Source organism: Phoenix dactylifera, chromosome 9 (genome assembly GCF_051530095.1).
Source record: "Phoenix dactylifera cultivar Ajwa chromosome 9, Ajwa_hap1_PhDact_Kaust_v1.1, whole genome shotgun sequence".
Lineage (NCBI taxonomy): Eukaryota > Viridiplantae > Streptophyta > Magnoliopsida > Arecales > Arecaceae > Phoenix > Phoenix dactylifera.
The window spans coordinates 33,199,896-33,340,259 of record NC_143198.1 but is presented as its reverse complement, the minus strand read 5'-3'; the positions used below and the strand labels follow the sequence as shown (position 1 = coordinate 33,340,259).

The 140,364-nt window shown below is 41.1% G+C and overlaps 14 protein-coding genes across 46 annotated transcripts in view; 5 read left to right on the top strand and 9 right to left on the bottom strand.

The window, feature by feature from the left end:
- Positions 1-3,342, top strand: part of LOC103721045 (transcriptional corepressor LEUNIG-like) — an 18,088-nt gene extending 14,746 nt beyond the window's left edge. For 2 of the 4 annotated variants that reach the window (XM_017846208.5, XM_017846209.5), the window contains exon 18: positions 2,812-3,342. In XM_017846208.5, the coding sequence (XP_017701697.3) occupies positions 2,812-2,955 (144 nt within the window). In that variant the 3' untranslated portion in view covers positions 2,956-3,342. The remainder of the gene's footprint in view (positions 1-2,811) is intronic. The other 2 variants (XM_026810192.4, XM_088705165.2) reach the window with 1 other exon arrangement.
- A 4,590-nt stretch (positions 3,343-7,932) lies between these two features.
- LOC103721035 (katanin p60 ATPase-containing subunit A1) lies at positions 7,933-14,049 on the bottom strand. Of its 2 annotated transcripts, none has more exons than XM_008811068.6 (7): positions 13,743-14,049; positions 11,686-12,154; positions 10,647-10,844; positions 9,539-9,783; positions 8,905-9,063; positions 8,641-8,728; positions 7,933-8,476 (listed from the first exon to the last, which is right to left on the bottom strand). In XM_008811068.6, exons 1-7 carry the CDS (start codon positions 13,859-13,861, stop codon positions 8,195-8,197), a joined length of 1,560 nt encoding a protein of 519 aa, XP_008809290.1. In that variant the 5' UTR covers positions 13,862-14,049; the 3' UTR covers positions 7,933-8,194. The 2 variants fall into 2 exon arrangements, with proteins under 2 accessions (XP_008809290.1, XP_088561292.1); XM_088705166.2 differs by lacking the exon at positions 13,743-14,049 and adding an exon at positions 13,083-13,595.
- Positions 14,050-15,500: 1,451 nt separating this feature from the next.
- Positions 15,501-18,283, bottom strand: LOC103721026 (Pentatricopeptide repeat (PPR) superfamily protein). The gene has a single exon (XM_008811056.6). It carries the CDS (start codon positions 18,156-18,158, stop codon positions 15,876-15,878), a length of 2,283 nt encoding a protein of 760 aa, XP_008809278.5. The 5' UTR covers positions 18,159-18,283; the 3' UTR covers positions 15,501-15,875.
- A 1,311-nt stretch (positions 18,284-19,594) lies between these two features.
- LOC103721018 (serine/threonine protein phosphatase 2A 57 kDa regulatory subunit B' kappa isoform-like) lies at positions 19,595-29,880 on the bottom strand. Its single transcript, XM_039131301.3, has 3 exons — positions 29,439-29,880; positions 27,882-29,315; positions 19,595-20,161 (listed from the first exon to the last, which is right to left on the bottom strand). The coding sequence occupies exons 2-3, from the start codon at positions 29,040-29,042 to the stop codon at positions 19,793-19,795; spliced, it is 1,530 nt and encodes a 509-aa protein (XP_038987229.1). The 5' UTR covers positions 29,043-29,315; positions 29,439-29,880; the 3' UTR covers positions 19,595-19,792.
- A 4,737-nt stretch (positions 29,881-34,617) lies between these two features.
- Positions 34,618-38,756, bottom strand: LOC103721010 (auxin-responsive protein IAA1-like). Its single transcript, XM_008811032.6, has 5 exons — positions 38,348-38,756; positions 37,736-37,917; positions 37,489-37,588; positions 35,187-35,248; positions 34,618-34,868 (listed from the first exon to the last, which is right to left on the bottom strand). The coding sequence occupies exons 1-5, from the start codon at positions 38,596-38,598 to the stop codon at positions 34,831-34,833; spliced, it is 633 nt and encodes a 210-aa protein (XP_008809254.3). The 5' UTR covers positions 38,599-38,756; the 3' UTR covers positions 34,618-34,830.
- Positions 38,757-47,046: 8,290 nt separating this feature from the next.
- LOC103720983 (palmitoyl-acyl carrier protein thioesterase, chloroplastic-like) lies at positions 47,047-51,966 on the bottom strand. 6 transcript variants are annotated; one of them, XM_088705161.2, is made up of 7 exons: positions 51,768-51,965; positions 50,175-50,742; positions 49,943-50,076; positions 48,785-48,898; positions 48,498-48,669; positions 48,302-48,370; positions 47,047-47,593 (listed from the first exon to the last, which is right to left on the bottom strand). In XM_088705161.2, exons 2-7 carry the CDS (start codon positions 50,670-50,672, stop codon positions 47,333-47,335), a joined length of 1,248 nt encoding a protein of 415 aa, XP_088561287.1. In that variant the 5' UTR covers positions 50,673-50,742; positions 51,768-51,965; the 3' UTR covers positions 47,047-47,332. The 6 variants fall into 6 exon arrangements, with proteins under 6 accessions (XP_088561287.1, XP_088561288.1, XP_088561289.1 ...); XM_088705162.2 differs by having other exon boundaries at positions 50,175-50,720; XM_088705163.2 differs by having other exon boundaries at positions 50,175-50,700.
- Positions 51,967-67,603: 15,637 nt separating this feature from the next.
- LOC103720959 (E3 ubiquitin-protein ligase At1g63170-like) lies at positions 67,604-75,590 on the top strand. 21 transcript variants are annotated; one of them, XR_015969169.2, is made up of 7 exons: positions 67,604-67,928; positions 69,341-70,141; positions 71,932-72,057; positions 72,136-72,427; positions 72,595-72,685; positions 75,026-75,271; positions 75,374-75,590. XR_015969169.2 is itself a non-coding variant. In XM_088705151.2 (7 exons), the coding sequence occupies exons 3-6, from the start codon at positions 69,462-69,464 to the stop codon at positions 75,260-75,262; spliced, it is 1,335 nt and encodes a 444-aa protein (XP_088561277.2). In that variant the 5' UTR covers positions 67,607-67,658; positions 67,734-67,928; positions 69,341-69,461; the 3' UTR covers positions 75,263-75,271; positions 75,374-75,590. The 21 variants fall into 21 exon arrangements, 17 of the variants coding, with proteins under 17 accessions (XP_008809197.2, XP_008809167.2, XP_088561279.2 ...); XR_015969170.2 differs by adding an exon at positions 68,443-68,570 and having other exon boundaries at positions 75,026-75,471; XM_088705151.2 differs by lacking the exon at positions 72,595-72,685 and having other exon boundaries at positions 67,607-67,658; positions 67,734-67,928.
- A 2,076-nt stretch (positions 75,591-77,666) lies between these two features.
- On the top strand, positions 77,667-78,675 carry LOC103720949 (uncharacterized). Its single transcript, XM_008810933.6, has one exon. It carries the CDS (start codon positions 77,814-77,816, stop codon positions 78,480-78,482), a length of 669 nt encoding a protein of 222 aa, XP_008809155.2. The 5' UTR covers positions 77,667-77,813; the 3' UTR covers positions 78,483-78,675.
- A 2,704-nt stretch (positions 78,676-81,379) lies between these two features.
- Positions 81,380-102,089, bottom strand: LOC103720943 (N-terminal acetyltransferase A complex auxiliary subunit NAA15-like). Of its 2 annotated transcripts, none has more exons than XR_015969168.2 (26): positions 101,821-102,078; positions 99,596-99,674; positions 97,502-97,584; positions 97,251-97,400; positions 96,731-96,846; positions 93,452-93,557; positions 91,269-91,340; positions 90,950-91,065; positions 89,529-89,661; positions 88,530-88,607; positions 88,312-88,365; positions 88,129-88,199; positions 87,067-87,121; positions 86,870-86,965; positions 85,860-85,988; positions 85,662-85,744; positions 85,349-85,579; positions 84,341-84,473; positions 84,148-84,258; positions 83,734-83,865; positions 83,035-83,091; positions 82,853-82,950; positions 82,677-82,735; positions 82,483-82,599; positions 82,294-82,394; positions 81,380-82,154 (listed from the first exon to the last, which is right to left on the bottom strand). XR_015969168.2 is itself a non-coding variant. In XM_008810923.6 (26 exons), exons 1-26 carry the CDS (start codon positions 101,869-101,871, stop codon positions 81,955-81,957), a joined length of 2,706 nt encoding a protein of 901 aa, XP_008809145.5. In that variant the 5' UTR covers positions 101,872-102,089; the 3' UTR covers positions 81,380-81,954. The 2 variants fall into 2 exon arrangements, 1 of the variants encoding a protein (XP_008809145.5); XM_008810923.6 differs by having other exon boundaries at positions 82,488-82,599; positions 101,821-102,089.
- Positions 102,090-104,432: 2,343 nt separating this feature from the next.
- CENP-C (centromere protein C) lies at positions 104,433-113,726 on the top strand. Of its 2 annotated transcripts, XM_008810911.5 has the most exons (12): positions 104,433-104,788; positions 105,383-105,570; positions 105,947-106,035; positions 106,145-106,247; positions 107,212-107,435; positions 107,507-108,174; positions 108,251-108,445; positions 108,530-108,581; positions 109,116-109,198; positions 112,528-112,642; positions 112,758-112,865; positions 113,390-113,726. In XM_008810911.5, exons 1-12 carry the CDS (start codon positions 104,630-104,632, stop codon positions 113,503-113,505), a joined length of 2,100 nt encoding a protein of 699 aa, XP_008809133.4. In that variant the 5' UTR covers positions 104,433-104,629; the 3' UTR covers positions 113,506-113,726. The 2 variants fall into 2 exon arrangements, with proteins under 2 accessions (XP_008809133.4, XP_088561268.2); XM_088705142.2 differs by lacking the exons at positions 104,433-104,788; positions 105,383-105,570 and adding an exon at positions 105,689-105,873 and having other exon boundaries at positions 105,967-106,035.
- A 2,261-nt stretch (positions 113,727-115,987) lies between these two features.
- Positions 115,988-119,737, bottom strand: LOC103720927 (uncharacterized). The gene is made up of 3 exons (XM_008810902.6): positions 118,948-119,737; positions 117,930-118,348; positions 115,988-116,648 (listed from the first exon to the last, which is right to left on the bottom strand). Exons 1-3 carry the CDS (start codon positions 119,110-119,112, stop codon positions 116,210-116,212), a joined length of 1,023 nt encoding a protein of 340 aa, XP_008809124.1. The 5' UTR covers positions 119,113-119,737; the 3' UTR covers positions 115,988-116,209.
- A 317-nt stretch (positions 119,738-120,054) lies between these two features.
- On the top strand, positions 120,055-129,420 carry PPD5 (PsbP domain protein (Mog1/PsbP/DUF1795-like photosystem II reaction center PsbP family protein)). Of its 2 annotated transcripts, none has more exons than XM_008810883.6 (11): positions 120,055-120,210; positions 120,293-120,459; positions 121,417-121,537; positions 123,270-123,319; positions 123,487-123,554; positions 124,605-124,703; positions 125,753-125,812; positions 125,921-125,980; positions 126,203-126,257; positions 126,626-126,675; positions 129,167-129,420. In XM_008810883.6, exons 1-11 carry the CDS (start codon positions 120,131-120,133, stop codon positions 129,263-129,265), a joined length of 909 nt encoding a protein of 302 aa, XP_008809105.4. In that variant the 5' UTR covers positions 120,055-120,130; the 3' UTR covers positions 129,266-129,420. The 2 variants fall into 2 exon arrangements, with proteins under 2 accessions (XP_008809105.4, XP_088561269.2); XM_088705143.2 differs by lacking the exon at positions 129,167-129,420 and adding an exon at positions 129,058-129,161.
- Positions 129,421-129,583: 163 nt separating this feature from the next.
- On the bottom strand, positions 129,584-132,149 carry LOC103720903 (acyl transferase 5-like). Its single transcript, XM_008810873.6, has 2 exons — positions 131,305-132,149; positions 129,584-130,663 (listed from the first exon to the last, which is right to left on the bottom strand). Exons 1-2 carry the CDS (start codon positions 131,707-131,709, stop codon positions 129,818-129,820), a joined length of 1,251 nt encoding a protein of 416 aa, XP_008809095.4. The 5' UTR covers positions 131,710-132,149; the 3' UTR covers positions 129,584-129,817.
- Positions 132,150-133,804: 1,655 nt separating this feature from the next.
- Positions 133,805-135,850, bottom strand: LOC103720896 (acyl transferase 5-like). The gene is made up of 2 exons (XM_008810860.5): positions 135,274-135,850; positions 133,805-134,796 (listed from the first exon to the last, which is right to left on the bottom strand). Exons 1-2 carry the CDS (start codon positions 135,682-135,684, stop codon positions 133,954-133,956), a joined length of 1,254 nt encoding a protein of 417 aa, XP_008809082.3. The 5' UTR covers positions 135,685-135,850; the 3' UTR covers positions 133,805-133,953.
- Positions 135,851-140,364: the final 4,514 nt, after the last annotated feature.

Here is a 140,364-nt window from a genome sequence, read left to right as displayed (position 1 = left end):
TGTGAATGCTTTTTTTTTTTCACGCCTTGATGGTTTTATTCAAGGTGTTCTTCTAGCCTATGATCTAAGACTATAATTGTCTAATGAGTTAGTTTGCATATGCAAGCTTTTTTTGGAAATAATTTGATGTGTGCTATAATAAAAAATCTACCTTACTTTCATTTTCATAAAGACTTGCTTTTTTTTTTCAGTTTTTTTTTTTTGAGAAATGGTTCATTCTGGATTTTATTGGACTGTTGTAGCTTTTATTGCATTGACTGCAGTGACAACATTTTCACATTTCCATCAATCTGTATCAGGGCCATATGAAATATCTAATAAGATTTGGCAAGTTATGGAAGATATCGGGTTGATTTGCCTTGCTAACTCATTCAATGAAATTTTGAAAACCATGAAGATAATAGAGGATTGGAGAAGTATTTATGGTGCGTATTTATAAGAATAAAGATGATGTATAGAATTGCTCTGACAGTAAGGGAGTTAAACTTGAGTCACTTTATTTAGTTGTGGAAAAGTGTAATCAAACAAAAACCAAGAAATAGTACAACAATCTCAGTGAACCGATTTAAATTTTCGACTAAAGGACAATGATAGAGGCTCCCTTCTTGCTTAGATAATTGATTAAAAAAAATTAAGCAAAGGGAAAGACTATATTTTCTTTATTGACTTGGAAAAAGCTTAATGATAAGTTACCTTGAAAGATAATTTAGTGGCCTTTAAGATTGAAGGGTGTTCATAAACAATACATTGAAATCATAGAATGTATTTCTAGTGACAATAGGATTGCCCCAAAGATTGGCACTTCATCCATATCTTTTAGACTAATTATAGATGATTTTTTTTACTAATATTCAGGAAGATGTGCTTCACTGTATGCTATTTGCCAATAATATAGCGTTGTGCTTTGAGAAGTAGATGCATGCTAAATTAGATATATGGAAGAAAGCTTTAGAGCACAAAAGCTTAGAAATCTACTGAATAAAGACAGTACACAGAATGAAATTTTGGTGAAAATAGAGATGAAAACGAGTTCTCAATTAACTGCTGGGCAAAGACATTGCAAAGTGATAGGATTCGTTATTTGGACTATATTGCACAAAATGGAGCAATAAATGAAGATATATGTAATAGGATTAGAGCTGGTTGGATGAAGTGGAGAGGTGTTTTTGGTGTATTATGTGATCCATGCATATCTTGGTGGCTTAAAAGGAATTTCATAGAACAACAATAAGGTCTGCAATGTTGTATTGCTCCGAATATTAGGTAATAAAGAAGGTTCAAGAAAATAAATGAAGTATAGAGAAAATAAAAATATTAAAATGGATATGCAATAAAACCAGAAGTATATATTGAGAACTGGGTGTTTTAAAGAAGTTGTTCGAGTTGCACAAATTAAGGATAAAGTGATGGAGAATTGATTGAGATGGTATGGGCATGTGCAAGAAAGATTTGAGGGGGCTCCTATAAGAAGACGGCTTCAATTTCCATTAAAAGGTTGTAGAAGCGGAAGATGTTAGGTTATATGGAGGTTTTGAGGAAAAAAAGATATGGAAGAGGTTGAGATTACATTAGGGATGGTCCTAAATAGGAATACTTTGGTGAATGAGAATCCACTAAGTTAACTCCGAATAGCCGGGATAAGGCTTCAACTTGTATAAGGTATGCAATCATTACCAGCATGCATGATTTAGCTAAATGTGTTCATGTACAAATATACAATCTTGCAGAGTCTAAAATGGACTATATCTGTCAAGAAAAGACTCATTTTCCGAAATTGAAAATTCCCCATGATAATCTATCAGATAATTGTGGCAGATAAGAAACAAGCAATGCCATCTAACAGAAAATGTTTCAAGAATGCCAAGCTCTATTAGGTCTGTAACAATGTTGGTAATAAGAATAGAACAATTCATACCCAATTCATTTGGGGAGCATGGCAAGAAACATTTTCCTAGAACGAGCTTATTGGTGGTTTGGCTCACCTCTTGCCTTGAGGGAAGTGCTTCCTCCAAATCTTAATTATTAGTTTTTAGTGATGCCTTGAGAGAGTCAAGACCTATACATGATCAAATGTTACATGAGCAAGTATATCATATCACAATGTTCATGTTTGGCACAAAATTCGTGCCTTGTTATGCATTTAGTGAGAACCAAATTTGTTAGTTTTTTTATTACATTTAGCACTACTAGTGGAGTCCCGGTTTTCTAATCTTTTAATTATTAGTTTTTAGTGATGCCTGCGTGTGTTCTCGATTGCCAACCCTTAGCTGTGGGAAGCTATAGCTCCACTATTCTGGAATTGTTGAATCTGTGATGACCAACTTTTGAGTACCATAGTAATATGTTAAGGACAATGTTCATAATAAGATGGGCCTGTTAAGGCTGTTGTTGCTTGTTTCCTCCAAATTAATATTAGTTTTAAAAGATTTGAATTCTAAAATTAAGTGAAAACTGATGTTTTATATTGAACAACTTAGGTATATAACTCGAATTCACTCGTCATGACAGTAGGATTAAAAGGCCGCCAAGAATAGCAAGAATTGCCCACGAAAGCACTTTTTTCTTGTTTATCTCCATTACTAGTCTGAATTGTACAACGAAGCAACTTAGACACATCTGCATTGTATCAATATGATTGATGCTTATATTTGCACAAAAAAAAGAAAAAAAGATGAGGTGCAGTGCCCTGCTCCCGCAATTACTACCGTTTTGGAAAGCTTCAAATTATCCTGCTCTTATCGTATTAACTGAACATATTTCTTGAACTTTTTCTCTTGGACATTTTATTTACTGGTATTATGGGCACTGTAGTCATTGGAACTTTGGGACATGCCTGAGAACAAGACCATGACTCTTCCAGCGCATGAAGGTTTGATTGCGGCCTTGGCAGTATCAAATGTAACTGGATCGGTGGCTTCAGCAAGTCATGACAAGTTTGTTAAACTCTGGAAATAACCTCCTTTTCAAGCAGGATTTCAGCTGCTGTTTGTATCTGTTACAAAAGCTGCAGGGCTCTGGGCAATATCTACTTTCTGCTGGGGCCTGTTTTTGATTGTGGTGCGGTCCAGATAGGATAAGAACTGTTTTCAGCCCTTGGTGACTGCGACCTCGTGTCTGGATTTCTAACATCAGTCAAGTCCATTATTGCATCACAAATATTCTGCATGTTATACTTTTTTAGTGATGGCTGCCGCTGCTGCTGCTTTGGCTGCTCTGTTTTACCAAACAGGTAGATCTGATTGATATTCGCTCATACATGTTTATTAGCACTGCAGGTCCGTGCAGAGTCTCCAAGTTTCATATATAGAGTTATAAAAAGTAAGCATCCTTCGACAGCATCAACTCTTGGCCTACTCTATAATTCCTTTGACTTAAGACCTCAACTTGTGCAACCGCTTTGTTTTTACACAATCAGATAATAATAGTGGGAGTGGCCTGGATCAATTTAGCTAGCTAACGAATTCTCCTGTCGTGATTGGTTTTAGGAGTTCCAAATATTTTATAAATAAATTTCACAGCTTATCCGACATGCAGGTTCCATGTCTGATTACATTAAGTTCATAGAAGCCCCTTGACTTTCATTCCATTGGTCGGTCTGCTTCATTCCTGTTATCTCAGATGGTGTAGATCTATTCTTATATCTGCCTTATCTATTCCAGGATTGCTAGGATTCAAGAAAAGTATTGAATCCGAGTTCCACATAGAAGAGTTTTTCATGTGGTGCTGATGGGATGGTAATTTAGTAGAATCTCGACAGAACTGGGAAGTGGGGACACAGCTGATGGGTTCAACATTCTCAGTTGCTTGAACCCAAAATTGGCATTCCCGACCATAAAATGAACTGTTGCTCTTACAAAAGTTCGTCTCCCAGTTCTTGATGGATCGTTTGCGTCTGAGGGAAAAGAAAAGGGTAGAAAGGAAAAATACATCAGTGCATTCATCATGAATCAAATGCACATTTAACGAGCAGCAATCTGAGAGCGCCATATTTTTCCTTGAGAGAAAGGAGGGAATGCTGACTTGCTGCTTTCGACCTGATTATGTGATGCAGATGTTAAGAGTCCACAAGTGGGTTAGGCGCCCAGCTAAGGCTCTTGGTCCACTGTCCAGTTAACAGTGGTTTGCCTACGAGTAATTGTATGCAATCCAACAGGATTCGCATGGACCTTGCGGTTTATATTCACAGTATTCATAGAAATTTTTCAGAATTGAGCCATAGGAAGAATAAAATGATATCCTTTTTTTTCCTCCCATACTATAGGAATGGAGTGGAAGAGGTCCGGTTGGCATAGGTTGGGCTAGGCCTTAACATTCTATAATACTAGATATAATTGGTGCACATAGTTTAGAAGACATGCTAGATAGGTCAAACTCAATTTTTATAGGATTTTCAGTTTAATTTTATAGGAATATCCAAATAGGCTCTTATTGTTCTTATCTCCATCTCTCACTTGCTTTGTTTTTACATAATTGAGCATATAATTATATTATATCGGTAGTACTGCATCTTGCATGTTTTTAAACCAAAATCTTTCTCCCTAGCCGAATCTATCGAAGTCCAACTTGGTGACTGCTTCCGGTACCTGTAGTATAGCCGTAACCTTGTGATGCTGCCATAGTTCGGCTTTGCTAATCTGACTGTGCCATTTAAATGGTGATGATGCTTGGATCTAGTATCCTAACACGCTTTACTATAGTTTTGACTGTGTGTGTGTGTGTGTGTGTGTGAGAGAGAGAGAGAGAGAGAGAGAGAGAGAGAGAGAGAGATGCTACACTTTAGTTTTTAACTCAAATCTTATTAGGTCTAAATTGGATGATGAGAGTCTTACATCGATAATCTAGACCATTGGATGCGATCTGTTATCTCTAAATTATTTATGAATAAAAAATTATATGATATGGAGACTTTTAGCTTTTGTATCAAGTAGTCGAAAAATTGCGTGTATGATCACTTAGACGCATAATATAGAGCTCTTTAAATCATATAATTTTTTTTTGTGAAAGCAATTTTGAGATAGTAGGTCATATTCAACAGCTAAAATCATCAATGTGGAACCCTTATTGTTAAATATAGATTTGACCAGACCAAGTGGAAAAATCTATTTAAGTGTAGCTAAATCTATTCATACATACATCTACATAATTGATCACATTACCTTTCACCTTTTTTTCATATTGCTTGAAAATTCAACTCCATAAAAGATGGATATATCGATAATCATCGTTTAGTTAATGGTGGATCCCTGTATTTGAATCAAATGCTCCACATGGAAGATGATGGATGATACCTTCTAATGGACTTGTAATTTTTGTCAATTACTCATTTTTAAAAGGCAAGAAATGAAAGTTTGTGGTGACCGGTGAAGGAGCATGGTGATTTAGAGTTGGCAATAACACACCGTTCCAAGGCTTGGGTGTGCAAGTGGTTTAGGTAGACTCACATCTGACTAGTGTACCTAATGCTACTTTGACCTGATCTGTACCTGTATCTGAACTTAAAAGATTTATATAGGGCATGATGAAGATGTACTCCTCAATCAGGTTAGGCATGGATATAACAAAATTGGTCCGACCTCATCAAGACCCAATTCAATTTCATAAAAGTACATACAAAAATTTGAATCTTATTCCAATTATTTGGATCCAACCTAAACTCGCGGTGTGACAAAGTGTGCTGGATTAGATTCGAGCTTTAGGTAGAATAACTCAAATCAATTTAGATTGGATCCAAGAATTTTAAAACTATACCCTCCAACCGTCTTGATGCGTGGCCAAGAAAGAGATGTATCATGATCCTAGTTTATGTTGTCTGAGATGAAAATTTATGGGGTGAAAAAATAAAGATCTAGATAATGCCAAAATTTCGACTGATAGAACGAAACTATAATACTGAAATCTCGATGAATATAATAATTTCAAAACTATTGATCATTTAGAAGTTAATTTTAAAGTGGTAATTGATCTATTAGAAAATATTGATCGATATTTTGATCTTATTGTGTTTTTGAGATAAGATCAATGTTTCGATATTGTAGTGGCCAATAACTCCAAATAAATTGGTTTATTATAATTAAAGGTGGCGAAATGATCGATTAGAAAATATTGATCAATATTCAATAGTTTGATCTTGTAATGGCCAATAACTCCAAGTAAATAAACGAAGCGATATCTCGACATAGTTAGAAAACGCGACTGGATTGAAATCCATCTGGACGTATAGATAAAATCCGGATCCAAACCAGATTCTCCTGCAGCCATGCGGTGCTAAGATTGAGACAATTTCCGTCGCCTCATCGAGGGCAAGGCCGGAGGCGTTAAAGAGGGCTTTGACTGAGAGACTCGAAGGCGTTAAAGAGAGAAAAAGTTCAGAGCTCCGGTTCTGCTTTCTTTCTTTTATTTCCTTTTCTTTTTATTGTTCTGTGGATTACTCTGTTCTGTAGAGAAAGAGAGAAGGGAAAGACGGGGATTTCATAGATGGAGATTGGGGTCGAGGGGCTACTTGAACGCGACGAAGAGAGAAAAAGTCGGCAGCTTTGGTTCTCCTTTGCTTTTTTTTCCTTTTTTTTTTGCGATTCTCTGGGCTACTCTGTTTTGAGCGGAGGATGGGTTTTCCACAAAAGGAATCAGAGCTGAGGGGTCCCAGCTACGGTGTGAATCTTATATAAGACTTTGTTTTGTATTGTCTCCCCTAGCCGTTGGGGCGAGGGAATGTGTAATTAATGAGTTTACGGGGTTGTCGTGACCGTTAGATGGGTTTTAGGGGTTTATTGCCTTTTTCTTCTTTTTTTTTTTTCTTTTTTTTTTTTTTTTTGCGCTAAAGCGGGCATTTCATCCATCACAGGAAAGGACCCGAAGTGTTCCGGGCATCTCTCCCTCCCCAGCCCAAAGGGTACCTCCTGAGTGGCATGCATTGCCTGTAATGTAACTCCCTCTCTCACCATCATCCAAATATCGCGAAGCAAGGGATGAGCACCTCCATGACTACTCGGGCCCCTACGGATCCAACTAATCATCGTGACCAAGTGACCCTCCAGCTAATCACGGGTTTATTGCCTTCCTGAAGTAGAGTTTTGGCAGTTTTAGGTTTTAGGGGTTTTAGGTTTTTTTTCTTCCTTTTGATGGGATACGGGGAATATGGAGAGTAGAACGAGCCCTTTGGACACCTGACAGATTTTTTTTTAAGAACTAGGCTAGTGTATCAGATTATCTATGTAAAACAGATAAAATATAAGTGCACAATGCCTGTTCATGAAACAAAGCACAATCTCAAAACCAATTAAAGAACATAAGCAAAAACTTGAAAAATCCTGGAATCTAAATTTAGGAAACATTCAAAATTCTACTCATTCGGCCAGCAATTTTCAGAACTTGTAGAGATTAAAGAAAATTCTCAAAAGTTGAGTAATAATAATATTTAATTCATAGACTAACAAATATCACAAACATAATGATCAAATATGCTTTACCTTAATGGCTAAATGGCACCACGCTAAATAAGATGCTAGAAGACGTGCTGATGTTGGGCGGTTGATGGCTCAAATTTGAAGATTGCAAAGAGGCCTGCTCAGATAGGGGTTGTATCTATCTTATGAAAGAAGGATTCATCTTTCTTTGTATGAATCCGCCATTGGATCAACCGCCACACAGATCTCAAAGCACTCTGAACTCCATCATTCACCCACCAACATAGCTCTCAAAATGACTAGTGAATAATCCAACAGTAGATTTGTGTGAAGCAAGATGAATCCTTCTTTCCCATGAAAGATACAACACCCCAGGTCTGCTCAATCCCGTACTGACATCTGTCTTCTATGAAGTTGTTTGACATTTGTAACATGCGTGTTGATTTTCCATTTCCTCACCAAGCTGCTAGGAGCCTCGGAGTTATTTTGTAGGATAAGTTGTTTATAGTTTCATACAGAGAATAATATATAAGAAGACTACGTGGAATAGTTTTAAGCACCTTCAGTCACTTAGGATTACAACAAGTGCAAGAAGCATTCAACATAACAGTTTTAATAATTTACATTGGCACAAGCATAGTCCCAACAATATAAAGACCAAACAATGGCATCCTATTTTTCCAAGCATTGATAGCAAAGTAGCAAGACATAGGCTCTAAGAAAAATATAGTCGTGCAGAGAAACCCATCAATTTTGACAAATGAATCAACCTTCCTCATAAATTCGTGAGTTTACGCTGATCCAAACTCTGCAAACCACTTCTCATGGCGCTCAATATCAGCAGCAGAAACACTTCTCTGGACCTTGCTCAGAGCTTCATCAAAGTCACACATGGCCACAGGGTCATTTGAGATCTCATCCTTGGACATGTTCTTGATCTCATCCCTTGTCTTGCCTGCAATTTTTCGCCTCATGCCATTCAACGAAGCATCTCGGCAGACATTTGTGAGATCGTCTCCACTATAACCCTCAGTTCGGCGAGCTACTTTGTCAATGTCTACATCTGGAGCTACCTGTTGATAGTACGCATGAGAATCAAAGATACACAAGCAAGAATAATTATAAGGAGACGACAAGGATTTAGCACAATGTATATAATTTTCCGGTCAAAATTCTAAATGATGTTGTAAGAAAAGCATTTGAGAGCTTGAAAGTATTATCCCGCTGCAGATCATACCTCAACGGTTCTTAGATTAATCTTGATAAGCTCTTTTCGACTCTCAAAATTGGGAAGAGGTATGTATATCCTTTTTTCCAGCCGTCTCCTGTATCGCAATGCATAAACAGCAAAACATCAGAACAAAGGAAAGGTTGGGGATCTAAAAGATGGCCATCTGAAACAGCTCGAAAAGAGAAGCTGTAGAAAGATCTTGCCAAAAAAAATCAAATGCTAAACACCGCAGCAGCAAACTGATATTATTAGAGTTAAATAAATTCTAACCTAAGTGCTTCATCTATGTCCCATGGAAAGTTTGTAGCAGCCAAGACCATCACTATTTTGCGTTGACCATCTTCACCAGTAGAGCTGTTGTTGACACCATCCACTTGCACTAGAAGTTCAGATTTCACCCTTCTGGATGATTCATGCTCACCTGAAGCTCTGAACAAAATCACACATTTGACAATCAGCAAATAACCATATATTGGTGAAAACAAAATCAAATTGATGAAATTCATGAATGTATGTCACCACCGGGTCAAACTTGAGAAATACCGTATGGGAGGGTTATAAACCAAAAAAGGAAGCAAGGGGCAATGAATATGATCTCTCACACATTTTCTTTCATGAGTCTAATAATTAACCAATTCAAGATAGCCATGCTCATGGAATAAATAAAGACTGGATTAAATGAGTACTTGCCTCATAAATTCAGTGACCTACAGTATACTAAACATTTATTTGATAAAATACATGTCCGCTGGTATGCTTACCTATCACAAACATTTGATAACAATAATGCAATAAAAACACTCCAGATAAACCATTACCATTAAAAAAGAATGACCTGGCAAGAGAAAATTATTCAAGCACCAGATAGTAAAATTGATAGGAACACACTTCTAGGTAGGCATACCCCCGAGAAGTGCAAAGAGAATCGATTTCATCAATGAAAATTGTACTTGGAGCATAAGCTCTAGCAAGATCAAACAGGCAGCGAACCATGCGCTCACTCTCTCCACGCCATTTGGAAGCCAATGTAGCAGAAGAAACATTGAAAAATGTTGTTCCACATTCGGTCGCTACAGCCTTAGCCAAAAGTGTCTTTCCAGTACCAGGTGGACCAAACATAAGAACGCCTTTCCATGGTCGACGAATGCCCTGGAAAACAGATATTATTACATATGGCCTTGAACATAATAATTTGTTTAAGACTTCATTCAACTTCCCATTAACTAATATCCAAGTATAGATAATACAAAAAGGCTGATCCTTAGTGAAATTAAATAATTGCTTAGCCAGTTTCTCATTGTTTAGCCAGATTCTCGCCTAAAAACTTATATTTGGTATTGTTTAGAAATGGGTTTCCAAATTATGAGCTTAAACTATGAAGTGGAGAAGGTACCCTTCATGCCAACCAACCTTCTAAGCTTCTTTAATATCAGATTATTTTCTGTTGGACGATTCTGCTTATGATAACTAAGCCTTTTAGGATACAGGTGTGAGGACCATGTGAGCGTGTGTTTAGTTCCACATTGGTTATTCGTCGAAGAGATCTTGGGTACTTTTACAGGACTAAAGAACCTAAAAAATACCTTCCGACTAGTCTTTTTGGATTAGGTCTTGGGTTGTTACAAATAATATCAGAGCGGATCCAGTCCATGGCCTATGTGGACTAGAGAACACTACAGCATGGGCTCATTGAGATTGACCACGCACCAATTGTGGTATTTGTGATTAGATTTGAATGGATTTAGATCCTTAGTCTGACGAGAACGTCAAAGCTTAAATAGGGGGGAGCATATGAGGACCTATGCGAGCATGTATTTAGTTTTACATCAGTTATTCTCCAAAAAGATTTTGAGTACTTATACAGGACTAAGGAATCTAAAAAAAATACTTTGGCTAGCCTTTTTGGATGAGGTCCTGGGTTGTTACAATAGGACCAATAGAAACCTTTAGCTAGTCAAAAGACTGAAATTATCTACTTATGTTAAAAAACAAAAAAAATCATTGAAAAGAACCTGAAAATATTCGGGCATCCATAATGGAAGAACAACAGCTTCCTCTAAAAGTCTTTTGGCTTCACTGAGCCCTGCAACATCATCCCACCTTACACCAGGGCTAGTCTCCAAGACATCCCTTTCTAGCATTGCAGCCAAGTCTGTATCAGGTCCTTCATATTGTCCCCTTTTTGGCTTTCCTTCCTCTGCATCACCACTCTAGAATGCCACAAGCATATCAGCAACCAAGAAAGCCTAAACATATTATCAGTACTATATTCATGACAGCAATATCATCAAACAAAATCATAACGGTGAAAAGGGTAATTTCGATGAAAACTAATAGCAGTTATAAATGAGATAATTATCCATAGATTTTGAAGTTAATTATGAAGAGTGACAGCGTCATGAAACAAAAGAACACTTTGTACGTCATTTCAAAAGGTTCTAATAAGACGATTCTCCAAACAATGACAGTAGGCTTCAATAAATCTTCTTATTGCTTCTATTATCTCTTTATGCCTAAAACCATTTTGTAAATTTGATCAGTATATAAAATGTCACAGACTTTTCCGAGTCATTTCTCTTCCGTTGAACAAGATTAATATAATGGATGCAATTGATAAGCTACATCTTCTTCTCAATGGTGTGCAATGATGAACAATTACTATAGCAGGGCCTTGTTTGCAGTTCCTTTAAAAGGTAGAGTTTTAGTTGCTTCAATATCTCATGATCAACCTTACAAAAATTGCATGCATGAGTCTAGGCTTAGAGTTGATTGCAGATACCTCCATTGCTCATTTTGACAGCAGGCTTTGCTGTACTGTTTAAACCAGAATTTCAGAGTCCAAACAAAGTTATTTATAAAAAATCACATTGGAAACGCAAAACAAGTTATGAGCATAACACCTTGTGTTTGTCAGAAAGTGGAAGATGCCATATGATATACTTTCATCGATGAAAGAAAATGACAAGCATAAGGGGAAAGCAGTTGCTCAAACAAGGCAACCATGTTATTAAGAATACTGCATATGTGAATGGTTAAATTTACAAAATTTACCTGTGAATCTGCCTTGCTAGAGCTTGATTTGCCTTTCTTCCCCGACAGTCCAGATGATGCTGATGATCTGACACCCGAACTACTTTTATTGGCATTTGACTTTGCCCCACGTCTGACTGTTCCAGCCCTAGATGAACCATGTGCCCATGTTGCATCTTGGGAGGATTTTCTCATACCTGCTTGCCCAGCTCTCGTGGATCTTCTGCCCTGTGGATCTCGGCTAGGTGGTCTCCAAACATCAGGATCATCCATAGGGGCACATGAGGAAGTTGGATATTCATCTAATGGTTGGAAAACAAAAGATTTTGTAGGTATAGGAGGCGAAAAGGACCGGTTGGACCCTGGAATTTCCTTGAAAGCCCTTAACTCAGCATCCAACTGTTTGACAATGTCTATTTCCTCAAAAATGGCTTTCTTGCAGTTCATCCATTTTGAACGAATGATGGCATCATCCAGAGTGCTGAGATGCCTGTAAGCAGAGATAGCATTCTATTTAAGTGCTAAGCATTGGAATGTAGCTTTTTATTTTTTTCCAAGCAAGAATCTTTCATTCAGATCAATGATAGGAAAGAGATACAAGAGGGTTCCCCCACTAGACTGCTCTGTTGCTACTGACAATGCACTCAACCCAAAACGCACACCGAACCTTCTATTAGGGTCGATACAAGCTATACAAAAACTTCCACTCGCAACATGAAGATCTTGGCCTGCCTCATCCTCCCAGACAACTTATTTTCATAAAGCAGTCTGTGGTTACCATATTTCTCACCATCGGAGAATGGAACTTGACAGTCCCTGCCAAATTGGCCAAGGAAAGAGAACTGAGTAGCAAATGAGCTATTGTTTCGTCCTCCACATATATAAGTTGAATCCTGATGCTACCAAATAACAGTAGGCCAAATGTACAAAAAAAAGAGAGCCTAAATACAGAAATTTAAACCTGGAAACTTCTAGATGCCCGACCCACTTCTTCCAACAGCACACAAGCACTTCTAAAGTGAGAAGGAATAAATTGAAACTGACTGAAATCAACCCTTTGGCATCTCATATAGTCACCTTAAAGGTCAACACTACCCTTTTCCATGTCGAACTCAAACCATCAAAAACGGAAAAATAATAATATTAATAAAAATTCTACAATTTCATCATTATGATCTATCTAGTGACCTCTCAAAAATATACAACCCTCTCTACAAAAAAAGAAAAAACGAAATTAAAATACAAAAATATCCAAAAACATGCAGATACAAGGGGAGGAGGAAAAAAACTCAACACACTTTTTGGGGCAGTAGTGATTTATATCAAGTTCCATCTGTTAAACCACATGGCAGTGTTTCTAACTAATATCCGAGAAAGTAAAGAACAAGAGAAGAGAAAAGAGAAAGGATGAGACATGCCTCAACAGTGAACTTGTCAAAAAATTGGTGGAAGGTACCACGTCATGGTTAAGGTTCTCGATCTCAATATCTAGAAATGCACATAGCAACCAGTATCGACATTGTCAGCAATGATGCTCTTCTCCCCTTGTTTGCATGGCATATCGAGACTCAACCCCAAGGATTTACAATTTCAATTTTCCAAACAAATATGTTCGACTGAATGGTGCTCGAATGAGAAAATGAAGCTGGAGACCATTCTTCACGAAATAGTTCTGGACCAGTCGGCAACGCTGACACATATGAACTGCTCCAAGAGAGAGGTCTTACAACCACTGACCACATCCCTCTCGGGCGCCACAGGCAACAGCGAAGACCATGGAAAAATCCTACACCTACCAGGGCCCTAACCTTCATAAAAGAAACAAGAAGAAGCTGATGCTGGACTTCGCAGTAAAAAAGCTACCTTTTCTCGGGTGGCTTGGCTACATTTGAACCAAATTTGGCAAGAAGCCAGATTCAACCGATTTGAAACTTACAAAAAAGAATAACGAGATTTCAATTAGCAACTTTTCGGAAGTTTGATCGCAATAATAGGCAGGAATAGAAGAACGGAGGATCAGGATCGCGTTCTTGAATCGAATACAAGGAGATGAGAGGGAGCGGGATGGAAGGAATTACTTGTTGATCTGAGCGATGGCACCGTCGAAAAAGATGATGGAGGTCTCATAGAGGCCTTCGAGAGCGTACTCCCTCGCTAGCTTGAGATGATCTTGGAGGGCCGCTAGGGTTCCGACCATCGCCGTCGAGATCTACAGTTTGGGAAAGGGAGCTAGGATTTCCAAGGATCCTGGGTTCTCTCTCCTCTTCTTCGCCCTTGCCGTAGGGAACTTTATGTGATTTAGCCCTTGAATTATTTCGAGACGGATCTTCGTCGCTCCACCTGACACCTTTGGACGACGGTGACGTTGCAACGCCCGGTAGAACTGAGGATGCTTGATTACGAAAATGCCCCTAACTTGTTCGAAGTAACTCCATTCTAGTTTCCTTTTCCCCCTTTAAAAAAGGCCAATATTAAAAGAGGGTTTTACTCTAAAGAATAAGGTTATTTCAATTTTTCTTTAAAATAAGTTTTTCTAAGAAGGTCTTTTTATTAATGCTGCGGTGAATGTGTTATACTTTTTTTTTTCCGGAAGGTCTTTAAAAGAGATTTTTCTATTCGAACAGCAAATTATTTATTATGAGTGTGTTCTGGGTTTTTTATTTAATTGCATTAGTGAATAAATCAAATGATGGTTCAAGAAATTACAATAAAAAAAATTACCTAAAAGGAAGCAGTCCAGCCATAGTAATTGCCTGCTGTCCAAACAATTGTTTACACGAGAATTATGAAATGCAGAGACCAAAACCCCAACACATTTTGACTGCATCATTTATCTATTAATTCATCAAATAACTTAGAAAAACTAACTATAATTTCCCCTTTTCCATTAAAAAGGGAAAAAACAATCAGAAAAATTATCAAAAAGGTGATGTAGGCTGCCATGCAGATTTTTTTTAATATAAGGAATTAAGTTGGAGAGGAGAAATGCCCGGATGAGGATAGAGAAAGTTTTAAATTAAAAAGGAGAATAGAGAAGGGAAGAGGCGGCATACGGCTAATGGGGTTTTGTAATCAAAGCGAGAAAAGGTTACCATATATTATCATTAAAATATTATCAAACTTTTAAAACCTCTATTTGGAATAGCTAAGAAGAATTTAAATCTAACTGTTTTATTAGAAGTTAAGTTAGACATTTTGCCATGGATGACCAAAATCTATTCTATTTGCTTTTTATGACTGCTATTATAATTAAAATATTATCAAATTTTGGAGACCTTGTTTTTGGGTTAGCTAAGAAGAAGTTCAATCTAATTAATTTATAAGAGATTAATATAGATATCTTGCCATGGACAACCAAAGCTTATTCTATTTGTTTTCAGGAGTAGCATAAATTTGTGCTAGTATATACTTGCTCTTTAACCCATAGATCCTCTCATATAGTTTCTTATCAGTTTTCTACCCTCAAACCCTCTCTATGAGAAGAGGGAGAAAAAAAAAGGTATTAATATATGCACCACAACTTTTTTTACGCATTTTATATATTTTTATTGTCTCTTAAATTGTTTGGGAAAAGAAACGAAAAGCAGCATACATAAAATGATATTCATACATATCAAATTGAAAAAAACTTAGTAAGCAATATTTGACGTCCTATTTTGGCATTTGGTTTGTGTGTGTGTGTGTGTGTGTGAAATCTTATTATGTTGCACTGTTTGTTTGTCTTTGCATTACTTATTCAAAACACTTGTTTCCCTCCTTCACGAAAGTTGCCAAATATTGTATTTTCATAGAACAACTTCTTGTTGCATATGCAAGAAAATACTTACACAACCTCATGAACTTCAAACTAAAGATAGACTCCTTGATTTTCTCCAAGTTATAAAACAAAATGTTACATAAAATTCTCATCCATAGGCCATAATATATCTTGTCTCGTTCTTGTTCTCTCATCTCAATAGTTATATTTTTCATAAATTCTCATGACTTCAAGTTACAAACGGACCTCTCAATATAAGACTTAACTCAGGTCTTCTACTGAAAAAATCATTGTAATTCTCCAACTCAGAATTCCGATGCACATGGAGATGAATATAAATTGATACACCATTGAGAGACAGGTGGTTGGATATAAGATAGTATTCAAGAAATAGAATGTCATTGGTATAACCAAAATCGTCGAGCAAACATGCTGAATATGAATGGATTCTCCATTAACCGCATTCAATATGATGTATATCAGATCCAGTGGAGGAAGCCATCTCTATCTGCTCCATCAAATCTCTTAACCTCTCATATATCTCTTCAGCTTGAGGGTGGGACCTATCTTCAGCATTGAATGAGTGCGCTCGGTTCTTGACCTCGATCCAACTCCAACCAGGTACCTTAGTCAACCCTCTGGTCCTCATCACCCTCTGAATGGTCGCTCTGTCGTCCCACATCCCAAAACCAGAAAACATGTTTGAAAGGAGGACATAAGTTGAATGCTCTCTAGGATCCAATGCAATCAAACACTGAGCTGCATAGCTTGCCAGTTCCATATCCCCATGAATTCTACAAGCACCCAATAAAGTCATCCACACCATGGCATCTGGTTCAAAGGGCATTGATTCGATTAGCTTCTTAGCTGCATCAAGCTGCCCAGCTCTACCAAAAAGATCGACACCACATGCATAATGCTCCATCCGCAATGGAATTCCATAGATTGGTTCCATTGATTTTAGAAAAATGGATCCTGTTTCTACTAACCCAATGTGACTGCATGCTGAAATTATACCCACAAAAGTAATGTGATCCGGTGCCACCTCTAATTCTTGCATCTCAGAGAAGAGATCGAGTGCCATGCGCCCTTGTCCATGCTGAGAATACCCAAAAATGATCGAGTTCCATGTCACTGAGTTATCTTTGCATGACTCATCAAAGGACTTTCTCGCATCATCGATGACCCCGCACTTGGAATACATGTAAATCAATGAGCTAGCCACGAAATCATTTGATCCAAAACCAGACTTGAAAACTAGGCCATGGATTTGCTGACCCAGTTGAAGGACCGCCAAGTCCGAGCACGATCGTAGTGCAGCAGAGAATGCATAGTGATCGATATTGAGACTTGCTGATCGCATATGACCAAAGAACTTCAATGCTTCCTCGCTTAAAACACTCTGAGAAAAACCGGTAAGAATCGAATTCCATGAGACACTATCTCTAAACTCCATCAAACCGAAGCATTTCATGGCATCCTCCATCAAACCATCCTTGCAAGATCTGATGTACATTGCAATCAATGCATTAGAAACTGGGGTTGTACTTTCCAGCCCCCTCTTGATCACCAAGCCATGGAATGCCCTCCCTCGTAGGCCATGCTCGAAACAAGCACTGATCACACTAGTGAAAGTGTACATATCTTGAGCAACTCCAGCCTCCTGCATCCTAACAAAGATCTCGACCGCATGCTCTGTGAAGCCATAGCGGGCGTAGGCTGCCAGCATAGAATTCCATGTCACCAAATCTTTATTATCATCGATGCTGTCAAAAAGCTTTCTTGAATCTGCTATCGACCCGCATTGCGAGTATGCTGTAACCGCTGCATTGCAGACGACTGCATCTATTGCTCGACCATACTTTACGATCTTAGCATGCAATTGAAGCATCAGTTGATAAAAAGGAGCTCGGTCGAGAAAGGTTAGCAGGCTGGCGAATGTGGCCTCGTCGGGCATCGGACCCTCTCTCTCCATCCAGTTGAACATCTGGAAGGCACAGTCCGCCTCGCCTGCTCTGGCATGCCCCGCAATCAAGGCATTCCATGACACCGTGTTCGGCTCCGGCATAAGCTGGAAAACCGAATATGCTTCGCCCATCCTTCCACATTTCGCGTACACGTCGACGAGCGCGCTCCCCGAGAACACATTGCTATCGAGGCCTGACTTCACGACGAGGGAATGCAATTGGCGGCCAAATTCGAGTTGGCCCGCGGAGGCAACCGACTTGAGGATGCTCCCGAGGGTGTACTGGTCGAAGGAGAGGCCCTTCGCCATCATACTTCCGAGTAGATCCCATGACTGTTGGTACGCGCCGGATGAGACGTGGGCGGCGATCAGGGCGTTCCAGGAGACGGCGTCTCGCTTCGGAATTTCGTCGAACAGCTTGCGGGCATCTGCGAGGCCGCTGCGTCGGGAGTAGGCAGCGAGCACGTTGTTCCAGGCGTACGTGTCGGAGGCGGCTCCGGATTTTATCAAGCGGGCGTGGGTTTTCGCCGCGGAGGAGCGTAGGGCGAGAGTTTGGAGACTCGGAGATGAGCGCATGCAGCACTCTGGGTTGAGTCTCTTAAGCGGGCGTTGGGTCGGGTCCAACTTTTTGGAGACCCCCCGCATGCCATGGGAGGTCAACAAGATGGTCCATAAATAAAATCCATGATAACCGGATGGATGCCTTACAAATATTGATGTATATCCGCTCTCCAGACTTCTCTCGTTTTCTCGTGGACCCTGGACCGTCATGATCTTAGTGACCAAGGTGATTTGATGAAGACATTTAATTTCTGATTAATCTCATTCACTTCTTTTCTTTCTTAACCATTTTTCAGAAAAAAAATATATATTTTAGGAAAGGAGGAAGCGTTGCTGAAATCAGGATGAAGGTGATGGCAACCCGGAACCCAGATCATTGATTCGGAACCTTTCATTGACAGCATTGTTGCTGCCGTCCAGCTATCGTAGTTTAGAAAATGAACATATGATCACCATACTTTTAACATCATGAGATTATAATGAGCATTATCTTATGGAAGTTGGGTTTGGCACCTCCTTATGGAGGAAAAGGATTCATATATGTATTGCTTGAATTGAGTTGAGTTGGAACTGCCTTCTTCCTTATTCTAATGTTCTTGCTACGAGAGGACTAGGACATGGCTATTGTTCCAGGTGTGGCAGAGAGACAATCCTGCATGCATTTTTTTTTTCATATCCCGTGGTCAAGCTTTTTGGTACACCGGCAGCTCACACTAATCTCACGTAAGCACTACCTTTAGAATCAAGAAACAAACTACTACACATAGATGGAGAAACAGATACAAAGCGGATCCAGAGAATCTCTCCAGAATGACCTTCTAGAACACATGCACAGCCTGAAAGACGTCACGCTCCTATAGCAGCTGCCGGAAGCAGATAGTCAAGAACTTCCGCCCCTTTTATAGAATCCACTCAATCATCTCCAATAAGTTCTCCAAAATAATGCTTCAGGCCTTCAGAACTCGCCTTGCATAGAAAATAGCCTCCCAAACGGCCCTTTGAGAAATAATTTTCTGAAGCTGCAAGTTCAGAATAACAGTCTACTTCCCGGCAGCCTTTTTCTTCTTTTTCTTTTAACGGAAATCTGGGATTTGACGAGACAAAGACCTGATAGTCAAGCTTCCCACATTACGTGTGAAGGAAACCAGGCTGCTGATTTCCTCCTAACAGGATTTGCTTGATCGATGACAGTGAAAGTATGAAGGCTTCGGCTTTTCCTGCTGGGTTTAATCATCCTGTCTTCTTTATGCATCTGGCACTTCCATCCTGAGAAATGTAACGGGGACCTTAGTTCCCTTAGCCTACCATATATAGAAGAGAAAAATTATTTGTACTTCCATTTATTCAGTGCTTAACCAACAAGTACAGAACATTACATTGAAAGCTCAAGGTGAAAATGAGCCTACTTTGCGTTTTTCCCCTCAATTCTAAAACAGCTAGCAACTGAACGGCCAGTCAAAAGGAAGTCCATCCCGATTACTCATAAACAAAAGCTTGTTTTGTCACGAAAAAAACACAACCAAAGTCACTGTAACAGACCCTAAAACTACAAGTCTCTCTCCCCGTGACATGGATTGAGCATATCTTAGTAGTGGCGATCAAAGAACCCAACAAGATGGGAATATGCGCACCTGGCACCATACTCATGGAGAAACATGCATCAATACAGATAAATAAGTACCAACACTATTACAACATGCCTTGCTTTCAGAGCAGCAAAAGATTCCCATGTAGTTACAATAATAAAACACCATAATACAAGAAATATATAAGGAAAACTTACTTGAGCCATTTGAATGCATTTTAAACTACCCTAATCTCTCCTTGCCCGTGCCACGTCATAATTATGTAAGAGTTGCAGCCATTGGAGGGGTCATAACAGGTCTCACCAGGACGGCTGTGTTTCCAGTCACTGGCCGAAAGGCGGCAGCAGTCTCCAGACGCTCCCAGGTCATCTTTCTTTTCTCCTCCACTGCCACTCTCCTCTCTTCCTCCTCCTTGAACTTCCTTTGGCAAGCCAAAAATAGCTCTTCGTCCATCTCAGAGAGCATCTTCCTAACATTCATTGTTAGATTCAGGACTGCTTGATTCCAGTGACTCCGGCTGTTTTTCTCTAAAGCTGGGAAGATAAGGGGCATGATAGCTTGCCGGTTTTGTGCTACCAGACTAATCACATGGTCGTTGTTCCACAAGAATAGAGCCCTTTCAGCAACCTGCGAAGTATTCTTTTATTCTTTTAAAGCAACTGATAGAAAATGAACATGAAGAATGATGATTGCATATGAAGGTATTGAACAACATGTTTGAATCCTCGCCACAAATTGGCATGACTTTGATTGACAACAACCAATCAGATTAGACTACATGTCAAGAAGGCTGTGGAGACACCTGACAACCATAGTCGCCAGATGCACATTCAGGAACAATTCCGCTAGAGCTAATGATTTGAAATTCAGAAGAAAAAAAATCCAGCTAATGGTGTTCTTGTGGTTGAGAAGTTAGTGATTATTTAAAGGGTCACAGGTTTGAATTTGAATCCCACCACGTTTTCCATTTTCTGGTCTTTTCTCTTTTTTGGCCGACAGGTTGATCTGAGTTGACCCGCCCAGGTCAAGCAGTTCAAGCATTTGACCCAAGTCAAAATGTTTTTTCAGAATCCATGGTTTCAAGGTGATCCGACCCACCCAGACTTTTGAGTGATAGACCAAGCGAGTCGATCTGAGTCACTAGACACTGCTTTACACAATGAGGTCGACCATCTTTGCAAAGTCAAACTAATCAGTCTAAAATAACTTGCTTGGCTCATTGCTTGAACAAGATTATTTTGGTCAACTAGGTAAACTTTTCAGAATAACAGCTTAAATTGGTTAGTTTCACCAAACAATATAATTACCAGACATAGGTCATTATTGCAAAATACTGAACAATTTGAAAGAGACTTTATAACTCACTTCATACCAGAAAGCTAAAAAAAAAAAAACAGAATTCTGTGGACTCAACTGTCATGCAACCCCACTTCATTACAAAGTGCAATTGTGCATGATCAGAAAACGCTGTACTTTGTACATTAAGAACTGAAAGCTCTATAACAGCATACAAGTCTTACCACACAAGAAAAAGCTACAGTGCCTAGATCTTACTAGTCCCAGATTTCATAGAGATCCAACATTCTCAGGCTTTCAAATGATTATTACATGTCAAAAACTTATTCCAAGAGCTTAAATCATCAAAGATATTACAAACAACTTAAATTTTTAATATTAGAAAGAAACACCACGACCACCAAGCAAAAAGGAATCCCACTAGTATTATTCTGATTCTGAGAATACATTCTTCAAACATCAAAAGAAAGAACTTTACATGGGAACAGCAACTGGCTATCATTTGCTCTAAACTAATAGCTTGAGAAGCATCGCACATTAGACAAATATGATTTCATTGTTAAAATGATGAGGACATCAGAGCCCTTCATCCAGATGATCCTGAGCCTCCGGATTGAGCCAGACGCATTTATTTGCATTTAGGAATTTATTTGTGGTTTATTTTATTTCTGAGTTTATTTGCATTTTAGGGCTTATTTGTGGTTTATTTGTGTTATTTGTGGGCTTATTAGGATTTATTGTTGTGTAAGGGGGTTTATGCAAGTTGTGTATTTGGGCCCTATATATAGGGAACTATTTTCATGATTAGGGTTTAATGAAGTGATTTGGAATTTCTTTCCCCCTACGTTCTTTTTTTCTCTTTTTCTCCTCTCCTCCTCTATTCTTCCTGCGTCTCTACAACCTCTTCTTCCTTTTCCCTCTCTTGTTCTTCCTTCTTCTCCTCTTTCCCCACACTTGTGCTGCATCAACTTGGTATCAGAGCAAGAGGCTTTGCCCCTGCTGCCAAAGCCACGGTCCCGTGTTTCCTCTTTTCCTTTCTCTCTCGGTTTTCACCAGCCCCCCTTCCCCTCTGTCGGTTTTCACCGGAGAAAAAAAAAAAAAAAAGAGAACAACCCCTCGATTTCAAAACAGAAGAAGGAAAAGAAGAAACCCTTCGGTGGTCTCCCCACCACCCGTCACCACACCCACGCCCACCCTCGCCGGCTGCTTCCTCTCCGCCACACCCTACCGCCAACATCGCCGCCGTGACTTTAGTTCATCGCTGGAGATCGTCGCAATCCCACGAAAGCGCCGCTGTGCCCGAGCTCTTTGTGTTGGTCACCGGCTAGCCGTGTCCGACCCTCGGAGGAGGTCACTGCCCCGTGGGTATCCGTAGCCGGCCGCCGCCCGTCGCTGCGAACCCCAGAGTCGCCACTGCGATCTCCATCCTGCCTCGCAGCCACCGCCACAAAATCCGGCGCATCCCCAACGAATCCGTCGGAGGTTGAAGACGGCCAGCTAAACGGGTAAGTCTCAGACCCGTTAGCCCGCCACACTAGCTCGGATCCGTTCCGAAAAAAAAAAAAGCAGCGCACGTGAGTTGCACATGCGGATGAACGGGTATCGGAGCGGGTTGCACCAGAAAATCCGGACCCGATAACCCGAACCTGTAATTCAAAAAAAAAAAGAAAAAAAAAAAGAAAAAAAAAGAGTAGCACGTGCCTTGCACGCGACAAAAAAAAAAAAAAGGAAAAATCCTTACCTCTGTCCGTCGTCTCGATCGGCCGCCGCTTCTTCTTCCGCCGTTGCCAAGCCGCATCACTGCGTCCGCCGTCGCTTCTCCGCCACCGCCTACGCCGCCGCCACTTCGCCGTCGCCACCGCCCGCTTAGCACGGCCCCACCGTCGCCGCAGCGCCGCCAAGCCGTGCGCCTCTTTCCCCGCGGCCGATCGCAGCATCGCCGCTGACCGTGAAGCGTCGCTCCACCCTAGCCGCCGCAGCCGTCGCCCCTCCGGCCTCGCCACCCCGCCGCCGTCGAGATCCGTCGCCAACCCACCTCCCATACTGCACCGCCCTCGCCGCCTCGCCGTTTCCGCCTCCGCTCGCACACAACGCCGCCCCACCTCAACGCGCCACCGTCGTCACCGCAGCTCTGCCGCCACCCGCCTGCCGCTTCGTCTGCGCCGCTGCCGGCCGTCCCCATTCCGAACCCCTGTCACCTTCCGCCGCCCCCCCCCCCCTTTTTCCCCTTATTCCTTTTCGTCTTCGGCCACTGCAGCTCAACCGAGCAACCCTCCATCGACCCCAGACAGGCCCCTTTTGGGCCCAAGTTTCGGGCCACCCCACCTCACGGGCCCAAGCCAGCAAGCCCTCATTACAGAGGCCTGATCCGATCTCACAAAATTCCAACAGGTCCACTCCCCGCCATTTTACAAGCCCAGCAGACTCACCAAGGTGCTGTGATCAGAACTAAATTGAAGCCAATTGAAGGGTCCATCAGCTGCAGCCGCGCACCAATCGTCATCCCAGCCCACGAGCACACAATTTTGGTCGACTACTTCACGACAGGTGATAGGTTTCCACTTTTCTTGGGCTTGTTCATTTAATTATGTTCTAGTTCTCTTGCATGATAGCCACATTTTGAAAACTTATATTGCTGTTATAATTCAGAACATTGAACCTTTCACTTCCGAACCCGTCCTCTTACCCTTTAAATCTTGACATTAAATTAGCACACCCTAGTAACAGGACGTTTCTCAACATTATTCGATCAGATTGATTTAGGATCAGAACAACTGTACTACTTGATTGCAATCTAATTTCTTAAATTGAATAATCTTAATCCTTAATTCTGAATAACCGAAGTAAAAATCAGCAACATTTAAATTTTAAGTTATTATTGTGGAGACTTGCTGATTTCTGAAATCATAGTAGATTGCATTAGTAGGTTGTCCTGCATCAAATTTGGTCCTACATCATAGTTATTAGGGTTTCATTAGTGACACTGCATTTCACATCATCACCTAGTGTCATCATTGCATGTCAACCTGTAGTGACATGGAGTACTATTTCAGTCAACCTAAAACCCCTGTAACTACCATGAATTCCGACATTTTGAGGTATATTAAGGAACAGATCGTTGCCATACGGACTGGATACAAAGAATTCGCACAAGAGATCCGTGAGCTCAGGCAAAATTCTAGGACCCCTACACCGCCAACCCCTGTTGCAGCCCAACCTAAAATCGGTTTGGTTGCACCACCTGTAACCCTTCCCCATTCTCTTGGGCACCAAACCCAATGCTCAATGTGTCAACAATTCGACCACATAGCATCCCAATGTCCTATTAGGACCTACCTGATTACTGAACCAGAAGTTAGGAGCCAAGAGGTCGAATATGTTGAAGAAGTCTATGAACCAAATATAGAAGACTATGAAGAAGACTTTGAAGACGAACCTATAGAATTAGATTTTGTCCAAAATGATTCCCAAAGGGAGACTATTGATCTAAATACAACCAAGTCATTTCACATCACTACTGTGGAAGAGGTAGTGACAGATATTGAGAGCCAGTCACCTGAATTGGCACTTGTAGCTAAAGATACCCATGTGAAGTCCAATCTTAAACATTCCCCTATAGTAGTTTCCTTTCTAGAGGAGTTTAATGATGTAGTCCCTGATGATCTTCCGGATGCACTTTCTCCGATGCGTGATATCCAACACGCAATTGATCTAGTTTTCGGAGTATTTTTGCCCAACCTTCAACATTATAGGCTCAACCCAAATGCATATGCTAGGACCTGGAGTTTAATATTACCGACAGTTGAGTTTGCATATAATAGTTCGGTTCATAAGTCCATAGGCATAAATCCGTTTGAGGTGGTGCATGATTACAAACCTAGGCAACCCATAGACCTGTTTTTCATGTCTCATCAGTATAGAGTCTTTGAGTCTGCACAATCAATTGCATCACATCCACATTCATCGCATCAAGAAATCAACAATTGCAGTCACTTTAATAACTTAAAATATAAATTCCTTGCTGATTTAACCAGACGTTATAATGAGTTAAGTGAAAGAGATTACGTCATGATAAGAATTAGGTTTGAACGACTTTCTTCGGAAACGTTTAAGAAATTGCAAACTTGTAGTGCAGAACCGTTCAAAATCTTAAAGACAACCAGTTCGTATGCATATGTTGTGGATCTTCCTGATGACTATGGGATTAGTGCGACATTTAATATTGAAGATTTAGTCCCATACAAAAAGTTAATATTCATGCCTTCTGACCCCTTTATTGATATACCTACCCATGTTGGACACCCTGACCTCTTACCTGCTGTTGAGCCACCACCTTCCAAATCTCATGCACGCAGAGAACAAATAGAACATATATTGGATGAGCAGGTTATTTCAACCAGGAATGGTAGTTACCAACGTTACCTTGTTCGGTGGAAAGGTCGACCAAAGTCTGATGTGACGTGGATTTCCAGAGCACAGTTGCAGCGCCTTGACCCCGATCTTTTGGAGCAGTACGACAGCCGGCCAGACTTGTACTCGACAGGGTCGAGTTTTTCTCACCCGAAAGGAGTTGATGGGGACATCAGAGCCCTTCATCCAGATGATCCTGAGCCTCCGGATTGAGCCAGACGCATTTATTTGCATTTAGGGATTTATTTGTGGTTTATTTTATTTCTGAGTTTATTTGCATTTTAGGGCTTATTTGTGGTTTATTTGTGTTATTTGTGGGCTTATTAGGATTTATTGTTGTGTAAGGGGGTTTATGCAAGTTGTGTATTTGGGCCCTATATATAGGGAACTATTTTCATGATTAGGGTTTAATGAAGTGATTTGGAATTTCTTTCCCCCTACGTTCTTTTTTTCTCTTTTTCTCCTCTCCTCCTCTATTCTTCCTGCGTCTCTACAACCTCTTCTTCCTTTTCCCTCTCTTGTTCTTCCTTCTTCTCCTCTTTCCCCACACTTGTGCTGCATCATAAAATCTTTCGGTGCATGAGAGCAAGCATGCTTATATCTGTGGATGTGTATGAGTTGTGAGTGTCTACATGTTCATTAGGAAGGAATAGGGAACTCTGCCACATCCATAGCCATAAAGCCTTATCCCTGTTATTTTGGTTGGCATCATTAAAACTGCTCTGCTAATCATTCTCTTGCAGCGTACACCTGATTCCATTTTATGCTTTTCTAGTTTTGTTCTACTTTTTTCACATAAGGTTAAGTGTCTTCCTGTATCTTGAACCTTCGAACAAACCTGAGATTCTCTCACTATGAAGAACACTCCCTAGAACTCCACCATAGTTGTACAGATATTTTAACTGGTTCTCCATAAATTTCCCCTTGGTTAGTAAAGTTTATACATTTCCTAGATTTAGCACTATGGAGATTATTCCTTACCAACTCAACCGATCAATCTTGCAACAAGTGATAAAACCAAATTTACACAGATAACTTTGGATAACATTTTTATATGACCATTTGTTCACCTTGGTTTAACCCGAACCTTCAACATAGAATCTAGCTCCTATTGGGCCTCCTTTGAACCTTGCTACGCATCTCATGACCATACCATCTCATTAATATTTATGTTTTCTATATTTTGCACTGTGATTGTATTACATCAACATGAACCAAACCAATATTGCAATATGTAAATAGAAAGATTTAAATGACACCTTGATTATTGTCATCCTTTTTATCTTGCTTGGCGACCTTCCCTTCTTCTACAATAACTAATGAAAATCTGCAGACCAATCATTTTTGCGTAACAAAAAGGTTATATGAGACATGACAGGCATCCATTTTACTTGTATCAGAAATAGAGATTGATAGCAACCACAAGCACTTCAATAGAAGAGAAGAAAGAACATGAGGTGACCAGGAAAAATACTAAAGACATAAAGGGTGGTTTGGTGCATTAGACTCCTGCTACTAAGGGCTATGGGGAGGGTCAAATATATGCATGCTGAGAGTCTATTTTCGTATTTCAAACTTGTGACACTCAAGTCACAATTAGAGCAAACTTTATTGTTGCACTAAGACTCGCCTTAAGGAGAAATACTAAATATATCCCATGAATTTTTCTTTCCTATGAAATTTTTTAAGGCTTGCTAATTAGATATCCTTTGTTTAATATGTTCCATCAGGTGCATTATAGAAACTACATAATCAGGATATAGAAAATGGACATAATATAAGAGACACAATCTGTCCAGACCTCTGTCTGCAGATAGAAAACAAGGTGCCGGATAATAGAGAGTATAAATGCAAGCAATTACCAATACAACTACGAAATAGAAATCATGTAACTACGAAAAACTCAAGGCAGCAAAAATTTCCAGACTACACTAAGTAAATAAGGATATTTGTCATACTCATTAGCGACTGATCTCATAACCATAACGACAGTAAACTACAAGCAAGCAAACCAGTATTTAGTTATTTCCATAAGCATAATCACTTAGACAAATACTTGAAAAAGCACAAACATTACAGAGCAATTACTCATAGGAGAGAAAAGCATCCATAACGGGAAATCCAGATTTAACAACCATAATGACAGTAAACTACAAGCAAGCAAACCAGCATTTAGTTATTTCCATAAGCAGAATCACTTAGACAAATACTTGAAAAAGCACAAACATTACAGAGCAATTACTCGTAGGAGAGAAGCATCCATAACGGGAAATCCAGATTCAGATATGCAATTAATATCTTTGTGGCGGAGGTATTTGGGAAGAATAAAAATGTTATCTTTTACTAATGGTTACTCCTTCAACAGCTTAGAATGTAATTATAATGGAGAGCCTATCATATGGAATTCTCATGCACACCAGCAGAACAGCAGTTTTACTTTCATTGCAATAAAAAGGTAGCCAGCATGACGACAGGGGGTGATAAAAGATATTACCAGCAACTTAAAGTAACCAAAAAAAAAGTTAAAAATTCAGATATGTTTAAAAAATCAAATTGCCCATCCTTTTCCTTTTCTATATGAAGGCATCTACATATTGAAAGACAACATAAACACCAAAAACGAAGAAGACCAAAGAATTACCTGGAAGTGCGAACTGTTGACACAATAGCCAATTCTCCGGAACAATGGGACCATACACTTTTGGAACTCCACCATATTGGTTATTTCCAGAACCTCTTCCAACTCGCTCAAAAACATTACCTCTTTCTGACTATTCGTCACAGGCCAATACTTCAGCAACCCCCTTATCACCGAGCTCGCCAACTTTGGCTCTTTCTCTAGGAACTGTGTCACACAGTATGTCAACTGTTGAAGATAAACACCTACTGATTTTGGTTTGTGCAAAGGAATAAGAACTTTCCAGAGAAAAATTTTGTGCTCCTCCTTCAGAGGCAACGCAAATCCACTAACCACACTCCCAAAAACTTCCAGCAACTCAGCAATCCCATTATGCCGGTCTGTCTCGAACACAAACCTATAGAATATATTGCTTACCACCTTACGGATGAAAGGACGATGGACCATGAATTTGCCATAAATCCTATGTAAGATTGTTTTCAAGCAATCCCTTTCTCTTGGATCCTCCGAATCAAAGAGCCCGAGCAATCTCAAGATAAACGAATGATCTATGTACTTTTTCCCCATCTTTGCATCAAGGGAGGAGGACGCAATGAATTTTAGAAGCAATTCATACACAAGTTGCAGATGGGACCAAGCAGGGTCGAATGTTGGCTCCTCTTCTTCGGTCTCCCCACCACTCGAAGAGTTGGTTCGGTAATTTGGGGGGAAAACCCTAAATAAATTAATGGCAAACATCCTACAACTGGCAGAGATCATTGGCTCAGTGAACCGAGGGGTCCCAGAATTGACGAAATCAACAAGATCTAGTAGGGTCAGCCGCTTCATATCTTTCTCAGCGGAGTTCTTGTTTGGATCAGAGAAATCAAGAACAGCGGAGCAGAGATTCAGCTTACTGATGAAAAGGTTCTGTTTTTCGTTGTTTGGGACATCTTTGAATGACAGGAGAGGCTCAATCCCAGCAACGACGCTGGATGGAAAGACAGCAGAAGACATCCGCTTAACAGTGGTTGATCGGCCTGGCCCGGCATTCCCACTGCTCGCCCGCTGGATGGAGTTGCCAGAAGAGGAGGCATTGCTGCCGGAGTGGTTATGTGCGGAATCTAAAGAAGAATCAGATTTCGAAGACTTCCGGGGTAATTTACTAAGGAATTGCTTCCACATGGTGGCAAGATTGGGAGGAGAACGCTCAGATCCAGTTCAAGGGCATGTTCAAGATTGCAAGCACCGAGTTTAAACCCAAGATTCCGGTCCAGCCAGATCCTATTTAATATGGCGACATAATAGGAAACAAAAACCAGCGACCGCGACAACAAAGCTCGGACTGTATTCAGATATAGGGAGAAATTTTGAGGAAAGGCAAAAAAACAAGCGGGGAAACCTAGAATCCGGTCGATCCGGTCGTCGAAGGGAGATCGATGACGGAAAAAGCCTAGCCTAGTATTCCATTCAAGGAAAAAAGATGAGACTTTTACCCAAAAAAAAAAAGAAATGGAAACAAACACCAAGATCTTGATAATGGTGGCGAGATCAGAGAGGAGAAACGAAACAACTTTTTACCTTTTAAACAAGATTGTCGACAGAAACCCCAAGAACTGCAACAAAGAATCCAGGCTCGACGCAAGAAACACTAGATTCCAGCAATGGCTGGAAGCCCAGCCGAGAAAGCAAGAAGGCGAAAATAAAAGAAACCCAAGATCTCGAGCGAAAAACCGAGAGAACTCAAAGTACCCTCCACAAACCCTAGGAATCGTGGCGGGAGACGGATCCGAGGCTTCCGAGTTCGAAATAAAGAATCCGAGGAAGAAATCCCGATCGGCAGCGATGGACTCAGGAGGCAGCGATGGATTCCAACGAGCATTCAAGGGATCGGAGCTGGCTGCGGTCGCTCCCGACCACTGCCATAGGATTAGATCTTGAGGGTTCCCCGAGAGAGAGAGAGAGAGAGAGAGAGAGAGAGAGAGCCCAAGATTTTGGATTAAACTAAATAGAAATAGTGTTCGGCGAATCCCAAATTAAAGTTCAGAACAGATAGCGACGCTGGGCTCTAACGCCCGCCGGCGCCGGCGTGGAAGATCTGGACCGTTGGGACGTCCGCGAGCGGGGCGTGATACCATTAACAGAAGCCAACGGTTTTAACTAGCGTGTACCATCGCATTTCATCTGGTGTTACGGATGAGAGAAACTGGACCGTCGATCTCGAAAGCGGGAGATTGGGGTCCACGGAAATGACGTGATGTGATTGCCATGGCCCACCGGAAGCTTTGGAAGGTGGGGGTGTTCGTTTTGTTATATGTAACCGCAAGCACGACAAAAGCTGGATCGCCCTTCCGTGCTCGAGATGGCGGAGTAGGTGAATGGTGTTAAAGTGTTCCGGAGGATGGTTGGAAATAAATGGAGGAATATTTAATCATACACCTTCTTTTCTAGAGGGGATTGATTGATGGATCACCGACCGACATGCTGTCTGATTTGATTGGACGATGCAGCCGGGCAGGTTTAAAAATTAATTAGCATTTCCCGATATTAAAAAATAAGCTGATTTGATGAACATATGGACGACGATATCACTGGCAATATATTTTGTTTGAGCTACTTCATGTCCTTTATATTTTTTTAAATAAAAAATATATTTTGCTTGAAAACAATTCTAAAGCAATATATAATACACCCACCTTCCCTAACCATCATGACAGAAAAGTTGAGGATTTGGATGTTTAAGAATATGATTACCGTAACTAGCATTATCATCAAGTAGTCAAATTTTGACATATAACTATAATGATGCAATCTTTACCAAATCCATAACCCTAGAAGTCTAGAACCTAGCAGTCACAAATTAAGACCATAGTTTTTAGGAGTTCCCACGGGGATCTAGGGAGAAAACGATGAGAACTTAGGAATGGAATCGAGCTATCAAAAGAAAAGTTTGGAAACCAAATTTTAATATCCAACCAAATTACTGAGCTGGTAAAATGTTCTGTATTGGTAAAAATACAAATATTTTATCACTTCAAAGACCAAAATAAATTAAAAGTTGAAGTACTCGTACCGGAATCCACGAAAGCTTTTCGAAAAGAAAGGGAAAAATCATTTAGGAATTCAGGACTTTTCAGAAAGGATAAACAATATCCTGAAGTTGTCGAGCAGCTGTTTGCTTAGATTTGCAGCCTGGTGCTTGATACATGATTGTGGATTAGTTGATTAACTTACGGGAACCATGGTTGTTAACACTGTTTCCTTAGCAACTCAAGTTTCAGCAACTCTAACATTATTTTCTTAAAACCAAAAACCTCAGCGATGCTTAAGCCTTTTTCACGACAAATTGGATAAAATTGCGGTCATGACAAACCAGTAGAAATCACACCAAGAAGGTTCTGTACAAGCAAAGACCGTTAGTTGCTATGTTTTTCTACTTGTTATCCACAAGAATGGAAGAAAAGAAAGAAGACAATCTTCAGCATGCCCTCAGCAATTTTTACAGCCATATATCCTACCAATAAGATTCTGTATAAGAAAGGATGAGTACCTGCATTTTTCTCTTCTTGTTGTCCACCGAAAGGACAAAAAAAAAAAAAAAAGGTGAAAGAAGGAAAAATAAGCAATAGTACTTGTTCTCGACAATTTTTACAAAGTTCTTTGGCAGTCCCCCGTCCCCCCTCATTTTTTGAAAGAAGGAAATCTAATTGATGCACAAGAATCACGGGAATCTTATTTCTCGAAGAACATTGCATAATATCCTTCTCCAATCCCAACCTTCTCCATCTTGGGTTGGAGTTTTTCAACTCTCCCGCTCAAAAAACACGAGGGGTCCGGCCCATGTGGTTTCACAGAGGGCCGTGCGCAAGGGTCCCCAAAGGCAGGCCTCGTAATTATTGCTCTTGCCGACATCATACAGCGATGGGGATCTGGGAAATCTTAAAGCCCCAGCACAAGTCAAAAACCATGACGTTGCGATGGACACAGATGGAAGCCACCCCGTGCAATTGGGGCAGTGTTAAAATATTTTAAAAAGTATTTTTTTATTCTATCACATTATGTAAATACCAAATTTAATCGTGCGGAGGTTCTATATAAAAAATAATAATATAGACTAATATAATAATATGCTAACAAACAAAAAAAAAAAAAAAGTTAGTACAAATTATGTGATCTCTAAAATTACTCTAATAAGATCATGCTAACGAAAAAAATAATACTGACCGATACATAATCATACTAACAAAAAAAATATTATAGGTTGATATAGATTACTATATGAGCTCTAAAATTGTTGAGGAAAATACAAGTCATCCCAAAACACTTGATTAAAAGTACCCGACCTCGAACAACCAACTTCGGGCGCCCGACCTCAGACGACCAACCTCGGGCGCCCGACCTCGGACAACCGACCTGGCGCCTAACCCCGGACGACCGACCTAGCGCCTGACTTCGGACGACCTGGCGCCCCACCAGGCGCCCAACCCGAGACTCTCAACTTTGGAACATCCGACCTAGAGAGCACCTGATCTCTGAAGGCATCCGATCTTCGGAGGCCGGACCTCATCCACCGCTCGCTACTGTCATATCCTCCTACGGCCTGATTTGAGACCACACCTTGGGCGGCTTACTCAACAATTAATGCGCATGGCCTCTGCAGGCATCTGGCTTACTCAACAATTAATGCTTATAGTCTCTGCAGACCTCCGGTTTACTCAATGATTAATGCGCATGGCTCATGCCGTCTACGGATCTCCAGTCCTCCACGACAAGTCAGCTCGGCTACGTTCAGTCGGCCGCGACAACTCCCTGATTCCGACCTCATCCTCTACGACAAGGCATTAATTCACGTGATCGTGCACCGACTCACGCGACGTGCTCAGTCGTACGGCAACCTGGTCCCGTCGCATCAAAGGTAACCCAGCACCCCACTATAAAAGGAGAACCCCCCTACCATGGGGGGGAGGGAAACTCTGGACATATTGTTTCTACACATATTTCCCCTCTAACTTAAGCATCGGAGGGCCGGCGCCGGAAATCCCGGCCACCGGTTTTTTGCAGGTCTCCCGGAGGACACCGCCCGCCGACGAACCGCCGCCACCCGCAGCCCGCCGATTCTCGCCGGAGCTCCGCCTCCTTAGCCCAGTGGTCGCTCCCGGGTCCAAATTCCAGCAACAAAAATTATGCTAATATTCCCTCTCAAACTCAAGATGGCACTACAGGTGCCAACTTGAGTTTGGAAACTAGATCATAAATATATCTAGAAACTGACGTAGTAGATTAAGAGCTGAAATAACAGCTCAGAAGCTGATGAGATAGATTATAAGCTGATATAGTAGCTTAAAGGCTGACATTGTAGTAGATCAAGAACTGACATGGTAGTATAGAGCCTAATGTAGCAAAGTAGGAGTTGATATAGCAACTCTTAATTTGACATGGTAGACTAATATGTTAAACTGATGTAACAATACAAAATTAGATATGATAGAACAGAAGTTGAAATAGCAGCTTAGAAACTGATGTAGCAAATCAGGAAGCTAGCGCAACAAACTGATATGTTTGTCAATGCTGACGCAGTAGACTGACGTACTAGACTAATATATCCACTAATATGATTAACTAACATAGCGAACAGATATGTCTATCAGTGTGCCTGACTGACATGATAGACTGACGTATCGACTGATATGGCTGATTGACTTACCTGATGATGTGGTAGTAAGAAGACACATAGAAGATGGCAGTTGCATCGAGAACAGAGCTCAGAGAAAAGATAACCGAAAGTCGACAATCCTCGTAGACGAAGGCATCATAGAAAAGAAGTAAAAGACCTTAAACTAGATAGTGAAGAAGTCGGAAGCAGCAAATAAAACTAGAGATGGAAAGGATCCGAGCAACGGTTAGGAGAGACCAAAGATCTAAAGTGAGAAAAAAAGTGGTGGAGAAGAACTACAGAATTGTTAGAAAATAAAATTTTTTCGAATGTTAATCTACTGAAAATAGAGGATATACATATCAACTAATGAGATTAATGTTGATTCGCTAGAAAATAGAAGATCTGCAAAAAATCCACCAAAACATAGAAAATTTTTGGGCGTTGATTCGCCACAGCAAAGGCTGAAGAAATAGTGACAGTAGATTAGATGATGGCCCTGATACCATGTTAAAATATTTGCAAAAAAAGAAAGAAATAAGAAAAAAGAAAAGAGAGAAAAATAATTTTATTTTTTTTGTTTCATCACATTCGGTAGATCTCATGGATCATATATACTCATGTACAGACTCTATATAAAAATAATAATATAAACTAATATAAAATTATGTTAACAAAAAAAAATATTTGGTGGTACAAATTGTTATGTCATCTCTAAAATCACTTTAACAAAATCATGCTAACAAAAAAAAATATTGACCGATATTAATAAAAAAATATTATATGTTGATACTGATTGTGATCCTAAAATTATACTAACAAGTAGAAAAGTCAAAGATGTGCCATTGAGCAACAGTAGTTACCAATCACCGAAACACTTACATAATAAGGCAAGTTTCGGCTCACATTTTTAACCATGTAGCCATAATGAGCTACCAAAACCAAAGAACAGAGACTGATGCGTTTCATCAAGTGAGACCTCAAGAGTTGTTCAATAACAGTTCTTGGAGCAGCAACATGGTATTATATGGATTCATCGCTTAGGAATATATTCCAAATTCTCCAGTATTCTAAACTTTAGCTATTCAAGAATTGCAGAAGGAAAGATTTAGCTGGACTACGTTCTTAAACTTGCTCTTATTGATCACAAAGCAAATTGTAATGTATATTCTTATATTCTCTTCAAGCCAAAAAAACAATTACAGAAAGTACAGCAGCTCTTATTTCTACTCTCCATGACACAGGACTTGAGGAAAACCAAGAGGACAAGAAACAATCCCTGTACATGATCATATCATCAGAAGATGCTCCAGCTCCCATTCACTTTGTGTTTGTGGATCCCTGAGGGGTCCTTGGAGCTGCATTCATCACAAGCAAATCAATGAACAAAGTACATGGCCAAATTATAAAATAGCATCTTACTACAATGCGTTTGATACAAGGAAACCAAGATTATCGTAAAAATCGCATTGCAGAGAAAATCTCTGATACAGGTATTGTAGTTAACAACACTAAATTGAGAGCATGAGAAGTCAACCATCTACGTGCACTACTCTGTATGAGACAACATAAACTCAAAGTTCAAAAGGGACAAGTAAGCCAACAATTTTACAGCGACGAAATTTTAAATAAGAAAGGAAATAAAAGGTATTCATTTAACAGAACAACAGAATTACCTAAATCGACAGCTTCGGAGCTTTTCATCAACCGAAGACGCTTGCATGATGCAACAAACATTCTGTAATTAAAAAACATGAGTTAGAATCGCTCAATTATGCAGCATTAAAACCCTAAGAACTCATTTGGTTCAAAGGAAAAGGAGGAAAGTTTGGTCAACGGAAAAAATAAAGAAAGACCTCTTATTTGGTTAGAATTTTCAAAGAAGAGAGATAAGAAAATAGGATTCCCATGAGAATAAAATTTCCATGTTTTATGAGAAAGAAAAATCCATGAGGGACAAAGAAAAACTACTTACCCACCGGTTGAAAATTGGAATCTTTTTTTTCCAAAACTACCCTTAATCCAATAAAACTCACAGATAAAATATTTTCCTTTATTAAGAGTATAATAAATATTTCGCACAATTTTTTCAGAAAGTAGATACTCAACCAAATATAAACCAATTTGGAATGTAATATGCCAAAATCATTTCAGGCATCATATTCCTACAAATCAGCTTCTCAGAAAAAAATATTCCGGTGAGGACAAATTCTTTTTGCAAACCAAACGAGTCCTAAAAGACCATGATGCTTCGAAGTTAATATCTTTATATATACTTGTCTGTGAGAGAGCACTTTGTTTCTTACAAAAAGGAGTGGCCCTTCCTTCCAAGGTGAACTACAGAAACTGCATTACCTAAAGATCAGAGGACGACGTGTTCATAATTTTCGTGCAACATATACCCTTATTATTTCAAGAGACATTTTAGATTTCAGATAAACACAAAAGAGGGACACTTTGGAAGAACTGCTACATGCATGGTTCAACCGTGAAAGCCTCACATGTAGATGATTGTTAAAACCAGATACAATACAGTAATGTGTTGCTTTTCACATTTGCTCATGCAACAAGAGTTTACGGGAATTGGAATCCAAAACCGATCGTGCTCTACCATGTTCTCTATATTATCGAATTTATGATGTTCTCTAAAATTTTTAAACCAGAGGTAAATAGACAGACAGCCATTTATGATTTATCTCCCAGAGTAACTCATAAAATGGCCCTTGTATCACATTAAATACTTAAATTGCATGCAATAATCAGATAACACATTTGCATTTCACCATATTTTGTTTACGATGTCAATATTGGCCAACGAATCGGGTATTGAATAAGAGAATTCGACTAAATTTTGGCAATTAAGCATCAAATCAAAAACCTATCATATTGTTTAAAAGAGGTCTATAACAGTTTAAAATTTTGAAACAAGGAAATTAAACACGTGCAGATTCGGAAAGCAAAATACAAGTGGTAAGTTGAGCTGGCGTAGATGGGGATGACTTATTGAATTATTACATCAATAATATGAACTACCAATCTAGGGAAACAAACCTAGCATGTGGCCGAAAACTTCGAGTTGGAAAAGACTGACCAAGAAAGAACCCATTAATCTACCTTTGAAAAGACTTCTAGTTGGTAAGAAAACTTCTAGTTGGAAAAGACTGATCAATAATATGAACTACCAACTGCCGGACCGATGGTAACTCAAAAAAGAAAGAACTTTGACTTAGCATATAAACACCTATAAAAGCAAGTATCCTATCAGCCTGAGGCAGGCTTTACGAGTCCAAGTCTCTCATTGGTTCTCATCCAAGCCCTCAAAATTGTGCTGGCAAATCACCCAAGAGGCTTCCTCCAAAAGCATTTGCACTTTTATGCTAAAATCATCCACGTTGTGCCCAAGTTATACTCATGGACCCTACTTGCCATCCAAAGAATCTTGTCCCTTGGAATAGAATTGGATCACAAAAGTTTCAGATAATCTTTTATGTTCCAGATTCTAAGAGGAGCATGTCCACTTCACTTCCCCTGGTTGCACTCTATATGTAGAGACGGCACTCTCATCGATCCTTCCATCTTCTCCAGTAAAATGGATCTAAAGTACCAGTAAAATGGATCTAAAGCAATTCACTCCAAGAATCACCAGTCCCTCGACTGGATTCTGACTCATCCTCCACTACAATTGGATTCCATGTACGCACTTTTTTCCTCAGCCGACCAAATTCTGAAACTGTTGAACAATCACAAACTACGAAAGCAAAAAACCATAACAACAGTTCGGATATTTTGATGATCACAAGCTGCGCACTAGTGATGATAATTTTGTTTCTTGATATAATTAGATCGTTTAAGTATCAATCAATTCAAGATTGCAAGTCGATAGCATCGCCCCGGTTCATGCATCTAGAAATCACGACTCTTTTCTTCTTACTACTACTATAAAGCAGATTAGATCGAAAGAGGAGGGTGGGCGCTTACTTCCAGGGGACGTCCCCCACGAGCATCCAGTCGCCGTCCTTGTCCTCGTAGGTGGGCACGTACTCCATCCCGTTCACAGGATCCACAAGCCTCTTGTTACCTGCCATAGAAAAAGACCAGGCTACCCTCGTCAGAAAACGACCGCAGAAGAGGCAGATTCGTCCAAACAAGGAAAGAAAAGGCCAGGATTCGGCCATCATCAAGCAAGGGATAGAGATGGAGATGGGAGGAAGAAGAGGGGACGTACGGACGGTGAAGCAGGAGAACATGTCCTCGAGGGCGGTCAAGAGCTGCTGGTAGCCTCCGTACATCTCGAGGTCAACCTTCCGAAGATAGGGGGCGCCGTCGACGGCCACCTTCACGTAGGTGCAGCTCTTCAACGCGTTCTTCCGGAACGACCTCACCGGCGGCCACCCCACCACCTGGGCTCTATTTTATTTTTTTTTGGGAGTTCAGAAAAATTTGCAAAGCATTAGATTTGATGCAAAATGACCAATATTACCCTTGCGACAAGGTAACTAGTTAGTGACTTGGTGTTTATGCCCAACCCATTTCATATTCTCTTTAAAAGGAAAGGGCATTCTCGTCAATTCGTCCAAGTTGACCTCCTAATTGACGACATTCCCCTTCCGAAATAATACATGGACAATCGAGTTAAACTGTTGCGTATAGATTCCCAATTCTGTAAGGGGTAAAACCGTCCGAAAAGGATGCTTCTACGGTCTTCGACCAATTTTTTTCCTCTTTCTATGGTAGATTTGGACGAAAGTAATAAGAGCCAGCGCACTCTCCGGAAACAAAGAAATGCACAGCGGGGCAAAAATGTCATTTATCCGAAGAGAGGGAGCCATGTACTTACTTGGCCGCTGGGGGCCTGCCGGCGCCGGAGACGGGGCCGTCGGAGGAGTCGGTGGATCGATCGCCGAGATCTGTGGCGCACGTCTCGCCCCCGAGGCTGAGATCCACGGTCTCCGCGAAACCCCGCTTCCTCTCCGGCTCCGATCCGCCGATCCTGGACCCACCGGGCAGGCCCAGCTTCAGCTCCGTCTCCTCGTAGTCCAGCCCCGACACTTCCGACTCCGTCGAGCTCTTTCTCGTGTCCGTCGACATCTTCCCCACCGCCGAGGGGTGAAGGGTTTCGTCTCTACTCTCTAAGGTAGGTTAGGGTGTCTTCTTCCTTCTTTCCCTCCCGTCTGGCCGTCTCTTCCTCTATATCTGTTGGCTCTGGCTTCCTCCGATCCCTTATAGATGGATGTATGGATGGGGACGAATGGGAAATGGGGCGAGGGCCAGGGAGATAGCGACACGTGGGGGAGAGGAAGGGAAAGGAAGCGGACAGGGGGAGCGTGTGCCTAGGGGAATCCGGACGGGCTTTTAATTTTGGCTGTGGACCCTCCCCTGTCGGCTCGAGCTGTCCCCCCCCGGTTCCCCGGCTTGGCTCTCTTTGGATTCGGTTACCACTCTGAACAGCGGCGGAAAGGAGGTTCTGCGGCTGCAGCGTCTCCTGACCGTCTGATCATCGGCGACGGAAAAGGAAGCGTCGGACAAACTGCGCGCGGTGCTGTGATCCATACTTAACGCACACGGGAATTTTCACGGCTGAGATTTGGATTCCAGAAACTCAAATTCGTGCGCAGGGTAATGCAGGGGAGCCATCATGCGTGGGTGGCGACCAGAGCCCATGGAAACTATTTTTTCAGAAAAAAAAACATTATTTTATAGATACGACGTGGGATGGGAAGAAAAAAAAAAACATGGGAAAAATAAAATATCTAGACATGTCCCATGCATAATTTCATCAAAGAAATTCATAGTACATAATAAAATACATGAAAACATCAATATAGTCAGGAATTGATACAATACACGAGGAATGGTTAAATTCTGAGCTACCAAAGCGGTATTAACTAGCTTGAAAAAGAAAAAAAAAAGATTATATGATGTTTAAAGGATTCTTCTTTATTTGGCATTAAGAGAAATACAGTTATATTTTTTGATATTTGAGATAAGAAGTTGAAGAAGTCGGAGTCCAACTAGCCTGGCATGCTGGACCCGACCTTCCATATTATTACATCAAAAGAAAAGACATGCTTTATTTAATAACCATATTTACAGGATATAAAAATAATTTATCATGCAAGTAGTGAGTAAAAGAACAAATGGGCCACTTGCGTTACTCTTTGTATAATTTATTGGATCTAGAAAACATCGTGGATAATAAGCTTATTATATATTGCTGCAATATCGTTAAGTGTGTGGCAATGTTTACGATGTCTTTTCTCTAGAATTTAAAATAGTGGTCGAGGAAACGACTGCGAGAAAACAACGTGTTTCCGCAGCCGGCCGGTGGTTACTGGCTTGCCCAGAAGAAGGGGAAGGCAGGCTGGAGGAGGCGGGAAAAGGAATAAAGGAGCAGATGGGGCCCAGCTGTCGACGATGGGTGCGGAATGGGTCAACTTCCCAGGAGGCGGATTAGTTGGTCCCCAGAAGGACACGGCATGTGACCCCTGCCGGCCCATGTCGGCGACCTTGTCCCGCTACTCCAGCGCACACCTGTCCGTCCTCGACGGCCCTCGGCAGTCGGCACGCGGTTTACGTGCGGCAGCCAGCGCCGGTGACCGGGATCCGGGGGTCCTTGCCTCGCTCCACCATGGCCCTATTTACATCTTGATTGCCCCACATGGACCCCGGAATTTCCGAGTCTCATCATGATGACAACGAAAACAGGGCCAGGTACACCGTTGGACTCCTGAGTAAAAAATTAGGAACGGGAACGACTTCTGCACCGTAGAATACGTTACCATCATGAATAGGCATCATGTTGTCCATTTAAAAGATACAATGTACCATACTAATAATGTCTCATCATATTTCAGAGATAAATAATAATTTCAAAGACAATAACTTCGGCCAATATTGTCGTAATTTCAAAGTGTCGTATATTGGATGGTGTTATCTCTATAAAAGTCAGCACAACATGATAAAATTATAGCCTTTGGTTTTGTAAAGTTCACAATAAGATCTACAATTGTATTTAGTTCCTAGAATAATAGTCGCCTATGACGCGTTAACTCAAAAAAGTACAAAAAAAAGTAAATTTGGTGTGAAAATTAATTGTGCAACATTTATATTTTTAAGCCATTTTTGCACTTACATCAGGTGTAGAATTGCGTAGCGAAGATGTTTCGCTAATATAAAAAAAGACTTTTTTTAGCGAACAAAAATAATTAAATTTATTTCTCACCTACTATTTCAGATGTATAAGAGGCATCCATAGGCAAAAGATAAAAAGCAAACGAAGTGCAAATCACATACATTATGATTTTATATAGTGTACACATCATGCATGTCAAGAAGCAGCGGGATTCTCTACAATGCATTTTTTTTCACTGGAGGTGTGCGCATTCTTGGATTGCTGCCTACCCCCTGAATGAAGGATTGTTTCCTATCTAATGTGTTTGGTATCTATCAACGTGTTTGGCATCCTAACATGATAGTTTTAGTTTTTTCAGACAACCAAGAGCATTCTATTTTTCGAAATAGATGGTACGATAACAAGATATATGTGTGCGTACATATATATATATATATATATATATATATATATATATATATATATATATATATATATATATATATATATATATATATATATATATATATATTGCTATAATGAGCAGTTCACATTATTCTAGCATGAACATATTCAAAAAAGTTAGAAAATAATAAATTTCGAAAACTATAGTTTTTTTTGGTCTAGAGAACTCCACCAGAGTAATCCAATATGAAAGAAGCCATCCAGTCTATGATATTGTTCACCTTTCAAGTATATATATCTCACCCTAATGAAAATGCATTCTTTCATCAAGCTCAAGACGTTCTATTTTCCTCTTGCATGTTTTTGAATCCGGTCAACTACTGCAGGTCAAACCATCTGTCAACAAAATGGCATCAGCTCTTAATATACACCGGATGTATATGTATAATTTTTCATCGTGCAAAAGATGCACCGTAGATGACCCATAACTCTGCCGAGACAGCACTATTGCCTCGCAGCCCGCTTTCCTCTCCCTCCTCAGCTCAAGAAGAAAAAAGACTTCGGATCTTTGTGCGTTGTTCTGCAGGACGCCAGCGCGACAGATCGTGGGAAGATGGATATGGAGATTACGGATTCACCCACGGGTGGCACTTTTCATCTGGAAGGTGGCTTGGGGATGTCTCCCGACGAGGAGTTTGCTTGCTCGGCGTGGTATGGGAGTATCTCAGTTTTGTAAGACGTGTGGTGATATCGTAGAGACCATTGAGCATGTTCTCTTACTGTGCCCTAGAGCTCGACAGATATGGCAGTGTTCTTCGGTTCCCTTGATTGATGCGGTAGTCTCGACGCAGGATCTGCTGCGGATGCTGAGAGATTCCATGTGTAGGCCCAGGTTGGCAGCAGAGGGGATTATGAGGGCGTACCTGTCTTATCACATTTGGTTGGATAGGAACGCAGGCATATTTGAGGGGAGGCGGGGGCTTCCGAGGATGGTGGTGGACAGAGCGGCACGACATGCGAGGGAGGTTATGGTGACTGCCACTGAGTTTTCTTCTGGGATGGCCAGGGACACCTGAGGTTTTCCTTACGCTGTTTCAGCGCCCCTTTTTGTTACTGTCTCTTGGGTACCCCCACCCCTTGGCTATCTCAAAGTAAACTTCGATGGCAGTAGGTCACTAGACGGTTTGACTGGAGGGGTCGGCTTTGTGATTAGGGATCACGGTGGTAGATTGGTGGTTGCTGGTGGGCGTCGGACACCTGGGATTACAGTTGTTGGTGCGGAGCTACGGGCTGCTTGGGAGGGATTATCCTATGCCAGGCAGGTCCTTGGCGCCGAGCGAGTGTTCCTCGAGGGAGACTCTGCGGTGGTGATCGATTGGATCCGGGGGATGGACAGGTACGGCGACGGTCACCCCCTCATTCGGGAGACTCGGAGGATGGCTCAGATGATGGTCGGTTTCCAGATTGGTCATGTATTTAGAGAGGCGAACAGGGCCGCAGACTGGGTCGCCTCTTTTGTGGCCCGGCATTCCGGGGATGTTTTGTGGACGTCTACTGTAGACGCTCCTTCTTCTCTGTTGTCTTTTATTTCTACGGACATGGCAGGCTGTACTCATGTTAGATCTATATAGTTGAGTAGCCGTTTTTTACCAAAAAAAAAAAAAAAAAAAAAAAAAAAAAAAAAAAAAAAAGAAAGAAAGAAGAAAGAAGAAGAAGAAGAAGAAGAAGAAGACGACGACGACGAAGAAGACTAGGTGCATCATATAATAATATAACTCGTGACACGAAAAGAAAGGTGGTTTCTAAATTATAATTATCAGGTCAGAGGGGACCAATAAATCGTGAAGTCGTCCCCAAGGATGCCTTCGGGAAGCGAAGCTGCCGCCGCGGTGCCCCGAGCGACGCGGGTACTTTGGGCGTAGTTTAAGCGCGGAGTTTGGCGCACTGTCGGGAAAAAGCCAATCTGAGGTGACGTTTTTAACTAATTAACTATTACCAAGCGTTTAATTAATGGCAAACAAGACGATCATATCCGTGGGCGAACTAAAGGGATCCTCGTGAAGGTTTCGAGCTTTTACTTGTGGGGCCACGTAATCGACCGTCCGTCTTTCACGAGCAGACCGGAAGAGTAAAATCCTCCCCCCCGCCATCAATTTTAAATAATAGAATTATAATTTCGTAGCGGAATGTTATCAGAGTCGGTTGCACTGTGTACCGTCATCTTTATTAATTATGCAGATCTCTCTCGAAGGATGCTGGAACCATGAGTTCTTCTCTCTCCGGTAGAAACCAATAATTAAATAAAAAATTATTATAATCCTGTATTAACAAATCAACAGGGTTTCACATGCATTTATTAATTTAGATCGGTCATCCTAATTGTTGCTGGAAATTGGACCCGGAAGCGACCGTCGGCTGAGAAGGAGAAGCTCCGAGGTGAGATGGCGGGTGGTGGTCCGTCGGCGGACGGCGTCCTCCGGGAAGCCTGCAAAAAGCCAGTGGCCGGAGTTTCCGGCGCCGGCCCTCCGATGTCTAAGTTAGAGGGGGCAAATATATGAAAGGAGGTGAAATATGTCTCAGGAGTTTCAGAGTCCAACCCCCTCTAAGATGGAGGGGTTCTCCTTTTATAGGGGGTACAGGATTACCTGTGATGTGACGGGGCGAATGGGTTACTGTCATGATTGAGCATGTCGCATGAATTAATACATGATCATGTGAATTAATGCATTGCCGTAGGAGATCAGGCCGAAGCCATCGAGGTCTCCCATTGTGAGAGATCTAGTAGGGTTGAATAGGACTCAGCTTATGGATAGACCTCATTTTTTTGAGTAGGAGCCGACCATAATAACGATACCACAAAGTTGGGTGGAGGAGGTTATCATAGTTTCATATTGCCTAATAACAGAAGTGCCGCATGGGTTTATTAAATTTAGTTGGTCCTTCCAACAGCTTAAGTTTTTGAACAGTAAATTAGTGATACATGGGAAGGGAAGAAGCTTGCTCCTTATTATATTAGTACCGGTAATTAGTTAAAGATTGCTGCTACTGCTACGTGTACTAAGTGATGGAATGAATGGTCTTATTGTATAGTCAAAAGGACATGGAAGTGTTGGCCAAAATTTGGCCCAAGATCAAAAAGGTTCATCAGCTCAACTCTGATGCTGATTAGTTTTGTTTTCCTTCTTGCCCTGTGACTTGGTTGATACCTGACTGAATAAGTTGAGGCCACCAACCCCCAGAAGTTGAGAAGAGATTGGTTTAGAAACCTCAGCTCCAGAGGACCGTTGAGATCACTTATAGCCACTATTGTCTCAGCTTCTTGAGAAGTTCCCTTGGTTTCAGCTGTGGTTTTTGGTTCTTGACCTGCTGTTTTTAATCTGAAGATGCTCGTGCTCTCTCTCTCTTGTAAACTCGTGGCCATGCCTCGTACTCGACCCTTAAATGGCCAAACTAGTTTCCACGCGGGAAGAAGAACCTGCTTGTTTTTTTTTTTTTTTCCTTGCTAAAAATAGGCGCTTTATACCATTCAAATATGGATACATCCAATAAAATCAAAAAACAACAAATTTTGGAGTGCTCTCAGCAACTCTCCCTCTCCAGCTCATAGGGTGCCTCCGAAGTGACAGAAAAACCAGTTTATTTGGTAACTTTGGTTATCCTAACTACAAAAGTTGTCTAAGAAGTATTTATTTTGACCTCTATATTTCTTTAAAATCTCCTTCGAGGATGAGTTTTTAACCTGTCAACTGATTGAGCTAGCAATTATCGACAATAGGTCAAAAAAAAAAAAAATATTAACAGTGCAAAAAATCGAAATGCAAAATACAGCAAGTAAAATGTAATTGCTTTAACCACAAGCATCCAAATTCCAAATTTTTTGGTATACTTTTTTTATATATATAACGTCCTAAATTTATAAAATTGTGGAATATTCTTGCAAATTTGTTATTTGCATATATATCCTTATAACATATTTATTTGGCATATATATTTTTTCTTTCTTTTTTGGCACATGTACTTATATCATCTAATGCTATTAAGAAATGAACAGTTTAACATTAAAATAACTAAAATATTCTTAATGGGTACACATGCAAAAAAAAATAATGTATGAGTGTATATGCAAATAGCAACTTTACGAGGTTATTCATGCAATTTTGCATATTTACAAAGACATACACTCGAAAAAATTATTAAAAAATACTTAAAACTCGGCTGAAACTTGTCAAGTCTTTTATGATTTAGTTGAATCGATAGTCAACACAATAAAAAAAGCCAAGTCCCTTGATATTTTTTTTTAAAAAATAAGATCTTAATTCGATCAAATTGGAATATGGATAACCATTTTAGTAATACTATTCTTCTATTTGATTTTGATGTAATTATTGTTATTGAGTCTATGATATCTATATGTATTCTTCATTATTTTAAAATGATTAAAGCAAATTGAATTTAAATTAATTATTGATATTTAGATCGGTGAAATATTTTTAGTGATTTATAATAGTAACTTATTATTCATTTGTTGAGGCGAGAATTTCACAAAGGTATCAGAATTATTCCATAAAAATTGATGTCAACGTACATGGGATTACGTACGTAGCATGATAATACTTGTCTTTTTTTGTCACCCTCCTCAATTAAGAGTGATCGAATATTCTCTATTCGAATCAACTATTTAAGCATATAACCCATAGCAAGTTAGATTAATCCTGCAATTTTTCAATTTAATTTGGAATTACAATAGATGGGCCAAATTCGTATCTACTTATGAATTAAAGAAGCCGCATGATAGCGAGTGGCACCTCAGCCGGAGTCTTTCTAGGAGGGTTTATGGTTTTTTTTTTATTATTATTATTTTTCTTTTTTCCCTTGGTTGCATATGCTAAAACTCTTCGATATACTTTCCACACCAAACATTAACGTAGACTGACCGCCATATTGTGGTTTCTCACGGCCAATATTATTATCTGAAAAATAAAATGATGACAAGTGAACAACAGATTGAAGGATCTCGCCAATATATTATTGTATTGATTGATATCTCAGTATAAACATGCATGCGTACATCAGCCAAGGAAGGTAGATCGAGCTTACGACTTATATATGGCCGGAACGAAAACCATGCATGAACTAAAGCTGTCGAACGTTGATATCTAAGTACTTCGCAATTAGTTTAGACTTAGAGATCTCAGATTTGAACATTCTGTTAAAAGAGAAGGACCAACTCTGGCGGAGTTGTATCGTTCGCACAAAAAAATGGTGCACTTTCTTTTCAAGAAGCTTGAGAGTTGAGGGGTCCCCGCTGCGAAATGAAAGATACAACCCCGAACCCTAAGGCATCTACTTGCGAAAATCTTGAAGCAATCATTGCACAATCCGATGGTGGATTTTTGTCGGGGAAGAAAAATCTTTCTTTCACATGAAGTTATTTTTTGGATTTCTTAATTCTATATAAGTATCCAAAATTTTTTTGACGAATAACTGATTTGGGATTAAATATACGTCCGCACAGGTCCTTACAGGCTGGACATCCAAGCCGCCAAGGGATTGACTTGGTTCAAATTCATGATGATCTTGTTTGGCAACCAGAGTCTAGGATTTCTAGATGGTATTACAGTTGGGCTTCTGGGTGTCATGCAGTTGAAGCTTGGTAAAAGGAAATGGTTGCATTGCTTGATCAACAAGATAACAAATAAATCATGTTGCCTTAATTCAGGGCAGATAATGTACAATCTTCATACCTAAATTCGTATAAAAAGAGAAAGGTGGTGGAAGCAGGTTGAATTTCCAGAATTTTGGTTAAACCACCCAACTCCTCTGCGACAAATATTTGACTGGATCTGAAATTTTCCTCTTCTGCCTTCCAAGTGTCAACTTTTGGCCACTCTACAAATCTTGATGAGTAGCAAACAGAACGATTACCTTAGCCCAGACCAATGCAAGCAAACACAAGCACACTCTCATGAAAGAGCTCTTTAGAGAGTATATTGGAATTTGCTCAGGTTGTAGAGGCCAGATGGAAAGGAAATGCTATTCAATGCTTTTATTCTTCATCTAAGAACGTCAACAAGAGCAACATATCGTGTATTTACACATGGCGGGGCTTCAAGAATGAAACATTCACCTAAAACCAATAAAGGAAAAAACTAGTGCAAAGAAAGGCAAGGCAATGGTAGGATTCCTAATCTACACAAGCATTGCAGGAGATGTTCAGCATATGATTTCTTCCTCGTACTCCCTTCCAATTCCCAACCTGAATTGGAGCGCTGCAGGATTGAGCATCCGACGTCCATGGCTTCCACTTCATGCACTCTCAGTTGGGAGCAGACCCATGTTCCCAATATCACGAGCGTGCTGCTTAGGCCTCCACACTGTTTGACTCCTCATAATCTCAGACCCATCCTCGAGCCGCAGAAGATGCCGGCACACAATGGGGGAGCCATCAACGTGGTCGGAAGAGGCGGCGGTGAGAGACTCCACCACACTATCCCTCCCACACTCCCTCCGGTACTCCAGAGTCATGGTTGCAACCTCGTAGCTCTCCAACATCCATACAGGAACACTCTACCAGAAACATAGATTCAGGGAACTTCAGATTGTACCAGCAATACAACTAGAGAAGCAGAGGGAAGATCCAAAGGAGCAAATGGAAGGTCCAAAATAAGAAATCTTATGAAAATGCAGTGCATATACAATTATAATACAGAATTGTTTTAACCATCCTAACGCCATCAAACTGATGAATCACCAGAAACAATTTTATACAAGATAGCAGCATCAGATATAACAGCCATCTACCACCAGCTTATAGTTCGGCAGGTTGGTGCCTTTCTTTCCAAGTGAGAGATGTTGGGTTCAAACCTGAGTGATGGTGAATAACCGCTATATTCTCAAAAGGAATAAAAAAAATTAAAAGCCATCTATCTGAGAAAAGTTAGAAACAAGTTATATATACACACTTCCCCCGCAAGATTAGCTAAATTTCTAGTAAAGCTCATGGAACATCCTGCACAAATGCAAGCCATGAACGCTAATGTTACATTGGTGGATGTCCAAACGCATAAAGAATTATCCATGCATAAGATGCTGATGCTGAAGTAAACACTGTAAGTATGAAAACCAAGAAAATTAACAGACGAGCATTTCAATACTCACACTATACAAAAGTCACATTTGGCAAAGCTGTTCAATGTGTAAAGAAATTAGATAAACACATAAAAACCGAAAATATGTAATAAGAAATCAGTCTATGAGCTATGGCATCTGAAGTACCTCAAGAATCCAGCCAACGTATTTGACATTGTTCACATGCTGATTTACATCCAAATCATTCCAATGAGGCTGTAATATTTTAAAAACCAAGGAAATTATATATCATTGCTGAAGAGATGCAGCAGATAACATGACAAAGCTGGTGAAACAGTTGTGAAACGCGTCATGCAAATTCCTTAGTTAATATCTAACTTACAGTTAAGCCCCTTCGAACATAACCTGCGGAATCATCATCAAGCTTAGGAAGTTTTCTGCTGTCTTCGTCCAAAACAGCATCGCGCTCTGCAAAGAAAGGGGCTAACTCTGCTCTAACTTCTTCAGGCATTTTAGACAGTCTCCTCGTGTGTTTATTAATCATGACCCAGACACTGTGGAAAGGCAAAATCAAAATTATAACAAAAGCTTACCCAAATGAACTGCAGCAACCTTTTCAGAATCCATGATTACAAAGGTAATATCCAAGCAAATAAATTAACAGCCAACCTGGTCCCCCTCATGATGGTTAGGCCAGTTTGGCGGTCATGAACATGCCAATCACGTTGCATACCATTCTTTCCAGATGAACTAATCCACGTGTTTATTTGAACAACATCTCCCCTGCATATATATACAGATGGAAATCTCAGGCTTGAACAGGTTAATGTTTTCTTGATGATTAGGGAGGCCAAAGAAACAAGGCCACCCAGATTTTATTGAGAAAAAGGAAATGCACATCAAAGGGGACCATGTACAATGAAGACAGGAGTAAAAAATAACGAAGCTAAAAACTCTGAAGTTGCAAAGTTAAAACTTTGATAGTTGAATAGCAGCCAGAACAGAATATGTTCCAATCATATTTGAACAGGTTAATGTAGAACAACTAGTTATGCTATACATACCAGATAGAAGCGTAAAGTGACTGCTTAAGCAATTAATTAAAGAACTCAAAGCCAAGGTTTCACCATACGGAGGTAAAAAGTACCAGTGCACCATAATATTTAAATGTTGGAAATAAGCTATGCTGGCCAAGCCACCAGGCCATGAGCCATTTAAATGCCAAAATTCTTTTGGCTTGCATTGTTAGATATTTTTACCTATTTATATAGATGGACCGACAGATCAATTTCTTCAGAACAATAGAAATATTAGGTATCCTGATAATCTACAAAATTATCTATAAAACTCAGAAACAGAATTAGAAATTCATGTCTAACTCGCACAGAGCATCGACCACTCACCAAGATGACCGACATTGGTGTCATTGATCCTAATATCACTTGATCAGTCCGATCCCTAGAACAAAGCAGCGAGCGACACATTCCCCGCGAACGCTTTCAACGCACAGAGCATGTAAGCGTATCAAGCATGCTTGCTAATACGTAAAACCTGCCTCATCCTCTTTTTTGGGGGGGTTCATGTGCGCGTTGCCGTCCAAGGCCAGACCTAAGTTGTACCAAAAAAAAAAAAAGGGGGGGCAGACCTAAGTAGTTTTATAAGTAAACAGTGTAAATAGAACAGGACTATAGCCTGCAGTGACTTTTTCATGAGGAAAATATAGCATCTAGAGACTTGATCCTAGGGAGTCACGACGACAACAACAATAAGAACAACAAGAACAACAATAAAAATTGGAGGAGAATGCAAATAGATGCGGGAACCCACCACAAAGGATAGCGTTCAACATGAACCAGCATTTTCGTGACAACCCATATCAGATTTCTTCTAGTCATCTCCGGTGTGCAACCAAAGCCGCCATGCATAAGGCCGATACACTTGCAATGGTTAAGCGAAGTTTCCTGGAGATGCAAACTGGTAATTTTTTTGTAATGACGAGTCGAAAGGCACGAGTGGATACTTTAATTTTTGCGTGCCAAAATGCTCGCTTATCTCTCACCTGGAAATGATTCATCAATGCCTCTATCGAGGCTTTTTGATCAGCCCCGATTTCGTAGGACCTGATAGAAAAATTCTGCCTGTGAACAAGTCCATTCTCGACCAACTTCCCAACCCCGGATGCATCTGCAAGCGTGTCGGGCCGCCTCGTCTCCGAATCGAGCAGGGTCCATTGCTTCTCCGCGGCCAAGAAGATGGTCCTGATCGCAGCAAGCAGCATGCTCCAGTCCGGCAATTGGTCATATGAAGTCCTCTGTGCCGTTGAAGCAGCATCCTCCTCGACGTCGGTTTGCAGGCCAACCTTGGTGTCGTTGATCTTGGGGATGGCTCGGGCGTTTGCCTTGACCTGCATGCCCCCGGGAGAAGACGCCGCCTTCGCGACGATGCCCCGGACATCCAAACTATTGGGGGGGACGCCTCTCGAAGCTTTTGCCGAGGCCGAGGAGGAGGAAGTTGGCACCTGGTAGAAGGATGATGAGGCAGCAACGGCGGCGACCATGATGGAAGTTGCGGACCTTCTCTTCTTACTAAAAATCAAATCTTGCACCTTTACAATTTAGTATCCGATTCTTAAAAAGGAGGTAATAACGAAACCAAAAGGGGGGAAGGTCATCCAGTCAGGTCTCACCTCAGAAAATAAATAAAGGAGGAGAAAAAGAAAAAAAAACTTCTTGAAAAACGAAGGAGCATTTATTTAGATTTATTTGGAACAGTTTTTTTTTTTGGAGAACCAAAAAATATTTTCTCACAACTCAAAAATATTTTTAAATAAAAAATATTTAATAAAAATTTTGGAAAAATATTTTATTTTTTTATAAAGCTAAAAATAGCTTTTTGAATAAAACTTCATTTTGAAGCTTTCCGAAAAAATTGTTTTGAGTTTTGCCATGAAGCTATTTTTTAACTAAAATATTTATAATAAAATATAATAATTACATAATTTGTTTCTTTATAAATCTAAAAATCTGTTGGAACACTAATAAAGAATCTTAGCCGTGGATCAGACTCCCTTCCATGCAAAAAAAGATATTCATATTTTCTATTATTATATTATACTATAAATATAATATTATATTACATTATATCATAATACATTAATATATTATATTAAATAATTTAATATTATATTATATTATGAAAAATTAATATAAGCTAATAGTTATAATATTTTGTATATAATATTATATTATATTATATCATAATATTAAATAATTTAATATTATATTAAATTATTATGCTTATATATATTATAATAATATTATATTATATTACAGTAATATAATATTATTACCGAGTTCAAGCCCAGAAGCAATCCCGCAACCATCAAAATCTCACCATAGAAAAACCGGTGGAAAAGCAACTGAAATTCACAATAGCAAAACTAAAAAACAAATTTAAATCGTCAATTTCGATTCTAATTTTCTTTTTCCCAGGATAAGCAATCAAAATCCAAGTCCAACGCCAAAGAAGGAAGAAAAATGAAGACATTTCCCGTAGCAACGGTCGAAACCTCGTGTCCGAAGAAAGAGAAGCCGAAAAGTGGCCGGTAAAAGCTGAAGACGCGGGCCGAGAAAGCGAGAAAACAAGCTCGCACCTTGGGCGAAGCGAACGCCCTCCTCCCTCTTCTCGAGGCTTGGCGTTTGGCTCCCGGCAGGGGGGGGGAGAAAGAGAGAGCCAAAGGATTCTAACTAGAGAGTAGAGAGGCCGCCGGCTGCCCCTATCGAGGGGTGGTGGCGGTGGGTTACCGCACCTCGCTCTCCTGTCTCTGCGCTCGCTTGGCCCTCAAGCCCTCCTGCCCCTTCTTTATTTATAGCGGCTCGGTATCGGACGCCGCATCGGCTCCATCCCGCGGTTCCGGTTCGACATGACTAAAATACCCCTCCACGGTTACGGAATGACGGCCAGTCCGTGGATTAGAGTCAGAAATTTTGAGATGATTTCGGGATAAAGCAAGGCGGCGATAACAGAACCTTGGGCTGGTGTCACCGACCGGTGGCCTTCGTCGCCGGGTGCATGGGCGGTGCCTGGTTGACGTGGCATCAGGGGAGACCCCCGCACCGTGAGCCCAGCCGACCGTTTGAAATAGGTCCGGAAAAACCACCGGCACATCGGACAAGTGGCTTCGCTTCTTCCTCTCTAGTTCTTGGAAACGGTGGGGAACAGGTGGCAGTTTGTTTAATCTTCGGTGGCTGATACCATGATGATGAAAAGGAGATTAGCATCTCTCACAAGCGTCGCAAAATGATAAACCCAACGCTTCAGAAAATATCGAAGAAAATTAGATGCATGACTATTGCTTTCTTATAGTGACTTCCAGACTATTGCCTTGCATGAACAAAAAGGAATCAGTTTCATTTGTATCCCTTTGATGAAACACATGGTATTGAGATGGGGACGAGGAAACGAGAAGGCTAGGGGCCAGTTTCTTGAGTTTCGGTTTAAACTTACTCTGATCCCTGATCGATGAGACGACTGACGAGACTCACAAACAGATTCACATGGTAGTGCATGAAAATGGCTGGATCTCAGTCTGTCGCTTTCGATGGGACGGCCTGCTCTAACAAAAGGTATCAAAGGAATACAAGGATCTGGTCTCAGTTTTAGCATTTTGTGCTGTTACGTGGCATATTTATATGCCACGCAGTGCGCTCCGATCCTTTTTGGTGGCTCGCATGTGTCACGAGCTGGGGGAAACCAGGAATGCATGCACGTCATGTTGCATGGATTGCGTGCATGTCACTGCCATCTGAGCTTGCCGGCCAGTTTGAGAAGGAGCAGAGGAGACGAAAAACCTAGGTCTGCATCCTCTACTTCTTAGCTGTTTCCATTAAACTATGTAATAGAGATGCTACACAGTGTTCATCCTTCGTGGTTACTTCATGCATAAAGGACAAGTGCTGCTCACAAATGGGACAACCTAACTTGGCACGAACAGCCAGATTCAATCTAATTAATCTCCTTTAATTCGGATAGAGTACACTTGTATGGGAAGGCCCGAAGAAAATAAATCTGTCTTCTTTATCTCTCTTTTCTATTTTATTTTTTAAAAATTAAATATATTTATTATGAGTCTGCCAGCCAGCAAATGTGATAAAATAACTTATATCAATGCAGATGGGTTGGTCGATATAATCGGATGGATGCAGTTTTCTATGTAAATAGCTATGATATAATTTAATTTATCGCTCTGGAGAGGACACATTTTATGGGAATGGACCAAGAAAATGACTCAGACGTAACTCCTAACTTGATCGGGTCAATCAAGTTGAGTCCATGGAAAGAATTTTAGACATGGTAGGTCCTTCTGACGCAGACTCATCAACCAAAAATGTTTGAGTTTATTTTCAACCCCGACTAAGGTGGATCTGCCATTCGAGCTAAGCATCTAACTTCTTTTGTGGCGTGGCTGAGATGGATTTGCCGTCCGAGTTGATCACTAGCTTCTTTCATAACTAAAATATAAAAATTAATATTTAAATATAAAATAAAATCACTAAAAAGTAAATAAAACTTTAGAAAGCAAACTTATACTTGAATTTTCATTTCAAAACTTTTTTTAATTCATCCTAATGGTTTATCATTTTTAATTCACAAACTATAATTTTTAATATTATATATATATATATATATATATATATCTATATAAGGGCATTACAGATAAGAATCCATCAAAATAAATAATGAAATGTGAATGTTTACATATAGTTAAATGGAAATAAATGAGTGATGAAGTTGCTGGAATGAAAAAGAGGAATTAATTTAAATGAGAATATCTTCAGTGAACTATTAAAAGATATTTAGAGTGAAGAGGAAAGAGGTTTATATGATTCAAATTTTTGGATCAGCCGGATCGGGCTCCTTTTTTATCGACCCAAATTCGACCAAGATATATGCGGGTCTAGTTGGGTCAGGTTGAAAAATACAAGATTCATATCTAACTTGGAATTTAGATTGAGTCCAATTCTAAATTAGACTCGACCCATGAATCTTCAAATATAGATCAGGTTGGGATCAACTCGAGTCACAAGTCGATTGCAATCCTCAGTGTTTATATCCCCTGAAATTCTAATTTAATGCGACATATGTAGCCCGCTCATTTATCCCAACTAGTGCCAAACAGTGGGGTAAGAGCGGTGAGTTTACGGTGTGGGCGCACACATGTGCTCTCTCCCTCTCGTTTTAGAACAAAGTAGAAACTATAAAGTGGAACGTATGTATACAAGATTGTAATTGTCCCTTGATTTTTTTTGAAAGAGGCATGCAATATTAGAGTTGGAATGAGAGATGGAGTTGGCTTGGGGTTGGAGACTATTTTGCAACAGAAGCCCATGGTTACAAGAGGAGAAGAATATTAATTTGTAAAGTTTAATGGCATAAGACTATCTATTCATACATCGCATTGTTTCTAACATTGGTGGTCTACTTACCAAAAAAAATATTCGTGATGCTTGGTGGCATTAGTTAAACTAAAACATACAGCATTTGACTTGAACCAAATTGGCCGAACATTCAAAGTGAATAGCCTAACTTAGATAGGAATAAACAATATGACCCACATCTAGCCTAAAACTGTTTGATATAATTTTTGATATTCATCAATCGTTAATGGCTTGAGACCTCTCTTTTAATGCCTACCCTTGTAAAAGAACCAATCCGAGTCGGTTCAACATAGTAGAGATGGAAGCAGTCAAGAGCCACGAATACCGCGATACCACTTGGTAGCTTCTTTTTCTTAAGCTAGTGCCTAATTTAGGTCATGTTTAGGATTATTATTGATAGTAGAGCTTTTATCAGTAAAGCTTTTGAAAATAGAGCTTTTGTTAGTGCTAGTAGAACTTTAACAAAAGTTGTCTCTTATTTGGTAACTATATTTCTAAAATATGATGGAACTTTAGCATCTATTTGGTAGCCACATTAAGAAAGTGCTCTTGGTATGCAAAAATAATAATAAAGGATATTACATGGTACTTTCAATTTTTTAACTCTTTCTACTATCGATAACTGCTACTATAAAGTATTCTTAATTTATAAATTATTTATTTTCAATAGTATAATATTGTAATATCATAGTATAATATTTTAGGAATTTAATAATATTATACTATGAAATATGATTATTATGAGATAATGATAGTATTGTAGTATTGTTATAATGTTAGTATAATTCAATATAAGATAGTATAATATAATGTAATGTAATGCATCTATTATTAGTTAATAGTTATGATATAGTATTTTGATATAAAGTATTACAATTATTATTATTATTACATATTAATATATTATTATTGTTATGGGGGAATTGAGCCGCCATGCCCCACGTGATCGGCACGCGTATCCAGGAAAGCTACAGCTGCCCTATGATCCAGCACTCCGACCCCGAGTCGGACCTCCTCGGCTCCGCAGCCCGACCCCGGGTCGGCTGCCCTATGATCCAGCACTCCGACCCCGAGTCGGACCTCCTCGGCTCCGCAGCCCGACCCCGGGTCGGCTGCCCTATGATCCAGCACTCCGACCCCGAGTCGGACCTCCTCGGCTTCGCAGCCCGATCCCGGGTCGGCTGCCCTATGATCCAGCATTCCGACCCCGAGTCGGAGATCTTTTGATAACGACAGGCTATTCTCCAGAGGCACGCCGCGGCCTCCTGCTCCACTACTCCCTGCAACGGCTGTACCCGATGCTGCCCACGATCTCCTGTATCAACCGTACAAAGCGGAGCTCCACTACGCCCTGCCATGACCGTACCCAGCGCTGCTCCACGACGCCCCGTAACGGCCATGTCAGTGGCCATTCTAACGTGCCCCACGACGACAAACCCCCCTGAGAGACCTCCCAGCCAGGTATATATGCGGCTGGGGGGAGAAGGGGGGGGTAAGCAATACCTCCCAGAGCACTCTCTCCCACTTGTGATTATCATCTCTCCTCCTCCAATCTCCTCTGACTTGACCGTCGGAGGGCCATCACCACCCTGGTGGTGGTGCAAGGCTTGTTTGCAGGTTCCTTGGCGGAAGGTGGAGCGCAACCAGCACCAACCAAGACAACTCAGGCGGAACCCCGTTCACACCGTCGTGTCAATCGTTCTCGGTTTGGACCACCAGCAACAGTTGGCGCTAGAAGGAGGGCACGAATCTCAGAACGATCGTAATGGCACGGCGAGGTGGTCGCGGAGCTTCCAATGCTTCCGGTCGCGGAGCCTCTCGCGCCTCTGGCCGGGAGGCTGCTGCGTCCCCAACACACTCTCAGCAGCATTCCACCGCTTCTCCTCCCATTCAGACGGTCGAACCTGCTCAGTTCGACCAGCTAGCCCAGCAGGTTCGCACCCTCGCGGAGGCAGTGCAGAATCTGCAGGGTGTGATCTCTCGGGTGCCGCAGCGGGCTCAGGAGCCGCTGCTCCCCGAGCACTCGCCTCTTCCTCACAACCCGCGCTCCTTCCTCTCCCATGGAGAGGAGCGCCGGCGCGGGGAGGATTCTCGAGTGCGGTCCATTCTGCCAGGACCTTCTCATCGGAGCTGCGCGGGGTACGAGAGGCGGACCCGGGCGCGTTCTCAGACACCCCAGTCCTCGAGGGGCCCGCACTCCAGTCGGTCCCCCTCGCGCCGCTCCTTGTCTCCCACCCACCGGTCGCGCTCCCTGGACCGGCGGGTGGACGATCTCCACAGACAGCTCCAGGTCCTGAAGGGCCACTCCAAAGATCCCTTCGCCGACTTGGAAATCTCCTCCCAGCCGGCGCTTGCCTCAAGGATCCTGCGAACCCTAAACCCGCCGGGGTTCAAAATGCCGGCGATCGAACCCTACGACGGGGCGGCGGACCCACGGGACCACGTGGAGAGTTTCAGGACTCTTATGCTCCTCCATGGAGCATCGGATCCTCTCCTCTGCAAGGCCTTCCCGGCGACCCTCCGCGGCCCGGCAAGGGCGTGGTTCGCCGGCCTGGAGGCTAATTCCATCCAGTCCTTCCACCAGTTCACCCGTCTCTTCATCAGCCATTTCGCCGTCAGTAGCCGGCGAAGACTAGTCTCCGACTCCCTCTTCGATGTCCGGCAGAACGAGGGAGAGAGCCTGCGGGATTATCTCACCCGCTTCAACAAGGCAACACTGGAGGTCCGGAATTTGAGCCAGGAGGTGGCTCTCTCAGCCCTGAAGCGAGGCTTCCGGAAGGGCAGACTCACCTTCTCCCTGGACAAACGCCTGCCGCGGAGCTTCCCGGAGCTGTTGTCTCGGGCAAACCAGTATGCAGACGCCGAGGAGGCAGCCTCCCACCGGAACAAGGAGGCCGCCGAGGCCCCTCTAAAGCCCGGGAAGAAAAGGCGAAAAGAGGCACCCCAGAGGAGGAGCCCGACGCCTCAACGCCGGCGCAGAAGCCCGTCACCAGCAAGGAACCACGGCGCCACACGCCCTCGTTCTCCGCACCGACGCTTCAACCGGTACACCCCACTCCTGGCCCCCCGGGCCCAGATCCTCATGGAGGTCAAGGGGCGGGAGGACCTCCCGGTCCCGAGGCAGATGAAGAAGATCCCTGGGAGGAAGCCTTCTCGGGCGTACTGTGAGTACCACCGAGACCACGGCCACGATACCGAAGACTGCTTCCAGCTTCGGGACGAGATCGAGGCTCTCATTCGCCGAGGGCGTCTCGGTCGATATGTAAACGACCGACGTCCCCCCGCAGACCCGCGTCCAGCCGACCCGGCCCCTCAGGAGCCTCGGGAGCAGAATCGACCCGTTGCGGGAGTGATCCACACCATCACTGGGGGCTGCTCTCGGCCCGTGAGGAACGCAGGGGGCTCGGCGGAAGTATCAGGAGTGGCCGTCGCGAAGAGGCAGCGGGTCGGAAATGTAATCACTTTTTGTGATGAAGATGTAAAGGGGGTTCAGACTCCCCACGATGACGCCATGGTGATCTCTCTCACTATGGCGGACTATGATGTAAGGCGTGTTCTTGTGGATAGTGGAAGCTCAGCTGATATTTTGTATTACGAGGCCTTCCAAAAGATGGGCTTTTCCCGACAATTGTTGCACAAAACATCCACCCCCCTCATAGGATTCACTGGAGACGCTATCTCGGCCGAAGGTGTCATCGAGCTGCCTGTGACTGCGGGCATTGCACCCGCAGAAGCCACGGTGCGGCTCGGGTTCTTGGTCGTCCGTGTCCCCTCGGCCTACAACGCTATCCTCGGACGACCCGGACTGAACGCCCTTCGCGCGGTGGTTTCTACCTACCATTTGCTCATGCGGTTCCCCACAGCGGCCGGGATTGGAGAGGTCCGAGGTGACCAGCCGACCGCACGGCAGTGTTTCCTAGCAACTCTCAAAGGGAAGAAGCCCATGGAGGCCCTAAGCGTCGAGTCACTTGACGCCAGAGACGAAGTGGCCTTGCGGCACGGGGAGCCGGCCGAGGGCGTAATCGAAGTTCCCCTCGAAGAAGGCCGCCCGGACCGCACGGTCCGGGTCGGTGCCAACCTCGACTTGGAAGCTCGGCTCCGGTTAGTGGAATTCCTCCGAGCCAATGCAGATGTGTTTGCCTGGTCGGCGGCCGATGTACCTGGGATCGACCCGGAGGTCGTTTCTCACGCCCTCAACGTCGACCCGACCCACCGACCAGTAAAGCAAAAGAAGAGACACTGTGCCCCGGATCGGATCCGGGTGGTCGACCAGGAGGTAGACAAACTCTTGGAGGCAGGTTTCATAAGAGAGGTGAGCTACCCCGAGTGGCTGGCAAACGTCGTACTTGTCCGGAAGGCGAGCGGGAAGTGGAGGATGTGCGTCGACTACACCGACCTGAACAAGGCGTGCCCCAAGGATAGCTTTCCGCTTCCACGGATAGACCAACTGGTCGACGCGACTTCCGGATATCAGCTACTGTCTTTTATGGACGCCTTCTCCGGCTACAACCAAATAATGATGGCTCCACAGGACGAGGAGAAAACTGCCTTCATAACAGACCGGGGGCTGTACTGTTACAAGGTAATGCCCTTCGGTCTGAAGAACGCTGGCGCCACTTACCAGCGCCTCGTCAATAAAATCTTCAAGGAGCAGATCGGCCGGAATATGGAGGTGTACGTGGACGATATGCTGGTAAAAAGCCGCCATGCAGACCAGCACATTGCAGATCTGGAGGAGACTTTCACCACCTTGCGAAAGTTTCGCATGAAGCTAAACCCAGCGAAGTGCGCTTTTGGTGCTTCGGCCGGGAGGTTCCTCGGTTTCATTGTCAACCAGCGCGGGATCGAGGCCAACCCGGACAAGATCAAAGCCATCCAAGATATGTCCCCTCCGACCAAAGTGAAGGAGGTTCAGGAGCTCGCTGGAAGGGTCGCCGCGCTCGGACGATTTGTGGCAAAGTCGGCCGAACGCTGCCAACCATTCTTCAAGGTGTTGAAGCGCCCAAAAGACTTCCTCTGGACGGCCGAATGTCATGCGGCGTTCGACCAGCTCAAGGAGTACATGGCGTCTCCTCCCCTGCTGTCCAAGCCGCAAGAGGGGGAGATGCTCTACCTTTACCTGGCGGTCTCCCCAACCGCAGTCAGCGCAGTACTGGTTCGGGAAGAGGCAAGACTTCAGAAGCCTGTATACTACATCAGCCGAGTCCTCCGGGATGCCGAGACGCGGTACACGAAGGCTGAGAAGATCGCCTTCGCGCTGCTGACTGCGACCAGGAGGCTTCGCCCCTATTTCCAGGCTCATTCTGTCACCCTTTTGACCGATCAACCACTGCGGCAGATTCTCAGCAATCCAGAGAATGCGGGACGGCTGGTGAAGTGGGCAGTAGAACTTGGTGAGTTCGACATCCGCTACCAGCCCCGACCAGCCATCAAGGCCCAGGTGCTCGCGGACTTTCTCGCTGAGTGCACTGTGCAGGAGGCGGAACCTAAGCCGCCGGAGACACCCAGCCTCGATCTCCCGATCTGGACGCTCCACATTGACGGGTCGTCGAACCCTGAAGGTGGAGGGGCTGGGCTGGTCCTCACCAATCCCGATGGAGTGATAGCCGAGTATGCCTTGAGGTTCGGATTTCCAGTGACCAACAATGAGGCGGAGTACGAGGCCCTAGTCGCGGGACTCAAACTCGCCAAGGAGCTCGGCATCCGGCGTCTGAAAGTCTTCACCGACTCCCAGCTGGTGGTCGGGCAGGTTCGAGGGGAGTTCGAGGCGCGGAGCCCGACCATGCAGAGCTACGTCCGGAAGGTGCAAACACTCATTCCCGACCTCGGCAGTGTTGACATTCAGCAGATCCCGAGGAGCGAAAATGCCAGGGCCGACAGGTTGTCCCGCCTAGTGGACGCAGACGCGCACAACTTGTCGAGGGCAATCTACCTGGAGACCCTGGATGCCCCGAGCATTGACGGGGCTGGAGCGGTGATGGCAATTGATCCGGAGCCGTCTTGGATGGACCCGCTCGTCGCCTACCTCGCCGAAGGAATCCTCCCTGAAGACGAAGATCAGGCCCGGCGGCTTGTAAAGAAGTCCGCCCACTACGTACTTTATGAAGGGAGGCTGTATCGGACCTCGTTTACCGCCCCCCTCTTAAGGTGCCTCCGCCCCGCGGAAGCGGCCTACGCCCTCGGCGAAGTCCACGAAGGCATCTGCGGATCGCACTTGGGGGCTAGGTCCTTGGCGCATAAGATCATGAGGCAAGGCTACTATTGGCCGACCTTGTTGGAGGACTCGAAGGACCACGTGCGGAAATGCGACGCCTGCCAGCGCCACGCCAACGTCCAGAGAGTCCCCTCTGTCCCCTTGGCGCCAATCACCGCGCCCTGGCCCTTCGCACAGTGGGGAATGGATATCCTCGGACCATTCCCCGTCGCTTCGGCCCAGCGGAAATTTTTGATTGTCGCCATCGACTACTTCACCAAGTGGGTGGAGGCAGAGCCACTGGCCACCATCACGGAGGCACAAGTCCGGAAGTTCGTGAAGAAGAACATCATTGTCCGATTTGGAGTACCTCGGGTCCTCATCTCGGATAACGGTCGACAGTTTGATAACAAGCACTTCCGGGACTTCTGCGAGGAATTCGGGATCGAGCATCGGTTCACATCCGTGTCGCATCCCCAAACCAACGGCGAGGCCGAGGTCACAAATCGGACAATCCTCCAAGGTATCAAAGCGCGGATCGGCCGGACGGGGCAAGCTTGGGTCGAGGAACTCGAGAATGTCCTTTGGGCGTATCGGACCACACAACGGACTCCTACTGGAGAGACGCCTTTCAGCCTAACCTATGGCACGGAAGCCGTTGCCCCCGTGGAGCTCGGACTCCCCTCGCCTCGGGTGGCCGCGCACCGACCCGAGGCCAATTCAGAGCAACTCCGAGGGAACTTGGATCTCTTGGAAGAGGCAAGGGAAATGGCTCAGGTACGGATGGCAATGTATCAGCAGAGGGTGGCCCGATATTACAACTCCAAAGTCCGACCGAAGCTTTTCAGAATTGGAGATCTGGTGCTGAGGCGAGCTAAGGCATCTCAACCTACGGAAGGTGGGAAGCTAGCGCCAAATTGGGAAGGCCCGTATAAAGTTCGTTGGGTAAACCGACCTGGCTCCTACCAGTTGGAAGCCCTAGATGGCCGAGAAATTCCAAGGGGCTGGAATTCCGCTAACCTGCGGATGTATTACCAGTAGAACAACAAGGCCAGAAAGACAATTTAAAAAGGTGCAATACTTTTCATTTCAATAATTTCTGGTTACAGTGGCGTGCTCGTGTGATTACAAGGAATTCCCAGAGGGGAATTAGGGAGTAAAGAAAGTAAAGAAGAGGTGGGGACCCAAACCCTCAACCCAGGGCGGCTGCAGTCCCACCAGAAGTGGGTGCTTCTAACCGGAGGCGCCATCCAGCACCTCACCAAAAAGAGGAGGAGCCGCCGCAGAAGAAGCTCCCGCTGCCCCCAGGGGAACGCCGCCTCCAAAGGATATTCCCATCTTCCCCAGTGGTAGGGAAGAGAAGGGATTCAAGGGGGAAGAGTATATGGAGGCGCGGTCCCGGATTGAGCGTCCGGCGCAGAGCTCAACCGGGAGGCTGAACTTCAAGGAGGGGAGATGTGATCCCGGATGAAACGCCTAGAGCGGAGTTCCGCCGGGGAGACCCTCCTTGTTGATCCCAGATGAAACGGCTAGTTGGCTGAAGTTGTAAGGGGAGCGCCTCCCCTTTCCTTCGACAGGAGTCTCTCAGTCATATGCCAAGGAGGAGGTCCGCGATCCATGGCAACCTGCAGCTCCGGCTTGGCAAATTCCATCGTACCTGCACCTGTATTTATAGCCAAGCTGCGTCCCCCTGGTAGTTCCGATACGGGTGGCTCCAATAAATGCAGGCGCACTGAATCCGGAGCCGTTCCGGCTCCCGAGGCGTATCTCCCCGCGATTTCCTAAGCGTCATTCTCCTTAAATCGCATTCTTTGTGCAGGACGATCCGGGTGACGTATACCCCTAGGTCCACGTGTCTCCGCTCGCGCCCAGGCCGCATCCTCCTCGAAGAACCCGCGTATCGCGGCCGCTCAACTAACACTCCTCACCAGCAGCAACTGGCGATCCGATTTCCCAGGTAACGCATTAATTAGCGTTTAATACCCTTCTCGTGTTCCCCCCAGGCAACGCTTGGAGGAGAGGAGAAACATGGTCGCGGCTGGGCACAGAGAAACCCCGATGGGCGGCGAGCGACAAGTGGCCGACCAACGAGTGGAATGTCCCGAGGCTCGGCCCTCGGATGCCTGGCTAACCCGATGATCATCCCGGGAGCAGACTAGCCGGAAGCCCCGACCGGTCGCCTCGGCTTGCGCCAGCCTAGGCCGACCAACGAGTGGAATCTCCCGAGGCTCGGCCCTCGGATGCCTGGCTAACCCGATGATCATCCCGGGAGCAGACTAGCCGGAAGCCCCGACCGGTCGCCTCGGCTTGCGCCAGCCTTGGCCGACCAACGAGCGGAATTTCCCTGAGGCTTGACAACCCTCGGATGCCTGGCTAACCCGATGATCATCCCGGGAGCAGACTAGCCGGAAGCCCCGACCGGTCGCCTCGGCTTGCGCCAGCCTTGGCCGACCAACGAGCGGAATTTCCCTGAGGCTTGACAACCCTCAGATGCCTGGCTAACCCGATGATCATCCCGGGAGCAGACTAGCCGGAAGCCCCGACCGGTCGCCTCGGCTTGCGCCAGCCTTGGCCGACCAACGAGCGAAATTTCCCTGAGGCTTGACAGCCCTCAGATGCCTGGCTAACCCGATGATCATCCCGGGAGCAGACTAGCCGGAAGCCCCGACCGGTCGCTTCGGCTTGCGCCAGCCTTGGCCGACTAGCGCCGGAAGAATTTCCTGAGGCCTAACCCTCGGATGCCTGGCCTAGCGCCGGAAGAATTTCCTGAGGCCTAACCCTCGGATGCCTGGCTTAGCGCCGGAAGGACTAACCCTCGGATGCCTGGCCTAGCGCCGGAAGAGTTTCCTGAGGCCTAACCCTCGGATGCCTGGCTCAGCGCCGGAAGAGTTTCCTGAGGCCTAACCCTCGGATGCCTGGCTTAGCGCCGGAAGAGTTTCCTGAGGCCTAACCCTCGGATGCCTGGCCTAGCGCCGGAAGAGTTTCCTGAGGCCTAACCCTCGGATGCCTGGCTCAGCGCCGGAAGAGTTTCCTGAGGCCTAACCCTCGGATGCCTGGCTTAGCGCCGGAAGAATTTCCTGAGGCCTAACCCTCGGATGCCTGGCTTAGCGCCGGAAGAATTTCCTGAGGCCTAACCCTCGGATGCCTGGCTTAGCGCCGGAAGAGTTTCCTGAGGTTTAACCCTCGGATGCCTGGCCTAGCGCCGGAAGAACTTCGGGAATCAAAAGTCAGCAGCAACCGCCATACGCCATAAAGAAGGCGGGAAGCTTGAAGCGCGCGCGCCTCTCCGAAGGATGGCGGCAATCTCGAAACATCACTCCCTTCACCTGTTCCCCTTCTGGTTCCAGGCTCGGAAGCGGGGGGCTACTGTTATGGGGGAATTGAGCCGCCATGCCCCACGTGATCGGCACGCGTATCCAGGAAAGCTACAGCTGCCCTATGATCCAGCACTCCGACCCCGAGTCGGACCTCCTCGGCTCCGCAGCCCGACCCCGGGTCGGCTGCCCTATGATCCAGCACTCCGACCCCGAGTCGGACCTCCTCGGCTCCGCAGCCCGACCCCGGGTCGGCTGCCCTATGATCCAGCACTCCGACCCCGAGTCGGACCTCCTCGGCTCCGCAGCCCGACCCCGGGTCGGCTGCCCTATGATCCAGCACTCCGACCCCGAGTCGGACCTCCTCGGCTCCGCAGCCCGACCCCGGGTCGGCTGCCCTATGATCCAGCATTCCGACCCCGAGTCGGAGATCTTTTGATAACGACAGGCTATTCTCCAGAGGCACGCCGCGGCCTCCTGCTCCACTACTCCCTGCAACGGCTGTACCCGATGCTGCCCACGATCTCCTGTATCAACCGTACAAAGCGGAGCTCCACTACGCCCTGCCATGACCGTACCCAGCGCTGCTCCACGACGCCCCGTAACGGCCATGTCAGTGGCCATTCTATCGTGCCCCACGACGACAAACCCCCCTGAGAGACCTCCCAGCCAGGTATATATGCGGCTGGGGGGAGAAGGGGGGGGGGTAAGCAATACCTCCCAGAGCACTCTCTCCCACTTGTGATTATCATCTCTCCTCCTCCAATCTCCTCTGACTTGACCGTCGGAGGGCCATCACCACCCTGGTGGTGGTGCAAGGCTTGTTTGCAGGTTCCTTGGCGGAAGGTGGAGCGCAACCAGCACCAACCAAGACAACTCAGGCGGAACCCCGTTCACACCGTCGTGTCAATCGTTCTCGGTTTGGACCACCAGCAACAATTATATAATACAATATTATTATAATACATGAATGCGATATTATTATTATATTATTATATTATAATATTATTTTTACATTAATATGATATGCAAACTATTGCTAATCTATAATTTATATATTTGTATCTTAATCTAAATATTATAATAGATAGGGTAATAACTATAAAGCTCAAGAATATTGTAGTCGCATAAACAACTTCTTAATGGATTTCAAAAAATATTTTTAGAGAGAATCTTCGAATTGGATCGGCTTTTGCTAAGTAGAGATTTTTTAACTTTTAGGAGGATCAGAAAGTTATTTTTGGATTTTTTTATCAAGTACACATATATCGTTCAGAAGGTTCTTTTGGAATCTAGAATCTAAAAGCAATTCCAAACGACGCTATAGAAGGCTGATAGATATAACACACCATTGTGTATTTTGTTAGGAAGTTCATACATTTATTACCTCCAGGTTTTGGTTGTAAAATAAAAATTAGTTCACATGATCACAAAAAGGGATATTTTGAGAATAAATCATTTATGTCTAGGGGTGCAAATGGGTCACGTCGGATCAGGTCCTAGGTGACCTCGATCTGATCCGGTTTTTTATTTGGGTTCTAATTTTGGACCCAGATCCAATCCGATTGAATGGGTCGAGTCCGGATCCGAATCGGGTCAGATTTGGGCCCGAACTGGATCTACTTTTTTTTGTGTTTTTGGAGAAGAATTTGAGCATACCTAATTTGGTCATATCATAATTATGAGGTGCTGGGTGACCCATGACTTGAAAGACTTGCAATTGACCTCCAGTCAAAACAGGTGACCCATGACTTACTAACTAAGCCGGTCTACAAGCCAAATTTCATATCACACTATTTTTTGTCTATATGACTGATTGGACGGAATTTGGTGTCTCCAGCTCCCCTCTCACGAGGACAAAAAAAAATCCCAGACCTTCTTCCAGAATCCAATTCCATTGTAGAAAACTGGCGCATTACCCATATCAATTCAGTGTTCCCTCGCTTCCTCCCTGCAAAAGTTTAAAAAAACGGAAGGGAAAAAAAAAAAAAAACCAGCTGCCGAGACACCAGAGGTATCAACAGTGTAATAGATCGGGAGAGAATCTTGACGGACCAATAGTGCTGTAACCCACACACAAAAAATAACTTTCTTTTGCTTTTCCCCCTTTGTCTTTCTCTTCGGGTCCATTCGGGTCGAGACGGATCCGTTCGGTAAACCCAGATCCGACCCCAAAAATAATTCAGATCCAATTTTATGACCTGACCCAAATCCGCGGATCCTAAAATTCGGATCGGGTCGGATACACAGGACGGGCCGGATCGGATCTCGGGTCAACCCGACCCATTTACAGCCTTATTTATGCCATGGTACCGATTATCCAATGGTTGAGATTTTTAATTCTTAGCTTCACTAAATTTCCTCGTTTCACGTCTAAAAGCAATAAGTATAAGTTAATAACTAGATAGCAGTCGTTACAAGAAAATGACAGTTGATTATATTTTCACCCACCCATTTTAATAAAATATTTTTAAAAATTAATGTTCCTGTCATTTGAAAAACACAATCTCTCATTCAAACAATCAGCGGTTGGAATAGAAGAATTGTTATTCTTCTTTACTCTCTATTACTTTTTGCTGTGATGACAAATCTTTTATCCCATTTGAAGATCTAATTCTGATTAAATTGGGTAAGTCACTATTATGTTTATATCATAACAGCATTCGCTAGCGGTTCCAAAGAGGGTCAATTATCTTGCAATGTGGGCAAGGCCTTGAGTTGTGGCTGGCATTAACCCATTTTTCCCATTCAAGAACAGGATGAAGCCACCAGAGAGGGAGGGAGATGCTGTAGCTGGCGTTAGAGAGAGAACAGGCCCTAAACGCCTAAATCGAAGGATGAGACAGGTGATTTTGTCGCTGAACGTCAAGTGTGAAAGGGTTGAATGCGTTGGGATGGCTGGCGAAACATGCAACAAGCGGTGAAGTCTTCGATTCAAGTCATCCATCCATCCCTGCGATCGCACCTCTCCACCACCGCATGATGGACTCCTCCCCTCCCACTTCGGAGCCGATGACAACCGTCCGATCAGAGGAGAACGTCCCATCGCAGCCACAGGCGGCACATCACGTGAAACGGACGGTTCTGATTTGATATCCTTGACTCGGGGGCCGGGGCACCATACCCAGGACTGGACTGCTCGGACCAATATGTCCGGTATCTGCCAAATGACCAAAGTGCCCTATTACGGTGGGACGCGACATCGGTCCCCGCTCCACGGGCCGTTCTTCACGCAAGGTTAGGGAGTGGGAAATATCAACCACGAAATCCGTACCGTGTCCTTGGCACAAAGACAACAATGCCCTTCCAGATGTGCGGGCCCCACTTCGCTGTCCAAATCCCAAAATTGCGGTGCAGAGAACGATGAACACCTACTGTATCGCCACCGTTCAATTCGTGGTCCTCCGGTCGAGATCGACACCATGACCTTTCCAATTCCTGATTTCTTTGGAATAGGATCGACGATCAGACGGTAGGGATCGAAAGTCCTACCCAGGCATCGTAACGTTGATATTATTTCTCTCTCGTTTGACGGGAAATGTTTGCTGTTGCCTAGCTGATTCACGCCACGAAGAGAGCAGACACTGTGAAATACGAGGGTAAGAATATCAGTTTTTTCCCGTGCCATAGGGGAGGAAATTGAAATTCCTTTAATCGCCTCCTGGCCATTGTAGATGTATTTAATATATATAAGTATTCGTGAACGACTCCGCAAGGCAAGCAGGCATCTGAGATCGAAAGCGGATGCCAGAAATATTCGGAAATCGAACGAAGAAAGCCCGAAGATAAAGAAAAAGGAAAGCTGTGAAGGATATCGATCGGATCCCTCACTTAAATTCGCGTCAATGGCCGACGTTCCTTAGATCACGGTGAGCTCGATCTCGGATTTCTCTTGTTTTTAATTTTTTGTGCTTAGATTCATGAAACCTTCTCTAAATTAGGGGTTTTGTCTCAGATCTGTTCGGCTTAATGCGTATGAATTCTAGTGGAGAATTTGTTTTCTTTTTTGGAGTGTGGTTCTGTTGGGGCATCTATTTTAGATTGACGAGTGATTTTAGGAATTTTCTGGTACTGACTTTACTTGTTTTGATGACTAGGGTTTAATTTTCATGTGTCAAAAGGTCAATTAGACATGGGTTTCCACTAACATGTCATCGCCGTGTGGATTTGATTGCTGGATTTTGGGTTTCGTGAGAGTTTGATGGTCTTTTACTTATTCATGTATTAAAGTTTAGTACTTCTTGTTGAATCTTGTTGGATTTTTAATAGTTTGTGAGCATTCGAACGAATGATTCTACTGTTAGCTCGAGAGAATTTTTGTTGCTTTTGATGTTTAGGTGTGATACTGTTGTGTCTGTTGATTATTTCTTATTTCCTGATTAGGAGTTTGTTTATCTACTGCCTATGCTAGTTCCGCAACCAAAACGATTGTTAAACAAGTTGGTGATGAGAAATTAGCAAAGCAGTATGCTTCCCCATTTAAAGGATTGCGCTTAAAGCACGTAAATTGGGTATGTGTTTCAGTGCTCAGTGGTTCCAATTTACATCGTGTTGAGCTGTTAATATTTCAACCTTATAGCAGCATCAGGAAGAAGAATAGTGTAGTTGCGCTACCTGTTGTAAGTTGATAATTTAATGCTCATATTATTCTCCCTAGCATGAGTACAATGCTGTATTTTTTTTTCTATAATAACAAGAAAGCACCTTAATATATCTCAGGCATCAATCCCTTTCTTTATATTATGGGCACTTGGATGGATATTTTTTAAATATATATGTTAATCGAAAGATCTAACTACCAGTAAAGTAATACTCGAAGTAAGTGTCTCATGCATTGCATGAAACTCATCATTCTGCTTTTAGCACACTTTTAGGGCTACAAAGCATTCAGGAGGTGGGCCTGCGAAATGGCATTCTCATTGCTGGATATTTTTTGCTTCATCAATGCATTATAATTTACTATCATTGCAGCCCTTTTCTTGTACTTTATTTCTTTCATATGTCTGCAATGCAATGGTTGAAACCGTTGGAAGCTTCAATTATTTACACCATTTAATGTGTTTTACTTCTTCATCTGTAAGCAGCATGTTGGGTCTGTGAGTTATTTTGCAGGATGGTTTACTCTTGATATGTTTCTAATTTTAGAAGATAAAGAGAAGGATATATCAATTTTGAATTCATGGTTCACTAGATATGATTTTTCGAGATTTGTTTCCTAATACTGTAAAATTATCTCTATTTTCCTGCGAAATGAAAGTGGCTTTTTGTTCCCTTTTATAAGAGACGTTACCAGAAAGAAGACCTCGTAGCTGTCACTAAGAAAGATTGGTGAAGTATTGGAAAGTGGGCTTCTTGCTAGCTTCCTATGCTACTTCCTATTTCAAATCTGGTAGTGGAGTTTTATGGCTGTTCCCTTTCTGGAACCACAAGGTGAAGTTGATCAAACTGATAGAAATCCTCTGCTGATGGAGCAACCAGTCAGTAGTAGCGGGCACGAACATGTCATTATTATAACAAGAGGCGACGTTGCTTCCACATCAATCTCTCACGATGGTGATCACAATGATTCAGATGAATTGCATTATGAAGATGGACCTTCAACAAGCACACAAGCTCCAACTTCTAGATCATCTTCACCATCACCCACTGCATCCAATTCTAGGAATGTTTCTTCCATCAGGAGAGGTGATAATCATGGTCGCCGACGCAGAAGCCCTTTAAATTCTGGTTTGTGGATTTCAATTGAGCTTATTGTGAATGTGAGCCAAATTATAGCAGCTGTCATTGTTCTTTCCTTGTCAAGACATGAGCATCCGCAAGCTCCATTATTTGCATGGGTCATAGGCTATACTGCAGGATGTATTGCTACTCTACCTCATCTTTATTGGCGCTACATTCATCGCAATGGTCAAGGCTCCGAGCAAGAAACGGAGCATTCGCGTCAGAGTTCGTCCCAAAACAACATACCCGAGTCAACTTCATACACTACCATTTCTTTTAATCAAGCTTTGGAAGGAGAAAACCGCCATAGCGCTGGAGCAGTCTTACGATTTGGACAGAACTTGATAATCTCTAGTCCAAGGTATGGTTCATCTTGCAATTATTATAGCAAACCGATTCTTGGAATCGTTTTCTATATTCTTTTTATCATCACTAATGTACTCCTTATGCTTATAGGGCAATCTTTATGGATTAACTTTGTTTACTATATTTATTCATGTTATAACTTCAGTTGTATGCATGTGATACGAGTACTGCTAAATATAATTTTATTGCTGGATCAAGATATCTGATCTTTTTAAATTCTTGTGGCTATCATGATTTATGCAAAATGTCTTTATGAACAACAAACTGTAGTAATGCAATATTTATAGCAATATTTGGTGTATTATGGAGTTTCGGCACTGTCTGAGTGGTTAAGGCTCTCTGGAGCAGAGGGGTTGGTGCATTTTGCAAGAATGTAGAGAGCATGCAAAGAATTTGATTTTTGCTGAGTACACATTACATTCAATGAGATTTGAGTGGATGCTATCGTAAATGTGTTTTCTCTCTGCTATATATGATGCAAATCCTCAGCATGGTGGGATGCTTTTGCCTGAGGTTTGTGCTTTTCTCTTTCGTTTCATAAGACACTCTTCTCTTAGCTAATATGTACCTCCATTTTCACTTTGTAACAAATGTCTGAGAACAAGAAAGAAGTATATATTACTTAAATAAATATGTTTAACAAGTCTAACATAACCATAGTCATCCAGCCTTTCCCAATTATTTGGGGTTGATCCATTTCATAATTTGAATTTAACCCACCACCTTTCTTATCGAGGCTTGGGACCGGCCATGGCAGTGTTTTTGATGGGATGATACCCATCCAACACAAGCCTAGCACTAAAAGTATATGGAAAAATTCCATATCTTGAACATGGTTTAATTATTTTGTTTTTCTTTCCTTTTCTGTCCAATGCCCAATAGTATAGGCCTTTTTTTGGCTATCGAAGCTTCTTTCCTGTTATTGTCGTCTTCTTGTTAGTGTGTTCTAGCTGGATTAAGTTTTATGCATTTTGGATAATTAAGTGTCATACTAGAAAGGCTTTGGTTGGACTTATGTGGATGTTAGCTTTTACTTTTTTTCTAAAGAATTTGGTAACTCCGGAAACTCGCCAATTGACTTGCGCGTGTGCAAGTGCATGAGCTGAAATGCCTGTTTGCCATCCAATTCAATTGTTTTACTTGTTTATCCTGATCTATGCATCATAAAATACATGGTGAACAAAATTCATGTTGTTTACTTCAATACCATGGTTACCACTTACTACATGCCATCTTTTGACTGAAGTTCGCATAGTTTCCCCCAACTTATGACCACTTTAATAAGTCCCCATTAAATTTATTTTTCATTTTCCTTCTTTTGGTCTTTAAAGAAGTTTGGCGCAAAAAATGATGAATGACCACTGTGAAAATTTGGATCATGTACGATGATTTTTGGCATTAATGTATATGTAAAGAAAACTTACCCCATAAATTTGTGGATGTCCTGCGGTGTTATTAGTATTTACCAAATTAGCATATTACTGTTGATCAGGGAAGGAAAAAAAAAAGACAAAGGGCTTGCCTGACTGGACAAATGTTCTTTCATGGCTTAGAAATTCAGCGCAGGCCTTGTAATTTTTTTGACATGTTCTATTTTTTTATTTGTAAAAGTATGCGAAGTATGATAGAAAGAAAGAACTTACAATACTCTTCCAATAGAAATTCTTGTGTTGCCTTCTATGCTTTTGACAGCATTGAATCAAATCTGAAGTTACTAGATAAATTTTCGAGCATATTGGAACTTATAAGTAGATATATTGTTTTAAAATATCGCATGCTCAACAGGCTGAGTGCAATGGTTGACCATTACAAGATGGCTTTGGACTGTTTTTTTGCTGTGTGGTTTGTTGTTGGCAACGTCTGGATCTTTGGTGGGCACTCATCTTCATCTGATGCTCCCAACTTGTACAGGTACATGCATAATTGCTTTAGTTCTTTCCACTTCATTGACATCATGGTGCACACTGACTTTCTACTTGCTCACTCCAGGTTATGTATAGCTTTCCTCACATTCAGCTGTATTGGGTATGCAATGCCATTTATCCTGTGTGCCACGATCTGCTGCTGTTTGCCTTGCATAATATCTATTTTGGGCTTCAGAGAGGATTTGGGACAGACAAGAGGAGCTACCTCTGAGGCAATCAATGCCCTGCCAACCTACAAATTTAAGGCAAAGAGAAGCCGAAATAGAGGGAGTGAAATTAATTCAGAGAACCTAGGTGACGGTGGGATCGTGGCAGCTGGCACTGACAAGGAGCGAGTTATTTCTGCTGAAGATGCTGTGAGTTTTTATATTTTATCATCAATTTGTGTTTATTTCAGAATTAATTATAGTTATACACAGAGTTGTTGACCTTCATTGTTTGTATCAGATTGTTAATTTTCCTGAGAAAATGGAAAGCAACTAGCTACACCCACTTACGGAACTGCTTTACCTCTTGAATGTAGGTTTTTGCCATCTGAGATAAGGGGAGTATATAGTAGGGACTTCTATGCCACTTCTGTTGTTCTTGTTCCTAAGATGGCTAATGTGGAAGAGGTGGATGATCTTTGCCTAATCAGTCTTGTCAATGACATTAAATGAATCTTGACTTAGTTATGGGCTGATAGCAGTTATCATTTTTTATGGAGCAAGGGGGCCTAATGATGAGACAACAGAATCTTGATTGCACCCTTGCTATTTGAACCTTTGGTGTAAGAGGAAACATAGATATCACTTAATTGTTTTAGAAAAGAAGCTTATGACTTTGTTGAGGTTCCTTTTTTGCTATGGTCTTCATGTCAAGCTGAATGACTCAGAAGTTGGGCAGTCAAATTGGTTTGTGGTTTTTACATGCATTACATGTGAAGCTCCAGATGATACGATTCAATTTTTAGATGATATGATCTTAGCATCTCCTCTTAAGGCAGTTAGGATGTTATAGAACCCTGCTTTAGTTTGAATAGTATGGCCAAAAGTAAACTTGCATAAGTTGTTGGTGTTTATGCTAATTCGAAAGAGGATGTCTGGTGCTTTCCTGCTTGGGCATGATGTTAGGCACAGAATTTAGGGGAAATTATTTTGGCTGTCTTTGCTTCTCTGGAGCTGAGAAGATGAGCACCATCTGATTATTGAGAAGATGTGCTATAGGTTCGCATCTTGTAAGAAGTTTTTTTAATTGGTTGGTTGAAGTTTCTTCTGATAATAGTTACCCTTGTGTTCATCCTTGTTTCCTTCCATGCTCTTCAAGTTTCTAAAACTTGTTCTTACCTGGAGAATTCTTGTTAATTTTTTTAACAAGAACGGTAATGATGTAACATGTTATCTTTTTAGTTAATTTGGAGTAGTTGCTTTCATAATGAGGTGGACTATTTTGGACTAGGAATCAAAATTATCCAGTATGATAATGTTATGAAATGATAATGGATTTGTGGGAGGTGGCTGAACATAACTTTTTTCCTAAGTTTTTCTTTTATAGTTAGCATTAAAAAATATTGGTCTTCAGAGGGAGATTAGGAAGCCAAGAGATGTTAATAATTGTTGTGCAGTGGCTTATGCTTAATTTTGGAAGGAATATCTGACACAGCAATATTTAAGTCATTCTCCCACATGTTATGTTATAAAAAATTGCACATATAAGGTAGCAATGGTTGCTGCTGGTTTTCCAAGTATTATAAGATGGTTTACTGTCTTGGATTTTGTAAAAACTTGTGGAGTTTAAGGATGCAGGAACATATGATTTTCTGCTAGCTTCTTATTTCTTGCAGTGAAGTAAATAGCAGGTGGCATTAAAAGTCCAGCTGAAGCTTAGTTTAGCTGAAGCATTCTTGATTAAGTCATGTCCTATGCGCGTGGTTGACATTGTTTACCAGGGCAACTCCAAGACCACTTAAAAAAGTTCTTTTATGTGCTCAAGCTGAGGATGGAGGTTCCTACAAATGATCACTGATACCTGATTACCAGTTTCACTTGTGGATTCTCCTTTCTTTGCAAAATTGCAAAATGGTACATCATGTGTTTTCTATCATCCCCTCCTCCCCCCACCACCTCCCCCCCCAACAAACAACAGTTTATGTCTCATAGGAAATGTATTTGTTTCCTCCTTTTTTGGATCATCTAGATGGAAAAGAATGCTGGAATATTGGTTATAGATGCATGTTTAGTAGCTATTTTGTATCACAAGATGAAAATTTAACATTTATGTGCCAAATTGGACTGGCATTTTAAGATCCTCTCTCTCGCCCTCTCATTCTCTTATTTATAGTAATGTGACTGGGAGGCAACCACCCAGGTTTCGACCTAGGACCTTTACCAAGTGGAAAGGGATCCCAACCAGCTGATATAAGTCTGGTTGTCAATGAGGTGGTGATGTGTCATGCCGGACATTGCTAGGAAATATGTGAGTTCTGGGGAGATGGATGATTGCCTTTAACATTTGCCGGATTTGTTTGCAATATGGAATATGGATATTTTCCTTATTGCATTTTGGGTTTCTTCTCATCCTTTTAAGTTGATGGAATGGGAACAGAATCGGCCTTCATTCTACCGTCTTCTCATGTTGTTCCCCCCCCCTTCCTTTCTTAGATGGCTGTGATATGTTTCCTCTTCATTCCCTCCAGCAGTAACAAAATATTTTCTTGAAAAAAATTTAAGCTTGTCGATCATATTATTAATTGTAAGGAGTCATATGCCTCACCTTTCTGTCTTTAATATATAGTTCTAGGTGATAATTTAAGGTAAATATAATCAATCAAGATCTAAAAATTATGAGTGTTGGTAGAAGTATCGGTTTCATTTAGGGTATACATCCTTGTTGTATGTTTACTTTTGATTTCTCATAAAGATGTGATGTTGCAAGTTATTATTAAATCATAATTCATTCAGTGCGTGTTGCTGCAGGTTTGCTGTATCTGCCTTGCAAAATATGCAGACAATGATGAGCTCCGTGAGCTTCCTTGCTCCCACTTCTTCCACATGGTGTGTGTGGATAAATGGCTCAAAATCAATGCCCTCTGCCCCCTTTGCAAGTCCGAGGTAGGGGACGCAGCAGGTTCAATCTTCAGCACGCACTTCGGCAGGCGCCACGGCAACGGGAGGTTTGGGAGCAGCGCAGACGCCACGAGATCTGCAATATAGACCAGACTGGTAAATTTTATTGAGAGATCTCCGACTTTTGATTGGTAGATCGGGACTGACTTGCTGGTCTCCTGTTTGTTTATTTATCAATATATATGCATGTATGCACAGGACGTATGGCAGTAGTGGAGCACGGATTCTGATGCCACATTGGTCTTATTGTGTGTTTTGGTTCTTCAATGTACAAATACCAGGTGACATTTTTATGACTCGCCTTTTTCTTTCTTCCGGTGCGTGTGCTGGGGCCTTAGGGGGGAAATATGGATGGTTTATACTTTTAAGATGTTCTTACAATAATATGCTTGAGGGTTCCTGTTCCCGTGTTAGATATGCTGGTGTTTATTTGCAGTAAAGATACTGTTGTGGTACATGCCAGTTGAAGGCTTGACGACAGGGGCTGCTGATAGTATTATGCGGTTATAATAGCAGCGGACTACGGTTAGATGGAAAGGTTATGCGGAAATTCTTGGAAGATCAGCACAACTTTCTCTAGGTCCCTTGCTTCCAAGATGGCAAGATATAGCCAAATGCATTGTCTAGGCGAAGTGTGATTGGAAATTGATGGATCTTGGTGATATATGATCATGCTATTTGGATCGAAGAAGTTGGGTTTTTTCGGAAAAAAAGGGGGATTGGATTTCCATCAGCTCCCGCACAGCGTTGTGGATCGTGGCTCATGTAAATTTTCTCTATGGATGGCTTAATTCGTGGAACAATAGGATGCATGGAATTAGTTTCCAGACTACGCGGACGGAGATGATGCTACTTTAAGAGAATTCCAGAAGCTGCATCTGGCTTTGCTACGACACGCAAGGGGACTTGACGTGGTTCGAGGGGTGCATCATGCGCGAATGTTTGTGCATCGCCTGTTGACGGTTTTGTGCGGTTGCTCGCCGCTGAACTTTTCGTTCCTGGATGGAGGAACTCGGATGGCATGTAATCGTTGACCCCGTCAAAAGTTTTCTACAGGCCAGCGAGCGTTTAATTTCGGAGCTAAGGTGCAGTGCTTATTATTCACCTATTGTGGAAGCAGAAGCAGCCCAATAAATTTGGAAGCAAAGGCGAACTTATTAATAATAATAATAATAAATATATTTAAATATTATTTAGAGGATTTAATGCATTTATAGTTAAGAGTCTAATGTATTATGGCTAAGAGTTTTTAGGCCGGGTTTTAAGCGCCTGGGTCGCCCAAAGATTGAGCTGGCTTTGCGTGAGAGTCCTCTCTCTCTCACACGCACTGGCATTCTCCATGATCTGATGAAGAAAATCACACTAAGAGCAGCAACTGGAGAGTGAAATCAGATGGAAACATGTAACGATCAAATTTTCGGCCAGTAGCAGGTCAAGAAATCTGGATAATGATCTCATGCAGCTCGGGATCGGGATCGAGATCAGGATTATTACCTGAGATAGATGTCGGATAGAGCATGAGAGTGCGAGATAGGATCTGGGGTGGAGATTTGGTTTCGCCAAATGTGGAGAGAGCGGGGACAGGATCTTTGGCGGCGGATCGAGAAGATGAAATCACCGCCACCGGCCTCTTAACATTCATTCCAAACCCGTCCGATCCAGGCGAGATCCTCCGTGCGCGAAACAGTGGGGTGGGGCGGGCTACGAGTGGGAAGGAATGAAGGAGAGCCGGGAATGCGGGCGGAAGTATCTAACGCCGCGGTTTAGGGACGGCACAGACGCAGCTCCAGGGTCCGTTGATCGGATGGTTGGTAGATTTCTATTAGACTGATAGCGACATTTAATGCGGGTGCTAGAGAACGTGTTGGGTTCCTTTGATCCAAACTGGCTGGGTCCTGACTAGGGCTGCAACTTGGGTGGGTGAAGTAGCGTCCAGGTCTAACTCGACCCACTTCTGGCCCAGCTTGACCTCCTGACCCATAATGCAGCTGGTTGGTGGTCAGATCAGCTCGTCTCTCTCTTCAGCTTAAGAGTCTTAGACTCATTTTTTGTAAGCTAATTTTTACAGATTTAGTCAGGTCTCATTTTTTGTGACTCACATCTCTGTCCTAGTTTTGATGTCCAAGTCTCCGATGGAACTGAGTTTTGTGTATACGGGTTGAGTCAAAGACGAGCCTTGTACGTATTCAGAAATGTATCTACTCGAGTTATTCGAGCCTGGATCGACCAAGATTAAAAATACAACAATAGTAGAACGGGTCCAGGTCCTAATGTAGGGTGGAAGATCACGCCATTCACAGCATCAAAGCTTAGCCAAAATAAAGTTCCTTCTAGATGAATTAGGCTTAATTGCATCCGGTCCATAGCCCATAAGCTACAAGCATGCGCATCACGCACAAATCCAGACACTTGGGCCCCAACCAAGCCAGCGGCTCACTTCTACTCCTTCACAGAATTGAACCTGGCTTCGAGGACAAACAACGGTCGACTTTTTAAACCCCCCTCTTCTCCGACCAATCCAAACCCCCACCATTTCTGGCAACCAAATTTCCTTTTCCATCTTCCCTGTTTCTCTCACTTTCCCAAAACCCCATATCAATTCTTTCTTGGTTTTTTCCTCCATCTTCCCAGTCTTACAATGGCAGAACAAAGAGATAACCATGTCGTCGAAATCCCAGTCGATATCGAGCCCCAGAAGCAAAGCCTCTTTGCTGATGCCGCCCTTGGCGCGATCCAACACCACCCCCTAACCGAAATCTCCAAGAGCCCCGGCCACCTTCTCCTCCTCAAGCTCTGGCAGAGGGAGGAAGACCTCCATGGGCACCGCATTGGAGCAATCGAGGCCCGGCTGGAGACCATCAGGCGCGGGGCCTTCCAGCTCTGCTGCCTCTACTTCGCCTTCCATGGAATCTCTCTCACCCTCCTTTTCACCTCCTCGGTTAACCAGTCGGAGGATCGCAGGGCGTGCAAGAACTGGTGGGTCCCTTCCTGCTTGTCCCTTCTCACCTCGCTTGTTTTGGTTTGTACGGTGCAGATAAAGATCTGCGGATATTGGAAGGTCTCGAGGCATTTGCAGAGGGAGAGAGCCGACGGGCGGGCCCTCACGAGGTCCATTCAGGAGTTGAGGATGAAAGGCGCCAGCTTTGATCTGTCCAAGGAGCCGCAGACCTCGAAAAGAATGAAGAGCTCAAGCGTAGAGATCAAATGGAGGCCTCTCCGGTGGTGCTCCCAGAATCTTGTGACCATATGTCTTCTCTGCTTCACGGGGATGATCTTTCCAGCTTGCAAGTTCATACCCTGCGGCTAGGATGGTTTCTTGAATCAAAATGAGGATTCTTTTATTTATTTATCTATCTATTCCGGGGTTTTATTTATTTATTTATTTATTATTTCGGGGCAGCACTGAGTGCCCTGATGATCACATACCCTTAGAGTTGATCTTTTTTTCCTGCCTTTGGACAGAATCAAGTCAATATATGTCATTTTTTTTATTGATACAATAGTTTTGCCTTTGAACTTCACTTAATTCCGTAATTTTTTCTTCTGCCAACAGTTGGGTCTGTATTAGGATTTTCTTTGTCCGAGGATTTATGGCAATTGGAGCCTGATAGGTTCATGATTTTATGTTCACTAAGAAGCTTTGTTATATGCTTCTCAAGCAAGAGGAATTGAGAAAGCTCTTCTGTATAAATATCTGATCTTTTCCATCTCTTTACTAATTTCAAAATTCTTTCTTTTTTGTTTATCGCTGACATCCGGTTGGACAATACGAGTAATCCTTTGATTGGACTGTACTTGATTTTTCAGACAAAATTCTGCTATCAGCTTCATCTTTAAGTGGCTTACATGTCTAAAAAATTTGAATCCCAGACAGTTCTATTCTTTAATCTTTGAGATATTGCACTCCAACATTAAAGTAGTAAGGAGGCCATGGGAGAAACTCAATTATGATCTTGAGGACATGATTCAAGGTCCAGCAACTAATCAGGTCGAGGAATAGTGAATTATGGAAAATTATATGCAATATTTGGGCTATTCATTCCCTCATGGAAATTGTCAGGCCCAGCCTCATTGTGAAGCATACATAGCTTGTTTCCTTGTGATGAAGATCCACCTTCGACTAGTGCTTTGCTTTCCATTAATAATATGAGCAACTAGTGGCTTTATGCTGTTATCAATCATTTCCAGCGTTTACTTTTTCAGTTTCAGTAAATGGTTTTTAGTTTTCCAAGATGAATGAGAAAAAATTCTTTTTATGCTTCTGTATATAACACAGCCTTTTGTGTCATGATGCATTTGCATATATTTCTATTTTTAGGGGTAAAGATTTCTTTATGCCATCTAGTGGTTGGTATCATTTAATCTTATTTCATTCTCTACTTATTTCAGCTTTCAGTTGTATTATCTTGTGATTTTAACCTTGTGAGTTGTTTATTGTTTGTTGTCGCTATTAGGACGTAATCCACAAATCTTATCCTATTCATTTGGCATGTCGATTGAATTTTTCTGCACTCATTTCAATCTTGACTCATGTTCGCCTCCCTTGCTTGCTTTCTTAGATCCTTCTCATTATTTCTATTTGGTCTTTTCCATCCAGCCTCCTATGCTTTTAAGACCCTTTAATCAAAATCTGAATCACCTTCCTTATTAGAATCTTCTATGACCTTCATTGACAAATCCATATCAAATATTTTCATAAGTGCGAAATAAGCATGCATGTGTAGGTCGAAAGAAGAAGGTTCCAGCTGTTGCGGATAGTAGTGACAATGTAAGGTTCCTTTTGTTTTATTCTCGTTTAGTTTTATTTTTGGTTGCATCATCTTTGCTGCCTCTTTGAAGTGCTCAGACTATTGAAATATAGTCTTCTGGTCTCGAACCATAGGTTTGTTTGTCTTGGATACTATTTGCTCTTTTGCCGATATCAGGTAAAGTATGTGAACAGCATGAAGCTTCATGACCTCTCCAAGTGGTTCTTTATGGAGAGGTTAAATCCATTCTGCCTGCCTTTGTCAATGATATGCCTGCATAACTATTCCTTGCACATGGCAGTCGATTTGAAGATTGAATCATTTATAGCGAACTTCCTTGTTGAAAAAAAAAAGAAATTTCATGCACATTATGCAACTAAGGGGTGCGGTCACTTGCCAGATTCATACACACACAGCTGTTTGCTGCTCAACCAAATTTAAAATTAATTTGTAAAGCGTAAATACAAGCAGGAATAGAAATTTATTTGAACAAGAAGTGGCACCATGCCATGCTCATTGAGTGGTTTTGCTTCTTGAGGTTGCATGGTTGAAATTGGAGTCAAAACACTAAGATTTCTTAAACATCTTATGGTTTCTTTATCATAAGGTTTTAATACCTTGACATGATGCAAGAGAGGAAACACTTCTGCACTCTCAAATGGATCCTTGCTCAATGTGATCAGATAAAGTTAAAACCAAGCCACTTCTACTCCTTCACAGAATTGAACCTGGCTTCGAGGACAAACAGTCGGGTCCTCTTTGATACCCTTATTCTGCCATTGAACCTTAATGATTCCCAGGCATTTATGCCCTGTATTCAAATTATAAAGATGAAACATTAAGACTGGCAATCCACACCATTGACATCAAGATTCAAAGTGCCCAAAAGAATATCTTAAAATATTCCCCTACGCAGGCATCATATTAGTTGTCCCGAATCCCAATATGTACTTACACTGGAAACAAAACAATATTGTCCCCACGGCAAAGGGCTTTCCTTTTCTTACCGTTATAAGACAAATGTTTAAAAAACACGCACTTTGGAAGAGAGTGCAAGCAAAAGTAACAGGACATCAAAAAAAATTGGCAGAATACTGACTTTATTGGGTGCATTCGTACTCGTCAGGTATGAGTCACCTGCCCTAACAAATAACAACAAAAAAAAAAAAAGGCAGGTTCAATGCAACAAGACTATATCAATTTCTCTGTGTTGGAGGAATTATTCACCGCAAACACCATGAGAATTGTACCAAAAAAAAAAACACCCTGAGAATTCTAGTTCATGCACCTGATGTTGAAAAGATTTCACACGTATTATCGGAAAAAAGAAAAGATATCACACACGAAACTCAGGCTAGTCATTCCATCTTCAGTGCTATAGATCCAACAAATCATATATACAATCCAGGCATTGCCATTTGCCACCCCCATGTAATAATAAAATGGTCCAAAGGAATGATGAATGCATGACTTGTCATTTAAAGCTCAGATTTGACATTTTTTCATCTTTGAAGACCAAATTACTAATACAGCAAAAAAAAGTTCTTGCCAAAATTTTTAATTGAACGGCAACACAGATTACACAGATATGGTGGTCCATAAGAAGAGCTGAATACAACCAGACAATTACCATCAACCCACTGCTTAAAGAGTATCATGCTTAAGAGCAGGCAGACCGCTCAGCCTGCAGGCATAACAAGCTCCCAGCTACTTTAACTCACCATCACCATTAGCTGATTGAATGATGAAAGGTAAAGATTCCCTTCCACCATGTTCAAGATGAGAACTAATAATACAATTAACCGGCTAATGAGTGATACACAGAGCCACTTGAGATGTTGGTCTCAAATCAATTGCATCCCTTACTGCAATGTGCTGACACAAGTCCCAGAGCAGTGCTCTTGTGAGAGCATTCTTCTGTTTCTTCCCCATGCGCAGCAGGATTCTACATGTGCAACTCTTGCTCTGTGTATCAATCAAGCTCCTCTAAACTCCAGTGCACGTGTTAGCCCAAAAGAACATGCTATACTATTAAATGGTAAGGTCCTTGAAGGCCTGCAATTTTCCATTCAACGAGTGAGATTCTTCGCTTTTAGTTTCTTGATAGGCCAGAACTCCATTTTCTGGTGCATTCTGCACGTTGTGATTTACAGAAAAAGCAACAGCTGAGCTCCTGCAGCCTCCAAAATATGTCGAGTATGGAAAATATTCTGCACATCGTGCTTTCCATCCTACAGAGGAAGAAAATATAATAAAGCAAATGGTAGAAAGATATTCTGTACCTTGTAAATCAAACTCCTATGATTTTAAAAATGCTGCAGCACAAATATAAAAGGCTTAATGTGAACTTGATGCAGTAAAGGCACTTACTGGAAGCAGCATTTTCATCGATAAAGACTGTTTTGAGCAATTTGTGGACTGCAATACAGTCTTCAAGTTTCCATTCCCTGACTGGACCTAGCGCTCCATTCCTAACGTGAATTGAAGGACCATTTCATTTTTGCTTCAAAATTTGCAGAATGTATGCTGAATATATGACTATTCACAAATCAGGAGAACCTTACACTGGTGCCAGTTTGTTTGGCGAATCTTCAATTAGCTTAATTGCCTCAAGCTTCTTTTCTGGCTCCAGAACAAGTAGCATTTCTGCAGCTGCAGCTCTATGCATCAAAGAATCTGTTGGCCCATACAACTTGAATCAACACCACTATGGATTTTAATTTAAGAAAACACATAAAGAGCGAGAACAAAACCTTTGTGCTTCTCAAGGAAAGATTGGTTAATTACATTAAGTGACTTGCCGTGCAACTGACTGCAAAAGAAAAGACCTCTAAGAACCATGTAAATTTGGGGAAAAAAGGAAGAGGAGAGAGAGGGGGGGGGGGGGGGGGGGGGTGCGCGGGTGGGGTGCACGGCATGCCGTGGTAACCTTATGTTTGGTAGTTCTGCTTCTAAGACATTCCAAATTAGTATCGCTGAGTCTGTCACTGGGGCAGGAAAGCTGCTAACTTTATGAAAGAATCTTATCTGTGAAAAAGCATGTCCAGATAAGCCATGGAAATAACCAGAGCACTTGGCTTTAGGCATGTTGAAACTTTCAGGGTGACATACCAAACACCTGTGGCAATCAGGATTATTCTCATCCAACTTAAGCAGCTGCTTGACAGCCTGAAAATATAAAAGCATTAAGATAAAAGAGATAAAAGATAAGTAGTTATACAAGCACATAAAGTAAGGCCTCAGTTAATGTAATTGAAGATATGAAAAGTGCACCAATGACTTTGCATGTTTGATACAACAGGAGACAAGCCTCATGGAACTCAAGCACATTAAGCAAATGAACCTAATTCAGGGCTTCTGTTTTACTCATGACCACAAATTTAAGTTTGGTCAGTACTTGCAAAGATCCAAGATTACAGCTGAGACTAGCTATTTCAGCTGTTTTGACACCTGAATTTTGCTTTTTTCCGTCACATTGACTGAGTCATGTATATAGATGACTCAGGTTATATTCAATTGTACAATAACAGACATGGAATACTTCTTTTCTTAGTTCATTTCAACACGTAACTAGGAAAATACCTGAAACTATCTAAATAAAACTAACCATATTTCCAAGCATTTGGAAGATGCATAAATATCAAGGCCTAAAGAGAATTAGATGATTAACTAATTGACTGCATGCACACACATCACATATATCTTGAACAGGTGTCAAGTATCAAGGAATGTAAAACCCAAGAAAAACATTCTAGCTAAACTGGGTGGCGTAAATGAGAATACAGCATTTGCTGTTGAATATGGAGTTACCTGAAAAGCAAGCAAAATCTTTTGTTTTCTCATGTTTAGCTCGAAAGAAAGTATATGTGTTTCCAACGAGCTTGCTGAGTTATTTTGGAGCAACTTCAAATACTTTGTAGCTTCCAATAATGGATCCTCAACCTGCCTTACAAAATAACATATCAACACACTTATTCAGATGATAACTGTGTGGTGCCAACCACTTGAAAGTTGCTTAACATGATAATTTGAGTAACAACTGCCTCAACAACTGTATGTATGTTCAGAAAAACTGGCTGCTGGTCCAGAGATATGAGACATTTCATACCACAGAGAGAGTTTATATATTCGAGTGCACACAAAAGAAGGGGTTGGAGGGGTTTTTCAGCAAGAGTGATAAAACACAGGACTCGGATTAACACAAAATCCAAATTAAACAATTACCTGCAATAACTTTTCCCCATGAGGATCTACATCAACTGATCTGGTATGTTGTCGCTTGCCAGGTTTTGATGTGCTGGAAGAAGTTTCCTCCTCAGTTTTTTCGTCAGCCTCCTGAAAGATATTGAGGATATTATCATGGAAAACATCTAAATTGTCAAATTTTTAAGATGGAAAAAAGAAGTAATGAGAGTACTTTTTTTGCACGAGCTTCAGCTTTTTTTTGTTTTTGTCTCAGTTTCTTTCTTTGTGAAGGAGGCAACCTTGACATTTCATCACCCTCTTCTGTTGTTGCTCTGATTGGAAAATCATGCAACTTCATATAGCATCTACACTTATGCAAGTAATATATAATTAATCACTTTTTCTAAAAGTTGCATGAAAAGACAGATGTACACAAAAAACCACAAAACAGTATAGCACAAGCTAACTGAAGTCGTTTCTTTAAAGCAAAGTAGGAATTAATCCGTCATTCAACTTCCAGTATCATATAGCATAATAAATGACTCCAGTGAGCTTCAGCACTTCTGTTACATTCAACATTTAAATTCTTAGAGAACAAACGGTAGAAAATTTCCAGCAACTTCCTAAAGATCTTGAACAGGAAAATCATGCCCCCTGTTGTTTTTGTAATCCAAATTTCAGCACATCATACATTTTAAAAGCTATACCAAGAACCAAACACCCAGTAGAAGGAAAATACAAGCAATGAGATTAAATGCTTAGAAAGAAAATAAGAATGTGAAGCAAGACCAATGCTTCATAGAGATATTAAACATGGCAAGACGACATGCAGCTAATATACAAGGGAATGGATGAAAACAGGGCAGCCAACATCAGGGGAAAGAATTATTTTCAAGCATGCAGAACTGGTTACCAACAACTGTTATCTCAGCTGGTCGTTGCCATCCTCTCCAAATGCGAGGTCTCAGGTTCAAACCTGAGTGGTGGTGAATAACCACCGTATTCTCAAAAAACAGAAAAAAAAAAAGGGAAGAAGAGAACTGATTAAGAAACAAGCACATAGTATAAGTGTATAACTAAATCAAATCAGACTACACTTGTAGATAAATAAGACAGCATTGATCCAAATATTAGTAAAAATTTTATTGCTAATACTCAAGATTACAGTGAACAAGATTGCAGGATAAATTCAATAATTTAGTTAAATAAATATCCAAAATATACAAAACGGCAGCTTCACCTGATAACTCCTGCTGCAGCTTTATGAAAGTACTCATGTGAATGCAACTTATCTTGAAACTTCAGCATTGACACATAAGCACGCAGAGTCATTTTACGTAGACAATAAGAATGGAAGTCAAATTGGTCCTCAGTCATGTCTGCATAATGCTTCTCAACAGCCAAGAACTTTTTCAGAGCTCGCCCAAGATCACCTTGGCGAAAGTAACTCTCACCAGAAGCAAGTTCATACCTTCCCACAATGCATGAATCATATAAAAATAGCATAAATGAAAATGCTTAAAACTTAAAGACAGAGGGTAACAAAAACACACCACATGCACTGCATGTCATGCAAGTTATTGTGCTGATCTCCATCCTTGGTAAATAACACAGCTGTCTTCTCTGCTAACCCAACCTTCACCAAACAAAGACTCCAAGAAAACTTAGTTTCGGATACGAAAAAAATACAGGCTGTACAATAAGCATTGTTGAACGCAGGAGAAGTCCAGTTTTTGGATCTTTTAATTTACCTGATCAGCTTGAAGCATACGCATGACACATTCACTGTTTAAGTAACGGTCAGCAAGATCCATAGACCTAGCTTCATCTGCCAAAGAAGCAGCAGCAGCTAAATCACCTGCATGTTTTAATATTCTTCCCTGTAAACAGAACGATAGTATGTTAATGTAGAAGATGATTGATTTATTTTTTAAATTTAAGGAGCTTAACATCATTACACTTGTTATACAAGCACATGACCAAGGACTTTACCATTTAGTAGTATACTACAATTGCCAGACTTCAATGATCCTTACTTCTCAAGCTTGTTGAAATTAAACAATTCATGATCAATAAGAAGTCAAACATAGAAACACTCAAGTAGTAGCTCAGACGAATTCAGATGAACTGAACCATGATGATCAAAGGAGATATAAGATGTAATGGTCAAACCTCATTTGTTGATGGTTCTTAATCAGTTCTGCTTAAATACCTTGCAGAACATGTCTGATGCCAATTGAATTTTATTTTTTTCGAAAAAAGAGAGGAAATTAGAACTTAAGAGTTAGTTCTGGTATGAAAAATCCCCATTTTTATCAGATAACATAAAAGGCAAAGAAGAAATCTGAAAATGATGTCAAAGAAAAGTAGCTTAGTGATTTAGGAGACTAGTGTAGTGAGATGGGAAAGAAATGAAGGGATTACATATTTGAAATTGGGGCAAGGAGGAAGGTCAAAAGTAAAGAAGTGGCATAAACTTGTAAAATCAGCATATTCAGGTAGCACAGAACAAGCATGATAAGTTTAAGAACATTTGAATTTTCTTATAAATGCAGATGCAGGAGTCGTCGTTTTATTAAAGCGTATGCACCATGCAGGATTTAGAACAGAAATATAACAACTATACGACCAGAACAGATTTAACTGAATAAAGATGCTTGCACATGGTACTACTCATTCAGAAAATACTGCAAAGCATTACATAGTCAAGAATGGTCAATAATTTTGAGAAAGATCAATAACTCAAAGATAGGTGACAAACCTTGACCGAATATAAATCAATCACGGTTGGAGTGTGTTCAATAGCCTCATCAATTTTAGCCAGTGCAATAGCATGTTGACCCCGCCTGTCAAAGTGCTGCACCAAATACAATGGCCTAGATGACAGCTGAAGAATATGCACTACATAATTTGTAGTAAAAAATATAGTTAAAAGCCACAAAGTCGCAAAAGCCAAACCTGGGAAACCAAAAGCAAAGTCCACACAAGAGTTGAAGGAGGCTCCTTTCGTGTCCTAAGATCAGAATAAGAATTAGATCATTTTTGCCAATTTAAACTTTAACTGCAGTGCAGATTAAACATATGTACCTGAAAGGAATATAACAGAATTTGCAGTGATTAAGCAGTAATTTCAACAACATAGTAAATGGACCACGGTTAAGCAAGAAACACCTTGGGCTTGACAATCAATCAGGATCCATTTTAAGAAGAGAACAAAGAATACAGAAAAAGTATTCACACTACTGGCTGTTATAAATGTCATAACAATCAGAACCATTTAAATGAACCTCGTCAACCACACCTCAACATTTGTGCTTGTTTCAGAACAGGTGATCCATCGTAGGAACCTTCCTAACTTTTCTCTCGCTGCTTCAATAAATATCATGGTCCCCATCCTCTCTTTTTCCAAAGCCTTCCCTTTACGAGTTATCATTTGTAAATTAAATTGGTCAGCTCTACTATAGCTCTTGCTGCATGCAATCAAAAAGTTTGCTACTACCAAATGATCTAAAAACATCTATAGTTTGTAATCATTCTGGGGCAAAATTTTGAAGTGATAGGATCTGAGAGGATGTTGAACTAACTAAATATAAGCAGCAACCCAACGCATCTGATTGAATTTAATAGCACCATCAATTATAAAATTCAACCAAATTTCATAGTTGCTTCCTCTCAAATTTTAGGGCCTATCTTTTCATTGGAGTAGAGGACATTCAAATACATGCAACAAACTCATACTGACTCCCTTGGCATGTTAGAAAGACAAAGATGGCTTGGACGAATCATACAACATTATAATTAACCATGTATGACTAAACAATTATTAAATAGTTTGCAGTTCATTCAATCTAGACATTTGTGGCTAGTTTAATTGAACAATATGATACCTTCCAGGGTCCCAACTAAAACAACTCAACATGATATGGTTCTACCATTCCATTCAAACTTTAGAAGTTAGTTTAAAATGTAAGTTCACAATGATTCCAAAACACCACGACATAACAGCAGTCCCAGGATTACCTTCCAGGAAAGGATCCTGTCATTCTAATTGAATCTTCCAGCTGAAGAAATAACTCCTCAAGAATGCATGCCTGCCAAGAGGGTTCAGAAGTTTCGCACATTAAGTTTCCTTTACACAATCTATAATCTTGAAAAAGAAATGTGTTTAATACTTTATGCTGCATGACAAACAAATCAGCAAACCTTGCCAGGGTGGTCGTACAAGGGGCTAAGATCAGAGAACAGTGAAGGAACCCCCTGAATGAGTATAAGAAAAATAACTGTGTCAGCTATAATTGTTTACCATATGTTTAATAGAAAGTGAAATGATGAGAAATACACAGCTCACAAAGAAGCATAATCCAGCACAAAACAGTGCATACAACTACAATAAGTTTATGGGAGAAAAAAATCCGTATTACCTTAGTTAATAGAGGCCTAACATAGCAGTCTGCTGCCTCCCGAAAGTTGTCGCCTTCTAAAAAATCAAGTGGTATTCGCTGAGCAAAGAAAAAAAAAAGACACTAAATATTGTAGTAATTATAAGTAGAATATTACCCAGATTGAAAGACAGGCATGATATGGAAAACAGTAGTATAGATTAAAGGAAAAAACATGTGTTGCTCAAATGAGAGGCTCACCTAACCGGTTTAAGAAAATGCCGAAAATGACAGACTATAAAAACCAGAGCCCCTTATCCTTATGCATTCACTACTTTGCTCGTAATAGTCATGCATACATTGCCCCCACAAACTCCCAATTGAAGACCTATAATTTAAGTTCTAGAACATGACTGATAACGGTAACAAGCACAAAGTATTGAATTACGACAACCACAAAGTATTCCTATTAAGTAAAGTTATGCCTATCTTCCTGCATGGTTCTAACGCCTTCAAATGATGGGGAGAAAACAAAGTGTCAAATTTATTCCATATTTTCTTTGTACAGTTGATCATTTTTTCTATGCTATTAATAAGTTTGAAGCTATTACCTAAATATAGCACCAGATCATTGTCAGAGGTAGCCATTCTTTGGATCAAGAGTCTGAATCCAGTTGTATACTATTACATGCTCAACAAGGCATGCTTTGAGCTTTTCCTTTTGATAAGAATACCCTATATGATTCTCACTCGCTTCAAACTAAACAAGTTGATAATTAAAGAACGTGGTCTAAATAAGTTGTTGCTTTGATTGAATATTTAATCCCCCAAAAATAATGACCAAAAATTTTGATCTCAAATCATGAATTTACAATCAACAACCATGATAGGCAGTCACATTAAATAGATTGGACAGAACTCTCCACTATGTACCAAAAATGATCTTTTAAAGTTGAAACAAGTATGATTTAACACAGAATAAACAGCACATAAAATGAGACCAGGATCCTGGGCTAAAGATAATAAGGAAGAACAGTTTACCTTAACAGCAGATGACCAACTGTATTGCTCCTTAAGTGATTTATAAAATGCATCTAATCTTTCAATTTCATCAGATGTATATTGACCTTTTTCAGAATATAAACCAAGGCATTTTTGCAGGCCTATAAAGTACCTGAATAAAATAAGTAACAACAATCAGTCAAGTTATGACTTACGCCCTGCTTGATTATTTTTGTAGACTTAAAGCTAGCAACTTTAGTCCTTCGACAGTTCAACTTCATGTCGCAATATCATGCACATGTATATAACAACTAAACTAGAGCTACTGAAACTGTTGCAACTGATAAAACTTTTTAAGCTAGAGCACCAGGTGCTAAAAAGAGCATTGCAAGACCATTGTACAGGTTTCCCTTCTCCCTAGAGGTGAAAATATGACAAAAACCAGCCATGGAATGAGCTGACTCTTCATATAGACATATGTCATGTCGCGTAAAGCCAACCATTGAAGGCAGATTACTGACTGGACTGACCCACACAAAAATGTTTATCAAACAGCACATTTATCCACTTGGTTCTAAAGTACCTTTGAGGTGATTGCACTACACAAATTTCACACAATGTAATACTCATCATAATCGGTTGTTTGCTGGTCGTTAAACAAAATACTTTCCTTCAGAGCATTGCTGTCTTATTGGAACCAATATACCAGGTGTGTTATCCATGTATTCTTTAAATCTGATATGCCCACTTTGCAAATTTCTCAATTACCAGCTAACTGTATTCTTTAACTAGTTTGATCAATAAAGAAGAAAAAACCTGTACAAGTACTGAACAAACAGTATCTACATATCCAATTGGCACGATGGAAAAACAGGTCAAACATATATGATTTATGTTCACACAATTAGTTACACAATTTGATTCGGTCAATCCTCCCACTATGATGATGTTTAAGGTAAATATTTGAAGAGCATGTCACAGCAAAAAAAAAATACAATGTTCCAGACTTCCAATTAATAATAAGGCAATGCGGTCATACATGATACCCCAACTAAAATCATTAAAAAGCATAAGAAAGAGAAATTGGAAGTGTCATTGACAATTTTGTTTCTGATAGGAAAAGAAACTACAAGCAACAGTGAAAATCTTGCAGATAAACTTAAAGGTTTAACCTGCTTTTACATGAAGATTAGCCGCAATAAGAAAAGAATCTAAGAATACCCACAGCAGGATCAATCAGTGACGCAAATAGCTAGACCGCTAAAGGCATTTAGTAGGCAATTCAAAATTGCTCAACTTTTATAAAATTAAAAAATGCAAAAAAAATATTATTCTGCATGATGAGTACAAATAAAAATATTTTACAATATCAACAATTTTGTGAAAAATCAAAAAATTTCTCCCATTCAGATTATAAAAGCTCATCTCAACCTGAAGTGAGAAATAACCAAACAACTTACCTATAATTGTCGGAATTCATAAAGAGCAGGGACCTATATATTTTCTCTCCTTCCTCTAGGCAACCAAGTTTCACTAGTATAGATGCCATTTGTTCCCTGTATGCTAATTTGTCAACCTGATGAGACATTAGCAAGAAAGTCGTATTAACAAGAAAGCAGATAATGAGAATATGCAGAAGCAACTGCTTTTTGCTGCAAGTGTAATGACTAATATAAAATTAGGCACCTATCTACATAATGTTGTCTTTTCTGTTAAACACATTTGGTCCACACAGCATTACATATTCAACAACTTAAGTAACATAATGAATGCACCTACAATTTTGGCCTCTTTCTTGTGCATTTCCTCAAGCGCTTTTTTGAGCAACCCACGTTCCTCTAACAAAGATATCTGCATTAAATTACTTTTAAGTGCAAGCACAAAATCCACAAGATAACTTAGTGAAGACATAAGAAATCTCCATATCAATATAAAGGCTAAAAACAAAAAACAGAGCACAGATATAGATAGCATTGAACATGCACGTGACAATCTACTAATAGACAGTGAAAAATTCTTGGAAAACTGTGTCTTAAGCATGAAAAAAAAGATGCATTAATCAACTTAAAAGGTTAAAAACTTCTCGGAATGAAAGATTGTCATGCAATATATAGATATCCAGAGGTGTAAAAATCAAGGTGTTCCTTGACTGTAACTTTCAGCAAAAGACCTACAAATTTATATAAGCAAAAGATTCATAAACCAAATAAATAAAGACATTTCTTGTTCATTATCTCAGCCTGAAGTAAAACCAGCTTCCTGAATTATTAGAGTCATAAAAGTATGGTCGCACTGCTAAATCAACTATCTAGTTGAGCACCAAACCAAAAGGAGAACCACATTCCATTGGTGAGAGCCAGCTTCGCAAATCTATCTTTGCCATTCTTTCCTATCTAGAGTTAATTCCATTTTACAATAAGTCTCTGGTTATTTAAGATCAGAGCCACTTGTCAAGAAAGAATGTTCGCACCATCCTCAACTTTTAACTTCATAATTTAGTATGTTAGTCATCACAGGTTAACTTTAATTCTTCTAAATTAACATGAACATATGGTCCAAATCAGGGTAAGCCAAATCATGCTAAACCGTCCAGTTTGCGGCGTACCAAACTAGACCAGTTGGTTACCAGCACGGTCGAAACAGGTTATAAAAGACCGGCCATGTTCGAATCCCTAATCCCTTGTTTGAAGCCTTGGTTGCTCGGTCATGTTTGAATACCTAATCCCCATGAGTCCGGTGACCGGGACGACGGCAACAGCACTCCAATCTTGTTCAATGCCTGTGGTGAGTTATGTGAATGCCCTAATCCCCTATTTGAAGCCTTGATCGCTCAATTTCTCTCTCTCTCCCCCTCCCTCTATCTCTCTCAATCCCTATCGCTGGATCTGAAGCTCTCGAAGCTCCCCATCGATGGCTCAAAGCTCCTTGGCCTCTCTCCCTCCCTCCCTCTCCCTATCCCTCCCTCTCTCTCTCTTCCTTGCTCTCGTTCTCCCTCTCCCCCTCCCTCTCGTTGTTTTGGTACGCTCCAGCACACTACAATACAAACTCGTACCGTACTAAACTAGTTGCCAACCAGTACAAGCCCCAGTATAGGTTCGATAGACCTTGATCTAAATCATGTATATTAACAACCAAAGCTCTCATAATTTTAAAGAATAGTATGATAATTTTGCCCATGCCAACATATCTTGCCCTTCTAAATCATTCTTAAAAATCCTTACTCTAACAGACTGAACAATATCCAGCTCCCCTAACCAAAGCTTGGAGTTTCTATTGAATTAGTTCCTTAAGGTGATCCTCATTAACTAACTCTCAACATACTCTTTATTTTTCACGAATTTCGCCGTAATCACCAAAGTTATGTGATTCTAAATGCGTCAGATATGACCTACTCATGGAGCATGTGGTTCTCCTAATGTTTAAAGTTCCCTTTGAATCCATCAGAGATTCTCACAAGCCTAACCCACTTTGAACTACATAAGCCACATAAATACGACTACTTTTTTATTCCCAAGATGAATAAGTAGTGTTTCAAACATTAGCATTCACCATTTTTTCCTGTAAGATACCATGGTTCATGCTAGTTGATCGTGAGAAAGATCTAAATAATTTGATATATGGTTTAACTACTGTATCTATTTGCAGATCAAATTTTCCATGTGCAATAAGCAAAAAATTTATTTCAATGTGCAGTAAACAAAAGCATTTCAAGTTCTTTCCAAGAACTAGAACAATGATGATGTAGCCTTTTTTCACGACATCACACTGGTGCACTATGCTAATAGCTAAAATCTTGCTCATAACAAAATGCTAGAGTGCTTATGATAAAGTGGGAATTATTAGTTGTGCCATCAATTTCTTTTGTAAAAGAAAAGAAAACAACGAGAAGTTATAGCAAAATATATGGAGGTCTTGAAGTTACATCCTAAAAAAACAACAGTAAATAATAACATATTAATTACCTTATACAAGAGCATTTCGCCATGTTCATAGCGCTCGTTGTCTGGAGGATAATCATCTTCTAGTGTCCCTTCATAAGCCTCTAAGATATCTATCGCCTTTGAAACACTAAAATACATGCATAATAAGAATAAAAAATCAAGTACAGTAATATATTCTACAATGAAGAAAAGATGTCAACAATCATTAATGATCAAAATTTACTTCTAAGGTGACGTGTACATGTGGTATAGATGGTAAAATAAGAAGTTTATTACACATAGAAGATATTCTACCATCCTTACCATTACAACCTCGGTATCAGGACAGCACAAAAACAAGACTGCAAGTCAGCTATTACCATTAGTGGTATGAATACTAACAACATAGGAGTAGTAGTATGCATTACCGGGGATGCTAGGTTCCAAGTTTATTCTCCTTAAAGCCTCGTTTGGTTCGCGGGAAGCATTTTTCCTCCTAGAAATATGATTTCTGGAAAGAAGATTCCTAGAAAGAGAATGCCTGGGAATGTACTTTTGGCATGTTTGGTTAAACATAGAAAAGTGATAGATTTCCAGAGGGCTTATGTTTGGTTGACCACCTACTTTTCTGAAAAAGTTATGTGTAATTCCTATTATACCCTTCATAAAAATTAGGTCTTTAATGCCTCTTTAATGCTGAAGGGTCTTTTTGGGAAAAAACAAAGATGGAGTGATTCTCGCCTCATGGGAAAGTAACTTTCTCATGTTTCTCATGGGAAAGACTTTTCCATGAAATGTGGGAATCATATTCCCATGGGAATGCAACTTTTCCATCTCTCTTCTTTGAAAACTCCAACCAAACAAGAGGCATCTCATTACTTTCCCGTTGACTACACTTTTCCTCCTCCTTTTCCCGCGAACCAAACGAGCCCTAAGTGGGTAGGGAAAGAGAGGGGATGATAAAGAAGAACATCAAAGTAAGTTCACGCAAGCTTCATAAATGGGTGCTAGGCTAGCGCATATATGGGATAAATGAAGAACAAAAAACAGTATGAAACAAAAGTTCTTCAAGTAGATTGTGCTAGGTAAACAAGACATGTCAAGCAAGTTAACGATGCAATAAATATGGAAGCTAAGATATATATCACTGCATGCATTAGTATTGCTCTTTAAGAGGATTTGAAACATTGTAAGAACTCCTATAAAATCGATCCAATATATCAGCCCAACAAGAAAATGCAATAAATAAACCTTCCATGGTTTTCATGTTTATAATGATTAAAACAAGAAAGTAAATGTGGTTAATAGTGTTGCTGAATAATAATAGACACATTTTTAATGAATTTGATCTCCACCAGCACCACAAAGTGTTTTCACATATAGAATTATTCATGAAAGCGAAAAAAAGGCATTCCTGATCTTTATTAAAATGATATTTAAACAAGTTACAATTCAAAAAAAGGCATTCTAGCGCACGATGCTTCTACCACTGTGGGGTATGGGGAGGGTCAGATGTAGGCAGCCTTGCCCCGGTGTGCAAAGAGTCCGTTTCTGTATTTCAAACCCATGACACCCAAGTCACAATGGAGCAACCTAACGATTGTGCCAAGGCCCGCCTTCTACTAAAAATTTCAACCAGATCAAAAATAATTTGATCTAATCTGCTTGTCATGTATGTATTTTTTAAGATTCTCAGTACTTTTACACAGCATTAAGCAATGGCCTTGCAAGATTCAGGCAAGCTTTCGAATGTAAAGTGCAAGAGTGGAGGAAGGTTGAAACCGGAGAAGATACAAGGGATCACCAATGAATTGACTTCAGGTCTTACAGAACCCATGAAAAAGGTGATCTCATTCCTGCTGAAAAAAAGAATTTACGGACACTGCTGGGTCTACATAAAATTCCACAAATTACATCAAAAACTAAGTATAGGACTGGGCAAACAAAATTGCCATCTAGATGATCTGAGGTACTTATTTCTACTACTTACATTGAATTATGGCTCCAGAAAGCAACCAGCTCACATATCAAAAGATAAAGTCCAAAACATCTCTGCTACCTTGAAGAGAATTTCAATGACAGAAACAGAAGCAACTTCACATTTGTAATATTCTAATTTAAAAGGACAGTTCGGCGGGCAATTTCATATCCCATAATGTTAAATGGTGATGGTAAAAAACATGGAAAAAAATGAAACAAGGCATTTATCATGCCATACTTGATGGAACAATGTCAAAATTCTTAAAACGCAGGAGCTACTGCCAAGGGCAATAAATATTTCCCTAAAACTAGATCACAAATAACTATTTATATCAAGGTCCGCTGTACTGGTACCGGTAGGCCGGTGGCCTACCAGACCGGTACGGTATCGGTTCGGAATGATACCGAACCGTCTGTTGCCTACAACCGCATGGGAGCGCGTGCGGGTGCATTGCATTAAATGCCACTCTATGACAGCCGGTGTCGATTTGCTCTTGTACCGGCTGATACGGGCTTTCTGGACCGGTACGGTACGTGCTGAACCGGCCGATATGGGCTGGCTCAGCATACCTCGATTTATATAGTGTTTAAAACTTTAAATAGTTATTTATAGAGTGTTTTTTGTTATTTATAATTATCTTTTGCTCTGTACCTCTCTGTGGAGCTAGCTTGTGACCAAGCAGAAAACCAAAATCGCAATCACAGATTCATCATGGAGTAACAAAAGTATGAACACAACCATCCATGTGTCATAGCAAAAAAGATAAAGCATCAGAACTGATCCTACATGCGGTTCCATAGACAGTCTGGAAGGATAAAAAAAACAGTTGAAGATTATAAAATTTGATCCAGCACAGATGGACTGAAACCTGAAAAAAGTTAAAATTGTAATTATGGAAATGCGTTATTCATTTCTAAGGTGTACTGAGCTAATGTTTTGATGGTCACATTTCTCGTCTTTGTGCAATCTGTTGTTGATCCCCATTTCTTTGATTATGCTGCTTGCAAATATAAGCTTAAATAGTTACAGCAAGGCTCTCCAATTATGTAAATAGGAAATCAATGAGAGGTATTGTTTATGTGTCCCTCTCACTCAAATCTACCACCTGTAATAATTTTACATCATCCTAAAAAACAAGAAAATGACTTGCGCATGATACTAAATTTCTAGCAGAACATTTTTTTTTAAAAAAAAAGTATACTTGGTGACTCAATTCATAATGGAAACCAAATATCAATGTTTCACTCAACCTATAAAGAAGAGATGGCCAAGTGATAATGTAACTTGAACCAATGATTTTGCTCAATAATCAGAAAGATGATACAAGAAATAAGACTTACTTGGAACTCAAGTGATGAGAAACAGCAAATCCAATCCAGTTCATTCGATGATTTGGTTTCAATGTCAGAAGTTGTTGTCTGGTTTCAATAAACCCTGTATGATCCCGCATTTGAGCCTGCATAAATGAAAAGGATGGATTAACAGAAATATCAATACAATAGGTATTTGAACAAATCTATCTGTAATATTGGGATTCTGCTACGCCAAGACAATATGTAATAAGTTATGGAGGAAGTGAACAGGGTATTAGTTATAGATAAAGGACAAGTTAGAACATTACTGTTGTGTATTGACCTGATGAACAACAAAAAAATAAACGGTCAAAAATTGTGATTTCTAAAGTCATATCATGAAAGGCTATGAGTTTTGGTAAAGTTATATATTACAATATGGAGAATCACAATGAAGATGCAATGCAAAAAAGCAATATAGCATTCATTTGATGAAATGAAAATTCCTCTTACTAAACAAAAATTCCATACAAGGAAACAATAACAAAGTCAGCCATCCCATATCCACCTGTAAGAGTGATAAGTCTCGCAGAATTTCAATATTGTCAGGATCAATCTTCAAAGCATTTCTATAGCATTTTATTGCTTCTCTGTATTCTCTGTCTGATCGATAGAGCAGACCATAAACATGCCAACACACGTGACTTTTAAGATCATTCTGCAAATAGGTGAAAGAATTACCACAAGAGATGTTTCATTGAAAATAGAATACATCAAAAAAGGAACTTCTTTACTGAGTCAACAAAACAAGAAATGAACCTTGAGGCCACGGCGAACAAGTTCATATGCTTCGGATTTTCGATCCATGCAGTTCAACGTCAATCCCTTCATCGACAAGGTTTCTAGTAGCAGAGAAAAAACAGAATGCATCAATGAAGTTGCATTAATGATGAAAACATTTTACACCGAAATTCCACTGAGAAGCTCCCAATTAAATGTCAGCATAAATGGTCACAACTGGTGATGATATGAAATCTCAGATTCATAATTTATGGTTTTGTTTAATGCATAAAAGGATGAGCAAAGAGTGTAAAGGAAGATACTTTAAGCACTTGGAATACATCAAGAATATTCAAAGAAGTTAACATGATATCAAAAAACAAGACAACTTAGTTTCGAAGTCTTGAAAGATTGATTGAAACCCTCCATCAAAGATTTGCGTGCAGTTTTCATAAGCTTTTAGCACTAACATAGTTGCAGCACAGAAATGGTACACAAACATCATGCTATCTATATGGCCCAACTACTTCAATAACACTCCTAAACGATAAGCAAACACAAAATTTAAGCAACCGAAGCGTATCATAATATTTCAGCTCACATGGGCATCACATAGTAGTTCCAACGAATAAAAGAGCCAGCAGCCAGTTAAGAAAATGCCAGCCAATGCAAAGCCGTTCACAGCTGACGAATCAACCATACCATTTCTGAAAACCAGTTTCAGATTTGTCTGGATCACTCAAGCATCTGTAACTTAGAAAATCAAACAACCCACATCTAACTGATACTATAAAATTCCACTTCTTATTTCATAACCAGAGACTAGGAGTTGGACTGCATTTTACTCAACCTCCTACTGAGAAGAAACAAAGAATAACTTTTAACATCTGAATCTCACAGTTTGAAAGTGGAAAGGTGCGGTAGTTAATTCAGACACCAGAAGTGGAATCCACTTGGTTCAGTTGCTTTTGGATGCCTCCCTATTTCCCCTTCTGAGTAGAACCAAATTTCCCTTTTCCTCTTTCCCTCGCGTGTTTGGCCAGCCCATACATTTCTTTTTTATGATTTGAAGTGACTGCCAAAACTGAGCAGCCAGACACTCCTAGGCCACCTTTAAAGTCGAGTATAGCTTAGTGAACAGGCCTACCTACAAATAAATAATATGTCAAAACAGAATCCCATGATCGCTTAATAGTTAACCTCCCTAGTCCATTTAAATGAAACCTAAATCTGCATTTAACCTCCTAAATCATGAATAAATCAGGCCTAAAACCCGCTAACACTTGAACTACAACAAACCACCTTGATCCTTTAAAATTTCACACACATTCATTCCTTCTTTCGCAACCACTAGGATATCTTCCCCCAGATGACATCAAATATTTCCACCCCTACTAACAAACATATCTAATTTCTATTTGGAGATGAACCAGCTGTACGTTTTCCATTTCGTAACCTTATTTATTAAGTAGACTCTCCTTAAATTTCAGAAAGGACTCAAACTTGTGTGTTTATATATCGCATTTACATGTTTGCAAAGCATCACAGTCAATTTTGAGGTGATGGAATATTCTATAAAAAGCCAACTGTTTATTGGCAATCATTTGTTAAACACATATAAAAGAATTTAACCACCGAATAATAGAAACTAAAGAAACAATCTTTAGAACAAAGATTTTCAAGTTTAATGTGTTCTTGATCTTTGATCTGTAAGAGATATTGAACCACACAGAAGTACCAGAAGAGGACATTGATGGAGGGACAACATAGGAAGTTGTGTGATATATTGATGTACTTAGTAAATTAATTATAGCAATTAACAAGTTAACTTCAATTACAAAAAACAACAGGAATTCCCAATATTAAAAGAGTATATTGCACAGAACATTCTATTTCTTTTTCATGACATTAGAATAAAATTCTGCCAAAAAAAACTTATAAAAGTTTCAACAACTTTAACAGAATTTTCTGAATCAAATAAGCCAAAACATACTGCAAGGCTTTAATGTATCGAGAACAACACTGAAATTACTGAATAAAGAGGTAAAAAAAAAAAAGATATGCACCCAATATATCTCAGAAACTAGAAGTGGCAAAAAATATTTTTTTTCCGTATGCCAATTATAAGCATACCTCCATGTTCAGGAAACTTTTTCAATACGGCATCTGCAGCCTTCAGCCCCTTCTTGTATTGTTTGGTTTCATAAGATTTCTGCATTAGAAAAAGAAAAAAAAATACATATGTATATGCGTGTATACATAAACTGCTAGACAATTAGCAGATAAACTAAATTTGATTGATGTTCTCAAATCTGGTTTATAGTGGTTACTCTTTATAGTTGTTTATATAGCCAGAGAAGAGAAATTGCACAATCAAATTTGCAGATTTCACTGTTAAATATGTATATGCGCACAAGGTGAAAGTAGCATCCAAATTTTTTTTTTGAAGTTACATAAAAGTCCTTATGAACCAAATAAAACATTATTTTAATGCATTTTCAGAATTCACTCCACCAACTTTTCCAATCCAAAATTCATGGCATACATCATAGCTTGTAGTCTGCAAATAAAACCCCCATATCACCATAAAATTTCCAACAGATATTAGAACTGATATTGTGGAAAGGACGACTTCAGCCAAGCTTGTAGGGTCTACTATTGTTGAATGGCTTTTTGCTGACTATTTTCTTAATATAGGCTTATGTATCTCTGTTTGTATTTTCAGTATGTTGTTGCTTTTTGGAGGTCATTTGCTGTGCCTATCCCCCTCCAACTAGGTAGATTAAGTACTTTGATCTATTTAGAAGGGAAGAAAATATAATGACATGGATGAATATAAGAAACATTAAACTACCCATGGGTATGGATTGTGTCAGAAATTCAGTCATTCTATCATAAACTTTTTCCAGTTAGGGATTTTGATTGGTGACTGGATTCAAAGGCTGCAAAAGGACTGTTTTTCCTTAATTTTATATTGAGGGCTGTTTAGGTAGTAAAACTTGTCACCGACCAGAATTTAGGACCGATATACTAAATGTCAGCAAAATAGCACTGATGATAATTGTAGTACTCGTCACACACTTCGCCTGTTCGTGCAAGTTTTCTCGCTTTGAGACAAAGCAATTGTGAAGGTAACAAGATGCTTTAGAAAAGAAATGAAAGTTGAATGGATATCTGGAACTGCTACTAGAAGCAATTAACAAAGTGCCATGATAATTTTCCAGCAAGGAGGAAAAGATGACTAAGATGTAAAATGTTCACAAAGTAATACCAAAAGAAATTAATGGTCAAGAAAGAGCAGGTTGTAGCACCTGCTCCATGTAGAAAAACAATTTAGTAAAATTAAAAAAAAAGAAATTTTGGGTGTTTTCCACATAAAAATTCTCAACTGCAGGGGGAGAGAATGCATTCATTTGGGAAAAATGGTAGTGCATGAATCCTTCTCATAGTCAGAATTAGTAGCACAGGACCCACTACATGAAATTCTTTGCAGTATATCCTTGTCATTGACAATAGCAATGCATGCAAAGCGTATTAACTAAATTCTCCCTTTGAAGATTGAATTTTGCAGCCAATGGAGCATTCTTAAGTAAAACTTCCAGGCGTTAATGATCAGCAAAAACACTTCTTTGTTTTTTTATATCTCATAGTACTTCGCCCAAAAGATAGGCATGCAATACCAACAAAGATTTTTCAAGGATGCAAAGGCATAATGGACAGGCAAACCGCCAGCCATGTGGTAGGTGCTCTGTCATTACTTTCAGTAAATTGACTGCAAACAATTTTGAAAGCAACCCCTGACAGTGTATCTTTATATTTCATGAGGAAAGACCAATTTCGATTCAGAATTAAATACGTTCAAACAAGATTCTTGCAACGAGATCCTCACTATGAAAGGTACCTATCTCGGTCCTCAGCTCAAGACATACCCCAATCAAGCAGAAGAAATCAAAACGGAGCCATGATAGGAATATAAACATTCGAGAGCTATATCAGGCGCCAATTGCTGCAGAAGATTCTACCTAGAGCTCAAGCATGCCAAGAATCAACAAAAACTCATCAACTTTGTGAAATGCATCACAACCATCTCAAAAATCCAGTTCAAACTAAAAAAGAACTCATTCTTTTCACACTCGTGGCAATCAAGAATCGGGGAAGCTTCAAGAAACCGATTTTCTATCAAAGAAACAAATAACCTAGCATCGAAACCGTCAGAAACACTACCTCGAAGCAACTCCCTGAAAACAGATAAGGCTTACAATTGCGACAAGAACGTACCGATGCGGATTGAATCGAACTAGAAAGAATCAAGGAAGGAAGTGAGGGAAAGAGAGGACAGAGGAGTCCTTGGAGCTTACGACGATGACTTTGAATAGATTCGCCTCCTTTGGGGGGAGAGAGGACCCCATCTCCGGCGGAACCGCGGCAGAAAACCCTAGCGGGGAGAGAGGGGGGGGGGGCGTGGGAGGGGGGTAGAGAAGACGATGGGAGTCTAGAGAAGGACTCGCCCTTCAGAGATCAGCGACCCAGAGCGATCGAGGGGGTAAATAATATTTTGGGCTGGCTGCAACCCTACCCTTCGAACCAAGCCGGCCGACGACGAAAAGACAGAGCCTGGTCGACTCCCGACACCGGCTCACTTTAAAACGGTGCGGCTCGCGAGACCGGCCGGGCTGGGTCCGATACCTCTCGGACCATTTGATGGTCGGACGAAACATCGACCGCAGATCACCGTTAAATCGATGCTCCAAACGGCGTGATTACACGTCGCGTATGCCTCACGCACGTCTGCGAGCGATACGCGACCATCACTACGTCGGACCGTCGAATGGTACGACCAGTGCTGGAGCTAAACCTGGTGCCCAGAATGGATTTGATGAGTGGATCGATGATCGCTTGGTTTGGTTGGCTATAAAACGCGTGCATGAGTAAAACGCTGATGGTGATGATCCTGTTGGCACATTTAGATTACGGTGTTCCTCGCTCTGATAGGTTCTTCAGTCAGTGAATGGTTCGATCTCATTAACATTCCTTTCTATCGGTTTTCTTTATAGTTTCCAACGTTGACCATAATTTTAGGCCAGTGAACTTCACAGGAAAATTTCCCAAAAGTACTCGGTCAGCCAATTTCTAGGACACTTCGTAGCCGGGCAATGGAAGCGGCACAAAGCATCAGAGTCCATGGCCGAACCTGTCGGTACCTACGTTAAACTTTCGTGGGAGTTTCTTAGAACACACGTTACTACGAAGAACACCAAACAAACTAGCTATTTGCACTCGAATGTTTTTTCAGAAAAGAAAAGAGATAAGAAAATAATATTTTTATAAAATAAATTTTTTATGTTTCATGGATAAAAGAAAATCGTGAAGGATATAAAAAAAGCTCCTTGTTCATCGGTTAGAAATTGAGATACTTTTTGTTTTCCAAAACTATCATTAAGCCATCAAAATTAATTGATAAGTCATTTTTCTTTATTAAGAGTATAAATGTATAATAGATATTTCATATAATTTTTTTAGAAAAATAGATGCTTAACCAAACATAAGTCACTCTATAATGGCCACTTTTCATAATCAACCAAACATACCAGAATTATTTTTTCAGGCATCGTATTCTTCGAAATCAAATTCTCAGAAAAAATATTTTGATGAGAAAAAAATTCTTTTTGCAAACCAAATGAGTCCTTTGTGTTACAAGATTGATTTCATTTGAGGTTGTTGGCTCTTTATGTTTTCCTATAGATTCACTTCTCCCATTCCAGCTCCATCAAAAAATAGAATAACTAATCCTGAGACAAAAGATCAAGAAAGTAAAAAATCAAATGCTACGTGGATATAAATCTCTTGCTAATAAAGGGAGAAGACAAACAAAGATGGGTAAAAATTTGAAGATCATAGGCAACTTTGATTTAAAGATGGAACATGGTGGTATTTAAAATTGGAAAAACACGGGCAAGGACAAAAAAAATATGATGCATGATAGTTTTTTGATTGCTCGGTCACCTGCCGTGTGCGAGAGAGTGACTCTACATGCATGATCCATGATGTCGTAAATTGCAAATCGCGATCACAATTTATTGATTATAATAATATCAAGATCACGAATCATAGATCAATATCTTTCGAACCAGTGCTAGGATTTATATTGTGCTAACCAAATTTATAAAACATATTGTTGGTTTTGGCAAGCTGCACAGCATTTTAAAATTATTTTTTCCTTTTTTTCATTAATTGACTAGCCCAAATATCCATTAATAGGCGCATGAGAAAGAAATCTTTATCCGGTGTCCTATGCAAAGAAGCATGAATGTCCAAATATCACGTCTTGAGAATGCCATGACACAATGATTTTTGATCAAGAAACATATACAAAATATGCCACCTGAGAATTGAATATAAAATTTTTAGTTACTAGATAAAGAAGTGGAACTACTAAGAGAGAACATTGGCATACTCATGATGCATATATTGATTGCATTATTTTATGAATGCATGCATAGGTCCATCTTAATATGCTTATCATATTTCTCTTAGAAAAGATATTTGCATCGTATTTATTATGCACCAATATGTCTATGTACGGCGAATCATTTGTATGTAATAGACAACTAAAATGTGAAATGTACAAAACCATTCATCCTAAGTATAAACAAATTGTTAAATATATCTATAGCCTAAATTTGTGGACTGGTTAATCTAAATATATGTAACGTACAATATGTGCACAAGTCTACTTGATTCTGTGCTTTAAATGATATCAATATGGAGACAATTTGTTAAGAAAAATTGAAAACAATTAAATTTACAAAGAAAGCAATAATTTTTGCAGGTAACGGCTATTGGTGCGAAAATACTTCTTGACGAAGGACCTCACTGCAAAACGCATAGGCAGCAAAACATATTAAAATAAGTGAATTATGCCATATATAAATTCTACATGCATAACATGGCAGAATCAATGCCTAGTCTTGCAAAAAGAACCCGGCGTTGGACGAACGCGATCAGGGGTGGTTCCACTTCACTCCGATGTACACGACTCGCACGTACCAAAAGAGATTTATTTTTTCTTTAATAAAGAAACTCTACTCCCGCTCCTCATTTTGAAAGGAGCGCGCATTCCCCGTCCCCTCGCCGGGCTAGGGTTTCTGTTGTCCGAAATCGCCACGAATGGCCGCTGATCTGGAGCACCCGGACCTCGAAGATCCCTTCGCGGACTGCTCCGTTCTCTCTCTCCTCCCTCGAACCCTCGAAGTCCATCTCCATGTCGCACCCGCTCTGTCGGCGGCGCAGGAAGAGGAGGCGATCCGAAATATCTTCAAATCCATGGTTGCCACCTCCTACTCTAAATTCAAATCTCACAGACTTCATTTGCACTGGAATCTAATCTTGTAGATGACCAGGATCTTTGATCTGATTCACAAAATATAGGGTTTCTGGGTTGAGTTATTAGGGTTTTATTTTCTGTTGTGTAGCGCTAAAAACCTTGGACTAGAGATAAGTTCTAGGGCTCGGTTAGATTCTTTTTCGCCCAGTTATATGTGCATGCGTTGGAACTGCATTCTTTATCGGTTAAAGCGCTCTCCATTTGGACATAAATCGATAGAAATAGGGATTTCTTTATATCAGTTGCATCATGGTGTGATGCAGTCCAGCTTTGTCGAATTTTGAAGTAGATAATTAGATCATGGTTAGTCATGACTGTCGGATTCCAACAGCTCAAAGGCTCGTGTCTTCTTGAAAATAGTTGTTGCGGGCTCTGAGGTTCAGCTGGTATCAGGCTCTCGTGACCTGCGGCTAATGATCTACAATTAGCAAAGCAATTGCATCTTTAAAAAAAAATCTTTTTGAGCCAATTTTATATGCTTCCTATTGTTTATTGGAAGAACTAATGAAAAAATACTATCTTTCCTGTGAGTCCAGGCACTAAAGGGCTCAAAGGAGTTTCTGGAACAGGCACAACAGATCAAGAAGAGCTGTTCAAACTTTCCAGTTCAACATTCCAAGGATGGAGACAAAGCCATTGCTGCAACGGGAAAGGACCGTCCCCAAGGACGAAGACCAGCATTGGGTCGCAAACGGGCTCAGTTTTCATTAAAGCCCATCTCAAGGTAAAGCAGATGTCAGCAGATTTTAGCAATTTACCATATTAATCACTGTTTTTAGACTGGCCCAGATTCAATGTATATGATATCCTCTCTGCTGAGGATCTGCTTGTTATGGATTTGCTCATTTTAGTTTCTGGGTCCTTGGAAGAGGTCTAATATCAGCACCATGGTGCTGAATGGGTTGTCTGATCTGAATGATATTCTTACTTGAATAGGAATTGGCCACCTGCCTGTCCCATGGCATGAATGTGATGTCGATATCAGCATACCTTTTGTCTGTATTGCTTGTCACAGTATTACTATTCTGTATGTACCTGATTGTTCTTTATTTAATCCATAATAATTGCTCACAGAGCTCTGCAATTCTTTCTGTTGACAGTCATTCTGTACCAAATGTAGATTTTGATTCTGGCATAGATCACATCGAAGACCCAGAGGAGTATTTCTTTGCCTTTGAGCAGCTTGAAAGTAATCCTTTGCTTCTCAGGAAGTTGCACTTCTTGTATTTTTGATAATTGTAGTGTAGATTGCAGTGACATTGAAAATTTTATCGTCCACTTTTATGTTTGGAATGTAGATGCTGACAAAGAGTTGAAGAAACTAAGGGGAGAGGTCTCTACTGACCTACTGCAGCAGCACCAGTCTGCCACAGCTCGTAAACGCCGTCCTGGAATTTTAGGGTATGTTTCATATTACTTGGTAACTGGTTTGTTTATGCATGAATTGCCATCATTCGCCCTGTCATCATCATTGGACTATAGTTGTTTTGAGTACTTTATTTCTCCTCTACTTGCATGAAGCCATGTCATCTTGATAAAGGAGGATGGGAACATCCTCCTCCACACTCTCCTCACCTTTCATTCTTAGTAATAAGTAGGAAGAAAAGAATATTTCTCTGAAATCGAGTTTGAAAGTTAGGAACAAAGTTCAAAGCATTAAGAATTGTGCTTGTGTTGGTCCACTTGAGATTTAGCATATCATGTGGTAGGATGCTAGTTATTAGCTTACAATTACAATCCTAACAGTGAGATATAAAGGTAACCAATATAAACTTAATGTAACTCCTCATCTTTTCTTCTTCTCTATCTTCTTAAGTTACATTTTTGAGTTACAGATATATGCTTGATAGAGACCAAGATGGTCAAAATAACTAAACATACGCATATATGGTGATCCTGATTGACCTATCTAAAGCACAATGCACTCTATTAACAAGTTCAAACTGTCACATAACATCAAAATTTATTCTACCGAGGAAATTGCATTTTGAAGTTGAATTAAGTATAAATTATTGTGAAATGTATTATTTTACATAGTTGCACACCAATTGGGATTCTAGTATACAGGGTTGATTGGTCATTCTCAGCAGATCCATAATAGTTACTGAGCTTGAATATTGGGTGGGGATCTATATCATGTGGATTGAGTCCCATACCTGACATATATTGTCCCATATGGTATGACATATAACAGCAGTTTATTTTAAACTTTTACTTCTTGATCAACAGCAGGTGGGTTTAATTTCATGAAACTTGTCCAATGAGGACTAAATCTGCCACGCTTGTCACAGTCATACAATTTCGTTAAGACGGAGTGTCCTTAATGAGATCTTTAATTCAACCTGTGATTTTTGTTTTTTATCAGGAAGACAGCAAGCTATAGACATCATTTTCCTGCTAAAGTTGATACTGCTGTAGTCTTCAAGGAATCACAAGAAGAAATTTCTGATAAAAGAACTTATAGCCCATCCAACACTCCGACAGTCGTGGAGTCGAGTGATACTTTGCATCCCAGAACAGTTGACCAACTTGACACTTCACAATTCAGGCAAACAAATAGTCAACTCCTTGATGCTACAGAAAGACAAGGTATGTTGCTACAATTCATTGGTTACTACCAGGGCTGGTTTTCCTAAGTGGATGGTTATTTGTTTTACCAGGTTCTGTAACAGATAAGGAGAAAAAGGTCAATGATCTTTTAGATAAATTATTGTCTTCATTTAAAGATTTGGATGAAGATGAAGGGGCAACTCTGTTGCGAGAGAGCTTGCAAATCAAGTCAATTGATGTAGGCAAAGTGCACCTCCCTGAGTTGCATGGTGTTCAGAAGAATGATATTAAAGCACTTGATAGTAGTGTGATGAGAAAGGAATTAGAGGGCTGCCAACTTTCACAAAATTCACCAACTCTAGCAAGAAACCAACTTGCTGCAATTTCGGCCTTGAAGAGGCGAATTTCACTGAAAGATCCATACTCAGTGCTTCCTATTGATGGTTCACCAACTTCCAGAGAATCTTCTCGAAGTAAAGGTCGAGATGAATCCTCTCTTTCGCCTGCTGCTCATATCAGCCATCATGATAGGAATGGTTCAATTGTTGGTGATGCTTCTGCATCAGTGATGGTAAATGACAAAAGATTGAGTTTGGTGGATAAATTGCACACAACAGTTTCTGAAGCAGATAGAACTGTTGCCAGTAAGATCACAGTAGAAGAAGAGCTTACAGAATATTCCTCATGCTTGCTTAAAAATGCCACAGAGCAAAACCACAATAAACTTGATAATGGCAAAGATGCATCTGCTGGAATTTATGGCCATATGGAAGAGGAGGCAAGTACTTCTGATGCTGAGTTGAATGTTATGGACTGGGTACTTAACGGTTTTGATGTTATGTTGTATGTTTCAGGAGAATAATATGCAGCTGGATGCTTTAGTCTCTGATAAGTCAGGTACTGAAGTTGAAGATCGGACCTGTGGTTCTATGGATCCCATTGAAAGAGAAGGCTTGACCAGCCCACATGGTAGTGACATGCCTCAAAATCATGGTGGTTCTGATGTTGATGCTAACTTACATGGTCCTGATGACAATTTGCAAGATGAGGCAAGTTTTTTTTTTTCCTGATTTGCTTATCTGTAAAGTTTCTTAACAAATTGCTCGATACTAATTATCTGATATAACTAGCAGGCAACAATTCCAGCACAAGAAGAAGTCGTAGTAGGTGCAGAGGCTTCTAAAGGTATGGTTTTTGATGCTGCGAAGTTGGCTGAGATTCTCTCCTTGCACTTATTGCACTATACTAAAAGATCACATCTATATCATGCTGCTTGTAATTTTTTTTAGACTTGCATGGTTTCGAATATTGCATTTTCAAACAAAATGTGTGATATCCTCTAGTTTTCTAACATCTATTAGGTCTTATGGTAAATCAATTTTCTACCAGCTGCAGGAGGCATGACCTATCTATTACCTTAATGCATGCGGTTGCTGTTGAATTGCGAGTTCTTTTAATGTTTTGTGAATAGCAGGTTAGGGTGGAGGAGCAACCCTAATTTAGCTTGTCGAGCTGATATAGAAGAAAGCATATAAGACCAGTCTCCTTGTCAAAGATTGTGTTATTTTAAATATTTAATTACTGCCAAGAGTATGCACCAGTTATTTAACTTTTCTAACTCAAAGACCACTCCCTGCACCCACTCCGGTGCATAGTCAATGATGATGAAATTCCTGATCTTTGTTGAAAGTTTAATCTATCTATACCCTTCATGGACAGATAACTCAAGTCTTCCGACAACAGTCCTTCCAATGGATGTGCAATCAGAAAGTGCACATGGCTTACTAGAAGAAAATAATGAGGTTGGCCGCTCTCTCTTTCCTTCTGATTTACTTTATTTTGCGCTAGAGGTCTAATTCCTATTCTTGCCCTTTTTATCTGTTCACCCAATTATTCCAATGACAATGTAGTACTATGTTCTTCAATGAAGTTTGTGTATGTGATTATTTGGGAACCGTTCTTTATTTTTGATTCTTGGTTGCAGCTTTACCTATATAAAAAGTAATAATTGGAAGACGAATATTGTTTGCCCATTTTATTCTCTAATGGTTGACTTGGTTGATGGAGAGGTTGATGAGAGAGAGTGGTTCTTTATTTTGCCTTTGATGCAAAAAACTTATATTTGTTGAGTTTTATAATGAAAAGAAAAATAAAAGTATGCCAAAGACACAAACAAGATTAAAAGAAAGGAAACAAATCAACCCTCATTCGGTCTGAACTCAGATATCCTTGTTACATCTAATACATATTATTGATAAAAATCAAGATATGCGTCTAAAGCATATTGGACCTTTACTTTAGAGAAAAAACCTATACCTTGGATAAAAGGTTAAGAGATCCCGTTCGGTGTAGAAACAGGTGCAGAGATCATTATCATTGTCGTTGAATTTAAGACAACCCCAAATGAAGTTTTCTTTCTATTTCTATTTCGAAAGATGAAGTTACTTCTAGAAATAACTTTTCTTGGATAGGAGTTGTTATTAGTTCCCTCCAAGACTAACTTCCTCTTGTCCAAACAACTTCGTTTAGGTTGTTAATTCCAGCAATAGATTTCCCAAATATGGCCTCTTATATGTGCAAGAATTGGCCAAATTATGATTCCTCCAAGTAGCACGTGTACACAATTTACTAAATCTTGCTCAATGTGTCATCGTCCACCATTTATAATAGTTAGTTGACATATGTTTAATTCTAGAAAAATTACTGTTTTACCCCTTCAAGTTTGGGTGGTTCCCACACACACCCCTCTTCTTTAAAAATTTTAAGATGGGATTTTTAAGTTGCCAAAATGATCCAATGTGGTCCTGTAGAACATGAACCATCCAATGCTATTAGCGTGCCACCTTAAAAAGGCAAAAATGCCCTCCCCCAAGCCCTTATCCTCCTAGGCTTTCTTTCCCTCCTCCTCCCCATCGCCTCCTCGGCCTTCATTCAAGACATCCCCTGCACCAATGGCCTCCCTCCCTCCAAGGCTCCTTCCCTAATCAGTGGAGGCCTTCGGTCCCTTGGAGATGGCATACTGAGGAATGAAGTTAACAATGAAACAAAATAAAGACCAAGGATTGGAACACCATGGCATTAAAATGCTTCACATTTAATGCACCATAGATGATAAACCGTTGTTTTGACATTTGATGCATGCTTGTCTCATGTTGATCATCCAAAACCCCTTTTAAAACCCTTCTCGCATTGTCCATTCTCACTTTCTTCTTCTCCCCTTCGAACCCTGCTCACCTTGTTGACGCTACCATCGGGGATGACCTCTCCCCCACGTCCAACAAGAAGAAAATGAAGGACAAGAAACACACTCCACCATTGTTGCCGACACTTTCCAGAAGGATTACCTCATCAAGGCCAAGTCCTTCACCCCCTTCATTGACACCTTCAAGTGGCCCATCCTCGAGAACGACGGCCGTCTCAACATCCGCACTAGCTACTACACCCTGCTCCCCATCGGCCACTCTCCCTAAGCGTCCCCTCGTCGAATACCTTCACTATGGCGTCCTCAACTTTGACAAGCCCTCTAACCCCTCCTCCCATGAGATCGGCGTCTGGATCAAGCACATTTTCAGCGCCAAGGTATGCTGTATCGGCCCAAACCGAGCGGTACGGGGCGTACTGTATCATACCAATTCGGTACCGATATTCGGTGCGGGTGGCGTACCGACATCTGGTAATTTCGTACCATACCATACCGATATTGTGTTAGTGTGACACCAGTACGGGGTTCGATATCGAGACGGTGAATCTTGCCCAGCATTGAGAAGACTGGCCACGGTGGCACCCTCAACCCCAAGGTCACTAGAAACGTTATCGTCTGCATTGACCGCGCCACCCGCCTCATCAAGTTCTAGTAGAGTGCTAGCAAGGGGCGCATCTGCGTCGCTTGGCTCTACTCCGCCGTCTCTGATGCTACTGTCGTCGCCCAGGTGATGGAGATCCTCAAAGACGTGTTCTAGCGGACATCGCTCATCTCGACTGTCATGCTCGAGCTCCTGATTCGAACCATCTACGAAAGCAAGCTTCTCGAGTATGATCCCGATAAGCACCTCATCATGTTCTGGATTTCATGCGAGGCGGACACCTATGTTCATACCTTGTGTGTTCATCATGGTTTGCTTCTTGGTGTTGGATCTTTTATTTCCCAAGGTCGGTGGTGGCCTCCTCCACGCACTTTTCCCATGTGATGAACTCCATTCCTCTCCCTCGATCCCAAAAAACCCTGCCACACTCTCTCCCCTTTCGCCATTGCTGCTAGCGACCACCACCACCACCACTTTGTCTCCATTGGCTGATCCCACTTGAGAGCCTCACTGGCACCGATTGCATCCACATCGTCGACTTTGATATCGGTAGTGGTACCAACTAGTCCGCCTTCATGTAGGAGCTAGTCTCTCTCTTCGACCCCTCCTACTGTGACTTCATGAAGCCTCCAACCACCTCTTTCCTTGCTCCATGAAGAAGGTTAAGGTTTTTACCCCAACAACCGATACCAAGGGCATTTTCATCTTACAACAACTTTATCCTATCTAGTGATGGGCATGTGCCACCACTCAGTTAACAGAAATGAATGGCAGCACCACTTTGGATCATTTTAGAAACTTGAAGGATGCATTTGAAAATTTTTAAAGATGAGGGGGCATGTGTGGGAATCACCCAAACTTGATGAGGTGAAACTGTAATTTTCCCTTAAATTTATATAAACAAACATTTTGTCACGTAGTTCCATTCAGCCAATTGCATTATAGCAACGACATTCACCTGTAGTGTCATGTCATTTCCCTATATTTTATGCTGCACTCTGAAAACTGAAACTCGCTACCTAGAGGGTGTAGTTTTGTTGATCAGGTTGCTTGAAAATGTTCAGTTGGTTTACATTTTGCTTATGCATGCTTTAATGGGAACTAGTACCTTATTATAATATGGTCTTTTAGATGAATATTTATTCTGTATACATGTCTATTTGCAAATTTTTACACCTATAAAGCCAAAAATATCGTGGACCTACCTCTTTGTGATCTTGCTTGAACATGAATTCATAATGCCATTCTGTTATATAAGTTACAGCATCAGGTGGATAGTATGTTTGTCATACTGATTATTATGCCATATTTTTTCTTTGGACTTGCAGAGACAGGGTCTTCAGGAAGCTTCTGGAGCACCTCAGAACGAAGAAAAGAGACAAAAAGCACTAAGACGCAAACAAAACAGGAAAAAATTAACTTCAAGAAGACAAAGCCTTGCAGGTATTGTTAAGGATCGTGTGGTTGAAGTTCAAATTATAATGGTTTAGTTCTATGACTTTGTTTATGGGACCTTTGAAGCTATTGCTTAATCAATATGTTTTTTCTGCATTGTCAGATGCTGGGATGACATGGAAATCTGGCATAAGGCGCAGCACCAGAATTAGGTCAAGGCCTCTGCAGTATTGGTGCGGGGAAAGATTTTTATATGGACGCATACATGATAGTGAGTATCACAATATCTGTAGTCTTTCAAATGCAGTTTCATCTGTTTTATGTGCTAACCAATTAATAAATATCCGTAAATTGATATAATATATGTTTTTTTTTTTCTTTATAAAAATAATGTGAATTTTAGTTAGATCTTGTTCATCTATTTTGTTACCTCTGATGTCTTTCATTCTCTTGTGAATGCCATCTTGTGTTTGTTGTAGCTTTTGTATTTTTCAGAAGTCTCACTGAATGCTTTCCATGAGTTCAAATATTATTTACTCCCAACATATCACAAAGATGTGTTTATATATGATTAGCATATGCTGGAGTTATTTTCTTTTTTGTACCACATGCTTCTTTTATTTTATGATCCCAGCCTTGTTAATTTAACAGGCATATCAGTCTTTTACGGCCTTGGTCATTTTTGGGGGAAAATTAATTTCTTGTGAACCTCCACAAATAGTACCGATTCTTTTGAGTATGCTGCAGATTTAATATGGAAAACTTTTGTAGATTCAAACTTTTGTTGTATTGCAGGCTTGGCAACGGTTATTGGGGTGAAGTATGCATCTCCGGGTAACCCAGCACTTAAGGTGAAGTCATTTGTCTCCGAGGATTATGCAGACCTCGTAGCTCAAGCAGGACTCCATTAACCTACTACTTTTCTGTTTCCATTTAATGACTTGCACTCTGTTATTCTAGTTTTCTCCGCACCCTAATGACCTGTATATAAATCACCTTGAAGTGCTGCCCAGGATTCAGATGGGTTGTTGCTCAATTTTGACCTTGGACAACAAAAGGTCTCTTGAGCACCGAGCTATAGGTCAAATCTCTTGCAAGGTATCAATATTGCATTGATGTTCTTTCTGCTGGCTGTTGCATGAGTTCAAGTGATTTTTGGGATGGCATACAATATGGGTTTGTAGCTTTACCATTGTTTGGTTGGCAACTTTTGCGAGCCTTTTACCATTAAGGAATATGAAATTTATTCTGGGCATGATAACAGGAGAAGAATTGTTATTAAAACAAAATTAAAGATGGCTAACACCGTGCATGTTGTGCCAGCAGATGCGGTTATTGCAAAATTCTGGATGTCACTCTCTTGCCATCATTTCAGTCTGTTAATTCTCAAACACCTATACACGAGCCATAAATCTGCTGAGATTTTGAAAGTTTTATTTTATTAAAAAATTGATCAGGCGCAGGAAATGATTTTTATTGCATTTTCTTGAAGTTAGAAGGGTTGTTAGCCGATCTGATTCTGAGCAAACTTACCATGCTCAGTGTGGTGTAAAATTTAATTATTTTCGAACATGTTGGCGATGTGTTTGCCTTGCCCTAGGAGCAATAATTTTCTAGCAAGAGCTTCTTGTTTGATCAGGAAAAACCAAAGCATTGACCGTGCGGAATTAATGTATTGGCCTGCCATGGGCACAGCTACACTGGAGGATGGCCTTGGGCCAACATGGTAGAGATCTGGCTGGCATTACGTTTCAATTGATTTGGTATAAATCTTGCCTGATCTTGACCGTGGTCAGGACAGCTTTCCATGTACTGGGGATGATTCTCTCGCTCCATGTTGCTTTATTAACCTTCATTTTAAGGACTCTACCGAGATAGCCTACTTGAGATGAAATCACAAAGATGATTTATTAATTAATCTAACGAAGTCAACAGTTTGGTGGCAAAAACTCCAATTTTGTTAAAAATTTTAATAGCACTCGTCCGATCACAAAACACTCGAACCAAGCAATTTGCTGTACTCTGGAAAAGAGGTTGTGGAGAAACACTTTTATTTGTTTCTGAAACAGACATCTGCACCGACTCAATGAACTTGATGAATTGCAGCGAACCAATCCCGTCCTAATTTGCAGAAGCACCATATACTGGAATGAAGCCACCCCAACATCAATTGCTCAAGCCAGATGGTTATTTGTTGAAGACCGAGGTGGCTGTTCTTGGACCATTACTAATTTCAGATGGTCACATCTTTCTACAGAAAGTAAATGAGAACAATTGCATGAAAATTACGCAATTGCAAGCGCCATTTTACATAGGATTTATAAAAGACGTCCTCAGAAAGTAAATTACATGGAGGTCCCGAGCTACAAGCTTCAAATAATTCACTATTTTTGCCGATTTCATTACATATAAAATAACTGGAGGAAAAATAATATGAAACTCCTTAGTGGAACATTAAATTACTTAAACATCCTTAAATTAAAAGAACTATATGATAATTTTCAACTCCAAGTAACCATTCCTTAATCACTTATCATTTTTTTTTCGAAGGGTCTTAATCACTTATCCTGGGGGATGAAATAAGTTTAGATAGGTTAAGCACCTTTCTGGTCCATATTGCCTAGAGTCAACCTGCGTTGACTTTAGTGGATAACCATTCAGTAACCACCACTTAACTAGCAACCAAAGATTACCATAGAATATGTTGAGAAGAAATTATATGTATGTGCCTTTAGGTTAACCGTACAAGTCCCTTGGTCACAACTACTTCTCTGTTGTGTGTGCATGAGAGAGAGAGAGAGAGAGTGTGCGTGTGTGTGTGTGTGTCACCGACTAGCTTGGGTGGGGCTGAGGAAAAGGCAGGAAAGGAGGCTAGATCAAGGCTGAGGGAAAGGAAGGACTGGTCAAGGATTTGGGCAATTGTGAGCTAATTTGCTATTCCCGGGTCATCTAGTTTGGGACATGCAAGAATTTGGATAGAATCCAGATACAACTTTTGTTGGGTTTGAAATTTGATCATAAGCCACGGACTCAGTTAGGTTTAACCTGGATCATTTAGGTTTAAACTGACTTTAGAATCATGGATCGATATTGGTTAAAAAAATAAGGCCCTAACTACAATCGAACCCCAGTGAAAATATTGCAAAAATTACCCTCTTGGTTGGACATGAGGTTTGCCTGAAAAAGCACTCCAAATCTAGGACTTGCAAGTGAATGGGTTGCATTGGAGTCTTGACCTAGAAAGTGAAGACGATAACTTTCTGTGATGTCTTTTATATGAACTACCAAGAGATGTCAAGAATGTTGAGTTGCTTGCACCATCTGCTCTACAACTTTCCATCCTAGTCTTGAGGCTGGATTATACTCATGGATATCACACATAAGTTCAGAATATTTCACTATAGAGTTACCTTCATTCAACAAATTAGAATCCAGAATGCCGATATTTTCAGTAAATAGATTAGATGGTTAATCACCACCACTTTACACTTGGAAACAATACAGATGAATGATCAGATCAAACAGAGAAGAAACAAATACAATATCGAAAGTATTCAGAAAAACAACTTGTCATAGATGAGATGAGAGAGATACAGATTTCCATCTGTTGTCAAGTTAATCTCCCAAAACGCGTTGGATGCTTGCCCGTTGCTCAGCTGTCAGCCTCAATGGGAATTTCACATCAAACTTGATCTTCAAGTTCCCCTTCCTTCCTGGCTCCTTAGCGATCGGCATCCCCTCTTTTGCTATCACAAGCTCATAGCCTGGGCTCACAACATCAGTTACTGGGATTGACAGGCAACGGCTGTCCAGTGTGGTGAGGTTTATGGTGGTCCCTGCAAGTGCCTCTGCCAATGAAATCTTCTGGTTAATCACCAGGTCATTGCCATCCCTCTTGTACACCTCATGGGGCTTCTCATCGATGACAAAAACAAGATCTGCAGGAAGTTGGTTGAACTGCTGGTTTCCCTTGCAAGGGAATGTGATCTTGGTCCCCTTCTTCCACCCAGGCTTCACATCAATAGTTAGTATTTCTGATTCTGGTACCATTCGTCTGCAAGTTTTTCAAGACGCTTAAGCAAAAAAGAAATTAAAATCTTTTCAGAAGGATGCTGTATTAATCCAATAAGCGTAAGAGCTAGTGATTGAATAGACCAAAATTGACGATTTTTATTAATTTTTCCGACAACATTTGGAAGTAATTCACTAGATGAAGGTGCAAGCCTGATGCATTTCCAGCACATGATCAACCATTGGTAATTGCAAGTTGGACCCAACCAATCATTCTGCATATGCTCTACAATTATAAAGAACATGCTGAAAGGAAAATCTCAACCTATAAGAATTTTCATTTTACAGGCACATTCCAGTGAAAAGAGAACATGATTCTAAAGTCATCCCACCAATATGAGAAAATATAATAAAATACGACGACTTTGCTCCGCTAATTAGCAGTCAAAGTCATAGTACATGCAAATTATGATTGCAAATTGACAACAAAGGTATCGATAACTGATGATCATACTGAAGCAAAGCTACCACTTTCCAAAATTTTCAAAAAATTTCATAGGGTACCTTATCAGTTTTCAATGAAGGGATCAAGTGATATAAATGAAGAATGTAGTTTTCTTGTTATTCTGCATAACCATGAACTGCTACAAAGAGCTCTAAACTAAAAAAATATTGTCTTTTCCACACTGAAAAAGTATTTATCCTACATCCAAACTGCCGGGCTGCACGAGACTGGCAGCTCTAATGCAGGTGCACTGAGCAAAGAGGAACCCCCCAGGCTATTTGAAATGTGAATCAAGCTTCGGACCATCTTACAAATTTCAGGTTTTAGTCTACTTACAAGCTTAGAAATAATAATAGCACAGAAAGTTTCAGCCACAAAATTTTTGATTAAATAAGCGGTCAAATTAGTTTAAAAAGACAAGAGGCTCGGAATGCTGATTCATGGCCGGCAGTTCTATGAGTTGCCAGCAAATAAAAAGGAAAAATCAAACACCGATCTTCCATGAGGTAAGTTTGCAATTTATTGTGCATGCTTCATGTTTGCATGTACTAACCATGTATTAACTAAGGTGCAGCAAAGAGTCAGACACACTGAGAATCACATATTTGATAGCAGATACAAATGTAATCGAAAATAGAGTGTGAAATGAAAGTGCAGAATGAATAATTCAATCGAACCGTGTTAGATACTTTTATTCAGGCAGTCAAATTGCAGATACAAGGCAAAATGCAAGCATTTACACAAAACACAATTAACAGATGAGAAAGACGAGATCATAAGGACACAAATGGATGTCGGATGGACAAGAAAGAATTTTACCCATTCACATCCATGACATTCCGTGATATCTTCATCTTCCTTGTCGACCCACTGTAAAGCTCTTCAAGACTGCACGTCAACTTGCTCTCCACAGCCAGCGCTTTCCGAGCCTGACCTCCCCCGCCAACTCCGACACCGTCAGAGTATGACCGGAAGACACTTTCTGGCCCACCGAAACCTCCAAAGAGGCCAGGGCCTTCTGATTGAAACCTCATGGACTTTGCACGCCCCATGGACCCAAAACTGAATGGGCTACTCCCAAAGAATTCAGCAAATATATCTTCTGCATTCCGGGGATTGAACTGGAAGTCACCAGGACCATTAGCAGCTCCACCTGCAGAACCAGGAGGGGGCATGCCCTTCAAGCCCTCTTCTCCATGCTGATCGTAGATTGCCCTTTTTTGAGGATCACTTAAGACCTGCACTAAAACCATTAAGAATTGAGCAACACATGATCATCCAAAATACCATCTGGAATTTCTTGTCTGAATTAGTGCAAACAATTAATTTCTTCCAAGGAGAGAGGTGATTCAATTTGGTTTCTTTTTGACCTCGAATAACCAAAATTTCCAAAATTAATCTTAAATATTCACATGAACAAACAGAGAATTACTTCTAGAAAAGAACTGTTCACCCAATGCTACCAAGATGCAAACCAGAAGCTTTTGGAACCAAAAACAAATGCCTTGAAACCAGCAAAATTCACTTTGTTTTTATGCATTGCAGGGTTCCAACAAAGAGAAAATAAATTGAGGAAAAAAACCCACTAAAACATCTCAGATTGTTGATTCGTCCTTCCATTTTCCCCCCTTTTCTCAGAATATAAAGAATTCCCATCAATATCTGGAAGAAATCGCAAAGTCTTTGAAAAGACATCAGAAAAGAGATATTAAAAATGAGAACATGGAAAAAGAACCACATTTAGACATTACACACTCCATTTTTTATTACTCATGAAACAATCAGATTAAAAAAGACTGAGACCAAAACGGAGGGAGGAAGGAATCAAATGACTTGCCTCATAGGCTTCGGAGATCTGTTTAAATTTAGCCTCAGCTTCCTTCTTGTTGGTCGGATTCTTGTCGGGGTGCCACGTCATCGCCAATTTCCGGTACGCTTTCTTCAGATCCTCATCGGTCGCGTGCCGGTTCACCTTCAAGATGTTGTAGTAATCCACTCCCATCCCGATCCCCAAACCTCAAAAACCCCACGGATAGAAAAATGGAACCAAATCCTAACAACCCTAACCCTATTCCCTCTCGCTTCTCTCCTATGAGCTCCTCTTCTTCCAAAATAAATTGGTCAACGTCGGAAGATCTCCAATCTCATTGCCTACTATCGAAATTCTTGGAAAAATCCAAAGAAGAAGCAAACCAATCCACGGAATCTATCCTCACCGACTGCGCTGAAAACTCCTCAATTTTCACCAAAAGAAAAAAAGAAAGCGGTATTAACAAAAAGAAAATTCGATCAGACCGAAACCTCCGATCATAAAAATTCTATATACACCTAAATTTACGATCTTTCTAATAAAAATTACTCGTAAAACTTTAAAAATGAATAGCTCTAAAATTTTTTCTTGTGACAAAGTCATAATTTACAAATTCTCCAGGCTTAGACGGAGAAGACAAAACGAAGGTTTTGGAGCGAAGAAAGGAAGACGAGGTTGATTTAAACCAATCAATAGCCCACTCCCTCCGGTACGCGCCTCGACGGACGGTAAGCGCGCGCATAGAATAGCCGTTACTTTTCTGATAGAGATACGCCCGCTCTTCCGTATAATTTGACAACTAGCTTCATTCCTTTTTAAACTCCATGGGTGTTCATTTCAAAAAACAAGAGTTTGGCATCGCGATCCGACCCCGCTTTTTGTTTTCCGGGTACAAGCGATCCGACCCGATTGACCCGGCGCGCGTTGGTCGCGGTTTATGCGGCTGCACTCACGGGGATTAAAGATAAGCTTTCGGCGAGTTTGACATGCAAACGCTTGGATCGCATAATTATATGCGGACCGTCAGATCTGCCGTCCACCTTGTGGAATCACTCAGAGATTGAAAGTACAATGCTCTATCATGTATTAGACTCACACGGTAACCTATCCCGTATACGGTGATCGACTTCCTATCCCGAAGTCGAGTGGATATCGCTATCCCCGAAGAGTTCCCCAGAGGCCACCGCCCTGAGAAAAAGTGAGAAGGGGCATGGCAGTGGCTCTTCTCTCCCCTCCTCCCTCCCTCTCCCATTCCTCATCTCCTCTCCCCTTCAATACCCCTACAAATAGGTGCGTTTCTCTAGAAAACTTTCTCTCTTTCTCTCCTTCTCTCTCACACTCGTACCAAGTTTCTTGATCTTTATCTCGGCAGGGGTTGTATCCAGAGTTCTTTGAACAGGCGAACACGTCGATCTTTGAGGAGAAGCCGTCTAGTTGTTTCCGCTTCTTTGCTGCCTATTTCGATAGAAAGCGTTCAGAGAAGGGAATTGGTGCTGTATGGCCTCTCAACTTCGTTTGCTCTTATTCTTCCAACTTCTGGTAATATTGAGCTTACATCAGTCTAATATTTTTCCCTTTTCTGTTTCTTGCCTTTTTCTATATTTGTATATGTTTCATCTATTATGAATTCTTTATGTAAGGAAGGGGGGGATTGGTCTTCTTGGTTTCTTGAATGTAAGACGTGTATATGATGGTTCAGAAATATGTAAGATTTGTTCTTGGATCTAGGATAGCTATATCCAAGATTTGAGAGTTTCTTGAATTTAAATCTGTTTCTTGTTGTGAGGTCTGTGAATTAGGTTTTATTTAGAATTGGATCATAGGCTGGAAGGTTTCTGAAAGGAATTTAGCAATGATTTTAATATTGGAGCTTCGGCTAATTTGTTATGTTGGAAAATTATCACAAGAAACCAACAGTTGGGATAGGGGATTTTATTGGTACTATCATCTTCCAAAATATAAGAAGACAAAGTCAGTATAGTGTTGGCTTAAGGAATGTTTTGAACTTACTCTGACATAAGAGGCTAATAATTTCCTAATGTAGTGAACCTACAAAACTTTACATCAAAAAGAAATAGAAATCATTGTCACTTTAAAATATTGTGGTTATTAGAACAAGAACATGTTTGTCATTGTAATTTCTCTTGAAGACATTGTGTTGGATGTTTTGCCCTTTCACAGGACCTTATCTTTTTACGGCTATATGTCTCAAGTCATGTTTGGTCTTCGTAAGATGGTTTAAGGTAGTGCAAATTAGCTTCTGCAGAGCTTGAATCCAAATTACAGTTACAAGTAGACATTAACAAGGGCTGCAGTTCATGGTGATTGGTAAACTAATGAGTTGTTCATCTGTTAAGAAGGAAATGCATAGTTCGTGGAATTTGTTGAACATGATTTTCACAAATTCTTTCACGTGTTTTTTATATGCTTTAACTTTGTTTCACTTGTTTGACATAAACTTGTTCATTTTTCATTGCATCTTTTATATTTTTGTAGATTTGCAAGCTGTGGTTGAGCTGGGTGAAGATGTAAAGATGGCTTTACTAGTCGATGACATAAATGCATACTCTTTTCAGTACCCTGTGGAATTGCCTGCAAAGAAGTTTGCTTTTAAATGGTAAATCTTGCAAGTTCTGTGGTAGTTTGCAAAACTTTATATTTCCATACTACACTCAATAATTATCTCAAGAATGCAAAATCTAAGGTGTTTAGAATAGCTCTATGTCAAATATTAGCAACAAATGGATCCATGTTTTCAATTGCATTCATGAACCATTCAATTCACAAACACTAGCAGGTTCATGAAAGAGAAGAATCCTCCAAATTGTTGCATCTTGTAAATTTTTGACATTTTGGTTCTTTTGTTTTTATGCCAAATTAATCGCCATATCTTCGCTTTCTAATACCACAGATCAAATCCATCAATCTTGTTTCCTAATCATCCAATAATTCGTCCCCATCCAACTTCATCTATGCTGGTTTAGGATTTATACCAAAGAGTACCCACACTACTCTTTTATCTGAATACTAAAAGTTGAGTGCAAATACTTTTTGTTTCTTACATTTTGCGGTTTATGCATGTTTCTAACTTAGGTTGCTTCCATGCCATGCTTTCTGTGCTATGTTGATTGCCTCTTGTACGTGCAAAAAAAAAAAAATCCTTATGAACCCACTAAGATGTTTTCATCTCCATCAGCTTATACCCCCTTCTTGAGAATCTCTGATTTTGCAAATGACTTTAGAGATGACTACCAATGAACATGCATTTTCTTACTGTTTTGATGTGTCTCAGGCTCTACTTATTTTGCTGTATGTGAGGTAAACCCGTGGCCTGTATTCCATGTAACTATTAGATTAATCTGTTCAACTTTTGCATGCTCCAATTTTAAGATTTGAACTATTTTCCTATTAGTTCAAAATGCCCTTTGGGTCTTTTGAGCATCATAATTGTCATGAAAATAGTGATATTAGAGTGCTTTAGTAGTATTTTGTTCTTCCTCTTAGATCCTCTTCAAAGATTTATCGAATTATCTAAAGTTTTCTGGAAACAGAAGATACTTCAAATAATTCACATCTCATTCACCTCACTTTTTGGTTTTTGTATTCAAACAAATTTCCGTGATTTGTCTGCAACTAAGCGTGCTGAATTTGATGTATGCATTATGAGAGTTTGTTAATGTGTTTAAGGTATTTGTAATCTTAAATAGTACAGATGCCTGGTCCCTTCAGATTCTTTCTTTTTCGATCCGACCATAAACTATTTCTCATTTCATGGATTTTCTTTGTTTTTCATTGTTTTAAATTTGAAGTAATTTATTTTTCTCTGCTGTTCCAACTCGATATTTCCTGGAGAGAGAACTGGGATGCTCTCTTGGTCAGCACATGTCTAACTTTATGTTTTTGGCATATTACCCTTCCTTGACTACTGTTATTTCTTTTCTTCTAAAATTTTGTAGTTCATTCTCACTTATAACTATTACCATAGTTAGCGCTTTTTGTACCCTTTGCTTCTGGTGATATTTTGGTTGCCATTAATTTTATCCTTTTGCTCTAATGTCATTTTAATTAACATTAGGTTATTTCTTAATGGACACCTTTGGATATTTTTGAGTAAATGAAATGTTATTCATATGATTGGGGCACACAGGATATGCTGCCTTCCCGTTATTTTAATATTCTTCTTTTATCTTTTCCAATAATATTTTGCAGCCATTGTTTTTCTATAACATTAAACCAAACCCCATAAAGTTTGCAAGCTTTTCCATTCCAGAAATGTATTTTAAAGTAAAAAGTTTGAAAATTTTCCTGTTTGAACTTTGTGAAACCTGACTTACTTCATCTGTCCAAAGGGTGGAATCCAGAAAGCCGGAAAGATACTCATCTGCCGCACCACTATCACGTAAGTAACTTATTTTGATTTAGAAGAGTTATGAAAGCATCTTATGTGCAATTTTAGAAATTTTGAAGCAATTACTGGATGAGTTTTAATATTTGCTTCTCTGGTTCTTCAATGATTTAAGGCACAAAATGAAGCAGTCTCTGATTAAATGACTGCATTTTATACAGCTGATGCACGACAACGCATTGTGTCTGAGCGCGTTGACATGATCGATAACCTTGTCATCTCAGTCTCGGTAATTTTAAAATAACTACACGGGCACTAGGCAAAAATTGAGAAATGCAATTTATATGGATTGGGATCCTACTGTATCAGTTTGGTCCTATTGCACTGACAGGAATACAAGCACCTGAAAGATGCTAACAACTAAACCCAGTTATGTTTTTTCTTTTTTCCAAGAAGTTTCAGCAAGGTATAGATCTTCTTGTGTTGTGAGACTCAACTGATCTTGTCATAGGCCCCGTTTGGCGGAGCTTTTGGAGGGCCAGTAAGTGGGTCAGAAAGTCTGGCCCTCCAAAAGCACTTTTAGATAGAATAGAGGTGTTTGGTAAAAAAATCAGAAAGTTGTTTTAGCTTTTTGGGAAAGCTAAAACAACTTTTTGGGAGAAACTTCAATTCTCCGGAAAAGCATTTTTAGGCTCCGTAGGAAAGCTGTTTTGAGTTATAAATTTTTTTCCTTTTTGGACCAAAATACCCATGATAAAATATAATAATTACAGAAAATGATAATATTAATATATAATAATAGTAATTATAATATTTTATACCTTTATTATTGTATTATACTATAAATATAATATTATATTACATTATATCATAATACATTGATATATTATGTTATATAATATCAAATTATGTTATATTATTATGCTATAATATACAATATTATATTACTATATTATAATAATATTATATTACATTACAGTAATAATATACTATATTATATATTTATGTATTAATACATATTATATTTTACTATGCTTTATTGTATAATACTATGCAATGTCCTTTATAGTTATTTTGTCATACGAAAAATACTTTCTCAATTTGTTTGCCAAACACATATTAAAGTCTCACAGTACTTTAGAAATATAGTTACCAAACAGCAAATAGCTTTTTATAAAAGCTCTACTTCAAAAAGCTCTACTTCCAACAACTTTGCCAAACGGGGCCATAGTCCACCAAGTCAAATGACCATAACAAGTGGAGGATCTCCGTTGAATGAATTCAAATGCCTGTTCAACTTTCCAGTTTGATCTTTACACCTTTAATGTTTTTGATGCAGATTGGTCCTCCCAATTCCCGCTTTTTAACTTCAAATGACAAGAATACATGGGAAGCAAAAGATGTTGCTGATTCTGTTTTATCTGACAAGTCTGCATTGGTATGTACTTCCTCCACTCCGTCATTTACTTGATGTAAAAATGCTTTAGCATAATATATCCCTACAGAAAGGAACTGCACCAGAAAAAGTATATGCATAGTTTCTGAAAGCTGTTAATTTCTACAACATGATTTGAACCTAAAGTTCCTGATAAAGTCCCATTTCCACCAAGTCAAATTAATCTTCAGCAGTTCAGGTTGGCTAAAAAGAAGTCTTATGATGCATGATGTCATTCTATGAATTAAGCTTTATATATAAATTGGAATTTATAATTTGGAAAATATATGAATCAAGCATTATGTGATTGAAAATGGACTTTGATTGCACATCGGGTATTAGGGGTAATAGCATATATACATCTAACCTGATTTTTGTCAAAACAATATTTAGTGAAGAAACTTTTCCACTTTGTCCAGTGTGGGTAGCAACATCATTATCTTGGTTGAGCTTTTGCTTCCTTTGTTAATGACCATAATAAATGTGGCTTGCAATAACTTGCTACTATTCCTACATTTGTTTTATCGCCAATAAGTTTTTATGGTTCATAAACCCTTTTCTCTCAAGCAATATCAATTGGAGTCACCTTCAAAAGTATCACTCATCAACTCTTTCTTGTAATTAATGATCCTAGTTATATTTGCAAAAAGATCAACCCTGATGATACCTTTTGTTAAGCACTAAGATTTTTAGAACATTGATTGTAGGTGCACGCATATGAACCTAAAGCCTTATCTCATAAATCGTCACTTGTGTATTTGGAAAACAGCCGCATGTTTATGCACCCATATTCATTTACAGCCATATATGCATGCAAATAAGCATGATCATAGATAAACACGTATGAAGTTATGTGGCTTGCAGATGAGAGGTTAAGACCACCAGGTTTAGTACACATATGTGAGTTACATCCATATTTATAACTGTTCTCTTATACATATTAAATAAAAGCGTAATGGCACAGTCTCATTAAAAGTTGAGGTGAAGAAAAAGGAGAGATTTATGTGTGCTGTATGTGCTGCACTTCTGACATCAAGGAAATTCTTGTGCAGCGCGTAACAACAGGCCAGCGTATGGCTGAGAGTTCAGTTCTTGATGCACATTCTATGAAAGTAAGCTCTGCCTTGTGTTGTTCCACTTGCGAGCTAATTTGGATTTCTTTTTATAGCTATTGCTTCTGTTAGTTATAATGATGCGAACCTACTAAGTGCTTTTTGTAGATTGATGGTGAACCATATTGGTATTACGAATACCTTGTTCGAAGATCACCAACAAAATCTGTAAGTTTCTGACATCTGTTTATAGGAAAAAATAGAAATAGATAATTAGAAATTTAATATGATTCTGTCATGAACTTTGGATATATGGAAATACAAATGCTTATGGTCCTTTTCCAAAAATGCTCATTGTTTGGCTACAGTCAATTAGAATCAGCTATTCCCTTGCTTGTGCTTTGAGAAGGCTTTTATGGCATTTTTGATGATCCCATAATTTTTTTGCAGGTGCAAGAACCAAACCTTTACCGGCACAATGTAGCTTCAACTGCTGAACGAGATGGTATGATATTATGCTTCTGACTTAATTCTCAATATTTTGAACTTTGTAATATAGTGTTAACTATTGTCTACAAAAAATAGTTGGCATAAGGCTTGATGGTTATCGTTAATTGTGTTTGCCATGCAACACTAAATTTTGGTGTTTGCTAAATTCTGATGAGATGTACCTGCAATGGCATGCTTTTACCCATTTGAAGTTTTTTATAATCACGGGCCTTCCTTGTAAGAGATAACTAAGACAAAGCTTATGAGTTTCAAGTTCTAATGCTTTCAGCGTTTTTTTAATTTTAAAATGCTCCAGTAAATTCTCAGGTGTAATCTTTTGTGTGTTATTATGGTATTTAAAATGATGCTCCTCATTTCCTCCAGGCTATCTGTACTCTTTGAATGCTTCAACACTTAGCAAGCAGTGGGAAAATGTAAGCTCTTCTATATCAGTTCCCCATATAATCTTGTTCTTTACCATCCTTTACTATCTTCTTAGCTGCAAATTCTTATCCATTTGAATAAAACTAGTTCTTGCCACTATCCTGCTGAAAAGAATTATCTTTCTAATAGGTAGATATGCCTGTATTGCCTGAGTGAACTGATATTGTGCAATATATTTTGAATTAATGTTTCATTTCATTAAATATGGTTGTTAGAGCATGTGTCCAAGTTTCCATTCATCTTGGTATTGGTTTTACTACTCATAGTGGGAAACCACCAAGTTTCTTAGATCCATGGGTTCAGTCTCAAGGAGTTGTTACAAGATCTTTCTCCAACCTACAAATGCATCTTGATTGATAGTTGATGAAAATGCCATGTACACTTTGGTTAAATTACTTTAAAATAATGGGGTGAACATATGCTGAAGGAGAAAATTGAAAGAGTAACAGCAGTATGATTTTACTGCGGTACCATTTTTAAGTGCCTATCCAATATGAGTTTGATAATAGAAAGAGAGGACATGAACTCAATGCTCAATCCTTGCAGCTTTTTTATCCATTGAAGCAACAGTTACTCAGTCAAAGTATCCAAATACTTTGTCATTGTCTGGACTGCAATATCAACAGTAATATGTTGATGCAGACCTATGAAACAAAGATCTGAGTAAACTAGGTGCTCAAAATCATGTAAAAGTGTTATAAAAGACATGGAAAGACTTGACCACAAATGGAACTGGGGAGAAAGAATTTGTAAAAGCTTTGCAATAGCAATGGAGGTAGCCCTTCATAGGAACAACTGGTTAATAAGATTTTGTAAAGCCCACTTAAGTAATTGGGACAAGGCTTGGTGGCTATGGTTATGTTGATGGGAGCCCTCAAATTTTATCTCAATCACAAATTTATCATTAGAAAAGGAACAATAACCTGAATATAAATGCACATACATGAGACCAGCCAAATAACTCATATTTGCATGAATTTTAATGCACTAAATCGGACTGTCCTCAACATAATCTCTTGAGCTGAAGCTGTACATCATGACAAGCGATCTTGGAATAACACTTTACCAGTTATGTTCTCTATGGCTTATTTCTACAAGTAGATCTTTGACTTAGTGTGTGGAGTGCAAACTTCCTTATCCTCAACTTTTTAACAAGTGGAATGACAAGCCACTTGTATATTTTTTCTCTTATTGTAGTTTGAGTTGCTGCCTTACTCTAAAGCTTATCAGTTATCACAATATATTGGTACCTCAACTAGAAAGATGCTCTCTATGGAAAAAGCTTATGTAGTTCGTTGCCGGGAGCTATGTGTACTTTGTTTACCAACAAAAAAGTCTATGGAGTATGGAAGCTCACATGTTGCAGCCATGCCATACTCTAGCAGAAGACTTGATCTTGCAACCATATTTTGTTTCTATTTTTGTCACTACTACTTATACTCCAAACAACACATGCATGTAAACATATGATTGACCTCCAATATTCATTAAAGATGACCTTCAGCTTATATGCCTACCGAACCCATTCTCCATATATTCAACGACATGCTATGTCATCTCTGTGTGCTCCTCTCAGTGCATGCATGAATTGACTGTCTTCACTAACTGCAAAATGATACATCAGAATTCGTGCTAGTTGGATATATGTTCATACACACCAATCTCTATGGTCATTTAATAAGTCCCAGTGATATACAAATCAGTTCATATTAGGACTCGTTTGAGTTTAATTATTTGGTTCCAACTGATAGATTGGGATTAATTAATCCAATAATGGCAGGCAGTTTTGAATGTATACACAAGCTACAACCCATAATTTGACATTAATACATCAAAATATGAATATACAACTATTTATAACCAACAGCTCTAACAGTGGCTAGATACTATTTTTCCACTGAAATGCCGTGTAAATTTTGAAGCGCAAGTTAAGGGCTTTATCAGATGGAAGTTCTGTTAAAACTGTGTGGCAGATTCTGAGAAGATAGCAATTTGTGGGCTTATTGTAGTTTCTGAATCATGACAACATGATCATGCAATATAATAGATGCCCTCAGTTTTCGTTTTTCCTCTGGATGAGTTTGATTCTATTGCAAGGAGATATTGGATAAATTGTGTCAATATGGTTTCACTTTTCAATTGGATCTGTTGTTTAGGGAAGCATACTTCATAGAGGAAGAACAGTTTGTTGCTTCCTGATTTTCTGTTTGGTAACTATTTTTACGGTTTTCATTGCTCAAGTGAGATGACTACTGATTCATCTGTCATGAGACTCTTCTGTGTGTGTTGAATTTCTGACACTTCCTACAGAAGAGACTGAAAGGTAAAATATGGGTACGGAGTTGCAAATTAAACTTTACCATCTTTGGCAGGTTGAACTATGCGGTTATTTTCATTATTGACATGGTATATTTGCATGATGTGAAAAAATAACAATCTCCAGCTGCTGACTAGAAAGCATGTTTGGTTGTTGGAATGCAGATGGGACCTTTCCTAGAGAAAACCGTGGCATCTTTTCGCCTTCTCGTCCCTTCCGAAAATTATGTCCCTCCATACAAGGATCCATGGAGATTTTGGTGATGTAAGCTTCTTATATTTTGTCCAAAAATGCCATTTTGATGATTGTTGGAATTGGTCTTGGTCTTGGTCTTGGTAGCATGACCTGGTGCGATGCATTTTTTGAAATTTATTTTCTCATATCACATTACCTCAATGAAATGAACCTTTTATGCTTATATTTTTGACTTGAGATTGGCGGTCCCGAATAAAGAAGGTAAAGGATTCATAAAGCCAATATGCTAACTGCCTGTCTTGCAGAGCTGCCGACCCATCTCGAGAGAGTCGTGAGGTGGCGGCATCTGTCCACGAGTACGGCCATCAGCTTGCGGTCATCCATGATTTACGAACCTACCAAATCGATATTAGATTATATATTTATGATCTGCTATAGAGAATCACAAGACCGCAAAAGATAATGATACAAACCACCTGTTGATACAGCATTCTTCTTTTTCTCAAAAAAAAAGAAAGAATAAAATGACAAGATACTTGATCGATGACCAATAGAACGGCAACTCGGTTTATTGTTATCCAAGAGGAACTGTCTCAAGAGCATTATTAAGAGGAGGGATCTTAAGCTAAATTCATAATTTGATCATTGAAGGCCGTCCCGTGTTCCTCGACGACACAAAGCATCATCAGCCTGACACCCTGCTTAGGTTTAGGAGGCCTGAGCACGATGCATGACCCGATAAATCTACTGTCATTGAACGGCACGATATGCGCCGGCTCTCCCCATCCGTAGTCTACCTCGTAAAATCCGACCCTGTTCCAATCTGCAACGATAAATGTCCCGTAGTCGAAGGGCACCTTATAGGGGTCGTCCTCGTTGTCGCCCGCCATCCATTTCGAGAATTTGGTGGGCAGCATCGCCTTAGCTTCTCTCACGAGACCCACGATCTCCACGAGCGACGACCCCGCGATCTTCCCGCTGGACGCCGTGATGGACATGGGAAACACGCAATTTCCGTAGTAACCTTTTTCCTTGGGCAGCAGATGGCGCAACAAGTGACGGGTGTCCGCGGCGAAACCAAGGTTGACGTCGAGGTGCGGCTCCAACCCGATGGCTCGAGTTCGGGCTCGCCACACCATCGCGGTGATCACATCGAAGGTGGAGCATCTTTGACCCGTCTCGCTGGTAAACTGGTTCTTGAGCTCGTTGATGGTGTCCAAGGAGATGTCCGATATGGAATACTGGAAGTCGAAGGCTGTCAAGGTTGGCGGCGGCCCGGAAGGGAGCTTGGCTGGATTCAACTTGGGGATGGCGTCTCGGCACCAGATGGGCTCGATCGTGGGACTTGGAAGCCCTCTGGCCATCTCCGCTACCGCGTTCACGAACTGGGCTGCTCCGAGGCCATCCGACATTGCGTGGCTGGACACGATGCCCACCGAAAATCCACCGCAACGGAATTGTGTAACCTGGATTTGGGGAAGAAAACCGCATGATATTCCAACTGGATTTGGGAGCCCCCTTTTTTTTTCCGGTAAATAAGTGGTGGTAAGGCCTTGCAAATGGATCATTCCGATGTGACTTATCCTGACTAATTTGTCAGGATGACATGTGACACTACAGTCCGATCAGCGGTGCAATTAAAGCAACGCTCCCCACCTAGGAGCATCACCGCAAGTGGAGCCAATACAAACAACGATAATGTTTGAAAGACCAGGCTTTTCTAGATTTTTTTTTTTTTTTTTTTTGAGGAAAGTGATTGCTTCGAGGGACGGGTGCGCATAGATTAGCACTACTAGCCAATTAAAAAAAAACAAAAAGTTAATTTCTCGATCAAAGAGAATAACCTTTGGTGGTACTGCATTCTATCTTGACTCTTGAGGTACAGATCGGAGGCATGTATCTATCTAAATTCTAAAATAGAAGCATTAACAACGGTGAAACCAAGCAACTCGGTGTGGTACCCTCTTGCGCATATGCCAGGGATCATGGTTTGATTCTAATTAGTTCTCTAGAAAGAAAAGCCGGGCTTCAGAATCCCTTACATGGGGCTATCGAGTTGTCAAAATCCCTTAATAAACACATGCAGATGGGAAAGGGAGCATCGTACCTGCATCATGAAAATTAACCCCTCCTGGTCGGGAGGATAGCTCGGAAGAAACTCTTCCTTGGGGACGACGAGAGGCCGTTCGAGATTGTTGACATCTTCGAGCCTGAAATCAGCCGTGGCCTCGACGAACCATGCGCCTTCCCCGGTGCAAGCAACCTCCATCTCGCCATCGTCATGCTTCACAAATCGGCCGGCGATAGGGTAGTAGGGGACCAGGGCCTTGGACAGCGCATCTCTTATTACCTTCGCCGGCTCCACCCCAAGGCCGAAAACATGGATGGAGTCGACCATGACATCCCTCAACCCCGGAGTTTGATCGATCGAAGAGAGGGGAAGATTGCCGGTTGGTGTTGGCTCGCGGGGGACGACCAGTCCCTGAGCCAACCTGGTCACGCTGTAGCTCATGCTTGGGAAAAAAGAAAATGCTCCGCTCCTTCTCGTGTTCTCTGTCGGCGTGAAGTGTCTGTGCCTTCTTCTAAAGATTGGTATGAGAGGGGAAGATAGATGTCTACTTGCTGGATTTCAATATGTTTGGTTGGATTTTTGCGAGTTAGGAAACGGAGTGGAGCGGTTTTGAAGGGGGCATCAAGGCAAAGAGTAGGACAGGGGGTGGACGCATGACTCTGTATGCACATTAATTAATATATGCGACCTTGGATCCATTAGCAAATTGCCATCTCTCTACTCTAGAAGGAGTAGCACAAATCAAAAAAAAAAAAAAAAGGGCCCAGAAGAAGACAAGCATCCAGCTAATGGTTGATGGGCCTGATAATAAACAGCTGGCCTTGCAATCAAAGCAGGACGAAAATTTTAGGTGCGATTCCGTCAACTACCCTCTACCTTGCAAGGCACGTTCGAGCATGTATCACTATATGAACGATTGAGGCGCAAAGGAAAATTCCACAAGTCGGGCCAATCGGGGATGGGAAAAAGGGTGGTCGGCCCGTGCTCGTTGTATGTAAATTCAATTTTCTGACCACGTAGAATTTGGATACAGCTGAGCTGTTAATTGACTGGTCGTAAGTTTAAATACTACCCCAAAAAAATTGATTAATTCTTAATTAAAAAATAAAAGATTGAATTAAAAAGGTTCACTTTGTCCGTTAGGAGTAGGTAACCGTCACCAATTAAAATCTGATTGGGTGTAGATCAATCTGAGCCAAAGCCTTATATAGGCCCTTTTGTTTTCCTTATTTCGCTATTCTTACTGGCCATACTGTTCTAAGGCCGGCAGGCCTTAGAAGGCACGTTCATGACCCGGATTTTGCTCTGTGATTCTTTATGTAGATGAGAAGCAACTTTGCCTTGATATCGTGCGACGGTCCGAACGTGGCAGAGTTGCTAAGGTGTGGAGCACAAATCCCCTATAGTGCATGTGCGATGGCGCAGCAGGCGTGGATGGCCGCTATTAAGAAATAGATAGTCATCAAATAAGACAGTTTATAAATATTTGCTGAGGATCCTGGTTGACAAAGAGCATGGATCTTTTGTGGTGCTTATGGGGCACCGCAGAACGTTGCGCAATTATCGATAACTGTTATCAAGAGATAGATGGCCGTCAAACAAGATAGTTCACAAGCAAGTCATAATTGGCATTTATTGAATAGAAGAGATGCATGTGCCGGTTCTAGGTTGAAAAAAAGAATAAAAATTTGTTTGGTTTGTGGAAAAAGAAGAGAAAAAAATATGGTTAGTAGAAAAATGAAGAAAAGTTTCATTTTTAGTGGAGTTTTCCAAAGAGAAACGTGGACAAATAGCATTTATATGGGAAATAAGATTTACATATCTGTAGGATATGAAAAAGCCCAATTTTGGCTGGCTAGAAATTTAGATGTTTTTTTGCCAAATATATCTCTAAGCTTTTAGATAGAATAGGATAAGATTTTTTTTTTTTAATCGAAAACATAACAGATATTTTATATAATTTTTTAGAAATTAAATGCTCAACCTGTTCTCAAATATATTATTTTTTCGCGATCAACAAAACATATAAAAATTATTTTTTAAAAATTTTATAATTTTGATATCAACTTTAAAAAAAATATTTTTGTATATATATATATATGTATATATATATATATATATGGCGAACAATACATATTTGAGTCTTATCAAGGAAAAAAAAGGTCTCCTCCACCAGCTGGCACCGACAGAGTAGGGTGGCGGGCGGCTGATATTTCTTGGCCATCCGCAGGTTGTGCTCTCGTTTAACCAATCAGCGTGCGGGCCGTTGGACTAGGCCTTGCACGGTGGGTCCGACCATTTTTGTAGGTGGGGCCGTGGGGGTAATGGCGTAATGCTGGAATAGTCGTAGATCCAGAACACGCATCCAAGGAAATCAGCTAAAGAAAGATCAAGCGGCTGTCTTGCAAATATCTACACTTACTACCTGCTTCGCATCATAGGCCATACGTTCGAGCATGCTGGCTTTGGCAGTTTGGTTTGCCGTAATTTGTATTTCTAGACATTAGAGGTAGTTCCAAGCAGGAAAGCATGCAAGTAATAGAATTTATAGAGCTGTTCCAAATTAATTACGGTAAGGCTTGATAGCTATGACAACAATATCTAAAAGCAAAGCACGAGGATCGAGTATTACAAGCTCTCCATTTAATTTTTCTCCTGTGAAGGTTTAAACGAGCGAAAATCTTGCTAGACCAGGCTGCTCATTTGATCATGGAATGCTTCCAAGTGTTCCTTGAGGAGGCATCGCAGCAGCAGCCGCACACCTCGCATGGGCGCAGGGGACTGGAGCAAGATGCACCAAGGGATGAGGTCATCCTCAGTCAGTGGAGCAACTTGGATGGGTCCACCCCACCCAAAGTCCACCTCATAGAACCCCACCCGACTCCAATCCGTCACGCAAAGCGATCCATACTCCAGCGGCACCATGCATGGCCCCTCCCTGGGGTCTCCCTTCACCCATCTCGAAAACTTGGTCGGCACACTCTCTTTAGCCTCTCTAATCAGACTCACAATCTCAACAATGGATGCCTTCTTTATCTTCTCACTGGGCGCTGTGATTGCCATTGGATAGACGCAATTGCCATAATAGCCTTCCTCCTTGGGCAGCACCTCTTGCAGCAAGCGACGGGTGCTCACCGGAAAAGCTAGGTGGGCATCGGCCTGGGGCTCCACATTAATCGCTCGTGTCCGGCAATGCCACAGCACTGCACCCACAGCGTCGAACGTGGAGCACTTTTGGCCCGTCTCGCTTGTGAATTGGCTCTTGATCCGGTCGATGCGGTCTAGGGATATATCTAATATACTTTGCTCCAGGGCTAAAGGTTGGAAGACTGGTGGAGGCCCCTGCGGCACGAGCTTTGGAGGGTCAGGAATGGCCTCCCTGCACCAGATTGGCTCGACGGTGGGCCGTGCAACACCTTTGGCCAGCTCCGCGATTGCTTTCAGGAATTGAGCTACGCCGACACCATCAAAAATTGCATGATTGAATCTGATGCCGACCACATATCCTCCACAACTGAATTGGGTAACCTGATCATCAAAAGATTAAAAAAAAGAAAAGAAAAGAAAAAAAGAGATGCGTGTATGAAAGTCCAAGCAGTCTTGGTAACAATAGCATAATATTTCCTATGTCCCTTCGATCGTGCTAGCGAGTTGGACCAAACAAAGGTTTTTGTTTTTATTATGGTAGTCTGCGGGCAGGCAATTTCCCGGCCAATATTAAAAAGAAAAAGAAGTCTTATCACGTGAGGCTGGATCCAACTTTCTAATCAATTTAATCAGACCTCGAATGGGCAGGTCCACCATTTGCTGCCCCATGTGAAAGGAAAGACAAGCAATCTTCAATACTAATAGACAGAATAGAGGACAACCAGGCGTGTTAGGTTGGCCATCCCTGTCTAGTCTAGAAGCATGTAAGCTTACCATTTTACATCAAGAGGAAAAATAAACGAGTAAATACTCAAGGGAAAAAAAGAAAGGTGGGGAACAAAGGGAGAGCTAGCGTACCTGCAACATTAAGAACACATCCTCTTGGCTGACCTGAGGTGGAGGACATGGAATGAGCTCTTCCTTTGGGATCATGAAAGGGCGTTCGAGATTGTTAACATCTTTAAGGCTGCAATCCGCCGACGCCTCGACGAACCATATGCCGTCGCCGGTGCAAGCCACGGCGAGCTCGCCATTATCGGACACCGCGAACCGCCCGGCTACGGGGTAGTAGGAGACCAAAGCCCTGGACAAGGCTTCCCGCACGACCTTTGCTGGGTCCTGAGCAGGCTGGCCGAACACGAGGAACAAGTCGATCAAGCGCCTCATGCCCGGGGCCCGATCGATGGGGGATAGGGGAAGGCTGGCCGACGGGGTGGGCTCGCAGGGGCCGACTATGGCCGGAGCCAACTTTGTCACGGAGAAGCTCATCACGGTGGTGGGATTCTGGGAATGGTTTCGAGTTTTCCTTTCTTCTTTTGTTTGATGTGGGAGATGCTAGTGCTTTTGGTGCGTTTATAGAGATCCATGCAGTGTGGGTCTGGGATGCGCATTGGCGCATTAAGTATTCCAAGGTGAGCTTGGTTGCAGTTGTCACGTCGCTAGCACGTCACAGAGATGGAGAAATTATTAGTTGGACCCGGGGCACCAACCCAAGCACAGATTAAGTTCGATCAAAAGCGTCATATATTATATTTAAAAAAATAAATTATATATTTTTTTAAAATTTATGTTTATTATATTTATATTTAATAATTTATAAAATTAATTAACGATGTTAGCGAACCAATTTACCTAGTGTAAAAAGTTAAAATTATCTTTAAGTGATGAGTAAATTACAGAAAATCTTTAAAAATGGAGATAAAATATACTTATATCTAATTGTTTGAAAAATCTACCCTTCCCCCTCTTAAAGTTTATTTTTATTCAATACTTTAATCCATAACTAAACAAAATGATAGCCAAATTGTTGACTTGAATGGCCTAAATATTTAAAAAATATTTAGAAAATAACTAAAGTAGTCTTAAGTAATATAACATCTATCTAAGGAGAAGAACAACCATGAGGCGTCATGGGTCTGAAGTTTGATCTTGATGAATCATCAGAAAAAAGTTATGCGCCAAGAAAAAAACAATCTAGATCTTGTAAACAAGTGGATATTTCTAAAATTTTCTGCTGCAGGAAACTAGTATCAAAAATTTTGTCGCTTGAGCTAATTTGTTCATGGTCCAAGCTAGGTAATGGAACCGCAACCGATGCACCCTTAAAAAAGAAGAGTTCTCACACACATACTGATTTGGATCCTTTTGATGATAGGCTGCAAGAGCTATCATAATTTTATATGTAAACATAAGAATCCCCATCCAAAGCGACAATGTTAAGAAATAATATTTGCGATATTGGACAGGGAGAACTTAGAATCAACAAATGATACACTGGCATCCCTAATCTCTATGACATGGTGGGCTGGGAAGCAAGAACAAAACATGATAAAAAAGAATGCTCGTTGCCAATTGCTAGTTGGAAATTAAGGATGCTCGTCGCCTGATGCCGGTTGGAAAGGAAAACTTGTTGTTAGTCGTTCGTTGGGAAGGCATGCTCATGGTGTGTGGTGAAGCGAGAAAGAAACCCTAGCCACTTAATCTCAAAGAGAAGAAGACTCTTAAAGACAGAAGACATCGAAGAGATGGAGGAGTAGGAAAAATGAAATAAAAGTCCTATTTTTTTATCAGGGTAATTTTGACTTTTTATAATAGATAAATGGTTTCACTACTGCTGTCAATTTAACTGACTTAACTATTGGTTTTACAAATATTAGGTGTAAGTGTAATAAACGTAAACCTTAAGAAGACTAAAGTAAAGTTATTTTGGTAATTTTAAATTTCTTTTTGACATAGTACTTGGGTTCCATTAAAAGTTAATAGTTTGACTAATGTTCCGTTAAGTTATAGGCTAAAGTATTGGATAAAAATAAACCTTAAAGGGGTAAGCGTAGATTTTTCATACTATTGGGTGTAAATATAATTTACTCGCTTGGAGGGCGTAGCATATACTTAGCGAAGTCAGCTTGGTGAGCACTGAGGTCGGGCTGACTTAGGGGTTGCGACATATGTTTGGTGAGGTCGGCCCAGCCTCCTCAGCTCTTAGTTGGCTCCGTAGGGCGCCCCCACTCAGATCGGGGTGCCATTGCCTGTTGCCGATGGTATCGTTGTAGATACCTGGCGCCCCGACTCGAGGTCGGAGCGCGTCGTCGAGGATACTTGGCACCCCGAGGTCGGGTCGGGATGCATCGTCGAAGATACCTGCGAACGGTCGACGAGGCCTCTTGGGTTTTTAGTCGACACTGCAGGACGCCCCGAGCTTAGGCCCGGAAAGTCATTGTGGATGCCTGCGGCCGACGGGGCACTGCAGGGCGCCCCGAGCTTAAGCCTGGGATGTCATTATGTCATCAAAGAAGGTTGCTGCAAGTTGTGGCAGCGACTTGATTTGTGGGAAGAGGCCGAGGTTAGCTCGGCTTTCGACGAGGCCCGAGATCTGGCCTGCTCGACGCTAAGGTCTGCTTGGCCAGAATGGGGTGGTCCAATGCTGGGGTAAGACGATCCATCCCCCCCCCCCCCCCCCCCCCCCCCCCATCAAGTATATTAAAAATATTATTGAAAACTATGTATTATTTTCTGTGAGTTTGTTTGCCCGTGTCAATTTTAGGAGCTATTGGAGAGGAAGATCAATCAGAGAGTTGGTGGCATCTACATACTAATTTCTTTGATGAACCATTCACATACTAAACTCATTACTCTCTGATTTTAGTGGGCACACGGCGCGATCGAGGAGCTGCTGGAACTTGAAATTTGGAATAGTTATGCTACGGGTGGTGAGAAACGAGAGTAGTTGCCTGACGCGCGGAGAGTCATGGTGAGGTGAAGAGAGACAGAGGACGTATCTGAGAACTCTTTGGAATTCTCGACTTTTCACGTAGGGCTCTTCATTGAGCAAGGTTGTTTTACAAAACTTCATTATGAACATAAAGCTTTTAGATATGTTGCCATTAGAAATCAGTCCGGCTTATACGTCGAGTTGGTGAGGATTATTAGAGATCCCAGCTTGTCTACCATCTGAATAAGAAAGATCAGAGAGGATCACTGCACGCCTCCATAGTAATGCTCCGCTGGACTACTGCGCTCGATCGAAGGTGATCCCGATGTTGAACATGCACAAGTCAGCATTGGATGGCAAAGAAACAGCTTCGGGTAGCGCTTCAATGCTGGCTCCAATCTGAAACAATAAAAATAAAAAAGTATATTATGTGAAGCGTTTCTGGCAAGGGACTCTTCGATGTCTAAATCAGACACACTTCTCAAAAAATAGTAGAAGGCCTTAGAAGTGTAGAGAGGTAGTGCAAGAGAGTCGAAAGAGTTCTTAGCTAGAGGGCCTCAGGAAATGCAATATATATATAGGTGTTGGGGGGAATAAGATTTTTTCCCAAATGACATAAATGCCCCTAAGAAGCCGTACAACTTCCGACCCCGGACGGCCGAAGTCGGCGTCCGACTTCGGAACGCCCGACCTCGAGACCTCCGACCTAAGAAAAATCCCGATGTTCGAGGTCTACTCTTGTCAGCCACCTACTACGGCCGTGCGCCTCAGAGGTCTGGCCGAGGACCATACCCTGACGCCCCTCTGGCATTTATTGCGCATGGTCGCTGTAACCCTCCGGCTTACTCCACAATAAATGCGGATCTCCGGCTTACTCCACAATAAATGCGGATCTCCGGCTTACTCCACAATAAATGCGGATCTCCGGCTTACTCCACAATAAATGCGGATCTCCAGCTTACTCCACCATAAATGCGCATGGCTCCTGTCATCTACGGACTCTCAGCTCTCCACGGCAAATCAGCCCAGCAGAGTTTAGTCAACTATGATAAGTCTCCGATCTCGGCCATACCTCCGACACCAATGCAATAATTCGTCTGACAGCGTGCTAGTTCGGGTTATACGACGCCCTCACCGCCGACATCAGAGCAATGATTCGCCTGACCATGCGCTGACCTGAACAACATGCCGAGCCGTACTACGGCCTCGCCCTGTTACATCGCAGGTAAACCGACCCCCGCCTATAAAAGGGAGCCTTGGCCTCTCAGGAGGGGGTTGGAAGATTGATACACTCTACAGACATTATTTATCTCCCTTTCTACACTATTTGCCCCCTCCCTGACTTGAGCGTCGGAGGGCCGGCGCCGGAAAACCCGGCCACCGGTTCGTGTGCAGGCACCCGGACGGAGGACGCCGCCAACTGACGGATCGCCGCTTCGCCACGAGGACCTGCCGCCCCTTCTCTCCGACCGCCCCAGACGGAGGACGCCGCTCGCCGACGGACCGCCGCCCCGCCGTGAGAACTCATCGCCGCTCCCTCTCCTCGACCGAAGACTGCCCCCGGGTCCAATTTCCAGCAACAGTTGGCGCTAGAGAAAGGGACCCGAGTAGCAGTCATGAAGTTGAGAAGTAAGGGAGCCTCTAACATCTCCCGGCGTCCCCCGCAAAGCCCTGGACACTCTGTCCAGAATTCTCCAACTCCGGCTGACCCAGTTCCTCTGGTCCAGCCGGAACAGTTCGACGCCTTGGTACAGCAAGTCCAGGCCCTGGCCGCCGCCGTGCAGAGTTTGCGGCGCGAGGAAGCCTTACCTACGCTCCCCCCACGGGCTCAGGCCCCGCCGGAGTGTCTCCCCAACGGCCCGGTTTTCCCAAGCCAAAACTTGCATGGCTCTTCTAGAGCCAACAACGGAGAACGAGCTTCTCCCCGGAGGGAGTTACCGGGAGAAGGTTTCGATCGGAGACCCCAACTTTCTGAGGCAGAGTCAGCCCCAGATCACCGTGAGCCGGCGCAAACCACAGCGACAATCCCACGGGTGGGAGAGCTCGACCGAAAAGTTGAGCATCTGGAGCGTCAGATTGCGGCGCTCCACAGCAAGAAGGCAAGACAAGAGGGAGACTTTGAGTTCACCACCAAGTCCCCCTTCTCCCGCCAGATCGAGGATGAGCCGGTTCCCGCGAGGTTCAAAATGCCTCAGGTGGAACCCTACAACGGGACGACCGACCCTCTCGACCACCTA

Bases quoted from the DNA above. Each gene is read 5' to 3' on its own strand.
- LOC103721035 (XM_008811068.6), bottom strand. From the start codon at position 13,861: ATGGTCGGAACCCTAGCGGCCCTCCAAGATCATCTCAAGCTAGCGAGG. The intron at 9,064-9,538 runs GTATGCCTACCT...GATTTTGTTCAG, and splicing joins TCTCTTTGCACTTCTCGGGG to AGCTTCAGGTGAGCATGAAT. The intron at 8,729-8,904 runs GTTAGAATTTAT...ATTGCGATACAG, and splicing joins GACATAGATGAAGCACTTAG to GAGACGGCTGGAAAAAAGGA.
- LOC103721026 (XM_008811056.6), bottom strand. From the start codon at position 18,158: ATGACGGTCCAGGGTCCACGAGAAAACGAGAGAAGTCTGGAGAGCGGA.
- LOC103721018 (XM_039131301.3), bottom strand. From the start codon at position 29,042: ATGTGGAAGCAATTCCTTAGTAAATTACCCCGGAAGTCTTCGAAATCT. The intron at 20,162-27,881 runs GTAATTCTTTGG...AATACTTCGCAG, and splicing joins TCAACAGTTCGCACTTCCAG to GTTGCTGAAAGGGCTCTATT.
- LOC103721010 (XM_008811032.6), bottom strand. From the start codon at position 38,598: ATGTCGACGGACACGAGAAAGAGCTCGACGGAGTCGGAAGTGTCGGGG. The intron at 37,589-37,735 runs GTACGTCCCCTC...TTTCTATGGCAG, and splicing joins GTTCTCCTGCTTCACCGTCC to GTAACAAGAGGCTTGTGGAT. The intron at 34,869-35,186 runs GTAATTCTGTTG...TGATGAATGCAG, and splicing joins CTCCGAAGCTGTCGATTTAG to CTCCAAGGACCCCTCAGGGA.
- LOC103720983 (XM_088705161.2), bottom strand. From the start codon at position 50,672: ATGGTCGCCGCCGTTGCTGCCTCATCATCCTTCTACCAGGTGCCAACT. The intron at 50,077-50,174 runs GTGAGAGATAAG...TTGCATCTCCAG, and splicing joins CATTGATGAATCATTTCCAG to GAAACTTCGCTTAACCATTG. The intron at 48,899-49,942 runs GTGGGTTCCCGC...ATATATATGCAG, and splicing joins GTTGAACGCTATCCTTTGTG to GGGAGATGTTGTTCAAATAA.
- LOC103720959 (XM_008810945.6), top strand. From the start codon at position 69,462: ATGGCTGTTCCCTTTCTGGAACCACAAGGTGAAGTTGATCAAACTGAT. The intron at 70,142-71,931 runs GTATGGTTCATC...CATGCTCAACAG, and splicing joins TTGATAATCTCTAGTCCAAG to GCTGAGTGCAATGGTTGACC. The intron at 72,428-75,010 runs GTGAGTTTTTAT...TAATTCATTCAG, and splicing joins TTATTTCTGCTGAAGATGCT to TGCGTGTTGCTGCAGGTTTG.
- LOC103720949 (XM_008810933.6), top strand. From the start codon at position 77,814: ATGGCAGAACAAAGAGATAACCATGTCGTCGAAATCCCAGTCGATATC.
- LOC103720943 (XM_008810923.6), bottom strand. From the start codon at position 101,871: ATGGGGTCCTCTCTCCCCCCAAAGGAGGCGAATCTATTCAAAGTCATC. The intron at 99,675-101,820 runs GTAAGCTCCAAG...TTTCTAATGCAG, and splicing joins ATCTATTCAAAGTCATCGTC to AAATCTTATGAAACCAAACA. The intron at 82,736-82,852 runs GTTACCACGGCA...TTTCTTTTGCAG, and splicing joins GCAGAACTACCAAACATAAG to TCAGTTGCACGGCAAGTCAC.
- CENP-C (XM_008810911.5), top strand. From the start codon at position 104,630: ATGGCCGCTGATCTGGAGCACCCGGACCTCGAAGATCCCTTCGCGGAC. The intron at 106,248-107,211 runs GTATGTTTCATA...GTTTTTTATCAG, and splicing joins CGCCGTCCTGGAATTTTAGG to GAAGACAGCAAGCTATAGAC. The intron at 109,199-112,527 runs GTTGGCCGCTCT...TTGGACTTGCAG, and splicing joins TACTAGAAGAAAATAATGAG to AGACAGGGTCTTCAGGAAGC.
- LOC103720927 (XM_008810902.6), bottom strand. From the start codon at position 119,112: ATGGGAGTGGATTACTACAACATCTTGAAGGTGAACCGGCACGCGACC. The intron at 118,349-118,947 runs GCAAGTCATTTG...GTTTTAGTGCAG, and splicing joins AGATCTCCGAAGCCTATGAG to GTCTTAAGTGATCCTCAAAA. The intron at 116,649-117,929 runs GTAAAATTCTTT...AAAAACTTGCAG, and splicing joins AATGTCATGGATGTGAATGG to ACGAATGGTACCAGAATCAG.
- PPD5 (XM_008810883.6), top strand. From the start codon at position 120,131: ATGGCAGTGGCTCTTCTCTCCCCTCCTCCCTCCCTCTCCCATTCCTCA. The intron at 123,320-123,486 runs GTAAGTAACTTA...CATTTTATACAG, and splicing joins ATCTGCCGCACCACTATCAC to CTGATGCACGACAACGCATT. The intron at 126,676-129,166 runs GTAAGCTCTTCT...GTTGGAATGCAG, and splicing joins TTAGCAAGCAGTGGGAAAAT to ATGGGACCTTTCCTAGAGAA.
- LOC103720903 (XM_008810873.6), bottom strand. From the start codon at position 131,709: ATGAGCTACAGCGTGACCAGGTTGGCTCAGGGACTGGTCGTCCCCCGC. The intron at 130,664-131,304 runs GTACGATGCTCC...CCCCAAATCCAG, and splicing joins GGTTAATTTTCATGATGCAG to GTTACACAATTCCGTTGCGG.
- LOC103720896 (XM_008810860.5), bottom strand. From the start codon at position 135,684: ATGAGCTTCTCCGTGACAAAGTTGGCTCCGGCCATAGTCGGCCCCTGC. The intron at 134,797-135,273 runs GTACGCTAGCTC...TTTGATGATCAG, and splicing joins ATGTGTTCTTAATGTTGCAG to GTTACCCAATTCAGTTGTGG.